Below are 130,657 nucleotides of genomic sequence, written 5' to 3' on the forward strand. Positions count from 1 at the left end.
CATCAAACACATAACTTTTGTGTATTTGGATTTTAGTTACATTATTTAAGAAGAAATAGTACCAGTTTGCTTAAAAATACTTTTTTACTACGGAAATTTTCAATCACAAAAGTAAAGAAAATATTAAAACAAATCCCCATGTGCCCATGACCTGCTTTAATAATTAACATATGATGGGTCTTGTTTCATCTCCAAACCCCACTCCCACTTCTTCCCCGGCCTCTGGGCCACTGGATTATTTTAAAGTAAATTCCAGACATATCATTTCATCTGTGTGTATTTCAGTTTCTGAGAAGTAAGGACTCCTTCAAAAACATAGCCACATACTATTGTGACACAATAAGTTAACAATTATTCCTTAATATCATTAAATATTCCATCATGTTTAAATTCCTCAGTTGTCTCATTAATGTCTTTTTAGAGATGGTTTGTTTAAATCAGGATTCAAACAGTTCGCAAAGTGATTGCATTTAGTTGACATCTCTTAAGTCTCCTGTAATATCTAGCAGTTCTGCCTCTCTCTTTTTGTTTTTTCCTGGTCTTTTATTTATTGAAGAAACCAAGGCATCTGTACTATATAGAGTTTCCCATATTCTGGACTTTGTTGATTGCACCCTCTTGGTGTCATTCATAGGTTTCTCTGTTCCCTCTCTTTCCTGTGAATGGTAGTTAGGTCTGGAGGTTTAATCAGATTCATAGGTGATTTTCTATAAGAACACTTCATAGATGGTGTGATTTTGTTCTCATTTTATTGCAGCAAAAGTCACATAAACGCCTGTTGTCTTTGTTTGTGTGAGGGTTGCCCTGCAGAGTTTTTCATCAACATTCTAGCTAGTGGTTTTAAAGGACTGTCATTAATGAACATTGCTTAGATTCATTATTACATTCGGGTGTGCAAAATGGTGATTTTCAAATTCTATCCACCCCTTTTGAATTTATTAGCTAAGATCCTTCTATAAAGAACTTTCCTACGTCAACTATTTAGTTACCCTGAAGTATAGTTTGTGCCGGTTTTGCAATAAATGATTGCTTTTTACTAATTTTCAGCTGGTGTCCTTATAACTTCTAAAGGTGACCAGTGATTTGGATGAGTGTCTGTCTGGGATCTTTACTTACAAAGAGCCATCAAGTTAGCTGCCACAGTCTCATGGATGTCAGCTGAAAACACGCAACTCCTGGGTCAGAAACAAAGGTCTTTTATTCACGTCACAGCAAGCAACATGGTTTCATGTAAGTGTCAGTCCCCTTGTCTTCCAGGTCCCATGGGGTGAGACAGAGCAGCCCAGGTGGATGCCATACATGCAGTGCGGTTGCATTGCAATGAGACACACTTAGCTTAGAGGATGAGGAGTCACATTTGTCCTGGAGGGAGATATTGCTCATCCCCCAAGGTTGTTCTCTGCTAACATAACCCTGATAAATGGTCTGGGCAACGAGTGGCCAGGGGCTTGCATCCCTTGCCTACCCATAAAAGACATGCAAGGGTGCTCCGGGCCCATGATCTGAGTCAGTATTTTTGTGTTTGTGTTATTATGTATGGACTCAGTTATTTTAAGCATATTTGATGTAAAATTTCATTGCAGTCATTATTCATTTTGATGCTCAAATTGTTCCATGTCTATCTGCTCAAATTTTTTCATGTCTATCTAAGACTTCACTCCTGTGATCTTCTGACATGACCCTAATAGTCTTGGGTAGCATCCTTTCTTTCTAGTTTAACAAGGTATTACAGGCTCACCTTGTAAATTTCCTGCTTCAGCCTCTGGACATTTCTCCCAGAAGCCTTTTATTGGGAGATGGTATTTAGAGACCATAATCTGGGTGTTAGGAGTGCTCATTTCTACTGGATGAGTCATTAATTCCAGGTCTTTTCAGAAGGCAGAGCTAGGAAATAGGTATTTGTTGTCTAACATAAAAATAAATTATGAGTCATAAAAATAAATTATGAGTCAATATTAATATTTCAGATTAAACTTTAAGATTATAGAATTTGACTTAACATTTAAAATTTTGTATTTGTATCTCCTTTCTCTTATGCTGAAAATTTTGATTCTTATTAACACTAACAAAATTATTTATTTTATCCTAATATACAATAGTTTCAAAATAATATTACTAATATTATCACCACAGTATGATTACTGAACTAAGCAACTAAGCAATTTAAAATTCCTATTTAAGATTAAGATTTAATATTCAGCCAAATTACTGTATTTTAATGTCACTTTAATAATTCTCTGTATGGTTAAGCCACCAACTTGATAGCCACTTAGGTTCATTTGATTTAATTTTCTTTGATTATTCTGTAAAACATGTACATGATTCCAAAGTCAAAGCTATAAAGTTAGGTAAATTCAGAGAAATTCAGCTTCCAGTCTCTTCCCCTAAATCCTTTACACTCCCTCTCCTTGCAGGATACCATTTTTATCTCCTCTTCAACTGTTGTTGTTTTGTCTTAAAATATAGACAAATATGAATATGTATATACATATATTTCCCCGGCCCTTATATAAAAATGTAGTATACTGTACACATGATTCTACACCTTGCCTTTTTTTCATAGAACAATACATGTCCTATTATACCAAAAATGTATACAGAAATTCTCCTCATTCCTTTTCATAGCTGCATGGAACTCCATTGTATTGACATGCTGTGGTTTATTAAATCAGTCCCTGACTGCAGGAATTGTGGATTTCCAGACTTTTGCTGTTATAAACAGTGATTCAGTCTTACAATATGTCATTTTGTATTTTTTGCTAGTGTATCTTTGGGATAGATTCCTAGAAGTAGGGTTGATGAGTAAAGGGGTAAACACTCATGTGATTTTGCTAGGTATTACCAAATTCCCCTTTTTAGAGTTTGTGCTATTTTCCATTCCCATCACGGCATACATTTTAAAGAGTGTGTGACACTTTATTTAATATTTACAATATATCAAAAATTATATATATTTAGAGCAATTTAGACTTATACTAAAATACTGTAGAGTTAAATTTTGAGACAGTACAAAGTGTTTCAGAAATCTTTTAGGGTTTCCCGAGGAAAGTTTTAAAAGACAAGTGGTGTAAGAAACTGTAGAATGAGTGTTTGGTTTATATGCATGTTGTTCCCAGGTGAAGGGTGAGGCTTTGATGTCAGGTAGACCTGTGTCCCCGTTCCTGCCTCTCCACCTATTGTCAGGTGACTTTGGATGAGCCATTTAACCTCTCTAGGATTCCTGGGGAAAGTATTTATGGAAAGTGTGAGATGAGGTAATACATGAAAAGCTCTTGGGACAGAGTCTGGAGCAGGTGGACCACCATGAGGGAGAAATTATTGGGAGTTGACTTATTCTTGCCAAGACCACACTGTCCCTCCCTGTCCTTGTGGATCAGAGTGGAGAAAGCAGCTATGATGGGACTGAGTGATAGGGAACTAGGTTAAGCAACTTGTCCTGGTTTGCCCCGGACTTTTCTAGTTTTTGTTCTGAAAGTCCCATGCCCTGGGAACCTCCTCAGTTCCACATAAACTGGGGCAGTTGGTCACCCTCTTGGGGAAACAGGCCTGGGTTGAGGACCCCAGGGACCTCTGCCAGAGGTTGAAGACAGGCAGAATACATGGCAGAACAAAACAAGCTCTTTCACAGAAGGGACCAGAAGAAATGTTTTGAAGTTAAAATGGAGCCTTCGTCTTGAACGGCTGATGCCAAGGGAAGTTGGGGGTGCTTGGTTCCTTTCTCCAAGTCTGTGACCAGGAATAATTTTTCATAAGGCCTTTGGCTTTTTGGTGTCGACCATAACTGAAAAGCCCCTTGGCCATCACAGAATGGTTGATATCTTATTGATAACAATAGTTAGGTGTATAGTTAGCCTATTAACTATTCCAAAATACAGATATTCATGTAATAAAAAGCAATCCCAGGAAAATGAATTTAATCATCCCTATTCATGGGAGGAAGTCATTGTTTAATACTGACCAAGCGAATGAGAACACTGGTGTTTGACAGCCTCAGCTTCAGGACTCATGGCAGGGGTTTTCAGGCCAGACTTGGATCACTCAGCTCCAATTATTTCAATATTTTCATGAAAGAGAAATGTCCTTCCATAGACTGCAGGGCACCGCAAGATTGCCAAGAAGTAAGCCACTCAGCCAGAAGGTTCGGGACTGTGCTGGGATCCACCGACCCACCTCTGACATTCTCGGGCGGCTGACTCTCTCAACCCACTTCTGACATGCTCCCCGGGAGCATCGCGGGTGATCAGCTCTCCAGTTCCTGCCAAGAAACAGGCCCAGGGTGTGGCACGCCAGCCACTGGAGGTTTAGCCCTGATGAGCTTATAATGTGAGTCACACAACCGAATCCCATTAATTGCCTCTGAAATTGTAACTTCATGTTCAGAATAGCTTAGCAGTTCTTCAAGACCCAATTCGTTTCTCTCACAGGGCACTCTGTCAGTGGGGATGCAACCGTCTCCTGTGGCTGGTCACTGAATCTGTGCTTCCTTTGATCTGACTGTCCACCACCACGTTCCACCCTGGAGTTTCAAGTGTGCTGTGCTCCATCACCCCCGTGGGGGATGTTCTGCCAGTTGAGGTGGCCTGGCACCCTGCAGCACCCAGTGGAGTGAGTGAAGCTTCCCCACTGTGGCCAGCCCTGGCAGGTTTATCCCAGGCATGGGCAGGATGTCCACTCCCAGCCCCAGGCCCTTCCCATTATTGCTCTGATGCAGCTGAGCGGGGGCACCAGACCGAGGACTGGCCAATGGGAATTCCTCTCCTGGGACCACGATTCTCCAACAGAGCCATTCGAGGGCTGAGCAAACGTCTGGACTTGAGCCTCCTCGGGCTGCCACGGTGGGAGCAGCTCAGACGCCACCTGGCTCTCCAGGCCCCCTGCCTGAGGGCTTCCACGTGCCTTCCAGCCTGGGCGCTCTGTGTACGAGTTGGCCAGAGTCCATGGTGTGCCAGGGCCCACAGCACTTGGCCGGCACCCAGTGGTGAGGAAGGCCTGTGGGCCACCATGCTTGGAGACTTGCTTGTGAGATAGTCTGACTCCTCAGATCCAGGGCATTTTTTTAAATGTTATGAATTAGTTTCTTATTTTGATTAAGTAATGCATAAACCTGATACAAAATTCAAAATGTGTTATAAAACCCAGTGAAAACGAAATCTCTCTCCTTCCCACTCCAGCCCCCCACCCCCATGCTGCCAGGATCTTTGTTTCCCCTGCAGAGCTAACCCACACATCCATGATTACGGCGACTTTTAACATCACAAGTGGAATCCACCTACTCACACGCTGTTCCGCACCCTGATTTTTCCCACTGATGACACCTTAGATTCTCAACGTTTCTGATGGGAGGAAGGAGTTGGGTGCTTTTGTTGGAAGGAATAAGGGCCACTTGAAGGGATTTGTTTCGGGGTGGGAGGCTGGCCTCCAGGAGGCTGCAGGAGGGGAGCTGGGTGCAGCCTGTGAGTTGCCCTGCCTGTTTTCTGTTGGGAGAAATCCTTTTAGAGACTTGATAAGGGCCGCTGAGTAAGCTGTCATCCAAGTATGTCTTCTCCATGTATGTGTGTGTGGAAGTGCCTTGTGTACGTGCATAAGCATGTGTGTGTGTGTATGTGATGCTGGCTGCACACATATCTCTGACACCCACTGCCTTGTGCAGGGTGTGATAGGGTGGGGAGAATCGGGCCTGGTTCGTCTTCTTGCACTGACCACAGGGCCTGGCACACAGCAGGTGCTGGAGAAACATTTGATCACCTCTTCCTGACCCCTCACCCCCACCCCCAGCATGAATCCCACACATCAGCCATGAATCCCACACATTAGCCAATCTAGAGGATTGTTTTCCAGCTTCTCTGCCCCTGCTCAGGAAACAGTTTTGTTATTTCTTATTGTATTTTGTTTCTTCTACCTGGAATATTCTCCCAAGTTCTTGATCGCCTGTGGTAGTTGAGAGTGTGCTCTCTGGCCCTCCTTCTCTGGAATGATTTCCCTGGCCGGCCGGACCAGCCAAAGGCCACCAAAGGCATTCCTCTGTCTCTCACAGAACTGTGCTGAACCCTAACGCTTACACAGAGTAGCCCTCCCTGACCCTGCTCCCCAACCTAACACCCACACCAGTGATGTAATATTTTATGTGTGGAAGGAACAGCTCTTCACCCAGGCCTGCGGGCTCCCAGTGGCACCTGGAGCCAGAGGTCTGTGACAACCTGGGGCCTCATCTGTGCACCCGCGGTCTTTCCATGGGGAGCCACTGTTTCTGCGACTGGGAATCCTTGGCAGGTAACTTCCCTTTCTTGCTATCTCCTGGCTAATCTTCTCTAAACTCCTGAGAAAGAGGGAGCTGGAGATGGATGAGGGCTTGGCCCACAAGTCCCCACCATGCAGAAGGACTGAGCTTTCTCCTCCTGACTTGCCTGGTTGCTGGCCCACCTGGGGATTAGCAGTCCCCGGCTCCGTCAGCTATGGGCAGAGTAGAGGAATCACGGCTGTCTTGGGCTGCCCTCGGCATTCACTCATTTAATCACCATTTATTCAACAAGAGTTATTCGAGCTCCTGCCATGGGCGGCTGGGCAGTGGGGATGGAGCCGTGAATACCACCACTTCCTGCTCCTGAGGAGCTGATGCTCTAGGGAGGGAGACCAATGATGAACAAGTAAGTGATGAGCAGACAGCAGCTAAGGTGTCAGCAGTGCTATGAAGCAAATAGTAGAGGAGACCAGGGTGTGCAGTAGGGTGGACACTGGCAGTTGTCCAGATGGTCAGGGATGAGGGGATACCTGAGCAGGGACTCGAAGGAAGTGAGGGAGGCTCTGTGGGAACAGAGGGAACAGCTGGGCTGTGCAGGGGCTGTTCAGGGGAGAACGAGGGCCCAGTGTGCTTGGGAGGGTTGAGCGAGGGGACCAAGGTGAGTGTGCTGGGGGTGGGGTGGGAGCAGATTGTACAGGCCACAGAAAGGACTTTGGATTTGGCTCCATGTGAGCTGGGAAGGGTCCTCTGGACTCTGGAACATTCTAGAAGAGTGACAACTTCGGACTTACATTTAAAAATGATGCTTCTCCAGCTGGTAGGCTGTAGAGGGGCAAAGGCAGAAGCAGGGAGACCAGGGAGGAGGCCACAGCAACGACCCAGGTAGGGGAAGATAGTGCTTGGGCTGGGGTGGTCGCTGTGGAGGTGATGGGAGGTGGTCCAGCTCTGGACAGATGCTGAAGGAAGGGCCAGCAGGAGTTGTGGTGGGGATAGAGGCACCAGTTTTTGCCTTGAGCCCCTGGAAGGTGGAGATGGGGAAGGTACTGAGGTGTCCAGGACAGACCTAGGATACCCCCTCAACCTCGCCATCTGACTCATCACTGAATGGGCTTCCGTTTCTTCTCAAGGCCCGTAACTTGTGGTGGTTAGACACACAGGCATGAGAAAGACAAAGCCTTGCTCCCCTTCGGGCCCACGGTGCAGGGCAGCTGCTCTGCAAGCCTCCCTGTACGTAGGGTGCCTGCAGCACCACTGTTTTCACTTCAACAGCCTAACCAAGCCTGGCCAGTCTTTGCGGGAAAACCATCTGTAGCAAGTAAACCCACTTGTCACATTTAGACCAAAATTCTCAAATTTGATGCAGGAAGATAGTTTTTAGTAAATAGTTTTGGTAAAATAATGACTTTTTTTTTTTTGCGGTACGCGGGCCTCTCACGTTGCGGAGCACAGGCTCCGGACGCACAGGCTCAGCGGCCATGGCTCACGGGTCCAGCCGCTCCGCGGCATGTGGGATCTTCCCAGACCGGGGCACGAACCCGTGTCCCCTGCATCAGCAGGCGGACTCTCAACCACTGCGCCACCAGGGAAGCCCAATGACTTTTGTTATAAACAAACCACCCAGCCAGCCTGGCCTCAACTGCAAGACGCGAGGAATTCTGACTCCATCCCGCCATTGTTATGGGAAATGGCCATGCTGTGTCCTTTGAAACAATAGAGTCCGAGGGAATGTAAACAACGCCCTTTTCCCTTGGTGTCCTGGTGGAACACCCACTCCCCTCCCACAAGGTCTCTGAAAGTTGAATAGCTTCTCCAAGGAGGCTCTTCCACAAAGACAGAGGTCATGACTGAGCCTGGAGCACCCCCATCCTCCCAGCAGACTCTGGCTTTCGGTGAGGAAGTGGGGGGGTGCTTTGTGGGTCTCTGCGTCTGTAAGTTTGGGGACGGAAAGATCCTCAAGTGTCTGCGTCTCTGGACACTGCCGCTTGAGGCTTTGTTCTGGCCATGCAGCAGTGCCTCCCAAGAGGCTGCTCCCCACATGGTAGGGGTGCTTCCTGCTCCTCCATGAAGAAACCATGTCAGGGCCGGGCTGTGAAGCAAGACAGGGACCCAGCAGTTGGGAGGCAAACAGGGGTTCCCCCAGTGGCCAGTTCTGACCTGCAGGCTGCAGGACTCTGCAGGAATAATGGTGGTGGTGGCTAACGCCGATGTATGCCTGGCACCGTTCTAAGCGCTTCGCGTGGATTATACCGTCTGATCCTCACAACTGCCAAATGAAGTAGATGACACTGTTGTGCTGTCTTACAGTCGGGGAAACCTAAGCTCGGCAAGATGAGGCAGTGTGCTCGGGGTCACACAAGCTGGGAGTGGTGGGGCCAGGGTGGGAGCCCTCGCGGCCCAACTTGAGAGCCCGCATGGTGACAGAGGCCCGTGGTCAGGGCAGGGGGTCCAGCGCACAGTGGGTGGGGCTTCAGCCATTCTGTCACCATAGCACAGGGCCTTGCAAACACTCACAGGCCTGCTCTGGGGGGTTCAAGGATGACTAAGGCGAAGTCCCTGACCATGAGCTAAGCCCACCACCCTACCACTGCCTCGACCCAGTCATGTTCTCTAGTGTTCCCTGCGTGGGCAAGAGTATAGAAGTGACTTCTGCTGGGACGCTAACAGTACTGGGCTGAGACACCTACCTTTGGGGGCTTGGACTTACAAAGCCCTTCCCTACAATGGAGGATCGTGACCTTTGGTGGGGTGAACTTTGAGCCCTCACAGGGCCTGGCACGTTGCAGGTGCCTGGGGAGGCGCCAGTGAGCAAAGAGCATGGATCGTTGAGGGAGGGGCTGCTGCACCGTCAGCCTCGCACCTGGCCGCCCGGGTGAGGCTCCCAGCGGTGCAGGTGGACGCTGTCGATGACTCCCGGGGAACCTGCCCTGTGCTGGAAGGGACGGCACTTGGGAAACGTCCCTTAGCCTTGGAGGCTGTGGATGATGAACATGTCTCTGAGCACCAGCCCAAGCACCCCCATCCCCCAGTGAGGCTCCTGGGGGGGGCGGTGGGCATGGGAAGCTGGGAGGAGCCTTCAAAGGTGAATGGGAAGACTGGGGGCCACTCCGGGCGGTGTCCAGACAGACACTCCCGACCACAGGACTTGGGGAAGGGAGGTGAGCCTGTGACGTCCAGAGGCGGGAGAGTCAGGCTGTCGGGTGTGCGATGAGCAGAAACCAGCCCAGCTGGACACGGGCTTTCGTAGCTACAGATTTTTCTATTTAAAGAATCTTACCTGGAACCCCATGGAAACAGTGTTTTATTAAGCAAAACTTTATCTGATGCCTTCCTATCTGTAGTGTTTACTTATTAAGCCAACTGATGAGAACAGTAAGGCCATTTTGATGAAAAGAGCCACCTGAAATCCAGGGTTACAGAAATCAATCAGAGTCTCATGCCAACCTGGGCATCCAACACCTCCCCCTATATCAGAATTCTTCAGCCTGTTCTTTGCTGTGGGGCTGTCCTGTGCCCTGTAGGATGTTTGCCAGCATCCCTAGCCTCTACCCGTTGGATGTGAAAACCAAACAAGTCTCCAGATCTTGGCAGGTGTCCTTTGGGGCGTAATATCGCCCCAGGTGAGAACCACTGCCATCTACTTTGATTGTGCAAGATCAAAAAATCCTGTTTCACAGTGAGAAGTATTTGCAATTGTTAAAAGTGTCATTGTTTTCTTTGTTTTGCTCATTTGCTTTTATCAGCTCTCTTGCAGCTCCTAGGACCACCTTTAATTAAATCTTGCTGCTCCTAGGACCACCTTTAATTAAATAAGAGTTTTGTTCTGAGATCTACACAAAAAACACATTCCTGCAGCAGCCCAAGTTAATGTGTTGGTAGTTTTCAATGTACTAAAATTTGTATGTAACACATTTGTGTGGGTGTGTTGTTTTCATTACAATTTTGAGGAATAGGAAAATTTTCATATTAAAAACATTCAGACCAAATGTTGGCGGATCCCCCAAGCCTTTTGGAGGAAGGTTCAAAGACGCTGGTTTCACGTTGGGAAGCAGCCACAGAGAGAGGCCAGGACATGATGATGGTGCAGGTCGGGCGGGAGGGCAGGGTCACTGGGGCCTGTCTGCTGCCCTGAGACCCCAAGGCTTCATCAGACAAAGACTGCAGGATTGGTGGCGGGCGTGCAGAGGACTGGATCCAGTCAGGAGAAATCCAGAATTGAGGGAAGAGAAATAAGACTGATTCAGGGGGTGAGCAGAGGAAAGAAAGGCCTCTCACTCCATGCAATTCTAAGAAAGAGCCCTCAGTTCTTGGTGACACAGGGCCAGGAGGTTAAACACAGAATAATCATAATGAAAACAATCTGTTTGTACCATTTGATGCTTCCAGAAATTCCCGGGAGCGAGTCCAAGGCGGAGAATCCCAGCAGAAGAGCTGCTGATTGGAAGTGAGAGGGGGGGTTGGGAGGGAAGGATGGAGGAGAGTGTCTTTCCCAGGTCCCAAGGGTCTAGGACCCGGCCACTCTGGGGATGACAGGGTGGGGGGCACCCCTGCAGGCAGCAGAAACAACAGCTGTCTTTAACGTTCAGGAAAAAATAGTCCTTCCCTGGAATCGGTTTGTTCTCCCTCCTGCAAAATCGGGAGCCACTTTCGGGGCTCACTCCTGGAAAATCTGCCTTGGATATGGGGGACCACTGACCACAGGCCAGGACTCGCCACACAGCAAAACACGGCAAACCTGACCAGGGGCCTGCCAGGAGAGTTCGGAGCTCAGTTCATCTGGGCTCCCAGGGCTCTGTATTTCAGAATCAAGGACTCTGAGAGTTTTCAGACCTTGCCTGTCCCCTCATTCTGTGGGTCCCGCTGTGCCCTCAGGCAAAAGAAAACCCCAGCTTAGCAGCTTCTCTGCTCCAGCGTCCTCCGCTAGGGTGACCCAAGCCTGATAAGAGCCTCACCTCACACTTGGAAAGCACCGTACAGCTTCCTGTGACCTCAAACCCTTTCTCTGGCATTGGCAGAGCAACTGTGGGTTCCATTTCACAGATAAGGCCACTGAGGCTTGCGGAGGGCGAGGGTGGGCTTCCTCGGAGGTTGGTGTTCTCCCCACACCCAGGCCCTGCCTTGCAGCCCCTTGCCCCTTCCAGCCTCCGGTGACTTCCCTCCCAGCACAGGCCATACCTCCGTTCCTATGCGAAGGGAGTGGTTTCCAAAACCAACTGTGAAGTTTCCTGAAAGGTGCTCCAGGGCTGCCAGCTTCAAGGGCTCCGGCAGGACCCTGCCCAGGAAGCACTGAGCCAGTACTGGTCTGTGGCGTCTGCGGCGTGCTGTGCTGACCCTGGCCTCAGGGGCCTTCCTCTCCTCACTAGAGGAGGATGCTGGGGACGGTGAAGCAGGCCCTGGGGAGCCAAGGCCCTTCTGGGAACCATCCTAGTGGAAATACCCCTCCTGCCTGGCCCTGCCCCATGCTGGGCTGTGCCCACCCTTGGCTTCAGCAGGGCTCTGGCACTGGGAAGAATGGGCCTTAGCTCCTGGGCGTTGCAGGAGGCAGAGGTCAGCACATTCCAGGGTTTGGCCTTTCCGCCTCAGTCAGAAAACTCAGCAGATGGAAGGCCCAGCCCTCCTGGGCTGCATGGAGTCGGCAATGGACAGGGTGTGGAGACTGGCACCCCTCTCTCTGCTGGGCAAAGCTCTTGGAGCTGCTTGGCCTCTGCTGAGCAGGAACTGACCTGGGAGCCTCCCTCTCCAAGGGTGCCATGAGGCCCCAGGCCCCTGCCCACTCCCAGTGCCTGGGCCCCAGCCACCGAGCCACCTGAGGGAAGGGTGTGTGTGTCTTCTGGTGGATAAGACACACTGCTTCTGGTCCCGCCTCCCATCGGGACATCCCCAGTCACCCTGCCTGGTGTCCCCCCTTGAGGCACAGAGGCCTTCTCTGTCCCTCACAGCCCGGCCCCCTCCCTCCTCCATCTTCCCCTGGCGACTTCTACTCATCCTTCAGCCCCAGCTCTCCCCTCCCTTCCCCGGAACACCTTTGTGGACCCTGGGATGGCTGGTCCCTCTGTCCCATGCCCTAACCTTTTCCTTCAGAGCATGCTTCATGGTCAAAGTTAATGACCTGAGGTTGACCCACTGACTTCCCCTCTCCAGGCACAGGATGGCTAGGACATCTGTCCTAGGACAGAAATTTCTGTCCTAGGACAGAAATGCAGATTGCTATTAACTGCCTCTTGTGTGCCAGGCCAGACACTGTGGGAGCTGCCCAACTGTGTTTATCGGGTAAGTTGAATGTTCTAGCAGGATTGGGGTTTCCAGAAGGTACTGCCATGAGGCCCTGCACACACCTGGGGTGTGAGAAGTTATGCATGGCCCAGAGAAGGTCCTTGAGGACAGGGCGGGGTTGGGGAGTGTGGGCTCACAATGAAAGGCTAGGATGGAGTGTCAATGTGTGAGGCTGGGCAGGGAGATCGGGTGGCTAGTCCAAACAGGACAAAATGTCTTGCAATAGGTTTGCAGAGAGAGCAGAGCCCTGGAAATGGGGCAGTGCTCAGCTGGGGATGGCCAAAGGCAGATCTGCTCAAACTTTCATGCCACCAAGGGTCACCAAGGTGGCAGTGGATTCAGAGACAGCGGGTTCAGATCTGGTCCCATCTTCTTTCTGGAGCCCCACTTTCCTCATCTGTGAAGTAGGGACCTAACTGATGGGGTTATTGGGAGGTCAGCTGAGGGAATGTTAGTGAAAGGTGAGTCAAATGTCATCTTGCTTTTTCCTTTTCTGCAAAAATTCCGGCCAGAGGTGAGGCCCACAGGAAGCGGTTGTCGTCGTCTGGTTACACGCCCTCCAGTAAAGGGTCACAGATCCCGCTCTTGTGACTCACGCTCTGTGAAGAAATGGTTCCTGCAAACATTGCAGAGGTGAAGAGAGTTTTCCTTGCCCTCCTAGCCCAGTTGTTCCACAAACGTGTTCCAAGCTCTTCCCAGGGACCAGGCCCTGTGCGGGCACCGGGCAAACTGAACGACACTCTGCCCTTGGAGGGCCCCCTTTCCAGGGCTCGGGGAGGCCTGACCCCTGGAGGGAAGCAGACCTTTTCTACAGAGCCGGCCCTGACCAACCACTTAGTGGGAGGCCAGGGCCCAGCCATCGCCTACACTAGCTCCTTGGAGGTCTGGCAGTCCCTGGCTTCCAGTCCTCTGCCAGTCTCCAGCCCAGACTCTAGAACTCAGGGCTCCTGTGGCTGACCACCCCTGACCCTTCTCCACACGGGGATGACTGGACAGCCCGCCTCGTGCCCAAAGCTGAGCTTGGGTAGCTCCCCCTCCTCACCTCAAAGGACGGTGGCTCCAGCCTTCCAGTCCTCAGGCCACAGTCCTGGTGGCACCGCTGTCTTTCTCTCCCAGGCCACACCCAGCCTGCCCACCAGCCCTGTCAGCACTCCCTTAAAATAGATGCAAAAACTCAAAGGGACAGAAAGCAGACCTGAGGTTGCCTGGAGTGTCGGTGAGGGAGACGGGACAAAGGGTCATGAGGAAACTTCTGGAGGCGATGGGAATGTTAAGGATCTTGATTGTGGAGCTGGGTTGATGGGGGTGTATGTGTGTCAGAACTCATCCAACTGTGCACTTCATGTGAAGTTTAATGGATGCCACTTATACCTTAATAAAGCTGTTTGTTGTTTATTTAAAAAAACAAACAAAAAAACAGATGTTTCCAGTGACCTCTGTGAGACCCTGGACAATTCCCTTACCCTCTGTTAGCCTCAGCTTCCCCAGCTGTAAGATGGGAACCTAAGAGACCTTCCAGCTGGATCTCCATGACCCCCCATCCACACAGCTCCTTAGAGGCGGCGCCTATCTTGAGGGGAGGGCGTTAGGCTGTGTAGCCCAGGTTTGTCCCAGCATTTTCCTGATCCCAGCTTGGCTCATCAGCCCTTCCTGCAGAAATGGATCCGACCAAGTAATTGGCTGGGGATAGGTGGATGCCAGGAAATAGGGCCAAGTCATGTAGGAAAATAAGGAAGTGAGTAACTCCACAACTCCACAACTGTCTGGGCTCCCTCAGGCCCAGAAAACCTCCAGAAAGCTGGAGAGAAGCACGGAGATCTTTGTCAACCCATTTGACAGATGGGGAAACTGAGGCCCAGAAGGAAGTTGTCTCTCAAGTACACTGAGCTAGAACCTGGCAGAGTTGATGCAGAAATGCAGGTTGCTATTAACTAGACTTACTGTGGTGACCATTTGCAACATAATACAAATATTATGTTGTATACCTGAAACTAATGTAATGTTATGTGTCAATTATATCTCAAGTTTTAAGAAAAGAAAAGAAATGCAGGTTACTGGACTCCTAATCCAGTGCTCGCCCACAGCTCCCTCCCCTGAGGGTCAGAAGACATGAAGCTCATCCCTGGGTCCCTGGGCCTCTCTAAGCTGGTTCCCCCATGACAACGGGCTCTGCCTTTGGGGCCTCGCAAAGGGCTGCATCCATCTGTGAGCCACACGTATGGAGGGTTCCCATTTGGGGCAGGGGGACGAGGGCTCAGAGCCCCACAATCTGAGGCAGGTTTCAGGCCCTGGAGTTAGAGGGGCCTGGACAGAGCCAGCTGGGACTGAGCATCTGTTACCTGCTAAGCGCCCCACATCCATCCATCCACAGGTGATTCTCCCACTGCCCTGGGAGGCTGGCATCGTTAACCCCGTTTTACTCCATTTTCTAAAGGAGAAAACTGATTTTCTGAGTGTTGAAGCAGCTTTCTCTGGCCTCAGAGCTGCTCACTGGAGACACCAGGACTGCAATGCAGTCAGCTGCGTTCCACAGACTTTCCAAAAAGAAGGCAGAAGAGGAGGAGATGGGGAGAGGGAGAAACAGCAGCAACAGCAGCAGAATCTGGCACTTTCGGCATCAGTACCACCTTGTCCAAGCCACTGTGTGGATTATCTCAGAAGCCTCTTAACTGGTGTCTCTGCTTCCTCTCTGTTCCCTCGCCGTCTGTCCTCAACACAGCAGCAGGGATCCCACTAGCTCTGCAGAGGTCCCACTTCTGAGAGCCAAGCCCAGGTCCTGGCACTGGCTGTGAGCCCAACCCAGCTGGCCCTGTTCTGCTCTGATTTCCCCTCCTGCACCCTCCTCCCTGCCCACCTGGACACAGAGCCGCCTTGCTGTCCCTACAACACACCAGGCACCCTCCTGGCTCAGGGCCTTTGCGCTTGTTCTCTCTGCCTGGAGACTTCGTTTCCAGGCATCCTCACGGTCTAACTACTTTCCCTCCAGTCTGTGCTTCAGACGCTTTCCCTGCACACCCTGTTCAATACTGCAACCTGGCCTTACCCAGCCCAGCATTCCTGATCACCCCCACCCTGCTGCCTTTCTTTCTTCCACAGCATTTACCACTTTCCAACATATAACACATTTACTTATTTATTATGCTTATTGTTTGTCTCCCTCTGGAAAACTCTAACTCCATAAGGCCAGTGGTCAGTGTCTCCTCTGTAAACGGATGAACACCAAGCAGCTAGAACAGCACCTTGAACGGTGCCTGGCATAGAGCAGGCCCCTAATGAACACTGGCTGAATAACTGACTTTGCTGAGGTCACTACCCTAGAAAGACATGGGCTTGTGAATCGACCTGATCTCGACTCAGTGCCCCCCTCCAGCGCTGACTAGCTGTTCAGTGTTACCTCCTTAAGTCTTCATTTTCTCATCTGTGAAGTATGATTTATACTTTGATATAATGCACGAGGGGCCTCGCAGAGTGCCTGGCCCACGGCGGCCACATGAGAGCCAACTGCAGGGAGAAGTGACTTTATTTAGCAAATAAATGTTACGAGGTGAAGCTCTGGGACATTAAATAGGACGAGCAGACTGGGTGCCTGCGAACTTGACTCAGGTGTGAAGCTCTTCTCAGAGAAAATACTTTCTTCCTTCCTTGGAGGGAAATGTGCTGGTCCCTGGAGCAGTGAGTTTGAAGGAACAGTGCCGAGAAGTTGAGGGGCCCAGACTCAGCCCAGAAAGTTCACTTCCTGGCAGGGGGCTCAGGGCCACCGACTTCACCTCTCAGGACCTCTGTTTGCTCATCTGTGAAATGAGACAAAGTTGCCTTCTCTGTTGACTCCAGGGGGATTATAGGGATTGAAGGAGAAAGCACATGTGAAATACCTTGTGGGCAATGTAGGACTGCCCTGTGGGTGGGGTGCCCAGCTGCCATCTGGGTTAAGAAGCTTGCTGCTTTGGCAGGGGTCATGGGCTGGAGTGCATCCTCCCAAATTCACATGTTGAAGCCCTGCCCACACAATGGGACCACACTTGGAAGTAAGGTCTGTAAAGAGATAATTAAATTAAAAGAGGTCCTTAAGGTCATTCTAATCCTATGTGGCTGGTGCCTTATAAGAGGAGGAATTTTGGACATGGACACACACGGAGGGAAGGCGATGTGAAGACGCAGGGAGAAGACGGCCATCTACCAGTCAAGGAGAGAAGCCTCAGAGGGAGCAACCCTGCTGACACCTTGACCTTGGATTTCCAGCCTCCAGAACTGTGAGACAATAAGATTCTGTTGCATAAGCCCCCTAGCCTGCTGGACTGCAGAACTGTAGTTACAGCAGCCCTAGGAAGCTGAGAGAGTAGGTCTGGATGAGATCACGGAATGTTAGGAAGTCCAGGAACTGAGCGCTCGCCTCCTCTCCTGCTCAGAAACCCCTCCCCAGACACACATACTGACCCCAACACCAGTCCCCCGGGGTCCTGCGTTCACGCCCTGCCTCCCTCGGTCCTGGAGCTGTCCATCTGTGTCCCTCAGTGAAATACCCAGTAATTCAAGAGGAGTCCACTTGGCACCGTGGGGGCTGTCTCTGCACAAAGACCCTCAGGAACACACCTTGCTGAGGTTCCACGAGGAGCGGGTGTCTGGGAGGGTCCTGGTCACATTGACTGGGATGGAAAGTGCAGCCTCTGCTCACCTTTTTCCGAGGAGAGGAGTCTGTTCTCTCTGGAAAGGGCTGGCCCACACCCAGGGCCCTGTGCCCACCTGCCTCGTCCCTCACGTGCTCCGAGGCCCTGTCTGGGGTGCTGGGCTCTCAGGGTTGGGATATCTGCTCGTGTGGAGGAATTGCCTCTGGGCAGTGGTAGTGCAGATCCCTCCCGTGAGAGTATGGGGTTCTGGGGGGCTGCCCGAGGATGGCCCTCACTCCTCTCAGGTATCACTTCCGCTGGGGCAGCTCATCTCCAGACCCTCCTCTCCTGCACCAGATTTGTTTAGTTGTGGCCTATGGTGGGTCCACTTGCCCCCCCAGAACCTCCCACCCTGTCCCCCTTTCAGGTCACACACCCATTTAAACTGCTTCTGTCAGTAATGCAGGCTAAAAAGATCAAGGCACTTAGACCCACATATCAACGTTATGAACGTGGACCCTCTTGGAAGAGTTTCCAAGTCAGGTGCTGGGCTAGGAGTCCTGTGAAACCATGGTGGAATGTATCTTATTTCTTCTGCAGAGTAAGGGGGAAAAAACCAAGGTTTTTCTTGGCAAAACAAGGACACCCACACACACCCCTTTAAAAAATCAAGGCGTAACTGTGTGCCTTAGTCTACTGTCGTGTAATTGTCACACTGCAACACGTGGTCTGAGGCCATCTCCTCATCTGACTGGCTCCTGACCTAGGAAAACAGGAGACTGCAGGCCAGGCCAACATTCCCCACACCCAGGCTGCCCACACCCAGGCCCGTGAGGAGAGAAGTCCGAATTCCAGCCCCACGGCCTTGCACCCGACTGCCACCTGGGCTGAAGGAGACTCCAAAGGTCAGTCCCCCTTGGTCAGCACGGGGCACAGCCTCCAAGGAGCCGGCTGTCCTGTGAAAGCCTTGCCTCCGAGGTAGCTGCTGGCACACAGGGTTTCGGATCCACAGGCAATTCTGTGTGACATTGGACGGGGTCCAGAAATCGGACTGTAGCTTTGGGTGTGAATACTCCATCTCACTCAATTATTTCCAGTGAAGGGTATGGGCCTTTTGCTTCTTCCTTCAAGCTCCTCCGCAAATACGGATGTTTTCTAACAGAAGCTGGACCACACGCTGACGTTGAGGTCTGTGGCCTCTAATCTAACTGCGCAAAGGGCCAAATTGAAATGGGCTTTTCCTGACAGTTCCAAGGATGGAGCAGCAGCCTGTGTTTGCGGGTGTTACGGGGCTGAGGGACCGGAGGCCCCACCTCTGTTCTCTGTCAGCGGGGGGAGCTCCTGGGAAGGCAGATGACTGAGGAGCTGGCCGGGGGCCCCTCACGTGTAGGCGTGCCCAGAGGCCCCTCCGTGCGGGCGGCCCTCTGCAGCCTGGGCTGGAAGGTCCTGGGGGAAGGAAGCCGCCTCTCCCAGGGGGCCTGCCTGCATTTGCAGCGGATACTACGACGCCGCCTAAGCTCGTTGAACCCACTGCCAGGGAATTTCCTCCTCGTTGTGGCCTCTATATTAACATGAAGGCAAATAACCCATCAGGAATATTTAAAAAGACGTTTAGGGAGTTTCCTGGTTACCACCACACGTTAGCTCTCCGTACCCTCCGCTTCGGCTGTCTGATGCCGTTGGAATGCAGAAAGATGTCCCAGGAATCATAAAATCCTGACTAATTTTTGTAGATGTTCAATTATGCTTACTAGATGAATCTTACGAAGTCAGGAAAACAAGAAATATGTTCAGGAAAGATTTCCAGTCATAGCATTTGAAACCACACCGGATAATCTGTGGTCGGTGGAGCCTCTGCCCCATTCCCAGGGGCTCCGAGAGTGACTGGCTGTCCTGACCACAGCTGAGGGCCCTGCCCCAAGGCAGCTGCTCGCTGTGGGAAAGGAAGGAGCTGGAGCGTGGGCCCAGTCTGGCCAGTGCTTTGCTGGCTTTGCTTTCAGGTTGTTTCCCACCAGCTGGAATCTGCCTGACACTGAGGGTCCCCTCTCAGGGAGTTTTTAAATCGGGACACACAGAGTGAGAAGCAGAGAGACAGACAGACAGACACGCAGAGGTGTGGGGAAGTCATCATGAGAGAAAGGCAGATCCACCAGGGCAAGAGTCACAGACGCCAGCTTCTGGGAGCGGCAGGATGAGGGGGTCTCCTGGGCACATGGATGGGTCCCTGACAGTGTGGGCTTGCCTCCCAGCCCTGCACTTACTAGCTGTAGGACTGCAGGCAAGTCACAGACCTTCTCAGCCTTACCATCCTCCTCAAATGGCCAGTGATGGGAATTATTCCATAAGACTGCTGTGAGCATCATGTGATAATGCACGTTGGGTGTCTGGGGGTCGTGCCGGCACCCAGGTGGGGCAGACGCTCAACAAGTGCTCACTGTTCTTAGAGTTAAACTCAAACCCACGTCCTGACTTCAGGACAACTGCCGAGGTCCTGCCTGTGTATCTCTCTCTGTCCTTCCTGTCTTCCTTTCCAAAAAACAGCCATCACTCCAACCAACTGGAGTGTCTGTGTTTCTGGCAGCTTGGAAGAGTCTCTCTAACGCGGAAATAAACAGAACCACATCGACTTGCCCAAGAGCCCAGGGGGCCAGGATGCAAGTTCCTCCAGCGCTTCATGTTAAATGTGTGGGGAAAAGCAGCTGGTAGGTGGTGGCTTGGTCTTTGAAGGGCTGGGTCTCAAGTGCCCTTTGGGTCAGTGCAAACAGAACGAAATGCATTTATGGGGCCCTGCCCTGTTGGTCGAGCTCAGGAAGGAGGTGGAGACCATGCCAGGATGGCAGTGGAGGGAGAGAGCTGGTGTCCCTGCTTCATCCAGCAGAGGAACGGCAGCCCCAGGGGCTTGATGGTCATTGGCAGAGAGTCCATGCCCCTGTCTGTGTGTGTGTGTGCACTGGGTGTGAGCACACATAAGAAGGGTGGCCGTGCCAGAGTGCAGGGTGTCCTGTGTCCATGCACGTGAGCGTGCTCATGCCAGGATGGGTGCGTGCAAGCTTGTGTCTGGGGACAGCTGCAAGGGTAGCTGAAGTTGGGTCGTGTGCACAGGTGTGAGTGCGGCCCCGTGCACAGGTGGCCGTGCGTGTCCAGGCGTGTGTGTGACTCTGTGTGTGGCCAGCGCGTGGGGAGATGACTCTTTGTCTTCAGCGGCTCAGACGGCCCTGGCGCAGGATGGGGGTGTGGGGTGCAGCCAGCAGGTCACCTGGCTGACAGGGCTGTGATGAGAGCCTCTACGGGGCCTGCTGTGTCCCAGGAACCAGAGCCGTACGGGAACTGCTGATGGAAGACAGGAATGAGTAGGTCCCAAAGGTTTCTCTGGGTTTTCATTTCAAGGGACACAGAGTGACCTTTACCTGTGCTACTTGGGCTGCTGCTGCTTTGCCCTCCCCCCAGGGAGGGGAGGCTGGTTTCACTTTTCTTTCTGTTGTTTTCAGTTTCAGACTCCGTTGATGAAACACCGAGAAAGGTGGGGAAGCTCTGGCTGTGGGTGCCCGGCTCCGGTGCCAAGGCAGGCCATGCTGCGTGGAGGCCGCGGGCTCAGAACCTGCTTGGTCCATGCCAATGGCTGTGCTGGGCCAACACGGCCCACCCGATGAGAGAGGCTGTGACTTCCCAGAGCACATGGAACGGGCCTCTTTGTGCTGCTGAGAAAACAGCTCCCAAGAGGAGGCATGGTTTGTCCAAAGTAACACAGAGATGGTGCCGGAGCTGGGACCCGACCCAGCTGTCAGGCCTGGCATTGGTGGGAGACACCTCGCCAATGGGCCAACAGCAGGTAAAGGCAGGATCTAACCCCCTGACCCATGTGCTAACAGTCTAAATCAGACAGCGTGGCTTCCTACACCTCTGTTTCCCCAGGCCACGCAGGGTGCCTCCCTCTGTGTGGCCACTTTGTCATGGACCTCACTGTCCCCTCCTGCCTGGTCAGGAGCCAGGCAGGCCCTGCCCACTCCCACTCGGGCCACACTCACCCGACAGGCCGTGGGGTCCCCCCAAGACTTCTCCCAGGGTAATAAACTTGGGCTTCTCAGCTCTAGTCTCCAACCCTTCAGACAGGTCCCCCCTACTCCTAGAAGGGTCCCTTCTGTGTGGCAGGGCAGGCCATGAGCAGACCCAGATTTCTCTCTGGGTTAGCAACCCTCAGCTTCCCATGCCCCCTCCCACTTGGGCTATGCCTGACTTGCCCTGGCGCATTGCCCTCCCAGGGCCTGGGGCTCTGATGGCCAGTCATCTGGGCTCTGCATTCTCCAGAGTGCCCCCAACAATGACAACACCACAAACACACATAGCCCCCAGGCCTCCGTGTGCCCCCACAGATACTGTGCATCCTTAGGCAACACCGCTTCCCCCAGAACACTGCTTGCCTTCAGGTCGGCTGCGCCTCTCCTGGTCCCTGTGAAATTGTTCAGCTCTGCCCGAGGCTTGCTCTCCTGGATCCCTCTCCCATTGCTTCCGAGGTGTCTGTCTGTGCTGCAAGTCTGTTAACAAGCTGTGTCCTGGTGGATCCTTGACATTTCTCAGGCTGGAATAGGTACGTTCTGCATTTCAAATAAGATAATGGTAGTCTTTTCCCAATTCACAGAAAAAGTTCATAGAGAGAACTCTCTTTTAAGTCCTCCTCCCATTAAACTTTTGACATCTGTGACCTCAGAAAAAGAAACAGTGACACGTTTGATATAAAGCATCTAGATTCAGTTTCACCCACAGTCTTCACGTTAGATTTGGCTATTGTTTATTTTTACCCCACTGACCTGTGTCTGAGATGAAACGCAGGATGAGGACCCTCGCTTGTGGAATGGATTCAATGGCCTCATTCTCTAGGAGGTCACTCAAGAGTGGCTTTGCTGTCACCTGACCAGGGCACACCCCAGACCTGAGTGATGCTTGTCATCAGCACCCTGACTTGGTCCGGAAAGGCCGTCAGGCACCCAGTGTAGCTAGTTGCTAGATTTCGTGAGTAAAAATAAAGGGCACCAAGTTCAATGTGAATTTCCAGGAAACAACAAATAATATTTTAGTATAAGCTTGTCCCATGCAGTATTTGGGACATACTTATACTAAAAAAAAAATTGTTGTTTGTTGGAAATTCAAATTGAACTGGGCATCCGGCATTTTATCTGGGGACCCTAACTTGGCACCTACATCCACTGGCGCGTGCCATCCAGTGTCAGAGGCTCTGCAAGCAGCTTGTAACTGGCAGTAAAGAACTGAGGTTTGTCAATGATCTACGTGTGTGGGCCGGCCCAGGCCGCTCCTAGCATAATGCCCCTCTCTTGGGTTCTAGAAAGTGCATATAGCCTCTAGACAATCTTACTGATACCCAGACCCTCATGCCCCCAGAGGTCACTCCAGCGCATCAGTTTTTGCAGTGGTCACCAGCTGCATAGTGCTCTGAGTTTATGCTTTCACCATGTCTCTTGCTTTTCTTCCTCTTCTTGGTGCATTGCTATAGGCTGAATGCTTGTGTCCCCCAAATTCATATGTTGAAACCTAACCCCCAAGGTGATGATATTTGGAGGTAGGGCCTTTAGGAGGCGATGCGGTCATGAGGGTGGAGACCTGAAGAATGGGATTAGTGCCCTTATAAAAAGGATCCCAGAGAGCTCCCTTGCCCCTTCCACCTGTGAGGACACAGCGAGAAGATGCTGTCCATGAACCAGGAATCTGCTGATGCCTTGATCTTGGACTTCCAGACTCCAGAAGTATGAGAAGTAAATATCTGTTGCTTATAAGCCACCCAGGCTATGGTGTTTTGTTATAGCAGCTCAAACACATTTTTAGAAAGGAAAAAGGCAGCATGACAAGAGCCCTCAGCTCAACATTGCACTCAGGCGCGAAAGACACTGTGACTGATTCCCACGTGAGCTCAGAGCTGGATGTTATCCAGGTTAATGATACCACTGTATGCATCTGTAAGTTAAATAGTAAATAAGGTTTCTCTATTCTTCATCTTCAATAATACATCTTCTTAATAATACTTGTGGATTGGAGATATGCAAATGGAATCAACATTTATTGAAAAATATCCAGTATTTGAAAACTTAGCTAACCTTATTAATTTTTCCTGTAAAGTATCACACTTTAGGCTGGTGTGTTTACTCATATGCTTGTGAAACACTTCGGGATGATTTCTCTAAAAGACGACATCTGAAACACACTCTGCCCCGCATCACAGCACAGGGTTCTAGGGAGGTGCCCATGCCCCAGTCAGCCCTGGGAGGGGTCAAGGACTGGGTTTCTGCCCGCTCCCCAGCTTCAAGGGGGTGGTAGCCACATTTCCCTCGACATCAGTCTGGGCTGAAATCGCTGGCAAGTTGACTCCTATTTCTTCTCGTCGTGGTTCCCCTGAAGATGCCAGATCACGAACTGCATCAGATGTTGACAGAAGGAATGGGAGAGAGAGGAGCTGCATTGCTTTTTGTTTGTGGAGGCAAAGGGCCAGGATGGGAGGGAGGCAGACCCCGGCCTCGGCTGACTGATGAATGGACTTCCTGCTCCCTCTTCTCCAGGGGCTCTGCTCCAACAAGTCAGGCATCCAAGCCCAGAGAGGGAAACCTGGGGCTCTGACTTTGGGCCACATGGCCCAGCTGGGCAGTGCTGCCCAACCCCATCCAGCATGCACCCTGCCTGCCTGGCTGGCCTCGGGGGACAACAGTCATCTGCTGGAGCGGCACACGGGGAGTCTTCTGAGGTTGGGGGCCTGGGGCAAGGGGTACTTGACATGAGTTTAGCTACACAAACTTTAGCATTTTTGTAAATGGTTATGAATTTTTTTCTAATTCGTTCAAAACTAGAAAAATATGACACTAAATTCACCAATAACCATTTATGATACCATGACACGCTGTAGAGTGATTTCTTTAACCTCTGCCACCTGGTCACATTGCATGGCCGTTTTTTTTGTTTGTTTGTTTTTTGCGGTACGCGGGCCTCTCACTGTTGTGGCCTCTCCCGCTGCGGATCACAGGCTCCGGACACGCAGGCTCAGCAGCCATGGCTCACGGGCCCAGCTGCTCCACGGCATGTGGGATTTTCCCAGACCAGGGCACGAACCCATGTCCCCTGCATCAGCAGGCGGACTCTCAACCACTGCGCCACCAGGGAAGCCCTGCATGGCCGTTTTGATGAAGATGGCTATGCCCAGTAAGACTGTGACTTCCTTACAGGGGAGGGCTATGCCTGCATTGGTGAGGTTCTGGCATTGAGAGCCCGATCAAGAAGAGAAACTGGGCATGAAAAGAAGCAGAGCTGGGTGCAATCTTCCCAACTCTTGGCTCCAAAAAGCAAGTTTATTTTACAAGTTGGCGACAAAATCAATTCTTTAAAAACATATTTCATTTGCCTTTCATTGACCCCTGGCTCACATCCCTGGCTCTTCTTTGTTCTTTAGTCCTCTTTTGAGGCCCCAGATCTCCTGAGGCCTGGGAACGAGGGACATCATGTCACGAGGAATCTACAAGGGGAGGGACACCAGCACAGTCACCAGGCGACACCTGCCCTTGCAGATTCCTGGAGCTTTAGATCTCCAGAGAAGGGGAGGCAGCCCTTACATCCCACTGGGGGGTCATCAGAAGGTGGCCTGGGGCTCCCTCTGGGGTGGGGCCCATGGAGGGAGGGCTGGGTTGGCTGAGTGCAGAGGGAGCCCGTGGCTAGAGATTTTCATGTGTGCGTTGGTTGTACATGACTGCTTCATGTTTCCTGGCAGGATGAAAGAGGATTTGTTTTCTGCTCCATCTGAGAACTTTAAAAAGGGAAGGATTAAAAGAAACAGGAAATGCAAGAGATTTCTGTCCATTAATTTTGTATCCTGCTACTCTTACCAAATTCACTGATTAGCTCTAGTAGTTTTCTGGTAGCATCTTTAGGATTCTCTATGTATAGTATCATGTCATCTGCAAACAGTGACAGCTTTACTTCTTCTTTTCCGATTTGGATTCCTTTTATTTCTTTTTCTTCTCTGATTGCTGTGGCTAAAACTTCCAAAACTATATTGAATAATAGTGGTGAGAGTGGACAACCTTGTCTTGTTCCTGATCTTAGAGGAAATGGTTTCAGTTTTTCTCCAATGAGAATGATGTTGGCTGTGGGTTTGTCATATATGGCCTTTATTATGTTGAGGTAAGTTCCCTCTATGCCTTCTTCCTGGAGGGTTTTATAATAAATGGGTGTTGAATTTTTTTGAAAGCTTTTTCTGCATCTATTGAAATGATCAAAATTAATGCACAGAAATCTCTTACATTCTTCTACACTAGTGATGAAAAATCTGAAAGAGAAATTAAGGAGTCACTCCCATTTACCACTGCAACAAAAAGAATAAAATACCTAGGAGTAAATCCACCTAAGGAGACAAAAGACCTGTATGCAGAAAACTATAAGACACTGATGAAATAAATTAAAGATGATACCAATAGATGGAGAGATATACCATGTTCTTGGATTGGAAGAATCAACATTGTGAAAATGACTATACAACCCAAAGCAATCTACAGATTCAATGCAATCCCTGTCAAACTACCAATGGCATTTTTCACAGAACTAGAACAAAAAATTTCACAATTTGTATGGGAACACAAAAGACCCCGAATAACAAAAGCAATCTTGAGAAAGAAAAATGGAGCTGGAGGAATCAGGCTCCTGGACTTCAGACTATACTACAAAGCTACAGTAATCAAGACAGTATGGTACTGGTACAAAAACAGAAATATAAATCAATGGAACAGGATAGAAAGTCCAGAGAAACCCACACACAGTCACCTTAATTTTGATAAAGGAGGCAAGAATATACAATGGAGAGAAGACAGCCTCTTCAATAAGTGGTGCTGGGAAAACTGGACAGCTACATGTAAAAGAATGAAATTAGAACACTTCCTAACACCATACACAAAAATAAATTCAAAATGGATTAAAGACCTAAATGTAAGGCCAGACACTATAAAACTCTTAGAGGAAAACATAGACAGAACACTCTATGACACAAAACACAGCAAGATTCTTTCTGACTCACCTCCTAGAGAAATGGAAATAAAAACAAATATAAACAAGTGGGACCTAATGAAATTTAAAAGCTTTTGCACAGCAAAGGAAAACATTAACAAGACGAAAAGACAACCCTCAGAATGGGAGGAAATATTTGCAAATGAAGCAACTGACAAAGGATTAATCTCCAAAATTTACAAGCAGCTCATGCAGCTCAATATCAAAAAAACCCAATCCAAAAATGGGCAGAAGACCTAAATAGACATTTCTCCAAAGAAGATATACAGATTGCCAACAAACACATGAAAGGATGCTCAACATCACTAATCATTAGAGAAATGCAAATCAAAACTACAATGAGGTATTACCTGACACCAGTCAAAATGGCCTTCATCAAAATATCTACAAACAATAAATGCTGGAGAGGGTGTGGAGAAAAGGGAACCCTCTTGCACTGTTGGTGGGAAAGTAAATTGATACAGTCACTATGGAGAACAGTATAGAGGTTCCTTAAAAAACTAAAAATAGAACTACCATACGACCCAGCAATCCCACTACTGGGCATATACCCTGAGAAAACCATAATTCAAAAAGAGTCATATATCACAATGTTCATTGCAGCTCTATTTACAATAGCCAGGATATGGAAGCAACCTAAGTGTCCATAGACAGATGACTGAATAAAGAAGATGTGGCACATATATACAATGGAATATTACTCAGCCATAAAAAGAAACGAAACTGAGTTATTTGTAGTGAGGTGGATGGACCTAGAGTCTATCATACAGAGTGAAGTAAGTCAGAAAGAGAAAAAGAAATACCGTATGCTAACACATATATATGGAATTAAAAAAAAAAAAGGTTCTGAAGAACCTAGGGGCAGGAACCTGAATAAAGACGCAGACGTAGGGAATGGACTTGAGGACACAGGGAGAGGGAAGGGTAAGCTGGGAAGAAGTGAGAGAGTGGCATGGACATATATACACTACCAAATGTAAAATGGATAACCAGTGGGAAGCAGCCGCATAGCTAGTGGGAGATTAGCTCGGAGCTTTGTGACCACCTAGAGGGGTGGGATAGGGAGAGTGGGAGGGAGACGCAAGAGGGAGGAGATATGGGGATATATGTATATGTATAACTGATTCACTTTGTTATAAAGCAGAAACTAACACACAATTGTAAAGTAATTACACTCCAATAAAGATGTTAAAAAAAAAAAAAAGAAACAGGAATAACTCAGTTTAGATAAGAGTAGCCAGGATCACTTCAGATCTCTTGGAATGGACAGATTATACTGGAGTGAACGCATTCATTCACTCAACAAATATTTATCGAGCATCTCTTGAGTGCCAGGCAAGGATCCAGGCACTGCTCCACGGGCTGTATTAAAGTGTGGCTGTTTTGAATGATTGAGTCAAATCTGGGTCGCGGTAAGGAAATGAGTACCATGTTATTACAGTGTTTACCAAAGAAAGTGTCACTCTTAGCCTTCATGCAAAGAAACTCAACCCCTGCCTCAGCGGCTTCGTGCATTCATGAGCACGAGCATGCCAGCCCTCCTTCCTGTGCAGATACCATCAGCCCGCCAGTCCACGCCGGCTGTGGGAAACAGGGCAGACCCTTGCCAGGGGCTCACAGTGAAGGCTGCTGGGGCAGAGAGGAAGGAGCCAGGCAGCTGTGAGGCTCAGCCCCTGGGGAGCGAGCTCCTACAGCAGGAATAAGTTCACTGTTTCCTCTTCAGGGGGGCATCTGCCCTGCGTGGAAGGTCCTCTGACCCTCAGCCCAGAAGCGAGTGCTGGGGAGGGAGCTCATGGCCTTAGAGGAAACTGAGTAATAATTCTGAATGTAATTATTAGATACCTTTTTTCAGGTCTTTGAGGAAGCATAGCTTTGTGTGCCTTTAAACCACAAAGAATGTGGCATAGGTAAAATGCAGCGGTAAGAAAGGAAGGTGTGAGTCTAACCCCGGAGCAGGCAGAGCACCCTCGGATGGCCATCACTGCTCTCTACCTCCACCTTTAGCACCAGTAATGACCATTAATACCTATTTCCTGCTCTCCAGCCACAGCAACGAGGACCAACAATAAGTTGGAAACTGAGCCAAGAGAGGAGTCAGTCCAACCCAAGGTCAAGGGCCTCACTGTTGTAAGCAGAGCCCAAGTGGAGCCAGAACCTTCTCCCAGTCTGGGTGGCAGGGCCCCACTTTGCAACGAGCCTGCTTTATTCACTGAGGGGCTCAGGACAAGGCACTTGCCTCCAAAGCGGTGCTTCTCAAAGCGTGGTCTGTGGGCCAGCCGCAGCAGCAGCACCCAGGAACTTGTCAGAAATGCAAATTCTTGGCCTCTCCCATGGGTGTTTGAGGGCTACATACCATGAAGGTGCTGGGAGAGAACCTGAGGGCAGCCGGAGTCGGGGCAGGGGAAGCAGGAGGGGGCGGTGTGCAGACTAAGCCGGAAGAAAGCCTCCACGAGCACGTGTTTGCGGCTGCGGAGAGCCTGCCAGGAGAAGAACCCAGACGTCCAGGGAATAAGTTAACAAGGTCCCTGGTGATCCTGTCACGAGCAGTCCATTGTGATGGAGAAATCCCCAGGCCAGTTTGCAGTGGGTTGAGCCATCAGTGGTAGGTGAGAAAAACAGAGACAATCTCAGGAAGCTTGACCGTAAAAGAGGACAAAGAAAGAGGACAGAGGCAAGTGGAAGCCAAGGGGTGAATGGTTCCTCTGTTACTCATGTGGGGAAACATGGAAAGAGAAGCAAGTCTGCTGAAGGAAGAGGTTCACAAATGAGAGAAAGTTGAAGCTGCAGTGGGGAGGGAGGAAATCTGAAGGAGCAAATTACTGCCCAAGAAAGCAGAAGGGGATGGACCCAGGGCACAGCCTGAGGGTTGGTCACTCTTGGTCAAGAAGAGGGACAGCCCTTGCCGGAAATTCTCTGGTTTCTAGGCTGGAAGGAAGTGAAAGTAGGTGGGGACAGATAAATGGGAGAACTAAGGCATTAAAGCACCGTGTGACTCGACTCTGTGAAATGCGAGGCTGCGTGCAGAGTGATGAGCCGGAGTAGAATGTGGGTGTTCTGGAGGTGGAGCAGCTCCCAGGGGAGCGAGGCACCCCGCGTGTGGCTGCAGGTGACCCCTTTGCTGGGAGAGAAAGGCCTCCGAAGTGGAGGAGGTCAAGGGCTGAGGGTGTGGGGTGTGGGGTGGAGGCTGGGGGTCAGTCCATGTGGATATCCATGCTGCCCGGGGGCAGTGATGTGGAGGCCGAGAGGAAAAGCTCTGAGCCAGAGTCACGGCCTTGGAAAATGAGGAGAGGGGCCTGGGGAAGGTTGGGAGACAGAAATGAGGAGGGGCTGAGGGGGCCTGGGCTGGAACTCCAAGTCTTGCAAGAGGCAGGGCTCACAGAGAGGAGGCTTGGAAGTGGCCTCTGGGGCCCAGGGGAAAGCCTCCAGCCAACCCCGCAACCACTGCCTGGGCCTGGGTGTTGGAGGGTGTGCAGCTCTGCCCAGGAGGGCACAGGGAGGTGGGCCCTGAGGGCAGCCAGTTCCTCGAGATGCAGGTGGAGGGAGCAGAGAGGCAGAGGCTGAGGAGGTGGGAGATGGGGACCACAGACCCAGGGTTCAAGGTGGGCTGGGCTGGAAGGGGCGGGACGGTGGGAGCAGTTGGGTCTGGTAGGAAGCATGGAGGGTCTAGGGGTGGAGGAGGCAGAGGATCTGGCTTCAAAGACCTTGAGTTCAGGGCCATGTCCCGGGCCAGGGTAGGAGCCTAGCTGCTGGACTGGGTGAACACAAGCTGAAACACGGGGGCCCAGAGGCGGGCAGGGCCAGCCAATGCTCTGTAGGCTCCGAGCCGAAATCCCACTCCCTGAGTTAGGCCGGACACCTCCCCATGGGGCTGTGGCTGGCGATGTTCTCATGTTGCCTTTGATGCCCTTTTCTCTCACTCTGCCTGGATAAAGCCCATCCCAGTGCAGCTCCCACCTTCTCCACAAGCCTTTCCTGATCATCCCAATGTACAGTTTCATGTATATAAACATATAAACAAGATTATATGCCAATCAAAGATTTATCACGTATGTTTTATAGGGATGTCACTATATCAGTATATCATGTATATTATAAATGCTTAAAAACAGAAATGAAAAATTATTAGACAGAAAACAGCTATAATAGAAGTTGTGGTGTATTCAGACCGCTGCCCAGAGGATGATCCTGTAATCCGACCAGGCTGCACACGCTCTCCTTTGGGACAGCTGGGCTGCATTATGAGCTGCTGGGGTATGCAGTTGTCTCAGATTTCCTCCGAGTCTCCTTTGTGAATAAAAATTGTGTCATGGGCATAGCGGATGCTCAGCAAATATTTGTGAAAGGGACAAATAAACAAGTGACCCAGGAAGGTTTTAGAATAGAGGCCACGTCACAGCACGGCCAGTGGTGTGGACTTTGGAATCAGACGGGTTGCAGTTCAAGTTCCAGCTCTGCCCCTCACCAGCCCTAGGGCTGAGGGCAAAGTTTTAGGCTCCCTGAACTTCGTTTTACCCCCCCCAGTGAAAGGGGGGCAATGCCCGGAGCTCCCCACAGGCTGCTGTGGGCTGGAGTGCACCATGAGGGCGGCCCCCGCCTAGCAGGGGTGTGACGTGAGCCCTCCGAGTAGCCAAGCTCTCATAGGAGGGAACAGGATGCATGTGAATTTCGGCCGCGTTCACTGACTGGAACCTGAGCACCAGGGGAGAGTGGTTACGGCAGGGCTGGACCAGGAGTAGCTTCCCCGACGCCCTTCCAGACAAGGGATCGGTTTGGTTTCAATGCTGAAAATGGTACTTATGGAAAATTGCTGTGTGACCAAGTGATTCCTTCTTTCTTTTGTTTTTTATAAAGCTTATATTTGATTCATTGTAAAGTAAATTTATCATAGAAATGAGAAAGATGTAGAAAAAATGAGTTAAAAAGTTCACATTTCCACCATGGAAAGATCATCTTTATTAACATTTTGCTGTATTTTCTTTTAGTCTTAAAAAATTTTATGCACAAGCTTTTTGAAAAACATAATTGCAAGTATTATATGTGTGTGTGTGTGTGTGTGTGTGTGTGTAATCTATAAGTCTGTCCTTTTTTTTTTGCAGTACGCGGGCCTTTCACTGTTGTGGCCTCTCTCGTTGCAGAGCACAGGCTCCAGACACGCAGGCTCAGTGGCCATGGCTCACGGGCCCAGCCGCTCCGCAGCATGTGGGATCTTCCCGGACTGGGGCACGAACCCGTGTCCCATGCATCAGCAGGCGGACTCCCAACCACTGTGCCACCAGGGAAGCCCCCAGTTTGTCCTATTTTTAATTTGACATCATGACACAGCGTTTTCCTTATTATTGCAGATTCTTCGTGAGCATGATTTTAGTGACCGTGTACACCCACGGAGCTGTTTCTCCACATGTTTTCGGAGCCTCTGCAGCTCGGCCGTCTCACCAGGTGCTGGGCAGTCCAGCTTCCACACTTGTGTCTTCAACCTCCAGGGCCCGACTCCAGCATGGCATTAGGGCTCCTTGACACCTGAGACCCAGCAGAAGGACGAGGTCTGTGTTCAGAAGACCTAGGTACCAGGCCACGCTCACCTCTTGCCTTCGTTCTCGTTCTTTGAAAGAAGGGTAGTAGCAACCAGACCTGCCTCGCAAGGCAGCTCCCAGGTTAAGTGAGATCCTAGCTCTGAGGCTGCTCTGTGAATTGCCTGGTGTTGTCCAAACCTTGGTTTATTGGATTCATTAGCACTTTTTACATGCCAGCAACAGGAAATCCAGCACCACAAAGCTTAAATTGGCTCACAGAATCACAGCGTCCAGATGCTGAGGTCCAGCGGGACCCAGGGCCTGAAGGACACAGTCACAGGCCTCAGTGACCTCTGTACCACATTCCTGCTCCTTCAATGGTCGCATCCTGGGACAGATTCTCCCAGAATGCCCCAGACCCCTCCCTGAGGGAGGCACCCCCCCTGCTGGCAGCCCCAGGAGAGAACATGCTGTCCTGACAGCTCCAGTAGAGGGCCAGGCCCCATGCCCTCTGCCCCAGCAGGGTCCACCCACCTAACCTCATAACCTGAGAGTGGGGAGGGGGTACCCCAAAGGAAGGTCGGGTGCTTCCACCAGAAGTGGGACAGATCTGGGGAGGGGCCAGCCGGAGATGCCCACTTCTCTGGCCATCATTCCTACTACTGTGGCTAGAGGGAGGCTCTCAGAGCAGGAGTCCCCACCACACCCCAGTGTGAGGGAGCTGTGGACTCCCCAGCCTTGGGTTCAAATCCTGCCCGGTCACCCGCCCCCACCTCCTCCCCAGCTGGCTGCGCACGGAAGCAGTCAACATTCTCTTCCCGAATTCCCAGCAATGGGGCCACACCCCCAGGCGATCGCTCCTGGTGACCCATGAACAGGGAGGAGGCCTGACTCCCAGTGACCTCATCAGGTGACTCAGCGCACGGGGAACAGGGCCCAGGGCCCAGGGTGTGTTAGGGACCCCAGCGCAGGGGAAGGACCCCACGGAGCTTTGGAGGCCCCAAAGTGTACCGCTGAGAACGCAGAGCTGATGCTTCCTGGCAGAGCGTGGGCAGGCAGAGGGCAGAGCAGCAGAACGGGTAGCTGTCAGAGGAAGCACTGGTGCCGTCAGGTCAGGCCCGGGAGCTGGGAAGGCCAAGCTCTGTCCAGTTGGGAAGTGAGGTCTGTGTGATAAGCGTGTCCCCACGAGCTGCTCCCACCTGAGTGACAGTCGGGCTCCTGCTCTGTCCCCCGGGTGACATCCTGCTGTCTGCGCACATGTTTACACTTGGTCCCTGCCCCAAAGGTTCACAATCCACCTGATATGGGGTCAGTCCAAACAGCGCCGGAGGGTGTGTGCACAGCCAGGCAGGGCCCACTCCCTCTCCTCGAAGGAGACAGAAGCAGGCCCCAGAATACCCTTGGGAGCTGTGGAGGGTGGGAGGGAAGGAAACAGGGAGCTGGAGGTCTTTCCGGTGAGGAGGCCACAGACCTGGATAAACACAGGAGGAGGAGATATGGGTGAAGAAGCAAGACTGACGAAAGAGCAAATTCCTTCCAGAAGCGAGGCGGGACCAGTGGGAGCGCGAGGCCAGACCTCGACCCACAGCCCGACAGACAGGGAGCAGAGTAGGATCCAGGTGCCCCAGAGGGACGTCGTCCAGGCCAAGTGGGAACTTTAGGAAATGGAAAAGGTGCGCAGTGCGTGTCCTCGTTGGGGCTTCCGTGGGGTGACCCTGCTGTGGACAGGTGTGAAGATTCAAGGAGAGGGCAGGGTGAGGAAAGGATGGGTACCTCTGAGCAGGAAACACGTGTGTGTGTGTGTGTGTGTTTGTGTGTGCGCGTGCGCGCACCCTCACACTGCAGCCACAACAGAGCCCAGGCCTTGGGCTCCCAGGCGAGGGTGTGGAATTCCAGGGCTGGGACTGGGACGCTTGGCCTCTCCCAGTGCACACAGAGGGGACACCACGGGGAGGAGAGACCACGGGGCCTGGAAGGAGGCCTAATCCTGCAGTTCCCCTGCTGGACCCCCAACTCCATCCCCAACATTAGGGGAGGATGGGGCTCCAGTTACGCTTCCTTAGGGATGGGCAGGCTTGGGCCCCTCATGCCTTCAACCACCTCTGGCCTGGGGTGACAGGTGACAGCCCCCACCCAGGCTCAGCTTCCACAGAGGAGGCTGGATTAAGTGTCTCCCAGGCTCCATTGAGCAGAAGCCTCTGGGGAGATGTTTCTGGAGAAAGGAAGCCTCCGAAGGGGAAAGCAGGGAACAACTGAGGAGGGATCAGGGCCTAGGAGGGAGCACTGCTGGCTTAGGAGAAAACAACAAGGGTAACAATATGGTGACCACCACGGAGCTGCTCACTCCCCACGCAGCTCGGAGAAAGCGAGCGCTGCACAGACAGGTTGAGCAACTTGTCTTAGGTGATACAGCCAGTAAGCTGACAGAGCTGGGAGAACAAGAGGTCCCTCTTTGGACCATGGAGCCCAATGCCTTGACTATACAGGTGAGGAGTCAGCTCTCTCCGGGAAGGTGCCCACACAAGGTGCCTACAGTTCCTTCTCCAGAACTGGGGATGGGGTACAGAGTGTCGGATCAAGGCAGCCACACCACCTGGCATCTGGGGATCAGCCCTGAGTTGGCTCTCTGAGTTCCAGGGCTTTGTCTGGGCTACTGGAGACAAGAAAGACCCTAGGAGGTTCCCAGGGCCTGGGTGGACTTTACAGTAGCAAGTCAGGCCATTCCCCTGGGGTGCTGGCTTTCCTCTACAGGGGCCAGGAGGGGTGTCACTGGTGAGGAGACAAGACTTAAGGGGTAGAAGTGCAGCAGGAGGAATGATTTTGAATATCACAGAGGAAAATATCTAGAGGTGTTTGAATTACACTGCTGGCCAGCAGTCCAAAGGCAAAGAGCTTTCTGCAAAAAGTTATCCATCAAGTCCCTGTGTGTAAAAGACAAAAGTTAGAGACACCCCCAACATTCAACAACAGCGGAGGGCTTAAATAACTCCTGGTTGCCCACTCAGCCATTCAAAGAGATGGTGACAAGCCCCTGTCAACGTGGAAAAATGCTTATTGTAAAAAGTAAGAGCTAAATGCTATACTGTGATCTTTCTAAGTAGAAACATGCTTATTGGAAAGAAACGGGAAAAGTAGAAACCTGAGTAAAGTTTTAACAGTGGTGTGGGATGATGGGTGGAGTAGAGTTCAAACACAGTTAAATTAGTTTTGAAAGACTATAATATAAAGATTAACAAACAGTTCAAAAACAAGCGTCATGGCAAAGAGACAAAGCATTGGTTTTCTGGTTACTTGGTAACATCCAAACAACAGGATCCACGGGCCCCAGGCCCTCAGGGGCCAAGGGCACTCTAGATGCTCGTGACAGTGTGTGGCATGACCCCCAGCAGGATCAGGACGGTGAAGTCCGAGCCCTGCAGGGAGGCTGGCTGGTGATCACGCAGGAGGACGGGCTATGATAACACCGCTTGGGGACAACCTGAACCCGGGTTGATGGAGCACAGAGGATGGGGCCTGGCTGGGCTCCTCACTCACAGGGAGGGGTGCAGGGCCAGCCCTGTTGTGGTCTCTCTTTTTCCTGCGTCTGCTGCATCTCCTGCCATAGCAGTGAGCGACCTGCACTGGGTGAGACCTAGAGCTGGAACAGGACACCAAGGCCTTGAGAAGCCCTTCCCGGAAGAAAGCAAACATCCCATCTGTGTGCCCCACCCTGAACGAGCACTGGTGTACCCCAGGTAACATGCGACACAGCTGGGGTCCCAGGAGCGGGACCCCTGCCCCTTCCTCTCTTTGCTGCATTTTCTCATGGGGAGTGGGGAGCTAGGTCAACCCCGGGAGGGGCCCAGTGGCCGAGAGAATGGCGTGCAGCAGGTGCTGCAGGAGGGAAGGTGCCAGGTAGAGGGGAGAGGGATGGAGGGCCCTCAGAGCTGGATCTAGAAGGGTCCCGGAGGCCCTGGGCTGTGCTCAGACCCCCACTCAGGGAGAGCACTCTGGGCTGGGTGTGTTGCTGGCAGCGGAGGTTCTGAGGGGGCAGGGATGGGTGAGGCCCAAGGTGGCTTCGGACCCCTGAAGGTCCATCCAGTGGGGGACTACACTTGTCCTGCCCGAACGCTGCGAGCGGAGGCCCCCAGGAGCTGGGACTCTATACCGAGAGGCCGGGGTTTGAATCCCGGCTCTGCTACCTCCTAGCTGTGTGGCCTTGAGCAAGTTATTTTAACCTCTCAGTGCCTCAGTTTCTCCAAATATAAAATGGCACTAATAAAAGTAATCCCTCTTATTGGGCTGTTTTGAGGATTAAATGAACCAGCATTGTGCCAGCACGGGGCAAGGACTGTCAACACTGCATGTTTGTCCAATAAAAATATAAACTAGTGGCCAGGCCGGCTCACAGGGGACCGGGCCTCCCCACCAGTGTCACTGACAACGTGGTGGAGCACTTGGCTGCAGGGGTGCCCTCCACCTTGGTGATGGGGTGGTCGTTGGGCCCCCCTCACCACAACCCCCCCCCAACTTGGCACACAAGGAGCTAGGTGGGCAGAGTTAATGCAAGATCGTAGTTGTGTCCAAATTGTCAACAGACCCCCATTAGTGGCTGCAGGAGTGTTGGGTGTGGCTCGGGGACTGATAAACATACCGAGGGGCCCCTGGCCAGCCTCCAGTGACGACAAGGCTGATGAGGGAGGCCTCCAGGGGGCAGAAGGGAGGGGCCCGGAATGCAGGCAGTAGGGGGTTGACAGAGACAGCAAGGGCTTGGAGGCCTCAGGAGCAATGAGGCCTTTCCCAGTCACTGGGTCTTTTTGGACTTCATTTCAGCTCAGTTCCATTAAATAAACATTTTAAAGCAACGGGATGTGCTCGGCCAAATGGGGGATGCAAAGAGAATGAACACAGAACCGTTGTCTCAAGGAGCTCACAGCTGATCTGGAGCAAGAGAACACCATCAACTCCACCAACCACCAGGCACCGGCAGCTCCCACACCAGCACCAGGAACTCTCGGCACCACCTCACACACTTATAACAGCCCCAGGATGGGCACAGAGAAGCTGAGAGGTTAAGCAGGCCAACTAAGGTAACGCAGCTTGTGAAGGGTAGTGGCATCTATGTCTGACTTTGGGGTCTGTGCCCTCAGCAACACATGTATTGTCTCCACTGGAACCTGTGAAAATAAAGGCAGGAACACATGGTATGTGTTGGGGAAGAGCCCCAAGCCTCAGTTTATTCATCTGTGAAATGGGCATAATGACCTCTAGTTTCGTGAGCGACACGGGATACTGTATGTGACAGGTTCTATTGTTTTTATGGGGGCCCAGAATAGGCAGTAACAGGAGCTGCCCTTGAAGGGTAGAAGCCCAGCGCTATGAGGCAGGCAGCAGGGCAGGAGGAACAGCATGAACAAAAGCCTGGAGGCGGGACATGTAACTGCTCCAGTTTCAAGCGGAGAGAAAGCAGGAGGTTTCAGGGCTGAGATGAGAAGCTGCTCAGCTCCTTTATCTTTCTTCTTCCCTCTGCACTCCTGGGGCAAGTTCTGCCGGCCTCCGTTGGCACTTTCTCCCTTCCAGCTCCCCCTCAGCCCACGTAGTCTGGCTTCTGCTCACATCACTCACTGGAAATACTTGCCAAGGTCCTCGGTGCCAGCCTATAGCCAGCCCGATGGCCATCCTTGGGTCTTATCTTCCCTCCTCACCGTCCTAGGCATGCTCCTGACCTCCTTCTCCTTGAAACACTACCCCGGGGCTATATCAACATGTGGACATGCACTCTCGGGTTTACTTCCCTCCATGCTGGACTCTTCCCCTCTGTCTCCTTTGCTGGCTCCATCCCCTGCGTGACCTGGATGTTGCTGTGGCTGGTCCTGGACCTGTTTCTCCAACACATTCTCACCAGGAGACTCATCCTTTCTTGAGGCTTACCCACTGCCTCCATGCAGATGTCCAGGCCACAATCTCTAGCTCAGCGTCCGCCCTGAGCACTGGACCCCTGTACCAGTCTGCCTGCTGGACGCCTTGCCTGCATGTGCTCCAGGCCATCTGAACTCAAAAGGAACCTAGGAGGACGCATCGCATTCCCCCAGTTGCTGCTGCCCCTTCTGGTCCCCTCTGCCAGTAGTTGGTGTCACTGATGCAGGCTGCCCAAGTCAGACCCTGGGAGTCATCCCCGCAGAGCTCCTGAGATGCCTTCTAGACTGCCCCACTGCACTGTGACCCCGCTGCCAGAAAGGCCCATGTAAAATGCCAAACAGCCCACATCACCCCCTGTTCAGAAGCCTTTAAAGGCTGTCCATTATGTTGGGGATAAGACCTACACTTCACTGCATGCCGCTCGTGTCCCAACCTCTTCACCGCACACCTTCCCACGGTCCCCAGGTCTCATGCTCCAGCCAGACTGAAATCATGGAGCAGATTTACCTTCCTTCACCTTAATCCTCCCAATCCTGGCAGTCCCTAGGGCTCAGCTTGAAAGTCACTTCCTCCAGGAAACCTCCCTGCTGCCCCAGGACGAGTTAGGACCCCTCTTCTGTGTTCCCACAGCAGATGTGCACAACAGCTCTTTTCCTAGGTCACACTGATGCTTCCTCTCCTCACTCCCCACCCTGAGTTCATAGAGTTCACAAGGAACTGTCTTTGTGCTTTGTTTTTCTAGTGCTAAAAAGTATTTGCTGAAATCAAAGGATCTGGGAAGAGTCTTAGAAACAGACCCTGGGGGTGTTCTTTGAGGGAAATGGGTTACCCTATGTGTAGACGCTGAAAGGAAGCAGCTAGAGTATTAACTACAATTCTTAGCCGCCTTCTAATGGGTGACCATGTGACCCAGTTTGGGCCAACAAGCCTTAAGGAAAGGTAGCTGAGCGTGCACAGGAGAGATTTGCTTCCCTGATGTGCTCACGGCCCCTTCCTGTTTTCTGTCTTCCACTTCCTCCCTGGAATTAGGAGAGGAGGCTGGCGGTGGAACAGCCATCTTGTGATGATGAGCCAGCCATAAGGACGGGAGTCACACACTAAGGAATCTTGAAGGGACCTAGGTCATGACCCCTAGACTACCTACTAGTGGCTTCTTATTATGAAAGACAAATAAATCTCATTGAGGCCCCAACTTCAGCTGGGTCTCCATTACATTTAGCTGCACCATAGAAAAGGCAGATGATGGCAGATAACCATCTGTGGGCATTTCTGAATAGACCTTTTCTTTAAAGATGATGCTAGTCCTGACAGTGGGCAGAGGCAAGATGAATGGATCAGGACAAGGTGAGGGCTAGAGAGGCTGACCCTGCCTAGGATTCTGTCAGAGGACCATGGCAAGGACTCACTCAAGGTTTGAGGAAGAGGCTCCAGTCATGGTGGCCCTAATGTGACCACGACCTTGGCCTGGGCCTTCTCTGGTCTCTGCTTGGTTTCACTTGTGAGATGGGGCTGCTGGGATAGATAGCTTTTCAAAGGGCATAGTGCTGCAAGTCTGGGCTTTGGAGTCAGGAAAGCAGGGTTCAGGTTCCAGCTGCATCGCTTACTGGGGGTATGACTTCCAGTCACTCTTTTTGGTTGACCTCATCATCATCCGTAAAATCCAGATTGTGACAGTGCTGATAACCGTTGGGCTAATGCTGGGGTTCTGTGGCATCGTGCCTGGGGGTGCCAGCAGAATGCCTGGCACAGTCCATCATGGCTGCTACAGCCCAGCGCCCAGCACACATTGAGTGCTCTGTGGGGAAGGCCGTGCTTGTGTTGCAAGTTCTCTGAGACGGCTTACTGGTGACCAGAGTTTCATGCCTACTCTGGATCTGGGGCTGCTGCAGGGCTCTGGAAAGCCTCGCTGATGCCCCTCGATCTGTGGGTGAGTAAAGTGGCCCAAGGCCACCCACTGTCCAGCGGCTTTTCCTCCAGCACTGTGTGTTGTTGTGTCCAGGGTCCTGGGCCACAGGTAGAAAGGAGAAGCCCCTGGACATCGGACAGCCCAGACCAGGCCCAGAAAGGCATCAGGCCTTGGGTAGAAGTAAGAAACCTACATGGTCCATCTGTCCTGTGGCCCCTGTCTTAGCCAAATCTTCCTGGGAGTTGAGGGGCATCTTTTCCTAGGAATAGCTAGGAGGAGGATGTGAGGGTGGGGTCTTGAAGAGGTTGGTTCTGCAAATAACTACAGGAATTAGGGAGTTAGAAAAATACCCCCAGACTGGATTCCTTACTGCAGCTGCTTTGGGCAGACCCTTCTTACCCTTCTCGTGAAAGTGTCACCTTCTTTCTCTTTTCTGCACTACCTCTCCTGGTGGAAAAGATCTTGGGGAAAAAAAAGTAAGCATTTGTTCTATTCCAGCCCTGAAAAGGAGATCAGTGGGTGCATCCCATTTGTCCACGACCTCCCCCGCCTCCCCTCAACACTCCAGGCCAGGCGCAGCCATGCTGACACTCGACAGCACCTCCAGTTTACCTTGGCTCCCGTCCAGAGAGTCCAGGCCCAGCCCAGGGCGGCCCCCACCTCTCCACCTTTGTTACCAGGCCCCTCTACAGCGCAAAGAGCAGTTTAAATATAAATCAGTCCTGGACGCAAACAGAGCCTCGGCAAGTCTCAGAGCCATCACTGGAACTGAGAGCCCAGGTTTTGGACGAGTGCAAACAAGCAAAAACCGACTCCGTAAACCTTCCTGAGCGCGTCGGGAGGGGCGCGGAGGCTCCGCTTCCCTTCACAAGCGTCGGCGCCTCTCCGACGCCCCTGGCTCCCGCTGGCCCCCCCGGCGCCCCTCGCTCCTCCGCCAGTCTCCTCCGGCCCCCGCAGCCCTGCCGATCCCTTGTCGGGGCCCCTGCAGTCTGCGGGCCCGCGGCATTCACCCCGCCCCGTCAGCGCCCCGGGCGCCCCCCCCCCACCCCACTCAGCAGCCTCCCGCCCCCTCCCTCAGACTTCCCCCTCCCGGGGCCCGCCACCTCCCGCCCCCACCCTCCAGCGGGCGGGACCTTCTCCCGGGGCGGTCGAGCCTCGCGGGTCCCTGCAGGGCTGCGGGCGCGGAGACAACTCCGGCCGGAACGAGGTCAGGCGCAGCCGGCCACCGCGTCACACCTGTCTGAGGGGGCGGCGGCGGGGCGGGGGCTCGCAGCGCCCTTGACACCCGAGGGAAAGAGGGAGGAGGGAGCGCGCGTTTCATCATCGGCGGTGGCGGCGGCGGCCACTTATAAAACTTCTGGGCGCGCACCCTCGCGCTCAGTCTCCTCCGGCCGCGCCGCGTGCCTCCTCCGGCCACCAACGCCGCAACCGCCACTCGCCGGCCGCCCGCCGCAGCCCAGGCGTCCCGGCCCCGCTCGCCCGGCCTCCCGCCCCGGGCCCCGCGCTGCAGCCACCATGGGGCTCCTACCCGAGCCCGGCGCGCGCCAGGGCAGCGGCGCCTCTGCGGGCCGAGCCGGCCGCTGTCCCCGCTCTATCTTCAGCAACGTTAAGGTGAGCGGAGAACCCGGGACGTCCTGGCCCGAGCCGCGCCGGGCGCACCTTCGGCGGGGTCCCGGCGTCAGTGCTGCGGCCGCTCGGGAGGCGCTGGGGGGGGGCGGGCTCCCTCCGGGCGGGCTCCCTCCCCCGCCGTCCATCCGTCGGTGTCACGCTCCGGGACGCATCCCCGCGGGCCCCGCGCCGCCGGCGAGGAGGCACCTGGCCAGGGAAGCGCGTGCTGGGCGTGTGTGCGTGTGTGCATGTGTTTGTGCGAGTATGTGCTCGCGCGCGTGCTCACACGCCCTCGTCAGGGTAGGAAACAGGGCGATGAAAGTACTTGCTTATTGGGCCAACTATCTATTCAGATAGTCCTGGCACTAGCCGAGGGAATTGTTCTGTTCTTTGAAAAAGAACATCTCCGGGGCACCTTTTTTGGCTCCTGTGGGCAGTTACTTCGTTAAGGGAATGGACTTGGAGTTGCCCGTGTCTGGCACCTTGTAGGGGACAGGCTGGGGTCCCTCTGAGATGAATATCAGAGCCCATCTCATCCTGGGTGGCTGGCAGAAGGGCTGTTCTCCGCTAGGCTTTCGTCTTCCCCAAGGGCGGCAGTGCGTGAGCTCTGCTACCTGAACGGGCTGCTGCCTGCAATGCTGAGAATTCCCCCGAGGCTGGCAACCAACACTGCAGCTCTTGGACCAGCTTTCCTGGTCCGGAACTGGCCCCAGGAAAGCAGCGGCTTTCGCAGTCTATTCCGTAAAGTCTAGGCAGGTGCCTGGCAAGTTATGGGGAGTAGGTGAAGGTGTGTAGGCAGTAGTGTGGTGAGGACCCCCCAGGGGGTCAGGAATGCTTTCCACCCCATCACAGGTCCAAGAGGACTGGAATGGTTGAATCCACACTCGGGCTTTTTTGCCTCTTCTGGCAGGGCAGAAGCAACTGAGGAATGCACCTCCGGTGGTGAGGATGTGGGAGGTTGTAAAGCCCAGGTCACAGGCTCCTTGGGGTCAGGGTGGGAATTATGGTGCAGAGAGGTTGTTTCTGGCAAGCACACAATCAGATGGGGCTAGGTAATGCCTCCAGTGGCGCAATTAAGGGGAACCCAGAACATACAAATGGAGGATGGGGGTCTCTGTGGGCCAGTTATGTGTGTCCAACAGAAAAGGATCTGGAGGTCACAGTGGAGCCCATCTATGTACTTACTCATATTGTTAGCAGTAGAGCTGGGCTCCCCACTCCTGCTTCTGCTCGTTCCCCACACCACACTAAATAAAGGTTGAATTGATTCCATGGTTGGACATAAATAACACATAGAAATTTTGAGATACTTTAAAATAATCCTCAAATCTCCTCACCTTTGGCCAGACCCTGATGAGAACACTGTGTGTGGTTTTGGTTCCATCATTTAAAGGAGTTTAGAGAAGTTTCAGCAGAGAATTGTGGAAAACTTGGGGTTTATAAATTAGGAATTGGGAGGAAAGGGCAGGGGCAACAGTTGGGTGGTCTGAAAAGAGAGAGGCCCAGGAGGGAGCCAGGGTGGGGGCAACTCTCTCTGTTTTCACCACTCTTAGGGTTGGGAGCAGGAGGGACAGCTGACAGCGAGGGTAACGCCAAACGAGACTGATCCATTTAGACCCGCCCTGAGTCCCTAAAATAAATGAGTTTATGGCAGCAGTTTCTTTGAAGATCTATAAAAATAAGATAATGTATCACATGCTGATGATATAGCCACATGTGCCTGAGGCCTGGGCCCAGGCCAATTGGCCTCCGGAAGGCTCATACCAGTTAGGAGTTTTTCTGAACTCTAAAAACCAGATTCCTTTAATCATTGCCTCCGTTGATCCATAGTAATTCTAAGACCAGAGTTAGGAGCAACTTCCACTTAGCTTCACTTATCCGCCTGAAACCAGGTAGGAGACTGGATATCTCAAGGCACATCTGGGGGCTGGAATTCCATTAGTTAAACTCCCTGAAGTCATTTCTTCCAGGGGGTAGGGCTGGCTTCTGGGGGCTTTGCTATTTGATGAGAGATTTCCTTCTCCCAGTGAGAGGTTTGGTGGCTGCCATGCACCCTGCCAGGGGGGTATGGACTGCACATGTCGTGACATGTGTAACATGGGAGGAACACAGGACACCCAACCTGAGGACCCATCATTTTTCTAGGTTCCTTGTTGTTGGGACAGACTAACCAATAGGCTTTATGACATTCCTGCAAAACGCCACATACCACATGGTTTAGGGAAAGAAGATGAAGCCAGGGGACTCAGATCCAAGCCCCATGCCATCCCCTTACTAACTAGGTAACACAGGGAAGTATCCCTGAGCCTCGGAGTCCTTATGGGAAAAAAAACTGGGTAACATGAACAGTTCCCTCCTCCCGGAGGCAGGGTAGAGAAGCCCTTCATAAGGATTATGTGGAATGAGGCAGAGGAAATGGCTTTGTAAACCATACTGGGCTTTCTGGGATTGGCATCATTGTGAGGTCAGTTCTCGCCTCAACAAACAAGACTGTGAATTCAAACGTCATTTAGGATCGATTATTCCACCAATTACGCCTCATTCTATGAGACATAGTTAATAGTTAAGAAAAACTACAGTTAATAATAATATCCAAAAATAGCAATAGTAGCGAACAGCAACAGATCTGTCTGAATTTACTGGGAACTATGGAAATATCTTACCCATATGCAGTCCTCATTACAGCTCTGTCAACTGGATGCTGTTACTGTCCCCATTAATGATGAGGAAAACAAGGCTTAGTGAGGCTGGTCCTTTGGGCTTGGATACATAACCAGAAAGAGTGGAGTGTAGAGGAACCAGGAACGTGAGCCTCCAGGTCAGAACCCCTAACCCCTGTGCGCCTGGCCCTCTCTGTCGCACGGCACTGGTCAGCTCAGCGTTAGCGCGTGGAGATTCCTCAGATGTGCTTGTTCCGAGTGGTCAGGGCTTTCTCCAGGCCCTGGTGACACACACTTCTCAGCCGTGACCAGGGACCACTGCCATGGCTGCAGCACAGATCCGCGTAAGCAGTAACAGGCTCAGACCCTTTCACTCCTCCCGACCTCATCTCGAGCCTGGTGACTCTCAGGCTCAGGCTGAGTTTTTGGTACTTCCTTCTGCAGGAGTCAATACAATCGTGTTAATCTAGAGACAGTCTCAATTGCCTCTGGGTTACAGCATTCTTAAGAACTAGAGGACCTGCTCGCCAGTCATGGTTAGAGGGAGCAGTTTGGTGTCCAGTACGCCAAAGCTCTAAATTAAAAACAGGTTCATTCAGCAATTATGGGGCAGGGGTGGGGGAGTTAGCGGGGAGCCTTTTGGCTAACTTATCCTGGCAGCCTCAAAGAGATCTGTTTCTTCTGAAAGTGAAACTTTTGGGGCCAAACTGAGGTTGTCTTATAGAAGGAGTGGTCGATTGGTAATTGCTGCCCAAAGTTTGGGAACTTAAACACACCCAGGGCCCCAGTGTAGGGAAATAATGGATATCCAGTCGGTGGATGGAAGGCTGGGGAAGAACAGTGGGAAGAAAGGGATAGACGAGTCTCACAGCTTGGCCTGGGTGGCCCTGGTGACCTGTGACCTGTGACCTGGAGGGAGGCCCCCGAATGAGGGAGAGGTGCTTTGTCCTGGCCTGTGTCCGTAACGTCCTGAGGCCTCTGACTCCCAATCATGGGGCAGCAGTTTGGACTTAACTTCTCAGTTTCCAGAGGAAAGTGCTATATCCCAGCAACCTGCAATCCATGCTTGGGGAGACACTCTGAAGAGAACCCTCTGGGCCAAAAGAATTCCTTCATCAACCTGGTGGATTAAGATATGCTCCTCCCTCCCCAGGATGTATTTCTCTGACATTGGGGACAGCATATATTATGATCTCCAGGGTGTCTGTCCCCTGAGAGGCCCACCTTGCCCTGCTTGTGTGTGTGTGTGTGTTGGGGAGGCAGTTTTGGGGGATGGTTTGGGAGGTGGGGAGGGAGAACCATGGGAATGGGTGGGGTGGTGGTCAAAGGTCACTTAGACCCTTTCCTCCTGTAACTATGCTCAAAGCCCTTCCTAGCTTTCCTCGTGTCTCCTGGTGATGAATTCGTGACCTGTGCTGCCACAGAACAAGTGGCAGAGGGATTTATTTTGAAATAATTATAGATGCATAGGAAAAACAGTGCTGAGAGGTCCTGTGTTTACCCAGTTCCTCCCAAGGATTTCATCTTACATAATTACAGTGTAATACCAAAAGCAGGAAATTGACATTGCCATGATGTGTGAGTATAGTTCCAGGCCATTTGATCGTGTGTACAGATTCAGGGAGACACCACCCCACTGCTTCAAGACAGAACTATCCCATCTCCACAAAGGTCTCCTTCTGACTCCTATCCTTGATATGTTCTCTAGCACAGTAATTTTATCATTTTGAGAACATTATATAAATGGAGTCATGAAATATGTGTGTGACCTTTTGAGACTGGCTTTTTTCATTAAGCATAATGCCCTTGAGATCGACCCAAGCTGTTCCATGTATCAATAGTTTGTTCCTTTTTTGGGGGGGTACGCGGGCCTCTCACTGTTGTGGCCTCTCCCGTTGCAGAGCACAGGCTCTGGACGCGCAGGTTCAGCGGCCATGGCTCACGGGCCCAGCCGCTCCGCGGCATGTGGGATCCTCCCGGACCAGGGCACGAACCCGTGTCCCCTGCATTGGCAGGTGGACTCTCAACCACTGCACCACCAGGGAAGCCCTTTGTTCCTTTTTATTGCTGAGTACTATTCCATGGCATGGATGTATCGTGATTTCTCCGGCCATTCACCTATTGAAGGACCTTTGGGTTGTTTCCTGTTTGGGGCTATTACAAATAAAGCTGCTATGAACAATCATGTATAGGTTGTGTGGACATAAACTCTCATTTCTCTGGGGTGAATGCCCAGGAGTGCCTTTGCTAGGTCATATGGTAGTTGCACGTTGATTTTTAAAAGAAACTGCCAAACTGTTTTCCAGAGTGGCCATAACATTTTACATTTGCACCAGCAAGCTATGAGAAATTCAGTTTCTCTACATCCTGGCCAGCATTTAGTGTTACTGCTTTTTATTTTAGCTATCCTTTTTTTTTTTTTTTTTTTTTTTAAGAATTCCACCCCTACAGAGAGGCACTGCCTCTGGTGAAAATAAACCAGAGGACCCCATTTTTATGCAACAATAGAATGTAAACACCGGAAGGAACCTCCTCCAGTTAAATAAATGGGCCCAGGAGGGGAGGTGACCTGTGCAAGGTCTCAGGGAACTGGAAGTAGAGTATTTTAGTTATTCGAATTGGTGTGTAGTGAGATCTCATCATGGTCTTAATTTGCATTTCCCTAATGGCTGGTGATGTTGAACATCTTTTCATGTGCTCACTTGCCATGTGTATATGCTCTTCACTGAAACATCTGTTCATATATTTTGTCCATTTTTCTTTTCCTTTTTCTTTCTTTCTTTTTCTTTCTTTCTTTCTTTGTCTCTCTTTCTCTCTCTCTCTTTCTTTCTTCCTTCTTTTCTTTATTATTTTTGGCTGCATTGGGTCTTTGTTGCTACGCTCAGGCTTTCTCTAGTTGCAGCGAGCTGGGGCTATTCATCGTTGCGGTGCGCAGGCTTCTCCTTGCGATGGCTTCTCTTGCTGCGGAGTACGGGCTCTAGGCGTGCGGGCTTCAGTTGTTGTGGCATGAGGGCTCAGTTGTTGTGGCTCACGGGCTTAGTTGCTCCATGACATGTGGGTTCTTCCCGGACCAGGGATCGAACCCATGTCCCCTGCACTGGCAGGAGGATTCTTAACCACTGCGCCACCAGGGAAGTCCCTCCATTTTCTAATTGGATTTTTAAATTGTTGTTTTGAGAGTTCTTTATATATGTGAGATACAAGTCCTTTGTTGGGCATGTGGTTTGCAAATATTTTCTCCCAGTCTATAGCTTATGTTTTCATCCTCTTAACAGAATCTTTCACAGAGAAAAAGGTTTTGATTGTGATAAAGTCCAATTTATCAATTTTTAATTTTCTGGATACTGCTTTTATTGTCATGTCTAAAAACTCTTCACCAAATCCTAACTCCTGAAGGAGAAATCCTCTGTTTTCTTCTAAAAGTTTTATAATTTTTCATTTAAATCTATAATCCATTTTGAGTTAATTTTTGTAGAGATGTGAGGTTTAGGTAAAGGTTCATTGTTTTGCCTGTGGTTATGCAATTGTTCCTGCACCATTTGTTGACAAGACTCTCCTTTCTCTATTGAATTACCTTTGTATCTTTGTTGAAGATCAGTTGGCCATACTTGGGTGGGTCCATGCTGGGTTTTCTATCATGCTTCATTGATGTATGTGTATATCTCTCTGCCAGTACCACAGTGTCTTGATTACAGTAGCTAAATAGCAAGTCTTGATATCAGGTAAAACTTGATTTTCATTCTGCAATGGAATGATTACCAAACCTTATAACCCATTCAGTTTCTCTTCTACTTTGCCTTTTAGGAAGATTTAAGGACAGATTTAAAGCTTGCTTTTAGTAGGTGGATGGGATCTTACATATTTACATGTTTCCAGCTTTTCTTCTGGCCTTAGCTGAATGGTTGTCTTTTCCCTTGAATTTGATTTTTCAGTCTAAGTTCTTAAGCTTTTTCTATGCGTAATGCCAGCCCTGCAAGGGAGGTATCAGCATCTCCATTTCATACTTGAAATCGAGGCATATCCAAGACCACATATCCAGTCAATGGCAAAGCAGGAATTCCCACCAGGGTCATCTCACTCCCAGCCCCTTTCTTCCCATGGCCCCAGAATGCCTCTCAGTTCTGGATTCTTTCGTCCGTGAACCTTGGGGCCTGAGCGCAATGATCTCTGAGGTCCTTTCAGGTTCTCAGATTCCCATCTCATGCTAAGTTGCTGATTGAGATGAGACCAGGAGCAGGGCCAGCTGGGTCTGAGCTTTGCCAGGAGACCTGCTCTGAAACCTGGCAAAAGAGGAGGGTGCGGCTGGCCCGGTTGTCTGCGATCAATCCCAGCTCTCTTGGTTTCGTGGACCTTGATTCCCTGGGATGGATTAAATTTGATCGGGGTGAAGGATGAACCCAAGGCCAGGAGTCTCAGACTACACCGTGGACTGGATGGATGGGATGATCCTATCCAGCGAGCAGCCGTCTCCCAGAGCTGTCTTCCCAGCCTCGTTGCCTTGTTGGGTGGAGATGCTATGGAGGCTGTGGCTTGGGGAGAAGGCACCAGCCGGTGCAGTAACCCCAGGACTTGTGACCTGTGGGACACTCAGTCTGGTCAGCATTGGCACTGACCCCCACAGGGCTGACCACTGCCTCTATAAATATGGGCAAACTAACCCTTTCTTTATCATTTAGTGTGCACCAAGTCCTATAGGAATCTGATGACAAGTTTTATTTTGTTTACCCAAACATCAGCCATACCTATTTATGTTCTGAAAGATGTTCCATCCAACACCCTTGAGAGATGCTGGCCTGGAGCACAGAAGGCCTCAGTTAAAATGCAGAGGGCACCAGGGAGGGTATAGCAAGCTAGTGGTTGTCAATCTGCCCACCAAGATGCCCTGAATTCTAGAAGGGAGTGACCGGTCTCCACAATGGAGTAGGATAAGGGGATGAAGGGTGGTGTCGGGAAATGTGGTTTAACTAATCATGGATATTACATTTCTGTAGAATTTTATGTTTCGTCCTAGGATCAAGTGTATTTTATATTTTCCTCCACAATATATCTACATGCTTCCAAACAATATGTTGTATTTCCCCCCAAATCTTGGAGTAACACTGATGCTTCAGGAAGCTATGCCATGTCTAGCTCACGTCTGCCAGATGTGACCCCAGGTGGAGTTTGGGAAACAACACAGCAGGCCTCAAGTCAGAATTAGTTTTTCTAACCCAGCCAGCTTGTTGGGCATAGAGGGAACCTAGGAAATGTAAGTGGGACAGGTGTGGGGTGTGAATAGCAGACAGTTCCTGGGCTGAGCCTGTGGGACACCCCAGGAGAGGAACCGGCTAGAGAACGCAGTGAGGCCCCTGTTGGCCTGGGGAAAGGGGACAGTGGCAGAGGGGAGGGGGAGGACGGCAGGCTGCCGGAACCACACTTGTCCTGCCCGACTGGCTGCCAGAGAGATTTCAGGATGGAATTAAACTGACCACATTCTCAGTCTGTTTTACATGTCCTTCCTGCCTGTGCTCCAGGCCCTTCTGAAACTGTGCTGCTTTGCCTTTGATTCACAGTGCATTTGAGGGAAGTGGTGGGGAGCTGAGTGTGGATGTCGGAGCCTGGGCCTCGCTCACTCGTGAGCCTTTACTGCATGTTTGCGGAGGGAGGCTCTTCCCCAGGCTTCGCTGTTTGCACTCAGCTCTCGAAGAGACACCCACGTTTCCAAGAAACAATGGCCTGTAGGGCCCTGCTTCTCAGTGTGACCCACTGCCTCGATTTGCCCAGGACCGAGGGGGTTCCTGGGACACAGGACTTTCCGTTTTAAAACTGAAGACTTCTAGGCAGATTGGGTTAAGTTGGTCACCCCACTGCCATTTTACAAGAATGGACTTCCACCCACTGACTGTGGGGCAGGGGAGGTGCCCATGGAGAGCCAGGGATGGTGCCCAACAATGGAAATAAGCCTCAAGGACTCATGACAGGAAGGAACTGGAGGCTTCCAGGGAGAAACCAAGCGGCAGGGCCCACTTCTGCCTCTTGTTAGTACATGGAAGTTCTCCCGCCTGGCCCTGCCTTCATTCCCCGTTGTGATTTGTGCAGCATTTTTTTTTTGCATTACGCGGGCCTCTCACTGTTGTGGCCTCTCCCGTTGCGGAGCACAGGCTCCGGACGCGCAGGCTCAGTGGCCATGGCTCACGGGCCCAGCCGCTCCACAGCATGTGGGATCTTCCCAGACTGGGGCACGAACCCGCGTCCCCTGCATCGGCAGGCGGACTCTCAACCACTGCTCCACCGGGGAAGCCCTGTGCAGCATTTTTAACTTCTTACTGTATAGAATCCATACGAGTAATGATAAAACTGAGCTATAGAAACATGGTGCCCCTCACTTACAGAATTACTGAATTTCAGAATTGTATACCCCCAGAGTGAAGCTAGCAGAGCCCCCTCTTCCTGGCCACTCTCCTCATTGCTTCTGGTAGAAAGCAGTCTCCCCTCTCCCACAAGTCCTCTAGCTAGGTTGAAACAGAAAGCCACGTGTCCTGGGCTACCCTCCTCTAAAAGCCAGGCCAGGCTCTGAAGGTGGGTGTTGCTGAGGGGCACATGTGACCCTCCGACCCTTGTTGTCCCAGATCACAAAGGTTTCCTCGCTGGCTCTGGTTATCACTCACGAGGGGACCTCAGGCTTTAGGGAGGCTGGTGGGCCCGGGGTTTCCTGGAACCAGCAGAGACCTTCCCATGATTGGGACCCCACAGTTTGTTATGCTCTCAGGAGCCCAAGGCCTGCTCCCGCCCCAGCTCTCACACTCTTCCGTCTTACCCCCATCTTTCTCTCTTCTCACCCCAGCTCTCGCTTCTCCCTGACTTGGAATTTTCATGGAGAGTCCAGCAAGAGCCCTGGACAGGTCACTGGGTCCACCCCCCGGCCTCCAGCTGGGCGACATCTCTCTGGAGCAAGTAGACAAGGACCAGAGTCCCTGACTTGATCATTAGGGGGCCTGACAGAGACCCTTAAGGAGGGCGTCCGGCCTAATGCCAGTGGGAACATTCCTGTGGACCCCCGCCTGTGCCCCAGGCTGTAACGCCCACATCCCACCCACGCAGACTGGCCGAGCCCAAGCGAGGTAGAACCGGCCTTGTCTAGCAGACTGTCTCCAGCCCTGGACCTTGTCACTGACTTGGAAAGTGAGCCTCAGGGCCCTGTGGCTGCCGCTTCATTTCCAAACTGCGCTTGCTGTCAGGAGGCTGCCCTCTCGGGCTCGCTGCTGCTCCAGCCTCCTCCCTCTGTGTCCCGGGAAAGCACAGGCCCACTGAGTCAACATGTGAAGTTAATACATAAACACGTACAGTTAACAAGGAGTGGGGACAGGTGTTAGTCAAGCCTGTATTGGTTTACCTTAAAGTCACAAATTTTAGAATTCCCACCCTCAGCACCAACACATTTTTAGCAGCAATTATGATTTTCTGAGCTATCATCACAAAGACGGACGCGTTTTTTTAGGCCACATCTGTGTGATAAAGCGTAAGGGGATATGTGGATATTTAGTTGTGAATGCAAATGCTTTGTTGGGGGGCACCCACGTGTGCCAAATTTAGTGAAATAACAAGGGCAGGTCCTTTCAGAAACACTCTCTGTGCCACGAGGTGCATGTTGTCCATGTTGTGTAGTGGAGGAAAGTGGCAGGCAGCTTGTGGACACTGCCACATCACACAGTGACAGAGCTGCAATTCGGGCACTCTGTCTTAAGACCCTGTCCTCTGTGGCTGCTCTCCATTTCCCACCACAAACCCCAACCAGCCGAGCCAGGACTCTGCTACTTCCGTGCCCATACTCACAGACACAGCAGGGCTGCTTGTTCCTATTTATTGTTTTATTTTCCTGAACCAAATCTGACACTGGTGGCCCGGAAAGTCCTTCTTCCTCAGTCTTCCTCTCTTGTGGCACGTTGTCTCACCCACAGCACACAAGCGTTGAGACCAGGGACCCGGCGTGGGGTGGGAACAGCGACCAAGTGGCTTAGAAAACCTTCCTGAGCAAATAAATGGAAACCCAGTCTGCTGAACAACGTTTTATCATTTAACTCGTCTGTTCAGAAACTTGTAATGAGGAAATGACTCGTATAGCTAGTTATTGGCAAGGCAATAAATGAATCATGGGACATCCATCTATGAGATATTTACAAGACATGTTTTAAAGTTTTATTGCGAAAAGTTTCAACTTGAGGGAAGGGTTCGTTCTATAATGTTAAGTAGAGGCGGCAGGATGGACAACTGTATGAAGAGATGATCCAGATTTTTAAAAGTCACGAGACTTAAAGAGGGTATACCTAAACAGAGATAGTGCTCTGAGTGGGATCCTATAAATCGTTTCTTCTTCTTTGTGATGTTCTATGTTTTCCATATTTCTACAATAAACATGTCCTGCATTTATAATTAGAAAAAACTACCAATTAAAAGCCCTGAAGTCTGCGGTGACACCCACCTTTGCCTGGTGCCATGAGATCTGTCGTTGTGGTCTATGAAGTGAGACGTAAGGTGGGAGGAGGCTGATCTCCAGGTCCCTGAGGATGCACCAGAGGTACGGCCAGGAGGGCAGCCAGGGGACGGGATTGTCTATAAGGACCACTCCTGTGCCCATCACTGTTGTCACTGCGTTATTACATCTATTATTTCACTGGAGTCTTATGGCTCCTCAGTGATGGAGGTGAAGTCAGATAACAATGCTTTAACTCTTAAAGAGAGGCAAAACTATGGAACATTTTCTTTTCTGGGAAGATTGAGAAGTGTTTCTGTCCAGGAAGGCCTCTCTGCTCTTCTGGTGCCCCACTCCCAGGGACTGGCTCAGAGTTTGGGAATCCAGCCCTAAGGGTTGGCCAAACATCTTAGGGGAGTGAGTGTACCTGATAAGCTCTGTGCCATGTTAGGAAGAATGGGCCTCAGGGGGAGGTGGTGAGGGCAGAGTCTGGGACAGAATCTGCTAAGGGCTGCCTGGGGTCTGGTCCTGAGCCTGGAGTTTTATACTTGGGAGGATGTGATGACATCCCTGGGTTGGCTTTCACACAGTCATTTTGGTGAGTGTTGAGTCAGTTGGTGACCCACTGTTTGCAAGGCAGGACTCTGCTGATGTCATAAACAGCAGGGGTTTCAGAACTCTGAGGCTAGGAATGGTGTCAGTACAGCTGCCTGAGATGCATTCATTTGTTCATTTATTCATGCAACATGTAATTATTGATCACCTACCATCAACCATTGGAGGTACAATGATGAACAAAACAGAATGGGCCATGCCCTCATGAAAGATGTAAACAGTGGGCAGATGCACAAATAGATGCAAAGTTATAAGATGTGTCAAATAAGAGGGGAAAGAACTGGGTTTTGTGAGGGAGGAGAAGGTAGAAACAGAACTGGGTTCTGCTCAATACATCTGGGACCGCATACTCTGAACTCTAACATGCGACCTTCATGCTTCTGCTATTTAGCCGCTGCATGGGGAATACAACCATGAATCAGGCAAGGTCCCTGTCTTCCAAAGGCTCTGGTTAGTTGGGATAAGATGGGTCATAAAGAACTATAGTGAATTGTGGTTTTCATCCATATGACAGGTTTACAAAACATGGGACCCTCCTACTACAAATACCTAGAGTTACTGCATAAAATAGAACACCATCAAATATTTAAATGCAGAGCTGAACTTGCAAGAAAGAAAGTGAAATCTTCAGGGGCAAGAAACGATGAATGAGTTGGACACCCGAACAATGACTGTACCAGCAGGGGTTGAGGGGAAGCTGTGTATAAAGAAACCCTCAAGAAACTCCTGTTGCAGATTGGGTATTAGTAATCCTACAGGCACCAAAGATGACATGGGGAGCTGGCACGAAGACTCACGCATGAAACTGGGTCCCTTGCTCAGAAAGGAACCCGTAAAACTTTGCCCACCACCCTGTTACAGGTTAGAGGTATATCTCTAACAGGACCTCTGGGTAAAATAATTCCGCTGAGAAATCAAAACACCAAGTCCATGCCACATGGACTTGGAAGCAGAATGCATACTATCCACACAGTATGGGAATCTCTAAGCATATAAATTAGGATAAGAAATTCATTCCGGGCTGGTGACAACTCTTTGTCATCTGGTAGACACAAGAGCAAAACCACTCTGGAGGGATACTTCTACAGTCCAGACCAACTGGAATCCCCAAGAGAAGACAATGTCCGTGGAACAGGAGCTTACGATAAACAGTTATACAGGAAATGACCCACCATAAGCCACAGGCAGTACATATATTCAGTGAGGAAGATTAGCACCTCAAGATTTTAAGATAATGGAACATTTTGAAAGAGACTATAAAAATACATTGAAATGTTTAAAGAAGTGTAAGAAGAAATAGAAAACACCAGGAAAGAACAAATGCTGTGAAAAAGGAACAGGCAGATTTGAGAAACAAATGGGAATTCTATACATACAGAAAGTAACAATTCAGCAAATGGTGAAATAGCAGATTAGATACAATGATTGGTTAATTAACAGATTAGATAATTTCCCAATTTGAAGTCCTTAACTTAATGACATCTGCACAAAATGATAATTAGTAAGTGGAAGATAGGGTTGAAGAAGTCACCTGAATGCAGCACAGAGGAATAAAGAAGTAGAAACTGTGACACTCCACAGAGGAGAAACCTGGCAAGCACTGCCTTGGCCAAGTGACCAAGGTTAGCATTATCAGTGATAAGTCATCTTGAAAATATGTACCCTTTAACTAATGTGGTGAGAAGGGCGGTTTATCTCTGTGGCCTTCCCAAAAAACATAACCTCAGTCTAACCATGAGAAAATCATGGACGAACCGAAACTGGGGAGCATTCTACAAAATACCTGACCAGTACCCCTCCAAACGAGGAATGTCTGAATGTCTGAGAACTGTCGCAGCCAAGAGGAGCCTAAGGAGACCTGATAACCAAATGTGGTATGGTGTCCTGGATGGGATCCTGGGACAGAAAAAGAGAAAAGCTAATGAGATCTGAATAAAGTATAGTTTCGTGAGTAAAAAAACAAAACAAAAACAAAAATAGTGGAAACTCTAAAAGGCAGCTTAAGAGACATGAAAACAGTAAAAATAAAGTCCAATATAAGTCTGAAATGAGTCCCCAAGAAAAGAATGAATAGGTGATAGTCAATACTGAAAAAATGACAGAGAATTTCCAGAATTAATAAGACATATGGTACCTCAAAATAAAAAAGCACAGTAAGTTCTGACAGGAATTTACAAAAAAGTACACCTATACATATCATACTGGAACTGCAGAACAGTAAAGACAGAAGAACTTTAAGAGCTACTAGAGCAACATTATAGATTACACATAAGACTCAATAATTAGACCAATAACAGTCTTCTCAAAATAAATAGATATACTAGAAAATAATGGAATACTTTTCAATATGCTGAAAGAAAATTACCACCAAATTCAAATGTTATAACTAAATGATAATTCAAGAGGACAAATAGAGATTTTCAAACAAAGGTAGAGAATTTACTAATCGTGAGTCCTACTAAAATAAACTACAAAAGGATGAAATTCATAAAGCAAGAAATCAAACACAGAAAAAGCTGATACAGAATGGTAGTAATTATTGATTGTGAATAGACAAAAATAATAATGATTTATGGAGGGCAGAAAAGATGGAAGTAGAATAAGACATACCAATAATATGGAGAATTGGCAGGGAAATTTGGAGTTAAAATCTTAAGTCCTTGGCTTGCTTGGGAGGAGAGTGGAATAATTAATTAACTTTAGTCTTTCTTAAGTCAAACATTAAGTTAAAATGTATGGGTAATCATTCAGTGTAAAGACATTGAATGCATACCTTCCAAAGCAGAAGAGTGTAAAAAGTAGAAACCTAGTCAACCAAAAGAGGGCAGGAAAAGAGGAGAATAAAAGGCAAAAACAAACAAACAAGAAACATTATGGTAAATAGGAGCACAATAAAAGGAAGTGGACATAAATCTAGGTTTATCAGAAAGTGGAGTACTCTCACCATTTCAAAGCTAGAGACAGACTGCCTAAAAGAGAGAGAGAGAGAGAATCTAGTTTCATGCTCTTTAAAAGAAAATGTTGAAAATCAAAGGACAAAAGAAGATATATCAGGAGAATACCAACTAAAGAAGGAAGACTTATCTACTTTAATAACAGAAAATAGTGTTTCAGGCAAAAAGAAAGACGGATTGTGAGATGTCTGCAATGTCTAAAACTGACTAGGATATGTGGAACCTAGAAAAATGGTACAGATGAACCAGTTTGCAGGGCAGAAATAGAGACACAGCTGTAGAGAACAAATGTATGGACACCAAGGGGGAAAGTGGTGGTGGTGGTGGTGGGATGAACTGGGAGATTGGGATTGACATATATACACTAATATTCATAAAATAGATAACTAATAAGAACCTGCTGTATAAAAAATAGATAAAATAAAATTCAAAAAAAATAAAATTAAACTGACTAGGGACTAATATCTAGACTATACAAAGATCTCCTGCTAACCAACAAGAAAAAGACAAGAAACACAATAGAAAAATGTGTGAAGGATTTGGGCAGGTGGCCTGGAGTGCCAGCTGCCCCCATCTCCTCTCTCCTCTTCTCTTAATTCCTCTCGTCATTGTCTTCCATTGTAAACCTCTGTCCTCTTCATGGCTGAGTCATGGTCAGCAACCAGCTTACCTGCTGCCCTTCATTTAGTTCCAACCTGAAAAACTACTGGGGCAGGACTCTCATTGGTTCAGCTGGGTCATGTGCCTTGAGGCAAGGTGGGGTCTCTGGGGGCTTCTCATAGTTGAATAGGTACCTTTTTCTAAAATAAGGGGGAGCCCTGTTCTCAGGAGGGGGGCTGAACAGACAAGACCGTTGAGCCTTCCTGTGGAAAGTTGGAGAACAGACCCCCGAAGATGTCAAAAAAGGGGAGGTGTGGTTCTGCCGAGGGAAAAGAAGTGGCCTGAGTGAGAACATTGAAGCGGGGGAAGACGGGGAGGGTTGATATGAACCAGGGTTTGTATTAGTGTACTACTGCCTGGTGGCTTAAAACAACATTGATTTACTCTCCTACAGTTCTGGAAGACAGAAGACCTAAAATCAAGGTGTTGGCAGGGCTGTGCTCCTTCTGAAGGTTTTAGTGGAGAATCTGTTTCCTTGCCTTTCCTAGTTTCTAGAGGCCACCAACATTCCTCGGCTTTTGGCCCCTTCCTGCATCCTCAAAGTCGGGAGTTCAGCATCTTGAAATCTCTCCTTTTCATCTTTTATTCTGACTCTGACCCTCCTGCCTCCTTCTTATAAGGACCTCTGTGATTACACTGGACCCTTTCAGATAATCCAGGATAACCTCCTATGCTAAGAATCTTAGTTCAATCATATCAGCCAAGTTCTTTTTGCCATGTAAGGCAACGTATTCACAGGTTCTAATATCAGTACACAGGCATTGGGGAGGCCATTATTTTCTCTACTGTAGGGTTTAATCAAACCAGAGCCAATAGAAGATACAAACACACACACACATGTATGTGTGTGTGTGTGTGTGTATATAAAGAGATTAATTTCAAGGAATTGGCTTATACAGTTGTGGGGGTGAATAACCAAATCCAAAATTCACAGGGCAGGCAGTCAGGAAAGGATGATCACAGGCATTGGGCCAAAGCTCCTATTCAGGGGAATCGATCTCTCTCTCTCTCTCTCTTTTTCTCTCCACCCTGCTTTTAAGGCCTTCTGATTAGTTGAATCAGGCCCACCCAGATTATCAGATTATCTAAAATAATCTTCCTGAAAATTATATATTTTAATTACAGCTGCAAACTCCCTTCATAGCCAACACCTAGATTAGTGTTTGAATAACTGGGGACTGTAGCGTGGCCAAATTGACACGTCAAAAGCACTGCCCCAGGTCAAAGGGCAGTGACATTCAGGACAAGTATGGGGCAGAATGTCCTGCAGGAAGGAGAGGTGAGCACCCCTGGTCAATAGCCCTGAAAAAGGAGGGGCGTGGGGGGCCAGAGGTGCTTTGCTGACGTCACTGATGGGAGGAAGCTGTGCTTAGGGGCGAGCTTCCACAAGGAGGCTTGCAATGGGGCATTCCATCCTCTCCTTACCACAGTTTGAAAATTCCATGATCGGGCTGTGCTTCCCTCCCCTACACAGAGCAGATGCCCAGCATATCACCAGCGTCTCAATGACCCTTCCTACGCTGCCCACCAGTATTTGTTCTGTGACCTGCTGCTGAGGTCACAGCCCCCTGGGCTGCAGACATGAATCGCCCGCAGTGTTGGAAGGGTGGGTGAGCTCATGTCTGCTCCTCCCAGGGCTGCGGCTGGTAGGCGTCGAGTATTTGCCCAGCTAATCTTTCCCCATCTGAAGATGGTTACTGATGATTTCATTCAGGAGTCTTGAAACCTGCCAGGAGAGAGTCCAGCCAAACAGACCAGGTGTGGAAGATGAAATCACATTCCCTTGCCCTTGCTGTCAAGAGCTCCATGCGAGGCAGTTCCAAGGAGTTGGGAGGTGGATGGAAGTTCCTAGTCAGAGCTAATTGTGGGGTGCTCTCGGCCCACACGACAGCGCGGACAGAGCCTCACTGTGCGAGCAGATCCCGTACCCAGATGGGCAGATGGCTAAGGGGAGGGCAGAGACATCAAGGGTGTGTCTCAGTGTTACCCCCATTCCTTTGTAAAGGGTTTACACAGACGTTGGGCCTTGTCTCCAGGAAAGGAGTGCCCAGAAGTAAGGATTTGGGTTAGAGTTCAGGGGGACTTACTCGAGTCTGAGGCAGTGGTTCCCAAAGTGTGGTCCCTGTACCAGCAAGCCTCAGCGTCCCGTGCGAGCTGGTTAGAAATGTGAATTCTTGTGCCCTATCCCAGATCTACTGAATCCAAAGCTGGAGGTGGGGCATGCTGCTTTAACAAACCCTCTAGGCGACTCTGATGCACCCTAAAGGTCGAGAACCTCTGCTCTAAGGCAAGGCACATATCAGAGCACTGACAGGCACTGAGGTGGCTGTGATATTCTTGTCTCCAAGGTATTCGTTAAAGTGATTGATGGGAAGTAATCGTATTAAACTGAAATGGTTCCCAGGGAACGTGAGTCTCTTGTGTGGAGAGGAACTGAAGGGAGGAAGTTTGGGAAGCATTCTAGACTGCCAGCGAAGGCCTCCCAGAGCTCCCTGTGGAGAAAGGAAGGTGGGTGGGGTGGAGCAGAGCCTTCTTGGCCTTGAGGAGCACTGCGGCCACACGCTGACGTTCAGAGAATCTCCAGGGAGCTCAGGGCACACAGGCGTGCTCTGCTACGCTGAGTTCCATTTTGCTCTCTTTTTTCCCTCAGGTAGTTTGGAAATGGCAGATGTTCTCGGAGGCCGAGGTCAGGGGCATTGTAACTAATGCTATTTATAGCTTAAAGCTTACCATAGGTAAACAGGGAATTTGAGGAATTGGTTTGCTTTCCCCTTGCTCCCACTCCTGCCCTCATTTCCTGTGTTTAGACTGGCCATTTCATGGCACAGAGAAGACCTTCACAGCCTAAACGACCCGTCCCAGCAACAGTAGAGACCCCTGTGGCCCACTCCCCTGCTCGCTCCCTGGGGCCCTAGGCAGCGGGGGTGGGAGGGAGCAACGGAGGGTGTGGGTACCAGGAAAGGATGTTCAGTTGCTTTCATCTAAACGTGGCTTTGTGATGGGAAAGAGGCTAGCATGCCTCACTTGGCCCCCTGCCTTGACCTTTCCGTGTTAACAGCTTCCTTTCCTCTCTCAGGCCAAACCTGGGACCTGAGGAAACTTTTCCAAGAAAGGCTTAGGGCATTTTCTGCGGTGCTGACTGAAATCCTCTCCTGTCAGCCGAGGACTGGATCCCACTCAGTTTCTTCTACCTTCCCCTCTCCAGGCCCTGCAACTGTTTTTCCCTCTTCCCTGCTCCTTGCAGATCTGAAGAGTGGAGTGGGAAGGAAGGCAGACACGGCAGAGGGCAAGGGGAACACCTTGGGAAGTCCAGGAGGTGAGGCCATGGAAGGAGCAGCCCTCAGCCCAGAAAAGTCCAGAAATAAGTTGAAGTGATGGAGAGAGTAGAGCTGGAATAGAGGCTCCTTGGGACAAAGATGTCCCAGGCCACTGTGCTGGCCGGGGGTGACTACAGAAGACCAAGTAGATGCCTTGACCACCCTCATCCTGATGCAGCCTTCGGTGACAAAGCTGCCCACCCCTGGAGAAGGGGACCAGATGGGCAGACTTCTACCCATTTAAAGACTAGACAAAAGACTGGACTTGGACCAAATCATATTAGAAATCAAATAGCCTCTGTCAGGGGCCAGATCCTTTATCTTTCAAGTCAGAATTCACATGTCCCAGAGAGCCTCATCAAAAGCCCCTTTGTCCTCCTGATTCTTCTGCAAATTTAGCAAGTGAAGTTCTGTTAGGAGATATCCTTGGGGCTCCTTGCAGGCAACCTGTCCATCTTACAGACAGTGACTTGCAGCTGTGTGAAGTCTAACAAGGCATGAGGCTCTGACCTCTGGGAGAAGGAACAAAAGGTAACAGAGATAATAGGACAAGACATCTTCCCACAGCTGTGATCTTGCTCAAAGAGTGCCAACATAAAGCCCTAGGGGGATTTATTTCAAGACCCCAAATAGTAGCTACTGAGTCACCATTTTAATGTAGTGATTAGTCCTTGGATTCCGTTTGGTCCTGAGGGGATCTCCTCCTTTCTTCTTGGGGTGTGGGGTTAAAGAGCTGTCAGAAGTGAGGGCATCTTTCCCTAGAGGTACCTGCCGGCTAGCCTGAAACCAGGGATGGCTCCCTGGATGTCCACTTGGGTCTTCCCCTGCCCCACAGCCCACCTCTGCCTCCACCATTCACCTGCTCTGCATTGTCTTTTGAGCTCCTTGCTTCCCTTCCCTTGGTCTTCAGATGCCCACTCACCATCCCCCACTTCTCCTTAGTCATCAGGTCATGACCTTCTCCCCTGCTGGTGTCCCTGCTGAATGCCACCCCCTGACTAGAGGCTTCTTGGACCTTGTCCCAAGATCTTTTATTGGCCTCCCTGCCTCTACTCTGCTACAGATTAACCTTTCTAAAAATGTTTGACATGCATTATCCCTGCTCAGAAGTCGTCGGTGATAGCCAGAGAGAGAGAAAAGTCTGTGGCTCCTCTCAGGTACCAGTCCTCTTACTTGACTTGGTTTTCTCCTCTCACTTAGCCAGAACTTCCTCAGACGAACCAGATCATTTCCTGACCCCTAATCACACTTGTGTTTTTCTACTCTTCATTTTGCCTCCTGGGCCTGGGATGGCCCCTTTTTTCCATTCCACTTTCTGATGTTCTCCTCATCCTCAAAGACCTAAGTCCAGCCTCCCTTTCTCCAGGAGCCTCTCCCTCACCCTCGTGTGTCCTGAGCCCCTTTGGCATCTGCCATATTGCCTTGAGAGTAGTTGCCACTACTATGTACACATACCTCATCTTATTAACACACTGCCCCAGAGGAGTCTAGCCCTGCTTGGTCTCCCCTGGAATATGCTTGGCCCATAATGATATTCAATAAAATATTTGCTTATCACATTACTTCAAATGTTCCTTCTGGGCAAAATTAGCAATAATGTACCCCCTGCCACACACGCGCGCGCGCGCACACACACACACACACACAGAGCCCCCAATAAGATCTGTTAAAGCTGGCCGACCACAGGAACTGTAAACTGTGCTTGCACCTTTGCCAGAGGGAGGTTCCATTTCAGTCTTCATAGGGAGACACAGCCTCCAGTGAAGGATGTCTTGACTTGTGCGTGTTTTGAAGTAAATGAGGGTCTTCAGGAGCGGATGCCCGAATCACTGCTCTGGAATCACAAGTGTGATGGCGTCGGAGAGAGGGGTCCACAGGTCCCTGTGGGGGTATGTGTCAGCAGCGGAGTAGCCTAAATAAGGGACCAGGAAGCCTTCCTAGGGAAGCGATGTTCAAACAGTGCTTGACAGGGGAGTCAGGCCAGCAAGGAGGCAAGGGAAGGGGCAGGAGAATGTTCTAGGCATAGGGCAGCATGCACAAGGAGTTGTAACCTGGATGAAGAGGGCTGAGTTCAAGTTCAGTGTGGCGGGGCTGCACAGCCCTGCAAGGCGAGGAGGCCTCTTTCAGGTACACATGTTGCAGGCTCAGGTTTAGAGCAAGTGTGGAAAAGCCAATCAGTCTGGAGTTCTGTCTTTCACAAGGCCTGAAAAAAATGGTGGGTAGACATTCTCTGGCCTGTGGAGAAATGCCTGCAGACTGCCTCTGCTACCTGGGAGAATGTGCTACCAGCCGAGAAGGCAGAGCACCACCCTACAGGACAGCTTCGAAGGGAAGGAGGGAAGCAGGCTCAGCTTGTGGAGAGAAGGAAGGCCCTTCCACTCCTCACGGGCTTCCTGTAACGACTTGGCTCCCACAGAGGAGACGTCTGTGTTGGGGGAAAATCCTCATGGAACGTGAGCGATCAGGCCCCCCCAGGTGTGGACAGAAGGCAGAAGAGCCTGGGAATGAGAGGGGGGCACCCAGGGCAGGGAAGTGGAGCCCAGAGGCAATCAAATCAAGGGTGGGGGAGAGTGAGGCAGGTGATGGGTGACCAGCGCAGGAGGCCTCGGCTGTCTTGGTGTTTGTCCACAGAGAACAATGATGAGTAATCGCGGACTTAAGAAAATAACTGGGTGAATTTGGAGGGACTTGAAAAATTTAAAAATAAGGCAACCTGCTTCCTCAGTCAGCTGGAGAGCAGGTGAGCGCAGACTCTCTCCGAAGCTGGAGGAGGAAGGGTGGTGGGCCCGGGAGAGGTGAACCAGGTTTCTAGTAGGGTCAGCTGGGGACATCTGGGCCAGAGCGACAGGATTTGTTCACTGAACTGAGGGAAGAGGACCAAGGGAGTTGCAGGTGTGCCTCTAAGTGACTGCCAGAAATCCTTGGCTTTTAGCCACATCACTCCATTCTGTGCCTCCAGTGTCTTGTGTCTCTGTACCCAAATTTGGTCTTCTTATAAGGACACCCGTCTTTGGATTAAGGCCCAGCCTAATCCAGTATGACCTCACCGTAACTTGATTATATCTGCAAAGGCCCTATTTCCAAATAATGTCATATTCACAGGTACCAGGGGTTAGACCTTTGACATCTTTTGGAGGACCCAATTCAGCCCATAATACCCAACAAAGAGGCTAGGGACAGCACAGGTGATAGGGAATGTCCTTAGCAGAGGCAGAGGGAGTAGGGTGGAGAGAGAGGTGAGATCAGTCGTGAGGATCGTAACGAGGATGCGGGGGGACCAGCTGGGGGGTTGGAGGGGAGAGGGGCTTGTGGGGAGGTGAAGTGGAGGCCCACAGGGCATGGTGGCGACAGATATCCTGGTTTCCTTGCCAGAGTCACCTGCAGGAGGTGCAGCCATTTGGGTCAACATCCTTGGTATTTTGACTGTCAGCGGTCAGTGGGGAGCCGGGACCACCAGGTTCCACGCCCCTCCAGGGACCTCCAGGAGGGCAGGTGGTGGGATCTGGATTTGTGCTCAGCACTTAGGGAGAACACGTCATCCTCTTGAGGCATCTGATGGGATAGAGAAGTTTGAATGTTGGACAAAGCCTTTTCCTCCTGCCACCCTTCCACCTGCCGCCAGAAAAGCAGAGGGAGGGCATGCCCACGTTGTGTGGCGATTGTCCTGTGTAGGGACCATCGGCTGGGAACATCTTATCCTGGCTGCCGGGGGCCTCTCCTCTTGGGACGGAGTTTTCAGGGAGCTGCCGTGGCTTTTGGAGTGATGGGGGCGGTCTTGGAAGGAAGCAGGCACCTGTGAGAACAGCCGTGGTTATGAATGTTGGGTATCCGGCAGGCAGAGGAATGCCGGGGTGATCAGGCTGGGGTGTGGGAATGCTTCCGTGCAGGAGAGCGTCGCTGCCAGTGACAGCCTATTGCAGGGGAGTCCCCGCCTTTGTGAGTTCAGGCGGTGGCGGCGGCGGCGGCGGCGGCGGGGGGACACGCCTTCTGCGTCCGTGCGGCTCCGGAATGCCACAGCCTCAGGAGGCGCTCTGACACCAGAGCAGCCAGTGAGAGGGCCAGTGGGACGACGAGCCGACCCAGCGTCGTGGCGTCCACGCACGCCTGTGCCTTGGCCTCTCTTTGTGGGCGATGGGCCCACCCTCGTCTCAGGCGTCTGCTGTCTTTGACTCTGTTACAGGTTCTCGAAACTGGGTTCTCAGACCTCCACAGTGGCTTTGAAGGGGCTGGGCGTGCTGTGGTCCATCAGGAGCTCGGCAGCCTCTGAGGGGGTGGGCACAGGCTGCCGGGCAGCACTTCCCCGGGCGAGGGCTCCTTTCTTGTCCCAGCGGGGCACCCACTGTTCCCGATGGAACCTCAGACTCCCCGCCGGGCAGCCTTGGGGGGACACCCAGACACGCCCTCCCTCACTGCTCAGTATGTCTCCAGTCTCTTTTCTCCTAAAAAATCGGGCAGGGCCAAGAGGTGAACACAAGTCCAGGGGTTCATTTCTCCAAGTGGAGATGTTTGGGAGCTCTGATGCACAGCTGGCTCTGGGTGTCACCCTGATGACAGTGAAAGAATTTACAAGGGTTTGCTAAGAAATTGACTTACCTCCTTGGGAGATAAATGGGCATAGTAGAAGGGGGAAAAAAAGAAAACCTATTTCTTCAAGGAATTCATGATCCACATTGATAATTTTACATCCACTTACTTACGGCTTACAGGTGTCTATGTAACGGGTGGTGTCATTCCCTGAAATTCGTTCTTTCCCGTTGATTTGTTCATCGTCATATTTGCTGAGTGGACTGCCTCTTCCTCATAAAGTAGCAGCAGTGCTTCTGTGGTCATTTTCTTCCTCCGCCCCGCTGGCTGGCAACAGCTATGCTCTGGGTGCCAGGATTGCCACAGGGCACCAAACACTTAAGGTGGTTGTAACTGTAATCTGGGCTCAGGGCCATGAAGTAACAATGGAGAATGTGTAACAGGAGGGACATTCTTTGCCATCATATAGATAGGTGAGTAGAAGCTAAGCAAGGGAGGGGGTGGGAATGAAGAGCCCCTCCCTCCATAGAGAGAATGGGCCCCACCACCAAAGGCTCTGAGGCAACACATCGTCTCACATGGGCCATGAGTTTTCCAAACAGCTTACAAATTTCAACTGCCTGTTACCCCAGACCGAATGTAGGTAGCTTAGTACCCGAGGAGAGGCCATGGTGGTGGGAAGCTCAGCGAGGCCGGAGGTGGATGGGAGCTGGAACAGGGAGGGCCCTGTAGGCTGGGGTGCTCTGCTTGATTTTGATCTGAGCTGGTGGGAATCCATTGGAGGGTTTTTTCACAGTGTCGTGACAGGCTCTGGTCTCCATCTTCAGAAGGTCACGCTGACACACTATATGATCGTATTTCTGTAAAATACAAAACTGGCAAACTAACCTGTGCTGCTAGAGGCCAGGAGAGTCACTCCCCTGGGGGGGTGGGGGGTGACCGAGAGGGCACTGGAGGACGTCTGGGAAGCTGGAAATGTTCTGTTTCTCTGTCTGAGTGCTGGTCCCTCACGTGTCCTCGGCATGTGACATTTTTATCAAGCTGTACCCTTGTGACTTCTGCCTTTTTTTGGTGAATGTTATACTTAAATAAAGTTTCTTAAAAGATCACTCTGGCTGCTGGTTAAAGAATAGATTGGGAGGAGGAAGGAGTGGGCTTGGGGAAAGGGTAGGAACTTGTGGTAGTGGCCAGGTGGTGTCTGGACGGGAGGTGGCAGTGGAGGTGGAGTTGCAGCGTGGGCTGGAGCCTTGGTTTGGAGGTCGAAGCAGCAGGGCGAAGACTGGAACCCAGAGGAGGCAGCGCCGGGTAACGATAGTCGATAGTCGTTTGGGGCGTGAATTTCAGATACTGATCATTGGGAGTAAAGTTGAACTGCGTGGGAAGCAGGGGGTTGAGGTGGGAGGTCCACAGCCTGGCTGTGGACTGGAGGCTCCAGCACACTGCCAAGGATGACCTCTGGCGTGGACGAGTAGGACCCCCAGGGTGAGTGTGTGCAAAGAGATGGGCAAGGGGGCTGAGGACAGAAGCTCGGGTGGGGTGGCAGGAAAGAGCTCCCACAAGAATTTCTAAGGAGAAACACTTAGAGAGACTGCAAGAGCTCGGGGGTGGCAATGACATCACAGATGGTGAGGGGAAACAGGAGTGTCAGATGCTGCAGGACTTGGGTAAAGCCGTTGTTGGAGAGCCCACTGGATTTGGCAGTTAGGTAACCAGCAATCTTGGTGAAAACAATGTCAGCGATGCCTTCTTTTGCCGAGACTCTCATGCGCTTGGGCTGCTGGGTGGAGCAGAACGAGGGCGTGACATGGCTTCAGTCGGTTGCTACAATTTACCAACTGTGTGACATGAGAACTTTGTAAGCTTCCCTGAACCTCAGTTTCCTCAGCCATAAACCAACAGAATCATATTTGCCTCTCAGGGTGGTATGAGGATTCACTTTATGCAGGAGATATTTATTGAACATTTGTTATGTGCCAGATAGGCAGCCAGATGCAGAGGATACAGGGTGACCAACAAACAGGAAGACAGAACAAAGATGAGTGAGGAAAATAGCCCCTCAGTGCTTCCCTGTGGCCATGAGCCAGGCTTCTGGGGCAGTGGGGTCCCTCCTTCCTGGCCGGCTTCCCAGGGATAAGCTCCCAGGGTCCTGGGCTCTTCTGATACCACGTCCCCACACCCCGCCTTCTCTCTCTCTGAAAAACTAAATTCCCCTTCCTTGAGGGCAGGAAGGGAAGAGCTTAATCTGCAAACCCTTCAGGGAGGTGAGGAAAAATATTAACATCCCATCCTGTTACACAAAGAATAGGAAGAATATAAAATAGGTGAAGTTTCTATATTAATACAGTTTGAATGTTCTTTTCCTGCCATAAATGGATTCAAAGCAGTTTCCCTAATGGCTCCTTACTTCACCTAACAAACTGCTCTTGTGCCAACTTCCAGAGAAGACACATGGCACTTGTTTTCTGTGAGGGAAAGCTTTTCCGACTTAAAAAAAAAAAGAAATTTGGAAATTTCTGAAGAAGAATTTGGACACATATTTACATAAATGTCAATGATAATTTTGTTTCAAAGTTTCTATATTTCTGGGAAACTTTGAGCACCATGCTTCTAGCTAATCTGATAAATTCATCTAGTCTCATGCGCTTATGTTTCATCTCTTCCAGAATTTTTTTTTCATCTATGATTTCTAAAGCCCACACTGCAGGTCCCGGTCACCTCAGGCGGTCTCTCGCCCTTTGCTCTTTCATCTTCCCTTGCAAATGCCACCAGGTCAACGCAGCCATCTGCCTTCTTCATCCCTGGGGCTGAGCTTCAGACACGCACCACCGGGAAAAGCAGAGCAAAACAACCACAGCCAAAAGCGTGTGAGAATTTACTGGTATTAGGAGCTAGGAAGCTCGTCTGCCTTGCTTTTCCGTGGCCGTGTCGCTTCCAGCAGGGCCGCTGCCATGGAAATCCATGTGTTTCTTTACAGATAGTGCCCATCTTTGTACTTCCAAGGGCCCTTAGGACTCGGTCTTATCAAAGGCCTTTCCTAGCTCACAATAACAACAAAAACCACAGAATTATGCGGATTGGGACTTCCATTGTCCAGTTAAATTTTCTCTTACCTAGAGGCCTTCAGGTGAGATTTTTTTCTAAGCTGAGTGGACTAAACTAAAAAATGGCCGAAAGATCCTGGTCTAACCCAATTCCTTGGCCACCTGGCTCCTAGAGGTACTTGGCCAGCCCCACCCCGCCCCCCAGGAGTATGAACGGTGGATTAGACCACTTCAGCACCGTGGTCCTCTGGGCCTGTTGTGGTTTCTGGTGGCCTCCTGGCCTCCACTGAGGCTCCAGTCCTCCCTGGAGCAGCTCCCACAGACCTCAGAGGAGAACCTGCCGGACAGGAAGATCACGGTGTGGACAGTAGAGGCTGGCTCGGGGGCCCTGGAAAGGACAATTACACTGAGCAGAGGTACTGTCGGGGCCCTGGCTCAGCTGGCCTCCCTTCCCAGGCAGGATCCCAGTCCCAGCTCTTCAGCCTGGCCACTGCCCTCTTAGGGAACAAGGAAGCTGTGAGGAAAATCTGTGTTTTTCTTTGATTGTTCTGATTTTTATACTTCCAAGGGTCCCCAGGACTGTGTCTTATCAAAACCTTTTTCTAGTTCATAATAACACGAATGATACTAAAGATGCCTTCTATTCCTGCTACTGTGACTACCACCACCTTGGACCCTAGGCTAGCTATTTTGAATATCTGAACTTTATGTTTTTTCCAGCATTCTTGCTACACAGGAACATACTTGATTTTCTGAATCACTTGGAAGAGACATTCCCTTTTGTGGCCACTGGGCCATGGTTCGGATCCAAAGTCACACCCTGCTGAAGGTACAGGAGGGGTGAGTAGGCCGAAGGCCTTTACTCCAGGACACACCTTTGCTTTGCTTCCTTTTTCTTTTGGCAGGATGGGGGAACGATCCCCTCTCTCCTCCAGCTCTGAGGGGCCTCAGAGGAGCCAACCCACAGACCCTCTTCCCCTTTCAGATGCTGCCTCTCTGAGATCTTTGGGAAACAGCCGGAGTCACCGTTTCTGAGTTTCCTTCTCTGTCCCCATTGCATTAGGGCCTCTTGAGCCCTGAGCCTCACCTTCCAGGTCTTACCCATTTGGTGAACTTCCAACCAGGACTGAGCATGGACTATGAGAATAGAGACACTAAAAACATAGAAATATTTAAGCGGAGATGGGGAGACACCCCAAGCAAGCATCACTCTCCAGCCATGTGCCTTCTGTTGGAGACATGCCAACCATTTTGGAAGATTCTAGTCAAATCATGAGGTGTCAGGATGCATGAGTGTCCAGGGGGTGGGGCAGGGAAGGTTGTGGAGAAGGGCCTGGGTACACTTTTTGGTTTGACCACTTAGTCCACTTCTTTTTTTTCCCATTGAAAAAGTGGGGACAGAATTGTTAATTTGTGTCCTGGAGTCCTCATCAGGAGGTAGGTTGGGTTCATAATTCAAGATGGTAGGCTCATCACGTTTGTCTCCCCTCATCTCCAGCACTCTCATTAGGATAAGAGCAATGAATTCAAAAATGGTAAAGACCAACAACAGAAAAAAGAAAGGGAGAGGGATTATGAGTGGATGAAATGGTCCAATAGCTTCAGCAAGATGGAAGTGTTGATGGATGGAACAGAGTGGCGGAGGGTGGGCTCTTAAGTGCGTGGGTGGGGCCGGCAGCGGGGGAGCCTGTGGACCTGGGACTCGGCACAGCCATGGGGAACAGCGCATTCAGAGTGGGCAGACATGGCAGAAGGCAGAGATGACACGTGAAGCTGAACCCGAGGGGCTAGTATGGAGCAGCCCTTTACCCCAGGGAAAGCACAGGTAGCCTTCTCTCCATGAACCAAGGGGCCGTCAGCTGGTGCGGGTGCGCCCCCAGGGCGGAAGCCCTGCTCCTGGCTCCCAGCTTGCTTGCCACACAGTGAAGTGATTCAATAAGGATACAAATACTGATAGAACTATTAAAAGTTGGGGGGAATAGGAAGAGAGGTGGGACCTGAATAAGTGAGCTAAATGCTCCTCTATCATGGCACACAGTCAAAAGTGATAAATCAAGGAATTGCAGAGCAAGCATATTATTCTGAGATGCGTGGATGTAATCAACAGAAACACTAAAAACAGAGGTGGTTGATTGTCCTTGCCCTGCAGTACTGGCGGTGGGCTCCAGCTGAGCTCAGGGCTGGCCTTATCGTTCCAAGCCCTTCCATATTACTTAATTTTTTTAAACATGTGCATATGATACATTGATTCAAAATAAAAGAAAAAAATGAAAAAGTGAAAATAAATGTAAGTGGATTTATGATTGTAGGAGGGATTCCAGCTGACCGTGAAAAAGAGCTTCTGAAAGCCAGTGTGGCTCAAACCCAGCTGGGTTATCACCATGGCTGGGCAGCTCTGGTGCTGCCCCAGAGACATGGGAGCCTCCAGCTGTTCCTGCCTCTGGACTGCAGTCCGCTCCAGCCCAGAGAGGAGGAACCGCACGGGCCCTGGGGCCAGATTTTGACCCGTAGAAGCTGGAGGAGCTAAAGCAAGCGGCACTTCGGAGTCTCCTCGCTCACTCAGGAGAGCTGCAAGCAGCCCTCAGCGCTCCTCTGAGCCCTCCCTGCACTGCTGGGCAGGGTGAGATTAAGGTTTCCCTGAGCTCTTTTTCATCTCTCTCTCTTTCCCTCCCCTTTCTTCCTTCCTTCCTTCCTTCTCTGCCTTCCTCCCTCCCCTCCTTCCTTCCTTCCGAAGAATAGTTCCATTTAGACTGCTGACACCTGCCATTTATGGATCAGAGCATTGTTCCAAACTGGGAGGTCACAGCCGATGTCCCAGTCCAGCCCCATCTCCTGCTCCTGAATGGCTTTCTTCCCACTCCTGGGCTCCCTAAGTGTATTAAACTCAGAGACATCACACCCTAGTGGACCTAAGGCATCAGCTGAATTTTCTAGAGTTTTGCCTTTATCAGGATGCGTGTGGATGAAATCAGAGTTGGTTAACAACAGAGTCAGTGGTTAAACAGGTAATAACCCTGTGGGGTCCGCACTGCAGAACTTCTCCCAGTGTCCCTGTAACTCTAATTAGCTGCCTCAGATCATAGTTCTTATGTCTAGTTTGGAAAAGAGGGTCATGAACGTGTAGAGCAGAGGAAACTATGGCTAGGCTGGACTTTGATCCTTTCTGATTCATCCTGTGCTGTGAGGGTTTCACCCCTTGTCCTAATGGTTTACCCTTATGGTCTGATTACTTACTTATTTACTTACTTAGAGCTCTGAAGTTTGGCTGGGGCCTGGGGCCCCACTCTGAACCTTCACTTGGCATCTCAGCATCTTTTCAACCTTTCTTAGCTCTCTGGCAAAGGTGGTAAAAAGAGTCCTCATTGTTAAAGAAAATCTTCATGACCATTCCAATCTCCCTGCTTCCTTCCTCGTCGAACTTCCTCTTCATGTTTGTTAAGATTGGAAAAAGAATAGAGCTGTGAACATGAACAGTTAGAAGTTTTAGAACTTCCTGCCCACCACACCCTACAAGAATGTTGTTCCCCCTGCATTAACTTTCCCTTCGAGCTTTCTTCTATAAGATGTGCCTAAAGACATGTATAGTTTTAACACACACACACACACACACACACAAACCTAGATGTTTCCATTAGCACACACACACATAGATATTTACATGGGTTTTGATGGTTTCAAAGTGAACCCCTTAAATAAAGAGATCTACTCCAATGAAATTGCCCATGCTCACAGTATTTTTTAAAAACTGTTTGTGGAACCCCTGCAAAGGCTCAGAACATTATTTTGAATACCTTCCTGGTTGCAGATCTTTTTTAAAAGATCCTTAAATCAACTTTATTAAGGTATGGTTTACATATAATAAAGTGCACAGATTTTAAATAATTGATGAGTTTTGACAAACGCATACACCTGTGTAAATACCACCACAATCAAAATATAAAATATTTCTACCACCCCAGAAAGTCTCTTCATACATAAATGCAAATCTTTAACTTTTTAATTTGAGTTTAGAAATATCCAAAAATGATTTCAAGCCGAGCCAAGTGAGTAGGTGGGGCAGCTGAGCTGACAAATGATGTTTTGTACCTTGTAAACTTTGTGGCTTGTAGACTGATTAAAAGCAATGCTGAAGGGGAAATTTATGATTGAGGACAGATCATTGGAACAAATCTGCAGCTTCCTAAATGGGTACTCTGATGGATGTATATTCTGGAAGAGGGTTCATCATTTAGACTATTTAAAGACATATTCATTCACTTGACAGTGAATGAGCCCCATTTAAGGACCAGGCATTGTTCCAGACAACAGGTATGTAGCATCTTAAAAACACATCATTTTTCCTCTGTGAAGTCTGCATTCTGGTGGGGGTAGATGTCCATAAGTGAGAAGTCAAATGCATGATGTAATTTTAGGAAGCAATAAGTGCTATGAAAAAGGAAAAAAGTAGAGTGAGGAGACAGAAAATGCTGGTGTGCTATTTTTAAAAAGATAATACAGCCCATGTAATATATCTTTATTTTCTTTTCCTTTTGTGAAGAAATCTCAAGACCCAGATTCTACCATAAGCTTCTTTCAAAAGGGACATGGAATCTTTCCCTAAGCTGTATTCTGCAGAATGCTAGAATCTGTTTTCTATATATGCAGGGGGTTACATGGCTAAAGAAGCTATGGAGAAAGTTGGGTAAAACAAAGCTAAGACGGTCTTTAACCAAGGTTTTCTTAGAGCCTTTAATATGCTAATGCGAATTGTAAATATTTGCAAGGGAGGATTATAGCATGCAAAGTTTTCCAAACTTTTTTCTCCTGGGAATCCTTTCAACTTGGAGCATCTCAAGCAAGTGGTGATCTGCCTAAGACATTGTGGGAAATTCTATCCTAGAGTTTTCATGCCACAGGAGACGTGAAAGCAACAGAAAGGTTCAATTATTTGGGCAGGAGGAGGGAGTGGAGGAAGCCTGGGCTCGTTACATACCCCCCCAGAATGTGGAGCACTCTCTGTGGGCCAGGCAGGGCGCCAGGCCGTTAAACACACACTCTCTCCTGCAAGCCTCACAAGGCAGCGGGAACAGGTACTACCACAGCTTCCACTCACTAGCGCGGAAACTGCTGTCAGAGGGTCAAATACGTGGCCGAAGGTCTTGCCGTTCCTTACAGTCAGGATGTGAACTTCGGCTTGTTTGACTCCCAAACCCAAACTATCAAATTCCACAACACTATGTTGTCTAAATGGTGGTGGCAGGAGGTGGGTTGCAACCCAATGAGCGCACCTTTCCTTCTCCCACCAATCCGTCTGCTTATGCTCATAAGCCCCATGTTCTCGCGAGGGGTGGAGTTCTGCGTCCACGCATGGTGTCCTGCCTGGTGTCGAGTGTTTGCTGCTCCATATCATGCTGGCCATGGAGTGGGTACTTGGTAAGTTTCAGCAGCCTGGGTCCTGTCCACACAAGCTCAGTAGATGGGACCAGATGGCTGTGATTCTGAGCGGCTCAGGCCAGAAAGCTCTGCTGGAACCACCCATCCACTTCTTTCTCTTTACCTGGCATCTTCTGCTGGGGCACCCATAAGGCACCCCGACCTGACAGGACTGCAGTGGCTGAAAGCTGTCCGTGTGGTTGGCTCTTTGGTGTGTGTGTGGGGGTATGGAATGAGGAGGCACCCGCTGGCTCTAGGTGGAGTCTTCCACCTCATATCTGAAGGGATTTTTGTATTTACTGGAAAAAGCAAAGGCTTATCTTTCAGGAAAAGATCTGAGACAGATTTTCCCCCCACTATCTTCACCTTCCTCTCCTGAGACTGCTAGGGAACTGAGGAGAGATTAGTCACTCCTGTTAATTCATTACTAATTTGGTTAGAGGGAGACAGTCTTTTCTGAGCTTTATGCTCAGAACCTCGGGTGTTCCAAACCTGAACTCACTGACCACCCTCTCCATCTACACTCCTCCTCGTGGGCCCCCGTCACACACAGCCTTGCCCCGTTCCTGGCCCTCAGGCTGGAAACACTGCCCCTTTTCTTCCACCTGGGATCAGTGACAGCCTTGTCAACTCAACCTCTGCAGGAGCCTCTGATCGGCCCCTGCCCACCTCCCCACTGCCCTGGACATTGGTTCAGCCCTCACTGTCTCTCCCCCAGGCTGTTATGACAGCCCTCATCCTCTGCTGGATGTCGCCCTAAATGCCAGCCATGTGCCAAGGCATCAAAATACCTCTTCGCAGAAGTCAGCATCAGGTGCCGGGATTTTCGGAAGCTATCTTGAACTTGACACATACCTGAGCCCTGTGCTGGGCAAGGGGGCCAGCGAAGGGTTATCCAGACAAAGGCGGGGAAGATGATTTTGTGCAGATTGTGAGCAAAGATGCAGACAATGAGTGTGTGCTGTGGGGTGGTGTGACCTTGATGCAGTTTGAAGGACAAGGTGTTCTAGCTCTAGTGCTGCATAACAAAGCAGCCCTAAACTTAGCGCTTAAATCAATGGCAACATTTAGTTTGCTCACGGATCTGCCATCCATAGAAGCTCACTCTTGCTCCACTTGGCATTGGAGGCTGGAATCCTCTGAAGGCTCTCAGTCACATGTCTGGCCGCTGATGCTGGCTGCAGGCTGAAACTTTAACTGGAATTGTTGGCTGGAACACCACCATGTGGACCCCCCGTGAGTAGGGAAGACGGGGCTTCCTTATAGTGTGATGTCTGGGGTGTAAGGGTCCCAAGAGAGAAAGGGCTGGGGGTTCACTATCAACTTTCAGGACTTGGCTCCAGGGGTCACAGAGCATCACTTCTTCTTCCTTCTCTTCCTTAGAAGCAAATACCTAAAATTGGCCCATATTGAACGGGAGGGAGTACAGAGCCCACTTCTTGATGAACGAATGTCATTGTCCCACTGTTAGAGGTGTATGTGGGACAGGAGATATTGGTGTAGCCATCTTTGTGAAACTTGATCTGCCACGGCAGGATGTGGAGCCAAAGAGGCAGGCAGGGTCTAGGACCTGTAGCATCTTGGATACCAACCATGAGCATTGGTTTATATCTTGTAGGAAGTGGGGAGCCAGTGAGAGGTATTAATTTGGGAGTAACCTGCTCTCATTGGTGTTTGATAAAGCTCTTTCTGGAGTGGTGGGATGGAAGATTTGAGGGGATGGCAGGAGATCTGTGAGAGGAATCTGAAGGAATCTAGGGGAGAGGGGAGAGGGCCTGAGGCAAGGCATAATCTGGAGATGAAGGGCCAGTCAAATACAAGAGATGCCAAGGTGAAATCACAGGGCTCAGCAGTGGCACCGAATGCCAGGGAGTGACGAACAGGCATCCAGGAGGATTCCCGGTTTCTGGCTTAGGGAACTGAGTGAAGGTGGTGGGGAATGAATGAAAAACTAGAGAGGTTTGTGGGGGAGGACCCTGAGCCCTATTTGGGAAGCGATTAGCCTGAGGGGTCTGAGAATGTCCACGTGGACACGTCCAGCACACAATGAGGTGGACTTGAGTGTAAAAGCTCTGGGGGACGTTCTGGAGGAGGGTCTGAGATGTGGGCACCACAAATGGGGTTTCCAATGAGTGTGTGCAGAAAGGGTGCCGTGCGCAGAGAAGGGGACTACAGACAGAGTCTGGGGGGGCATCAGCCTTTAGGGGACGGTCAGAAGAAGAGGATCTGGCAAGGCATCCAAGACCAAATGGCCTCTGTCCTGCATGTGGCAGGCACTGTGGGCTTAGTGCCAGGCACTTGAGATGCCTGCCGGGGACCAGTTCTGGGCCTGCCTCTCACACAGTGGAGCAGCCATGGCCAGTTCCCACCCTCGCAGGCCCTTGGTTTCCCCAACTCTGGGGCGCTAGGATTCCCCCTCTCCCTCTCTGGACTTCTGTTTCCCCATTTGTAAGAGAGACTAGATCATTTTCCAGGGTACCTTTATCACAGAATATTAAGAATTCTAGTATATGAAATGAAGCAGAGTGGAGCCTCCCTCAGGGGGCAGGGGTGGCAGGCTGCCCCTGACTCCAGGTGGACAGGTTTCCTTCTGCCACTGATGAGGAGTGAGGAGGCCCCGCGGGCTCCGGGGTCAGGGGGCTGGTGGTTCGGACAGGTGTCTGCTTTTGTGGCCTGATGACCTCCTTGGATTTGGATGCACGGGCAGGCAACTAGGGCTGCACGCTGGCCTCACAAAGGCTCTGCCTTGACAGGTAGGAGAGGGGAGGTCAGCTCTGATCCCACAGCCTGGAGCCGGGCCCCTGCGGAGGGGCTGGCTTGGCTTTACAAGGAAACGGAAATGAAGGTGGAGCCCCAGTTGCTCTCCTGAGATGCCAGCCCTTCAATTAAGGGAAGAGCTTTGGCAGACTACGAAACATAATGGCACCCCACCCTTCCCTGGAGGAAAAGTGAATCTCCAGAAGGGGCAATTCCAGGGGGCTCAGGATGTGGGGCTCTGGGCTCTGAGCTCTGAGCCTGCTCTCAGCCCAATAGCCGAGGACCCAGGAGAGCTCGGCCTGCAGCCGACTCTAGATACCACAAGCCCTCTCCACCCTCCCCATCAACCACATTTACTTGTCACATTTACTCATACCCACAGGACAAGGCATATGGGGCAGGGTGGGATGCCTTCTCCAGGCCCTCATCATCCACTCAGGAGAGGAGCCGGCACAGTCACAAATACCCCGTATGAGAGGTGGTAACAAGCTTGGCTAGTGTTTTCATTCAGATGGGCTAGTGTGAAAGCCCATCCTGGGGCCTCACTGGGGTGTGAGAGGTGGGCCTGGGAGGATGGGTGTTGATGGAGGGAGGAGAACGGAAGGCAGGTCAAGAGGAATGGAGCAGTGTGACCCCTGGCTTGTTTGTGCCCCTGGGAGTGACATGAATGTGGCCCTCAGCCCTCACAGGACACAGGAGGGAGGGCAGAGCTGTCAGAGAACAATTCCAGGTGCTGAATGCCCTGGGCCATGGCTGATGAGTCAGGCCTTTCCCTCAGGGATGCTTCTTCAACCCTGTGGTTTTCCTGCCATTGATGATAATGTGACAAGAATGGCAGGAATGATGGGAATGGTTCACATGTGTTGACTAAGGCTGTGGGTGAAACTGGTCCGAGGATGATGACATTTCACCCTAGGACCACCTGATGGAGAAAGTGTTCCCAACTAACAGGGGAGCGGGGCCAGGCTGCTGGGCCTCTGTGCCCCCGAATGGAGGGCCAAGGTGGGTGGTCAGGGCTCACTGTCCAGAGGCCTCACCATCCAGGTCTCCTCCCCAGGTGTTCGTGCTGTGCCATGGCCTGCTGCAGCTCTGCCAGCTCCTGTATAGCGCCTACTTCAAGAGCAGCCTCACCACCATTGAGAAGCGCTTTGGCCTCTCCAGTTCTTCCTCAGGTCTCATTTCCAGCTTGAATGAGGTAAGCAGGATGCTGTAGTCCATCAGACCCCACTTGTGCACCACCCTGATCATGGCATCCAGGAAGGGCCTTGGGAGGAGCAGAAGAACGGGGTGGGGGGGGCGGGGTTGGACCCTTGGGGGATGGAGACAGCCAGCTACATTTCCCAAGGCTGCCCTGCACCAGGCGCTGAGCTGAGAGCCTCTGGAGGCACCTGACCTCCTCACAGCAGCCCTGCGAGCAGGTACTCTGCTCCTCCCTGCTGACAGCTGAGGGCACCAGGGCTCAGCAAGGGCAGCAGCTTGTGCCAGGTGTGCAGGCCTGCTGCCTCCAAACTCTGTGCCTCTAATTGAGTTCTGTGACCATCCACAAGGTTATGTGGCCTCTGCCCATCCCCGGTCCAGGGGAAGACGAGCCCCAGGCATGCAGCTAGGGAAGCAGCCCCAGGCTGGCAGCTCCTGTCTTAGGAGGGCAACAGGAGACAGAGCTGCTCAAAGGCCCTGACTGCCAGGCAAGGTCAGAGGTCTATGACCTCCCAGCCACGTGGAGTTTACACTGTCCCTCACTGATGGCACATCAAAGTTAGAGGAAGATAGGGTGGGCCAAGAGGCCAGGGTGAGAGGTCAGAGGGCAGGGTCAGCTAGGAGTCACTGGAAGCCAGGGAGAAAGGGGCAGGGAAGGCTGCAAGCCCCTGCATCGCGGCTGCAGCATCGTCGGCTCCAGGTGAGGAGATGGGCCCTGGGCCTGGCTCCTGTCTTTTCTTCCCACAGGGCCCACTGTTCTGGGATGGAGGTCTTGGCCTCCCCCTCCCAGGAGCCCAGATGCAATTAGATCTTCCCTTGACATAGCGAAATTCAGGCCAACAACGGACCCAGTAGAGTCTGGGCTCCCCAGACAGCTTCTGGAATGGGCTGTAAAGAAGGTGGGAAGTGTTCCAACGTCCCCCAACCCCCACCTTCCAGTCTCCCCATCGCACAGCCTGCTCCCTGCTGGAAACGCCCCTTTCCCCTTGACTCCTGCGCCCTCCACGGCCCACACGGCAGTGCCCCTCAGGAGCCCTCTCCGCCACGCCTGTGCTAGATCCCCCTGCCGTCCTCGGAGGAGGCTCTCTTCACAGTCACGTCTTCCAGACAGGAAGCTGGCAGCAGAAAGTCTACCCCCATCCCAGTGGCCGCACACGTGTGTAGTGCAGCCAGGATGGGAGCCCAGGTCCGTCTGACGGTCGCCACGCACTCCTCCTCCCCATGGACTGTTCCTCCACCCTGTGACGTGCACGTACTTGCACACGTACAGCCCTGAGGCCCATCAGTCATGCCTGCTGGCCTCATGGGCCTCAAACCCCCTCCTCTGAACCCCCAGGCCCACGTGGATGCCTTCACTGCTTTCTGGATGTGTGTCTGTGTCCGTGTGTTTTAATGTATGTGTATACACGTGCATACGTATGCCTCTGTCTACCTGATTGTGCATCTGTGTCTTGAGCTTCCTGGTGATGCCCAGTGACGGGGGTCTTCCCCTCCACATAGGCTGTGCTCTCTTACAGGACAGGGACCTGGCACCACTCACACAAAATGCACCCTTCTTTGTGTTGGCCTGTGACTTTGATAATGCTTCTGGCACATGTTGTCTTCATTCACGAAGGACACAAGAAAAACAAATCTCTGACATTTGTGTCATCACAGTCCTATCCCGTGACCCTGGCAGACATCACTAATCAACTGCAGTCTTCTTTTCTGCTGAGTCCAGACTCTGAATCCTTCTCAACACAGTGTTCTAGGCACATCTACTAATCAATATCAGAGCTGGTGTGTAGGCTAATCCTCTCTTCCACTATGGCTCACATGATAGTTGAATCTATGATCTTTGATGGTTAAATTTTCATTTTTATTTTTCCCATGCTTGGAACAAAGATGTGGGCCCAGGAACAACTGGATTTTTCAAGGGTCAGGGAGTAGCTAGCTGGGACATGTGAGACTGTGTGTGTATCTGTGTGTCTGTGGCAGGAGACTGATTAGGCAAATAAGGGGCAAAATATTTCCCCAGGTTATAGTTCAATAAAAAATGAAAATAATTCACCCATTAAATTTTCTCTTTTCTAAACTTAGATGAGCTTTTCAACAGTCAGGTTTTAGAACATGCCTATGGGCATGGTTTGAGGCAAACATCATAAGAAAGTTAATTCCTTGAACCTAACAATCTTGTGTGTGTGCTTAGTGGGAAAATGTGTGTCTGTGTGTATATCTGTTTCTCTGTGTGTCTCAGTATTTGTGCGTGTCTGTGTGCATGACTATATATGTGTATCTGTGATCTGAGACTGTGTGTGTATCCGTGTGTCTGTCTGTCTGTATTTCTGTATCTGTGTGCGTCTGTGTGTGTATCTGTGTGTGTGTGTGTATCTGTGTGTGTGTGTGTGTGTGTGTATCTGTGTGTGTTGAGGGGGAGTGGATGGGTGATTGTGTGGAGGAGAGGAACTCAGCCAAAGGGCTTTCTACAATCCCGTTGATTCTGACCGAAGCATTTAGAAACAGACTGAGTAAGAAAGTAGGAGTCTTACCGGAAGAGCAGAGAGCAGCCAAATCAGAGGGGGCTTCATGTTCAAGCTCGAGGCTCCCAGCTTTTGGGGGGGTCAGTAGGGGACTGGCCTGGCTTCTTGAGCAGAGCCAGGCCCGGGTGCACAGTCTTGTGAAGAGGAACCCTCTGGAAGAGGTGCCTGGTAGACACTTGAGTTGAGGGACAGTGTATCCCGAAGTCAGATGGCTGGGCGGCTGTCACAACCAGGCCTGAGCGGCTGGGGGAGAAGAGGACCCCGGCAGTGCTGCAAAGGAAGAAAAGGCAGGATTTGGCAGCACCGCAGACCACAAGGCGGCTGCCTATCAGAAGCCTGAGGGGTGTGAGAAAAGAACCAGCCAGGCCTGGTGGAGGGGAAGGCGAGCCCATCTGGATGCCTGGAGTGTGCAGCCAGCTTCCAGGAGACGGGAGCCTTCACGCTGGACCCAGTCTCGCTGGGGTTCAGAGGGTGAGGAGAAGGGGAGACCAGGGCTGGGTGTAACAAGCCAGCGGCAGGAGGAGGGCTTGGCTGGCAGGGAAGACGTGGGGCATCCAGCCCGGTGAAGTAGCGGCTTCCCTGGCCCACCCACGGCCAGGGCTGAGCAGATGCAGTCAGCCACCCTTAATGCCCCCCATCAGTTTGCCCTGGGCCCCTTTGGTTTGAGGCATGGGCAGGGACGTGTTACAAATGGGCTGTGTGATAACCTTCAGATGCTCTAACACGAAGTCCACAGAGTTGTCTTAGGGGCCATTTCCGGGCCGAGGGGCTGAGGCCCAGGCTGCAGAGGCCCTATTCTCCTCAGCTAGAACAGCTCTTCTTTTTTTTTTAATATTAGGGAAAATAATTTTTTTCAAAGGAAAGCCACAGCTGAAGGAAAGTTTGGGAACCAAGGTCTTAAGCCAGCATCAGCCGTAACAGCTGTAGAGGCCCAGCTTCCTTCCTAGAAGCCAGCCCAGGCCCTGGGGGGAGCGCAGGAAGGGCCGCTCCAGGTGGATGGGGTGGGACACCCCCCAATCCTTCCTCCCTGGGTCCCTTCGGGGCCCTCTCCCGTCCCTCTCCCAGACCTTTTCAAGTCAGCCTCAGTTAGCTTAGCTGATATGGTCTGACATTTACAATCATTTCATGCAAAATGATGGGGAAACAAAAACGGAATGAAATCTAGGAAGCATAAGGATAAAGCTTTGTTTCCAGGTGCTGGTTTCAGAATGTCCTAGAACCACGTCTTTCCCGATCAGACTAGGCTGCCTCCTCACCCACCTTCACATCCCCTTTCTCTGTGTGTCATAAACCATTCTTACTCTTGGCCACACAGGAGGGGTCTCTGGGCAATCGTGTCCTCTTCTTGAAAAAACTTACCATTTACACCAGCTATGTGTCAGACACCATTCTAGGTGCTGGGGAGACAGGAATGAACAGACAGACAAAAATCTCTGCTCATATATATCATTCTACTGATAAATATGACATTTATTTATAGAAATAAATAAAACATGGTGGATCAGATTAGAGTAAATGCTATGAAGAAAAATAAAATCGTGGAGGGGCACGGTGGTTACATTTTAAATAACTTTATTCTTTGAATTATATTTAAATTATAAATATATTTTAATATATTATAATTTATTTCTGTTAATTATTACAAATATAAGTTATATTTAAAATAACTCCTTTTTAATTAAGATATCATGGATATTTAACCTTATATTAGCTGTCCAGGTGTACGACATAATGGTTCGAGGTAAGTATATATTGCAAAACGATCACCACAGTGTCTAGCTAACAACCAGTACCTCACATGGTTCAAGTTTTTTTCTTGTGATGAGAACTTGCAAGATCTATTCTCTTAGCAACTTTCAAATATACAGTACAGGGTTATTAACTATAGTCGCCATGCTGTATGTGACATCCCAGAACCTGTTTATTTTATAACTGGAAGTGTGTACTTTTGACGCCCTTCACCCATTTCACCCACCCGACCCCCTTCTTTTTCAGAGAAGGCCTTAATGAGAAGGTTCAACCTGAGCAGAGATCTAAAGTAGGGCTCGTTGAGAAGGGAGCCCCCCGCAGACATGTAAGATGAGGGAGCAGCAAGAGACAGAGTGGTTGGGGTGGAGGAAGTGGGGGGGACAGAAGGAGAGCAGGTCGGAGCAGTGATGGGGAAGGGGACAGGCTCCTCAGGGCTTCAGAGGCTCTGGGACTGACTTTGTTTTTGTTCCCGTATCGGATTTGGGCAGAGGGAACACGGTCTGACATTTCAGCAGGACCACTCTGGCCGCTAGGAGGAGAATACAGGGCTCTGAGGCAAGAGTGGCGGTGGGTAGAAGGCAAAGCTCAGAAGGGTGCCATGGTGGCTGAGACCAGGTGGTAGTGGGGGAGGTGGTGAGAAGTGGTTGGCTTCCATTGAGGGCCCGGCCAATGGGATTTGCTGGTGGTTGGATGTCGGTGTGAAAGGGCAGTCGAGGATGATGCGCAGACGTTTTGCTTGAGCCACTCATAGGATGAGGTGCCATCTACTGAGAGGAGGAGGACTGGGGAGGGGGGCACCGGGTTTTGGTGGAAGGTGAGGAATGAGCTCTGGGATGCGCCGGGCCTGTGGGAATCAGAAGCGCATACAGAACAAGGAAAGCCGTAGGACTGGCTGAGCTCCCAAGACAAGAGCAGAGGTATGGGGACTGAGCTCTGAGAGTTGAGAGATCAGGGAGGCAAAGAGGGACCAGCCAAGAAGACTGAGAAGGAGCAACCAGGGGCAGCAAACTAGGAGAACATGGTGTCATGGAAACTTAGAGAAAGGAGTGTTTCAGGAAGGCAGAAACAGTCAACTGAATCAAATGGTGCTGAGAGATCAAGTGAGAAGAGAACTGAGAATTGGCCAGCGGACTTGGCAATGAGGAGGTCATTGACAATCTTGGCAAGAGCCACATACCAAGACTCTGGTCCCTATTTCCCGAGACAGGGACACCTGCTTTAACAGCTGGAAGGAGACTGTGGTGTGGACAGGGTAGGGGTTATGAGTGCTGACATCCAGGGCTCCTCTGGTTCAGGTGGACTCACCTTCTGGGGCAGAGGACCATCTCTTTGGATGGAGTCGAGGTCAGAAGATCTGCCAGCACCCCTTTTACCATTTAAGACCCTGCTCCCCAAGCTGGGGCCTTCGGTTCCCTTCTTTGGCTCTGGGTGTGGCTCAGAGAGCACGCTTTCCAGGGAGCACCAGGAACATGAGTTACTGGTGTTTCACCCGGGAAGGGACTTAGGGCGCTTTAGTCCTCATCCCTCATTCACAGAGGTGGAAGCCAACCCAGGGAGGGCCAGAGCCGATTAGGAGCAGAGCTGCTGGGGCAGAAACTCACTTCTCCTAGGGGCAGTAGACCACTGTAGTTAAGGCGGGGCCCTTTAAACTCAGGCAGTCCTTGTTTGAGCCGCCTCCTGACCTCATGGACATGGCAAGTTACTTACTATTCTGAGCCCCAATTGTGTCGTCTGCAAACATGCGACTTGTTGCATGATGAAATGAGATAGTGAAGGCTGCTTGGTGGTTATTCTGACTATGAACTCAGAGTCCTTAGGGAGTTTAGTTAGGGAACACGTACTGTTCCTAGGAGCCAGCCAGAATAGGAAGCTTTCTTGAATTTGGCCCCCAAAGCTTTGGTCCTAATGGTTGAGCTTCCCATGGTCTCTAGATACTTCTCTTGGTCTGGTCTAGAAGGCTGAGGCTGGAAAGGGTTTCTGACAACAGGGGAAAGCTGAAACTGCATGCTTGGCCCTCCCGGCAAAGCTGGCACCACTGCTCTGCCTGGGCCCTTGGGCGACAACAGGCAGCTTCTTGCCTCTCTGCTGTGACGGTCAGGTCCACTCTGTGGGTGGGTGAGGACAGAGCCTCTGGTCTCACTCGGCTCCTCTGCTCTCTCTGCAGATCAGCAACGCCATCCTCATCATCTTTGTCAGCTACTTTGGCAGCCGGGTGCACCGTCCGCGTCTGATCGGCATGGGGGGTCTCCTCCTGGCTTCGGGGGCCTTTGTCCTCACCCTCCCACACTTCCTCTCAGAACCTTACCAATACACCGTGACCAGCATGGGTAAGTGGCCTCCCACTCTTGCTTCAAGGGGATGAGGGTACATGATTCTGTAGGTTCTGACTTTCAGATACGCTCTGGGGAGAAAAGCTGAAGAAACTTCCTGGTGGGAGAGGACAGCATAGCCCAGAGTGGTATCCATTGCCCCAGAAGCACCCCAACCAACTTTGTGAGACACCCGCTCAATCCTCCTGTGCTTTTGGTGGGATCCTGGGTTCTTTGGATGCCCAGCATCGTCTCCCATCTTCCATGTTATTGTTGACTATATTTTAGCTCTGCCTGTCTTTACCCTCCTCCCAGTGGTTATTATTAATACAGTTGTTATTTATAAATAGTTCATTACTTATTTATATTTACCCACAAGTTTACTGGTTTCTTTGCTCGCCGTTGCTTCTTGCATTTCACCCACCCTTGTTGATTTAACTTCCTTTTTCCTGAAGTACATCCTTTAGCATTATTTTCAAATAGTTTTTCAAATCTATCTGCCCCATTTTCATGGTTTCTTGGTATTTCCTTATGATTTCTATTTTCATTTTAGTTTCTTCAACTATTTTAAATGTATTTATTTTATAGTCCTTTTTGGATTGTTTTATTAGCGCAAATTTTGAGATTGCTAATCCTTCCACATTCTGTGTCTGCCTGCTCTTGTTTATGGTGGAGTGTTTCCTTTATGTTCTGTAATGTTTGATGGTGTGGTCATTGGCAGTGGGATTTTTTTTCCCCCTGTGGAAATTTTGTGTGGTCTGGGTAGGAAATAGCCCCAAGGGTGGTTTTGTATTTGCATTTACTTGGCACCCTGGGAACATCACTGCTTTGGAGCCAATTTTATGATAATGTATTGGCGTGGGATCAATTTATACTTGTTTTAAGGGATATGGTATGTGGCAGTGGTTTTGTGAGGAGCAGCAAGTGAGAGGCCCAGCCCCTAAATGCTTATTCTCGGTCTGCTGTATTGGAGTTGAAGATGTCTGAGGATAGCCGGGCCACCCGGGGATGCGCGGAGGGGTAGCTGATTCCTGTTCGCTTAAATACCAGGCTTGTTTTTAGTCATATATGCAGATCAGATCCAAGAGGGGAGTCACTTAGAATGCCAAACAGGAATGCTTTATAGGCTGTGAGACCTACAGTGGGGAGGTGGGTAGCTGGAATGGAAAAAGAATGGAGGAACAGTGATGTGTAATGATGAAATGTTTGTTGGGTTGGGAATCTTTTCCCCACCTCCCTTGTAATCACCAGTAGACTGATCACTGATGATTACCATAAATTCACTGTGGCCTTGGATCTATTTGGACTCTTTAAGCCTGAGTCTTGCTTCAAATAGGCCCAGGAGGAAGACAGACCCAAGCTTAGGGGTCTAAGCTCTTTCTCCCCCTCGGTCTAGACAAGGGGTCTGAGGCCAGCTCTGAAGGAGAGTCAGGAGTTGCTGGCCACCTCAGAGAGCCATGTGCCAAGCCTGCTCCAGACACATGGTCCCTGCCCTTCCCCGTCAGCATGAAGACTGGGCTAATGAAACCAGCAAGGGAACCTGGGGTGCTGGGGCCAGGCTTCGGGGAGGGCATCCTGCTAGGCGCCACACACCATGGCCTGCTTAGCCTGGGGGCTGGCTCCCCCAGCCTGGGCCAAATACCAGGGGCATTTGCATCACGCAGAGCAGCCACCACAGAGCGTGGCTGGAGACCTGTGGGCCTCTGAAAGCAATCACTCTGCTCCTTGTTAGGGATGGGCGGGCGTCTTGGGTCCTTTCCACCACCATCCTCCCTGCTCTGAGGCACACTCTCTGCCTCAGTGCTCTTAGCCCACCTCCACTGAGAGAGGGAAGAAGGGGACTGTGAGAGGGACCACAGCGCGCCTGCCAGCCTGCAGGGAGGAATCGCTGTCCAGGAGCGTGAGCTTTGTTGTTTGTGTAAATTCTATTTGCAACGATAGGACACAGTCTCCTTTACGCTGGCTGGAATCAGAGCAGCAGCTGCAAGTGCTCAGGGCTGGGCTACCTTCAGGGCATCTTCCCAGTGCCAGGGGGTTGGGATAAGGAGGACTTTGGCCCAGGAGCCACATCCTTGGGATCTAGCTGGAGCTGTGGGTGCCCGTACAGCGGGGGCATGTGCTATGCTAATATGTGCAAACAAAAATATTCATAAAATCTCACTTCGTGGGAAAAGTTTGAAATACGACTCTTACTTCAAATGTATTCCTATGGGAACTTCAGTTTTAAATTATGCAGGGCCATCAGGCACACACAAATCTCATTAAACGCGCCACCCTGAATCATGTCATGAATCTGGACGGTCCGGGATCTGAAGCTGGACTTTGAAACCCCCTAACAGCATGGCCTTGGGCCACTTCCTCCGCAGCTGAGTCTCAGTTCCTACCTGTATAAAATGGACCCTCCCCCGCAGGGCTGCGAAGGCCGAAGGATGCATGCTCTGAATTTAGCCAAGGGGCTGGCACATGCGGTAACCATTAAGCGGCGGCTTTTATAACAAGCGGTGCTGGGAACAATACGTGTAATATGCTGGATAACTAGGGTCCCAAATGAGGAAGCGCCTGCTTCCTCTGGAGAGTCTGACAGCTCACAGCCAACGCGCTGGGCGTCCTGCAGGCATCTGAAGGCAGCTTCTCCCTGGTCCTCACTGTACGGCTGTCCTCTGCTCTAGCCGGAGCGGGGCCCCTTCCTTGGTGTAGTCCTTGCTGCGCCTTTACGTGTGAGGCATAGGATTTCTCTTGGTTGAAGCGTAGGCTGCTGTTCTGCTCTATTCCCAGACCCTTCAGTGGGAGTCACCTGGTATGCTGGGTAGAGAGAGCATAGACATTCAGATCCCAGCTCAGCCATTTAGGTGCTAAGTCTGCTGAGGCAAGCTGCTGTTCATCTTTCTGAACCTCAGTTTCTTCATCTGTAAAGTGGGAACAATAACACCTCCACTTTCAGTGTGTTCCGAGGGCAAAATTAAAACTACATAGTATAGGTAAAGTGCTTCGCCCGTGTTAGCTGTTCAGCACATTTCTCTTTGCCTGCCCTTGATGTGGTATTTGAAATCTCTTCCTCATGAGCAATGACCCCCAGACCTATTATCATGTGTTGACGGCTGACTCTTTCCCCTTGGAGCAAAGCTGCTCCAGAAATGAACGTGGGAAATGAAAAGTAACTCTGTATTTCAGGGGAAAAAATTAAAGAGGAGCTGAATACTGTGGGAATCACAGAGACCTTTAACAACTCATGGCTAATTTTAAAAAGGCCATGCAGACATTTATGAATGTTTAGATTTTCTAAATGTCAGTGGGGTCCGGAAATACGCCTGGCGCCTTTCGAGAAAAGCCTAGCCACCAAGCCAGAGCCTCTAAGACCACTTCTGGAAGGCTCAGAGAGGTTTGGATAGGGGGGAAACAGGCCAACCCGAGACCAGTTCTCCCGGGAGACAAGAGCAGGGGCTTCGGAAACAAGTGTCTGGTAGGAGTAGGTGTAACCTGTGAGAGGTCCTGAGCCAAGTCCAGAGGGAAGTCAGCCCCACCCAGACGATGGATGCACACAGGAGGGGCTTCCTGTGGGAGGAGCAGGGCAGGGGGGAGTCTGATGTATTTTTGGAGCAGTCAAAAAAAGAAAGGGAAGAGTGGCTTTCCAGTCCTCTGCTCATGAAGTTGCCAGTCCCTCACGCACTTCCGTTCATCAGAGGCGTCCCTGGGCAGGAGGGTGGTGGGCAGGCCTGGGGACGGGAGCCTCGGGCTCCTGAGTGACGGCGCCCCTTCCTCGGTGGAGGACACGCCGGCCTGGAGCAGAACCCCAGTGCCACGCAGGGTCCTTCCACTGGGGGAGCCGCTCAGGGGCCCTGAGCTCAGGGCAGTTCAGCGGGGAGCACCCAGCCGTGGTGCCAGAGGGACCTGCTGGGAACTGTGGGGGAAGGGAGTGTGTCTGCGGGGGAAGTGTGAGTGTGTGTGAGGGAGGCGTTCCTCTGTGAGGAGGTGGCCAGCAGTGGAGGGGGGGGTGGAAGGTGTGGGGTGTGCGTGGGTGTGGAGGTGGAGGCGGGGACGGACGAGGGGGCAGCAGGGCCGCTGTTAGGGTGGAGGTGCCTAGGGAGGCGGGGGGAGCATGGGTGTGCTGGGGGCGGAGAGTGGGTGGACGGTCGAGCGGGAGGTGCATGGCCCTGCCAGCTGGATCTGTTTAACCTGAAAAGGGGGGGAAAGCAGCAGGGGGGGCGCGTCACAAAACACATGGGTATTATCAAGTCAACTGAGAGGGAAACAGCCCTGAACGGATGAGCACAGCTAAGCTAACGAGACTGATGTGGGACACATTTTCAACACACAGTATAGGAAAGAAGAGAAACGCGTGTGGAGAAATGACAGCAGACACCAGGCTGCTGTGTTGCGTGTCAGGGGAAGGCCGGGGAAGGAGCTGGGGCCGCGGAGAACGGGCATCTCCAAGGCATGGCCCCAGCGGCTGACCTGAGAGCGTTTGCCTGTCAGGCTCTCTTAACGTTTGTCTTGTGGGAGAGTCACGACCCACCCTGGCTGGCCTGGAGGCGGGATCCCTTGTTCTGGGTCTCCAGCCCTGGCCCCAGGAGAGACCTGGGGGTGACTCCCCCTCCCCTGGAGGCTTGTTCCTCACTTCCCTTGCTCAGGGGTGAGGCTGGGGGCTGCAGGCCTGCTCCATGTCTGGTGAGGAGAGGAGGGACGCCTAGGGGCCAGGCTGCGTCCTGCGTCCTGCTCCTCTGGGGAGAGCGGCGTCCCAGGGACCCCTGGTGGACTGTGTGTCCTGGGCCCACCCAAGGCAGCAGGGAGGGTCTCCTGGGGAGAGTCATCAGCCAGGGTGGAAAAGGAAGGCTGGTTACTATTCCAGTGGCTATGGTTGCCCCAGGAAAACAGTCAGGGGGTCGGGGATAGCCCCACAGAAGCAGGGTGCCAGCCCCTGTCCCCTGGGGCACTGTGGTTTGAAGAAACCATTGATGCCTCCTGCCTGAGGCCTTGGGCCCCCAAGGACCCCCAGAGGACACAGGGAGCAGCTTCTGCTCTTCTTGCCACACTCGAGGCTGCTGTGCCCAGACACCTCCTGTGGCCCAAAGGCTTGACTAGGGAACCAGCAGGCACATTCGGGCAGCGAGCGACCCACACCATGAGGCAGGAAACCAGCAGAAGCAGTTTCTTTCTCTCAGGAACAAAAGGACTTTTGAGGATTCAGAGCTTGGATTGGCCACCGTCACGGGATGTGAGGCTCAGAGATCTAAAGGGGGAGACGGCAAAGATAAGTCAGGTATTTGGAGGCGGGGAGGTCATGGAAGTGGAGCCCCGTGTTGGGATTCGTGGCCCTGTAGAAGAGGCCAGAGAGCTGTCTGCACCCGTGAGGGTGCAGCGGGAAGTCAGCAGTCTGGCTCTCACCAGAGCCCCACCAGGCTGGCACCCCGATTTTGGACTTCCTGCCTCCAGAACTGTGAGAAATAATTCCGCTGTGTGTGAGCCTCCCAGGCTATGATTCTTTGGTACAGCAGCCGCAGCTGACTCCAGAAGATTCAGTCCCTTTGGCTGGAGCCCCTCCTCGTAGCCTGGGATCTCATTTTGAATTTTCAGCCTTTGGACTGTCTTATTTGCCATTGCCACCGGCTTCACACCATTCATCATGTCCTTCACAAATCTGTCAGCTGCTCTCAGCTGTCCCCAGGTCCGGGACAGCGGTGCTGCATGGTGTCTCCCAGGTCACACTGGCCCATCCACGCCTGCATTGGGCACGCCTTGAGCAGTTCTCCCTCGAGGACTCAGCCGCGTGTCCACCTCTGGTCTGGATATCTGTCAGGATATCATGACAGGCTTTGTCAGAAGGCTTCCTCCACTCAAGTAACACTGTGTTCTGGCTTCCTGCCAGTCTGGGAGCCCCATTAACAAAGGAAATGAGCTTGGCTTGGCAGGACTGACTCTTGATGAACTCATGTTGGCTCAGCTAATCCCCTTTTTTTTATTTCCCCCTTCAAATTGCTCCTCATTAGCCTGTTAATAAATCTGTGAACAATAAGTTCTGCTTCACTCCCAACTGGGGGGTGCACGTTCTGTTTGAATAGTAAAATTAAATGGCTCTGAGCTGCCATCCTGTTGCCTCGGGTGTGTCTTGCTTCCCTCCTATCCACTAAGAAACAGTGTTGATGATGAGCTGAGCTGGGTGATGCCTCTTTCCAAGGCCTGGTGGCAGTTCCTCAGGGGCGGGCGTGTGTGCGGGGAGGGGGGTAGGGTGGGGCTGAGGCAAGCCCCTTGCCAGCAGCGTGGTGCCCAGCCTGTCACACAGCGCACAGTGGACCTGCCCTCTCATGCCCAGCTCACTCGCCACATGGCCTCCTCAATACAAGTAGGCATTTCCCCAAGGCCCCTCTAGTGCCAGGGTGGCGGTATGGAAGGGGCGTCCAGCCTCAGTCTCAGTCTCGGAAAGTCAGTCTTGAGATCAGAGCAGGGGATCCCTCTTCTTCCACTCACCTAAGCTCACTCTTTTCCTGCATGGATGTGAATCCTTGCAAGCAACCCACTTGCCCTCAACCCCTCTATTACATCCATCCGTTGCTAGTGACCAGCGCTGATCTTACTTATCTCTAAGTTTCTGGATCCAGTCCCCAAGTCCTTAAAAACCTGGGCCATAATGCCTGTCTCCAGGGTTCTGCCATCTCCCTCATCTGTTTAAATCACAGATTGTTATTCATTTTCATCTGAATAAGAATGTTACAAGGTAGGTATGATTATCTGTATCTGTTTTGGAGATGAAGAGACTAAGATTCTGAGAGTTCCCTGACCGGTGAGCAGTGGAACCAAGATTTGAACCCGGTCTGTCTGACTTCAAAATATGAATTCCTTGCACTGCTCCACCAGCTGTCAACCCCCAGCTAGTGCAGAAGGATATGCTCTCCTAGTTTCCCAAAATAAAAGTCAGAATGCACGTGCCCATAGAAATCATTTTCTAAGTGGAGGCTTAGTCTGGTTGGAAGAGAACACATGTTATCACAGGGGCACGATGGACTGACAAGGCTTTGTGAACTCCATGGAGACCCAATCACTTCTGATATGAAAACAGGTCACTTTATAAATGACTTTGAGATCTCAATCATGGGTAAGTTCGGGACAGCCTGTTCCAGGCCTGCCGGTGGGCGTGGCCAGAATTTCGGGAAGAACTGTTGAGTGGCCGAATTTGGGAGGATGAGGAAATAGGTCTTTCAGAGTGGAACATTCTGAATGAGGTTCCAGGAGTTTGCTGATAGCTCGAGGCTTGGCATTTTGGCCACGCTTCCAGAATACTCTCTGGAAACACCGCTGCCTTTCTCTATTGTTCTCTATGGGTCGCTTCTGAGGTTTGGGCCTTGCTAACCTCCTCCTCATTTGGCCCTACTCACTCGCAAACGGTGCCCCCTTCTGAGCAGGGAGGTAATGGGTGGCTCTCAAGGTGCTGCCCTCTTGTTTCCTGGCACAATTCTCCCTTTCCTCTACCAGACAAGAAGCACTACTCAAAGGAAAGCCCACTCGCCACAGCCTTCCTATGTTGCTCAATCCTTCTAGGGTTCTCTCTTGGCCCCAGCGCTGGATCTTTGTGCAGAGACCTCTTATTAGACCCTTGACAGCCCGCTGGCCTCAGCCTGGCCGCACCTGGAACGTGTGTCCTTGAACAATGGAGAGGCCAGGCCTTAGTCTGCCCAGCTTCACCCATCTCCGTGGGTCCCATTCCAAGGAGGTAGCCCTTCCTGCCACCGCGTCCCCACTTTGCAAACCCACGGAGGGGTTCAGAAATAAGAGCTGAAATTCTGCGTATGTAAATTGTGGGATGAGTCAGAGGGTTGACTGGCGTGCATCTGGGCTGGTGGGGGGGTAGCTGGAGGAGGGGAGAGGTCCTGAATTGTTTCTAGTTAGCCCTGTGAAAACTGGCACGGCTAGACCTCTGGTGTCTTGTGGGAAGAAGAATGTGCTCTGACAAACTTGAGCCTTCCAGAAGTGGGCCTCAGGGAAGATGAGAAACAGACTGACAGCCAGTTCAAACATACCCCCCTCCCTCCCTTACCCAGGCCCCTCAAGCCGGAGGCGGGTGGCCCCCGAGTCTGTGGTAGCTGGAAGAAGCAGGCGTTTCTCTGACCATATCACAGGATCTGATGGTGGGCAGGTGGGAGAAGGAGGGTGGTGAGCTTCTCTAAGTCCAAGGAGAGGACTGGGTGCGGGGCCTTTGCTGGAACGCCTGAGGAGCGGGGAGAGGTTGCTCTCTCCTTCACGTGGCCCGAGCTCTTCTGCTCCAGGGAGGAGAGGGGTGGGGTGGGCTGCAGAAAGCTGAGCCCCACAGTTCTGCCAATGGGTCCTGATACAGGTCTTCTCACTCCATCACTGTCTTCTTTTTTTTTTGCGGTACACGGGCCCCTCACTGTTGTGGCCTCTCCCGTTGCAGAGCACAGGCTCCGGACGCGCAGGCTCAACGGCCATGGCTCACGGGCCCAGCCGCTCCGCGGCACGTGGGATCCTCCCGGACCGGGGCACGAACCCGCGTCCCCTGAATCGGCAGGCGGACTCTCAACAATTGCGCCACCAGGGAAGCCCTGTCTTCTTCTTTTTAAGAGAAGAGCCTAATGTTCTAAACTCTAGAAGACTCTATCTTCACCAGAGTGAGCTGGCCATGGCCATCACCGCAGGGAGGCCCAGGCGTGAGTTCCTGGAAAGCTCAGACCTTGTCTCTGACAAACACGTTCACCACAACACAACACGTCAGGGAGCAGCGGGTCCTCCCCACCGCCGTACCCCGCCTCCAGGACGGAGAGCAAGCCGCTGCTTCCCAGGTGGAGGAACTGATCTTTCCCTTTCGCTTGTGTCACAGCCTGGTCTGGGGTGGATTTGGCCCCACTTAGGGCAGGCATAAGGAAAAGAGAGTTTGTTGGGAGATCTTGAATCAATTTGGAATGTAGAATAGCCCAAGAAGATCTCAGTAGACTTGGATTTAATTTGGGGCCAATTGATTAGCTTTTAAAGTACACATTTTAAAAAATTTATTTATTTTAATTAATTTATTTTTGGCCGCGTTGGGTCTTCGTTGCTGCACGTGGGCTTTCTCTAGTTGTGGCGAGTGGGGAGCTAGTCTTCATTGTGGGACGTGGGCTTCTCACTGTGGTGGCTTCTCCTGTTGGAGAGCAAGGGCTGTAGGCGTGCAGGCTTCAGCAGTTGTGGCACGTGGGCTCAGTAGTTGTGGCTCGCGGACTCTAGAGCACAGGCTCGGTAGTTGTGGCACATGGGCTTAGTAGTTGTGGCTCGTGGGCTCTAGAGCACAGGCTCAGTAGTTTTGGCACACGGTCTTAGTTGCTCTGCGGCATGTGAGATCTTCCCGGACCAGGGCTCGAACCTGTGTCTCCAGCATTGGCAGGCAGATTCTTAAACACTGTGCCACCAGGGAAGTCCCCAAATACACATTTTTAATAAAGGCAGTTAGTTTCTGACATGTAATCTGACGTTCTACAAGTTAATGATAACAGTTAAAAGATCCCCAGAGAATTTTGCCTCCTGGACACTTCATTAGGTGAAATTTCATGAGGATTTTTGTGGCATTGGTGCACCGTGCAACATGCCATGTAAAGACTTAATAAGCCAGTCAACATTTTTACAATCTTTGATGACCGCTAAATGGCCACAAAAAATAATTTTGCCAGCAACAATGTTCTAATAAATGTGACTTTAGTAAAATAATAAGAATCAGCAAAATCAAGAACTAGAACTCTGAAAAGAAACACTTATTCTCTGGCCCTTTGTTTCTGAGGCTCCTGCTTCCGTACAGCCAGCCTGGCCTTGTGTATCTGACACACCCACTGTGGGCTGAGCATCCCCGTGCTCGCAGCCGTGGAGTAGATCAGCACTCCCTACGTGCCTCTCAGGCAACACGCAGCCTCACCTATTTTACCACCGAAGTAGCTCTTGGCTGGGTCAGTTCTGCTCTTTACACATGGGCCTTAGAAAACTGGTTAATCCCTCCAGTGTGTTAGCTGTACTGCCCCCCCTCCTGATCGTCACCCTCTGGGCTCTCCTTAGGATGTAATCCAGGCCCCTTTGCGGGACACAGCAGCCCTCCAGGAGCAGCTGGGCCTCGCCCTGGTGGTGTTTGCATACCGAGCCCGCTGAACCTCTGAGCTCTCCCCTCCTCGGCACTGCTCTTCTGTCTCTTGCTGATTCTTCTCAGCTCGGAGGCTATTGTCTCTGGGAATCCTTCCCAGACCCTCTCCCCAACAGCGCTGGGCTTGGTGCCTCCCCACGTGCTCTCTGGTACGCTGTGGATATCAGGCTGTATTTTTTATTGTGGTAAAATATATATAACATAAAATTTGCTATTTAAACGTGTCCAATTCAGGGCATTAAGTACTTTCACACTGTTGTACAGCCATTGTCACCATCCATCTTCAGAGCTTTTTCATCTTTCCCAATGGAAACTGTGCCCCTTAAACACTAACTCCCTCTTCCCCCTTCCCCCAGCCCCTGCCTGGCAACCACCATTCTGCTTTCTGTCTCTATGAATTTGTCTATTCTAGGTTCCTCATATAAATGGAATCATGCAATGGTTGTACTTTTGTGTCTGACTTGTTTCTGTTAGCATAATATCTTCAAGGTTCATTCATTTTGTATGTAGCATGTGTATTAAGCCTTCCTTTTTAAGGCTCAGTAATATTCCATTGCATGTGTGTATCACATTATGTTTAACCATTCATCTGATGGACATTTGGGTTGTTTCCACCTTTTGGCTATTGTGAATGATCTGGCTATGAATGCCAGTGTACAAATATCTGTTCAAGTCCCGGCTTTGAATTCTTTTGGGTAAATACCCAGGAGTGTACATGCTGGATAATATGGTAGTTCTATGTTTAATTTTTTTTGAAGAGCTTCCATACTGTTTTCCACAGTGGCTGCACTATTTTACATTCTTACCAGCAATGCACAAGGGTTCTAATTTCTCTACATCTTACCCAACACTTGTTTTCTGTTTTTTGAAGGGTATGAAATGGTATCTCACTGTGGTTTTGATTTGAGCAATATTTTGGCAACATTGCGGTTGCTTCTTTGATGATGTGTGTAGCACAGCAGACAGAAGGCTTTGGAAGGTGTGTCCAGGTGTCTTTTCAGGTCTTAGCATCCCAGCTTTTCCCTGTGAGGCAGGCATCGTCCATGGGAGCTGACGGGCCTGGGTGTGGTCCTTCAGTGGCTGCCCTGGGAGCAGGGGCCAATTCTTTGCACCTCTTTCCCAGTGTGGTCATTTGCCTTTGGGGGGTCTTTACTCCACCCTTGCACTTAAGGGAGACCTGGCCCTGCCACCCCATAGCCCACAAGACAACATGTGACAGGGAGCTGCTGTCACACCTAGACAGAGACAGGCAGCTCAGCCAAACACATTTGCAAGTGACAGCAGCCCACGGTTTTAGGGAACTCCAAACTGTGCTCGTTTCCTCATACAAAATCTACTCGAAATTTGTTTGAATCTTCTGAAAAGAAATGCCCATTTGAGAACTTGCCCATTTGAGCAGCTTTTTAATTTACGAGCCCTTTGGATGTGTGTCACCTCAGTCGAAGTTGGCGGAGGGAGGTGAGCTGGGCGAGTGGCCAACCGTTTGAGTGACCACACAGCTGCACCTGGCCAGTTGGTAGCACGGGTCAGAGGGTGGCCAGGACCAGGCAACCAGCTTTGCCCTCATTCCTGAACCTGCCCATATGGTCTTGAGAAGGGAAGTGGGGTCTTTTTCTAAAGACTAGCACAGCCCACAGCGTGTAAACGCTCACCCGCTGGGGTGTCCGTGTGGCTGCCGCACTGAGGGCACGGAGTGTGCTGTGAGCCTGGCCCTCCGGCTACCGCTCACCCTCTGCAGTGCATGGCCCCTTCCCCAGAATCCTCTGAGGTCTCTCAAAGTCAAGGTCACTGATGTGAGGAGTCAGATCCAGGACTAGAACCCAGGTCCCAGGCTCCCAGTCCAGCCGCTCCAACATCTATGGGCCTTGCCAGCCCACAGCCACCTGGGCCTCCCCCTGGGGATGGGCGTGAGTCTGCCAGCACCACAGCCCCGTCTCTGAGTGTTGGACATGGGGCAGTGTTGGTGGGAGGGTTCCTGAGTGTGGTGAGGAGTGGCTCTTTCTCAGCAGGAACATTTCACAGCTTTGTGCTTCCAGACTAAAGTGACGATCCTGAGAATCAGGCCCTTGCAGCATCACTGAGGCACACCAGCCTTCCTACAAAGGGGTAGGCACAGCCATCAGCCATGCTGACTAACCAGCGGGCCCAACTTTTCATGCCTGCTCCCCTTTCTGGAACCATAGCCTTCTAGCACTTTAATGACCCATGGGGACTCTCCCTATCCGGCCTTATGGTCTCTGCCTAAAGGGAAACTGAGGCTCAGAGAGGTTCAGAAACTTGCTCAAGATCACACAGCTACCTGGGGCTAAAACCAATTTTTCTTTCTTTAAAAAAAAAACCTCTATTGAGATATGATTGACATGTAAAAAGCTGTACATAGTAATGTATAAAACTTAATGAATTTGAGGATGAATATACCCATGAAACCGTCACCACCATCAAAGCCACAGACATATCCATCACGTCCCAAAGTTTCCTCCTGCCCCGTTATTACTGTTGTGTGTGTGTGTGTGTTAAGAACACTTAAGTTCTACCCTCTTAGTAAATTTTGAGTATACAGTGCAGTATTGTTATCTAGAGGCGCTATGCTGTCTAGTAGATCTCCAGAACTTATCTGACATAACTGAAACCTTATACCCTTGACCATCACCTCCCCATTTACCCCTCCCCCAAGCCCCCGGCGATCACCATTCTACTCTCTGCTTCTTTGTGTTTGACTGTTTTAGATTCCACATATAAGTGAGATCATACAGTATTTGTCTTTCTGTGTCTGGCTTATTTCACCAAAGCCAATTTCTTGACTCTTTATACCATGTGTTTGTTTCGTCTCTTTGTCTCGGATTTCAGCAAAACTCCCAGCAGCCAGCCCCTTTCCAGTATACCTCTACCTGGGAGGAAGTTCCCAGCCGCTTACAGAGGTCAGAGGGCTCACGTGTTTGAATGTAACTAGGGATGGGTAGAGGAATCTCCCCAGGCCTGGCTCCTCCATCCCTGAAAAATGTGTGTTGTGTCTTTTCAAAACTGCCATTTCAGATTTGATTTCATTCAGGACTTTGAGTCAGGCACATATGGGTTCAAATACCAGCTCTGCCCCAGATCAGCCACTTATGTGGGCCAATAACCCCTGTGAACAGGACAAAATGTACGTCACAGCCTTGGCAGTGTCTGCCTGTGCAGTAAATAGAAGCTTAAAAATTCTGGCGCTGGAACTTGGATCTCTACAGTAAAGCGTGTAAGTCAGAGAAAGGCCCAATACACAAGCAAGGAGAGGCGTCAGGGAAGGTGGGGGGGGGGCAGAGAAACTCAGCCCTAGTGTGATGGGCCTGACTTTTGCAGGCCTAGGGCAATGGCTGTGGAACAAAGAAATAAGAAGTGGGAGAGACATTGTTACATTTTGGCTATATATTTTTATGAAAAAAATATTTTTATTTTAAAAGCTTTCACTGTTGCTTTATTTCAAAAGTATCTTGTGTTCATTATAGAAAAATTAGAAAGTACACTGAGGCAAGCACACACACACACAAAGATCATCACAATCCCATCACCCTGAGAGAACCACGGTCTTCCAGAGTTTTTCTCTGCATATTCCATTAGGCCGCATACATTTTATAAATTAGGGATCATATTCTTCTCCAAACTACTAGTTTTTGTTTGTTTGTTTGTTTAGCGGTACACGGGCCTCTCACTGTTGTGGCCTCTCCCGTTGCGGAGCACAGGCTCCGGGTGCGCAGGCTCAGCGGCCATGGCTCATGGGCCCAGCCGCTCCGCGGCACGTGGGATCTTCCCGGACCGGGGCACGAACCCACGTCCCCTGCATCGGCAGGCGGACTCTCTACCACTGTGCCACCAGGGAAGCCCTACTAGTTATTTTTTGACTCTACAAGATGTTACAGCTGTCTCTGCATGTCAGTAAGGCCACCTCCCCACTCTAATTCTAAGAGGCGCCTCCTATTTACCCATGTGGTTAGACCACTCTCTATCCAAACCCTGAATTGAAAGGTGGGACAGCGGGTGTGGAGTGGGAGGGTGAAGGTACAGAGGGACACTCCCAAATGTCTGGGGCTGGCCGTTGGCCTGGGTGCACACAGCTCCCCTGCACACGGCTGGTGTCAGGTCTGGATGACCTCGACCAGACAGGCGTCTTGGCCCCCTTTGCCAAGGGGCCCCCTGATCGATGGGGGAGCCCCCTGGGCCAGTGGTTTTTAAACATGTCCTACACAGGCACTAGTATAGAGGACAGGAGATGCTGGGGCCAGGATGGACAAGCATGTGTGTCTGCGGGAGGTGAGGGGACGATAGGAGGGCAGATCCCTGCCCAGCCCCACCGTCCAGGGTAGCCCTGAGCTCAACAGCACTGGGCAGAGTCCAGTGTGATGGACAGATCCCGTCCACGGCCCTCACTTTTCCTCTCTGTGGGACTCTGAGACCCACCCAGCTCAGAGCTCTGCCACCTCTGGGAGGGCCACAAATGAGAGTGAAACAGAACTCCAAGGAGAGGGATCAGTGATGTTAGCAGTTTCCATTGCCTTCTACAAGGCTGGAAAAGAAGGTATCTCACGGAAAGGAGCCCTCAGGAGCCGTCAAGGCCTCGGAGAGCAGACAGTGCTCTTTGTTTAGTGTGAGCCAAATTGGAAACAGTGGCATGGGAGGGGCAGTCCAGCCTGGCCAGGTCCCCAAAGCCATAGGCACTGGTGCCCACAGGCCACACTGCGGCCTCTGGGGCCCTCACAGAAGGTGCAGCCTAGCTCCTGTGGGTGCAGCCTCGCCCCCCATCTGTAACAGGGGGATTTAAACCAGAGGGTCTCAGAGTCCCTTCAGCTTCCCAGGTTCTTGATCCTTGGGAGCTGCCGGGTTGGGTAAGCACGTTCAATGCCTTGGACAACAGGGCTCTTTAGCGTGACCCAATGCCAGGTTCATCTAGGAGTGAGGGCTCTGGGGGTCACGACCCCCGGCGAGCATCCCAGGCTGGGGGTGACACCATCTTCTGTGGGACAGAATGACCTCTGTCCTGCTAAAGTGAACCACACCTTGGGGGCCCGAGCCTGAGGCTGCGCACAGGGACGCTGAAGGCCGACAAGCCTGGGTGTTGACCTTGGCTCCCTCTTTCCCAGGGAGGAAGGTACTGATCCCTCCATGCCCAGCCCCCAACCTGTACCCAGAGAGGAGAAGGAATGGACCCCCGGGAGACGAGGATGGCTCTCACACCCGACATGGGCTGCGCCGCCTCAGGGCAGGGAGCCCACCCTCTCCCCTCCTCTCACGTTTGTTTCTGGAGCCGCTCCCAGAAGGCCTGGGAGAAAGTCCGGGTCTGGAGGCCAGCTGATGCGGCCAGGACTCCAGGGTGGGGGTGACCGGCGCCCGCTGTCTCGTTGCAGGGAACAGCAGCCGTCTCCAGACTGAGCTCTGTCAGAAACACTGGCAGGGCCTGCCCCCCAGCAGGTGCCACAGCAGCACCCAGGACTCCCGGAAGGAGACCAGCAGCATGTGGGGTCTGATGGTGGTGGCCCAGCTGCTGGCAGGCATCGGCACGGTGCCCATCCAGCCGTTCGGGATCTCCTATGTGGACGACTTCTCGGAGCCCAACAACTCGCCCCTGTACATCTGTGAGTCGGGCTTGAAGAGGGCTGCGGGATGGGGGCGGGTCCTGACGTGGCCCAGCCAATGCGTGCAGAGGTCTGGGGATCTGACACACCTGGTTTGAGTCCCAGCCCAGGCCCCAGCTCCTCACCAGCAGGATGGGGCCCACAGTCTCTGTGCACTGGGGACGTGGGAGTACCTGAGGTGATGTATGTGAGCCCTTGGTCCCAGGGCAGGCACCGGGCAGCTCCTCGACCAGCAGTAGCTACTGCGTCTGTCACGTCTGGGCACAGGCTGGGCACACGTGTTCTCTGAGCCATCCACTTAGGGAGAAGTTTGGCCTCAAAGAAGCATATGCAAAGCAGATAGCACATGACCATCTGACTGACCAACTCCTTCCCTTAGAACAAGCCACACTGAGCATCCTCAGGGCCCACGGCCCAGACCAGACAGACCACACGCACAGGCTCTGTGGCCCACAAGCTCCCCCAGGGCTGCCACTGCCACACCGTACCTGCAAGGAGATTTGCCCAGCAACACGCACCTGGGCCAGCATCTGCAAATGCCGAGGAGGCCGCTTCTCTCCCGGCAAGCGGATCTCTCTGGCATCTGGCTGGAGGAGAAACAACTTTGGTTCCGCACATCTCAGGATCTTGAGTGCCTGTAGTAACTGCCACAGGTGTGGACCCGTCAGGGCCAGGGGACAGATGGGGTGATGTCTCAGGAAGCCCTCAGCAAGGGAAAGAGCCCGAGGCTGCCACCCTCTCAGCCTCCTTTCCTCCTCCCCTTTCCAGCCATCTTATTTGCCATCTCTGTATTCGGACCGGCTTTCGGGTACCTGCTGGGCTCGGTCATGCTGCAGATCTTTGTGGACTACGGCAGAGTGGACACAGGTGAGTGTGTGCCAGGACCACGACCCCCAGCCAGTCAGGACAAGGATGAAGCTTGAACTTTAAATGCTCACGGCCCCCTCGCCACCCACTCCCTCCCTCCCTCCTGTAGTCAGCGGACAGGTGGGCCTCCTCTCTCTAGCGGGTGGGGGTGGGCAAGGGGGATGCGCTGCTGAAGAAAACACACTTTCTGCCCTAAGAAAACACACTTTCTGCAGCGGGAAACCTTGAGACCTAGGGCAGGGCCTCAGGTGTTGCCACCACAGCTGCCTGTCTTGGTGGTGGTATTAAAAAGAGCTCTATGATTCTTTGATTCTAAGATGGTTTTGATTGCTTAAAAAAATATTGGTAAGAGCTCTTTTGGGGAAAAGAAGAAGCACTACATAGAGTACACACATGGATTATGACTCCCATCCAGAGGGGTGTAACATCGTGTTTAACCATGTGGGCACAGGTAGTAGAGAGCCTGTGTCTAATCCTGGTTCCACCTCCTCTACTGGCTGAGTGATCTTGGGCAAGTATCTTCATCCTTTCTGTGCCTCAGTTTCCTCATCTGTAAAAAGGGGCTAATGATAGGGAAATAGAGATGTTACAGTGTTTAGAACCTGCCTGATATATATTGAGGTTGACAGGAGTGAGCTCTTTAAAAAGTGACCTGGATGAAGCCACTGTGTATCTTAGGATGAGAAAGTACAGTCCATAGACAGGAGCACACGTACTGAGTTAACCGTTCAGGGAGCCGACCCCAGGATGGACCCTGCAAGGGCATATGGTTATTGTGAGGTTGCCTTACACACCCCAGCCTCCCACAAGGCAGGGAAGGCTGGCAGTGTAACAGAGGGACAGACAAAGTGCTTGATGAGGTGATGAGGGAGGGCCTCCCAGGGAGGTGAGGTCTGCATCCCATGTGGGTGGAATTACACAGGTGGTGATGGGAGAGGCCTTCCCAGTGGAAGAAACCATCCGGGCAGAGCCAAGGGGGCAATGCGTGGGGCGTGTGTGGGTGATATGTAAGTTCCCACAGGCCAGATGTGGCTGGAAGGCAGGTCCAAGCCAGACCTTCAGGAATAACACCCCCCCCCCACCCCCCAGTGCCCAGCACCCAGATCAGAACCTGCCTGTCTCACAAAGAATGTGGGCAGGCCTTAACCCAGTCATGCTGCCAGAGCCCATAGACTCCTGTCCCTGGGACTGTCTGACCACAAGGTCATCTGCTCAGGGTCATCCACCTGTACTTCAAATGAAAGGGCAAAGCTAGCAGAGCTGTCTGCTCAGGGTCAAGCCATCTTTGCCCTTCACTGGCACTTCCTGAGTTGGGTCCCAAAGAGACTAGCAACTGAGCTCCCAGGCCACCAGGGACAGTGCCCAGGACAGGGCTGGGCTGAGGGCTGTTCTGCTATCTTCTCTCTCCTTCCATGCCCATGTAGTTTCTTTACAGAGAGAAACACAGTGGCAGACCCTTAGACGTGGATGGGAGACTACAAAGAAGAAAGCATCGCCTTCAGCGGCCTGGTAGCCTACTCTGTTGGTGGTTGTTTTTTTGAGCATCTAAGGATTATGAGGCCTCCTTTCTTAGGGATCAATAAAGTTGGGAGGCAGTAGCATCCAGTGATTAAGAGTGCAGGTTTGGAAACCACGAATACATGCATGGGTTTGAAAATTGACCAGTGAAATGGCGCTTGCAGGCCAAAGTTAACCTCACTGATCCTCCCAGTGGCCTCTGTTCTCTGAGAAGACCAGAGTGGCCTGGAGAGAGAACGCCGACTGGACGAAGATGCTAGCTCACAGCTTACCTCTTCTGCATCATGGGAAGAAAGTTCCCCCGATCAGTAAGGTGAGATCATGCATTCATCCAACAAACACTTGTGTCCTTTGTTTTCTCTGCAGCTGCAGTTAACTTGAGCCCCGGAGACCCCCGATGGATAGGAGCCTGGTGGCTGGGCCTGCTCATTTCCTCAGCCTGCCTGGTTGTTACCTCTTTCCCCTTTTTTTTCTTTCCTCGAGCAATGCCCAGAGGAATGGAGGTAAGCTTCTACACACAATTCTACCTATTATAAGAGTTTCATAATAGTAGGTAGAGGTAGAAAATAAACAGAGCTGAGAAGTTGCAGCAGGTTAAGTAAATTCTGGGTGAAATCTAAACAAGTTTCATGATACAGGACTTCTGAGAAACTTTGAGAGGTGAGAGTGCTTGTGAATTTCCAAAAGATGGTATCTCATCAGTGTTCCCTTACTGTGTTAGCATCTCACAGATTAGGAGGGCTCCAGGGAATGTAGTTTGGGGAAACACTGAGTTCATCTAAAGTGGGATAAAGAATTAAGAGCCAATAAAAGCTGCATATGTGACCTGGAGCAGTTGACTTTTGCATGTGATAGGGCCGGTCATGTCTAATCCTAAAGGACTGAGTAAGAAGGGGATTCCTAGTGCTGCAGAGCGTGAGGGTGGGCTGTGAGTAGAGCATACTTTGAGCCGACTGCCCTGCCCTGCATCTTCCAGTCATATCTGTTGGGGAAAGGAATCAGGGAAGGATGAGAATGGAAAACAGCAGGGAGAAGTCTGGGTGGGGGCCTTGCCCTTAGACTGAAGGGTCTAAAACTTGTTCTGATCCCATGAAATTCTGAGTGAATGGTGCCCACTCAGGTGACAGCATGGCAACTGGGTCAAGGTTGAGGTTGGAGAGTTGGGAAGGAATGAAGGCTGGAGATCTGATGAGGCCAGTGCAGAGATGGGGGATGCAGCTGAGGACCGAGGCCATGGCTGCCGGACAGATGAGGCAAGGGCAGGGGTAGATGTCCTCGGAGGGGGTGCCGAGAAGGGCTCAGCAGTGAGCTGAGAGGGGCAAAAATTTGTGCCGAGGTTCAGAGCCAGAGGCAGAGCTGGACGTCTGGCAATGAGGTGTGTGAGATCTAGGCCCACCTTGGAGGAGGGGTGAGGGGAGAGGGGCCTCCACTTGTCTTGAGGAAGAATTTCAGAGGTTGGCAGCACATCGGGGTGGTTTTGCGGGGAGGCAAATCTGAATCCAGCTCTGCTACTTGTCAACTAGCTGAGGGATCCTAGGCAAGTTTCCTTGCTCCTAAGTCTCCTCTGCTTTAAAATACTGGAGATAGAGTCCCTATCTTGGGAGGAGGTTGTGAGGAATGGGAGGTTGCACGCAGAGCGCTGGGTGTGGTGCCCACCGTGGAGAAAGCACTAAACGAATGGGAGCTCCTAGGCCTGCTGATGAGTCCCCTGGGGGATCCTAATGGTGTCAGAGCTCAGGGGCCTTGCGTCTGTGTGGTGGTTCAGAGCTGGGGGCCTCAGGCTGCAGCTAACAAGTTCAGAAGCGGAAGGCGAGTTCACTGAGGAGGCCTGCACAGAAAGTGCAGGCTGAGAGCCAGGTCAGAGCCTTGAACAGTGCCCAGGTTTGGGCCCAGAAGAAAGAAGGGACTCCATAGAGGAGACTGAAAGAGAGAGCTGGAAAACAGAGGTCATTCTAGACCAGAGCGTCCCAGAAGCCCGCAGCCCCTGGAATCTGAGGACAGGGAAGAAGTGTAGCCATGACAGACAGACGAGGGGTGAGATCCACTCAGATGCCTTTTGGCATCAGCCAGCAGTTAGATACGAAATAATATGCCCAGGTATGAAATAACATCTTGGGAGGCCCTGGCATGGCTGCGTTCTGGTCGGTGGCCAAGCACCGGGCTCACCGACACAGGTGGTGATGGCTTTGGACGCCCTCCCACACACACCCGGGGTGGCTGACCACTGCCCAGCCCTGAGCCACTAAGACCAGAGGGATCAAGGGCCCAGGGAAGGTGGCTGCAGGGAACCTGGGTCATTAACCCTCACCCCCTTCGCTGCCTTCAGAGGACTCCCACCATAGCAGATGAGGCAAGGAAGATGGAAGAGGCCAAGTCAAGAAGCTCCCTGGTGGATTTCATTAAACGTAACTGAGTGACCCGGCAGCCCTGGGAGGGCTGGCTTGGGGTGGGGGCGGTCCGGGGTAGCCCAGCCCATGTGGTATTAGGTGTGGTGAGGGGCACTAAAAGCAGGCGGTCTAAAATTGGACAACCCCTCACGAGGGGCTCTGCCAGGGGCCCTGGTGACTGCTGCTGTGCAGATAGCAGGAGACCCAAACTCAGATAGAGGTAGCCCCACCCACACCGCCTGGCCCACGTTCTCCTCTCCCCTCCCTTCCCATGGATGCAGCCATCATGTACAATCACCCTCCGCCTGACTTCTTCCAGGCCTGTCCTCCTTTCATTCAGCCCATGAGCATGTTGAGTGGAGTCCGAGTGGCTGTGTGCCCGCAACAGGCCACTGAACAGCTCAGGGCCTGGATTCTGCCCTGAGGAAGAGAGAGGAGCTGCCTGGAGGGGGGCCGGGGGGAGGAAGGGCAGTGGCCAGTGTCGCGGACCCTGTGACCGCTGCCCGGAGGCCCGGCCCTGACGGCAGCCTGTTGGCAGGGTTCCCCCGCATCTTCCTGAGCCTCCTGATGAGCCCGCTCTTCATGCTGGTGGTCCTGGCCCAGTGCACCTTCTCCTCCGTCATTGCCGGCCTCTCCACCTTCCTCAACAAGTTCCTGGAGAAGCAGTACGGCGCCTCCGCGGCCTATGCCAACTTCCTCATCGGTGAGTCCCCCGGGTGCCGCCGCAGCTGGGCCCTCCCGCCACCCACCCAGGGCCGGGAACCCCCAGACCGGACACAGGCAGGAGCCAGAGGGTTCTTGCCCGAGAGAAAGAATTTTAAGGAGATTCTTCCAGGTTGGCAGTCTAGACCGTTCCTGGCAGATTTCTTAGGCCCTTATCATTCCAGACAGGAGTGGGCGGAGGCTGGGGGATGACTTCCACCCTGTCAGAGGGGCTGAAAGCCTGACTGCCTCCCAAAGGCCCTGACATCATCAGGGGCGACAAAGGAAAGAGAGAGGATTGAACTGGGGGCTGGGCAAGATGCCTCTGGGTTTTTTCCTTCTTCTCCAATGACTTGAAGACATTCACCTGGATAAGGAGTATGGGGCCCAGTGATTCTCCATCCCCACTGCACTTTAGGCTCCCATGGAGAGCTTTAAGACATACGGACGCCCAGGCCCCACCCTCGATCAATGAAAGCAGAATGTCCAGCATCCAGCATCGGTGTTTTTTGCAGCTGAGGGTGAGAAGCACTGATGTGGTCCCACCAAGTACCCAAGGGAGTTATGGGGCCCAATTCACAGGTGAGCTTGACCATGTGGAAGTGGCAAGGTGGTCAGGGCGTGACCCCTGACCTCCTGTGTGGCTCTTGGCTGTGACTTCACGCCTCTAGCCTTTGGCCTCTGACTAGCACATCAGGCAGGGGGCGCCACCAGTGCCTTGCTAACCCCATGTGATCACAGTTCAAGGACGGGCCAGGTAATGAAAGGCGCTTAATAAGTGCACATTCAACCCACATCCCTCTGGCTGCAAGGGCCCCACTTCTTTCTTTATTCTTGGCACAGGCAGGGCAGTCTGCCATGTCAAGATAACTCTGCAGTAAATGCTCAATTAATGTCGTTTATTACTATTGCAATTAATCATATTGAATGTCGCTTCAGGAAGCCATGCCCCCTTCTCTGTGGTCCAGCTCAGTGTGCGGCCCACACACACTGCGAGGCCTGTGCACCCAGACCAGCTTCTCTCCGTCTGTAGGTGCTGTGAACCTCCCTGCTGCGGCCTTGGGGATGCTGTTTGGAGGAATCCTCATGAAGCGTTTTGTTTTCTCTCTGCAAACCATTCCCCGCGTGGCTGCCACCATCATCACCATCTCCATGATCCTCTGTGCCCCTCTGTTTTTCATGGGCTGCTCCACACCAGTCGTGGCAGAGGTCAACCCCCGCAGGTAGTGGGAATGAGGCCGGGGCCAGAGCCTGTCTGTGGCTGCCACACGTCTTCCTTTCTGCTTCTTCAACTATCCTCTCTCCTTTTCCCTTGTTGATCTAATCTCTTACGTGGCAACTGAGAAAATCAGATCTTGAGTAGTGTGCTCAATTATGAGAGGAAATCAGAGGGTCCTAGTGGGGCACCAGCAATCAGGTTAGGGTTCGGTTTTTTAAGAAGCACCAAAAACTAATTAGTTTGGTTTCAGGATGAATCTGTAGTGCTGTGAGCCTCAGAAACCAGGAACTGTCTACCTTTAGCATCCACTCTGTACCGGCTAAAATTACAGAGTCTTATTGAGCTGCCAGAGAAAGATGAGAGACGGAGACCTGCAAAGGTCTGAGAAAGAGCAAGGAAGGTGATGGCAGACTTGAAAAATTAGGGCAGGTGAGGAAGAGGGCAGGTAAAGCATACCTGTCGGTTTGCATAAAGCAACATGGTTTTAAGTTCTAAGTCTGGCTTCATGTTCAGGAAGGGCTTTGAGGCCCATGAGGGAGTGTGCTGAGCAAGGAGCCGTTACTTTTTTCCTGGGAGCCACCTTTCAACAGCTCTTCTTTAAGATTTTGCCCGGTGAGGTTGCAATACTTGGAGATGCCATACTTTTCAGCCTTGGTGTTTTCTCTTTCTCTTTGAAAGAAACTCTCCTGTCTCTGGTGGGTATGAGGGAAGGGAGTATCACTCAGGATGGGACCCCCCCCCACCCACCGGTTTGTCCTGGTCTTCTGGCTGTGGATTGAGAGAGACCAAGAAGGCTTTCACTGGGAGTTTAGCACAGGGCTTTGTCATCAGACCAGGTCCTAGTTCTGGCACTGTTCTTTACTGGTTGGGGAAAGTTACTTAACTTATCTAATCTTCAGGTTCCTCATCCACAAAAGGAGCACCACTAATACTGCGATGGCTGGCACGCATGAAAAGCCCTCGGGCACAGTGCCTGGAGCATGAGGGATGCCCATTAACTAGGATTAGTGTAATTATTTTAGCAAAGCTCTGAACCTTGGTTTATCAGCCCCAATCCCGACCCTCCCCTAAGAAGATCAGGAATATCAGATACGGTAAGATTGGTGAGATCAGCCAGTGAAATCGCTTGGTTGAAGCTCAGGGGAATGGAGTGACCTGGGTGATGGCTACATAGACCCAGAGACGGGAGCCATCTAGACCCTGGATTGCCTCAAGGGGCCTCAGCCCGAGCTCAGATGAAAGAGAAGGGAAGGGAAATTATTGCCTGTGACTCTCCCATAGCATCTGCCACCTCTCTCATCAGCGTCCTGACTGGTTGGCTGTCTCGACCCCTTCCAAAGTGGGGGATTTGCCAACCAAGCAGTTCCAACGACTAGTAGTTTGGGATCCTACTAGCAGAAGAAGCAGAGGTGCCACGAGCACTGGCCAAATTCACTGTTGGCTCCAATAGACATAATTCAGATCCCTGGGTGGCGCTGGCCCAAGACAAACAGAGATGCACAGGCACACTAACCAGGCGGGGAACTCACGCTGGGCTGGAGTGGAGAGGTTTTCCTTTGGTCTTGCTTTGTTTGATTCCCATTTCCTGTTTTGCTGGCAGCACATCAAGTTCTATACATCCACAGCCTCCCGCCTGCCGCAGGGACTGCTCGTGCCCAGATTCCATCTTCCACCCAGTCTGTGGAGACGATGGGGTTGAGTACCTCTCCCCTTGCCATGCTGGCTGCAGTGAAATCAACGTCAGCTCTATAGTCTCCAAGCAACCGGTAAGGGCCGGAGGGGCCCCGGGCCACTGCCGAGTGTGTGCCCCTGCAGCTTGCTCCTCCACTCGGGACGGGCAGGGCTCCACCCCACTCATTCCCAGCATCCTGGCCTCTGGGCCACACCCACCCTCTCTCCACCTCCCCTTCCCTAGGGTCATGACCAGATGTCTACAGCCTAAAGTCAATTAAAGATTGGCCGATGTCCAACAAATTCACATTCCTGAGGCCTAACAATGCTCAGAGCAGAAACAAGCCAGAGCATTCCTTCAGCTGAGGACTGCCAGTCTCACCCTGAAGGATCCTGATGGGCCTGTCTGCGTCCTGGCAGTGTTGCAAGGCCACATGGACTGGCCCAGATAAATCGAGGGCAGAGGGCCTCTGTGATGTGGACCTGGAAGCTTAGAGCCAGAAGTGGTGATAGAGGTCATTTGGTTCAATCCCTCTCGACACTCACCTATGGCCACACAACTGGCTTGAAGTCTGCAGCTATTTAGGAGCAGATCTGAGACTAGAACTCAGGGTGCTGCCTCAGCCTGGGGCATGTCTGTGCAAGGCCAGGTATCTCCCGGCCACAGCCTCCCACTCAGGTAGCCCACACTCACCAGGCTAACTTGGTGAGGTCCTGGCCAGCCCTCAGAGCACTACGGCTCCCAGCCTCCCAGGACCAGACAGCAGCAAACCAAGTCCAGTCGTTTGTGCGGTTATTCAGCAAATACTTAGTAAACACCAGACACAGCCGCGGGTGCTAAGTATTCAGGGGGGAACCCATCAGCCCAGGTCCCTGCCCTCATGAGTTTGTATTCTACCAAATAAACGCACAAGGGAGTTTTAGAAAGTAACCCATGCCATGAAGAGACTTAATGGGACAGAGAATGCCTGGGGGCCTCCCTGAGGAGGTGACATGAGAACTGAACCACCAGAAGAAGAAAACACTATGAAGACCTGGGAGTGAAACGAACAGAGTGAACGCAGCTGCAAGGCCCCAGGGCATGAATGAGCTGGCACAGGAGAAAAGAGAGAAGGCCAGGGCTGCCAGGGAGTGAGGAGAAGAGTCATACCCAGCTCAGCCAGGGAGCCGGCAGGGGTCAGGTTAGGATTTGGATGTTCTTTTTCCTAAGAGCACTGTGAAGTCTGTGCAGTTCCCCTGAGGATGCCCTAAGGAGAGGATGCATCTTATTCCTTTAAGCCTGTGTGGAGGGCACAGGCAAGGCTAGACCCATTTACCATCCTCCCCTGAGAGGACAGGACAAGGCTGCTTCCACAGCCAGCTCTGCGGACAGAGGAGCGTGGTTCTCAGGCAGCAGGAGGACAAAGAACTTGGACAAGTTACTCTCTCAGTTGCCTTCTAGTTGGAGGAGCCTGTGGTGGCTTCTGTGGTTTTCTTATCTTTATTTACTTACCTCTGACTCATCTATTTCCAGAAATAATCTTGACAGGTTTCCAGTAACAGCACAAGCACATCAAGACCAAAATCCATTAGCATAATATCAAGAAAAAATAGCAAATTATAAGGAAAAGTATCTATGTTTAAAAAAATCCAGACTGAAGGAGGTAGCAGCAACACTGTATATAACTTAATTATGAGCTTCCTAGCAGCCAAAGTAAAAAGAGTACATAGTTCCAATGCCTGGTAGAAGGAAGCATACCAGTTCATTAGTTCTAATCTTGCCCCTATAACTGCTTTGACACTTACAGTAATTGGACCATAGGCTGGTCTATCAGACAATGTGAGAGAAAAGGTGAAGGCCACCTGACAGGCAGTGGCCACCAAGGAGAGCTATACAACAGTGTTGAGCCATATGGATTCGCAGACTTGAGACAGAGACCTTTGCAGACAGGAAGAATTTCTCTCAGGCAGAAAGTACAGTAGATTCCTCTGGGTTCCCACTGCTATCTCCCCCTATTTTTATCTTCCTTTAATATCCCTGCAGTAAACACACAAACAGCAAAAACAGCAACCCACAAAACCACTGCTGCTCCAGAGGAAGGCCCTCCCAGGCCCCGGTCCCCACTGGGTGGGCAGTGCCTGGCAGTGGAATCCTACATATCCTGATGCGGGTGTAACTGCGGGAAGAGCCCAGCCCACGCTGGACAACTGGTTTTGGTGAAGATGGTTTCTGTTGCCCAAATAGTGGTCAGAGGCAGTATCCATGGGGCACCTGAAACCCCCACCTGGTCTCCCGTCCAACCTCTGCATCCAGCATCACCAGCTCCCCAGGGAGGGCAGAGGAGCGAGAGCTGGAGCAGGCATTTAAAAGTATGTGGAGTCGAAATAATGACAGCAGGTTTCCCCCGTTCCCCTCCCTCTCCTTCCAAGACCTACTCGAACTGCAGCTGCGTGAGAGGAGGATCCGCTTCAGCAAAGACGGGCCCGTGCCCCATCCCCTGCGCCCACTTCCTGCTCCCGGCCATCTTCCTCATCTCCTTTGTGGCGCTCATAGCCTGCATCTCCCACAACCCTCTCTACATGATGGTGCTGCGGTGAGTGTGCTTCTCCTTCCCCACGCTTCCCTCACTTCGTGCCCAGCTGCCCCCTTCTCAGCTCTCCTGCCTTTCGTGCCCCTCAGTGTCCTTGGACGTTCTTGGGGTGATACAGGGAGATAATGCTGGTGCGCCAGTGGCGGGGGCTTCTGTGCCGGGCTTGTTGGGAGTCCCTCGCTGCAGCCTCACTCCGTGTCTCACGGGGTCCCTGTGCCTCCATCCCGCACAGGGAGGGCAGAGCCTGACGGCTGAGCCACGTGACCAAGCCAGGCTGCCTGATTGCACATCTGTAGACTCATTTATCTTCAAGTCCTAAAAGAACTGAGAGGGTGGAGGAGAATTCAGTTGGATACATAAAATCGGGGAAGGAAAATGAGGAAAGTTCCAGAGACAGAATGAGGGCCACGGAAAGGATGGAAATGAGAAAAGCGCAGTGTGCTAGGAGCCAGGTCAGAAGGGAGGGGCTGGCCAGGTGGGAGGGGAGGACAGAGGTATCCTGTTACAGCAGCACTGAGGTGCCCCTGAGGTGTGGACAGGGAATGACCTCCCTTCACCTCACCCTCGGCGAAGGAGAAAATAAGGTTTCAACCAAGTGGGCATAATTCACCCCCTGCCTGCCTCCCTCGTGTCCTCATCCGTCTGGCAAGCAGAGAGGGAAAAACACAGGATCTGGAAGCCCAGGGCCAGGGTCAAAGGCCCACTTCTGCCATGTACTGGCTGAAAGTCCTTGGGTGTTGCCCATCTCACCGAGTCTCAGTTTCCTCGCGGATGAAAGGGGGTTAATGATATTGACCTCGAAGGATTGGTGTCAGGGTTATATGGTAAATTGCTTTGTAAATACAAGGTGCTCTGCATATTAGTTAATTATCACTATTAACCAAATTATTGTTATTGCTATTACTATTATCAGCTAGCTAGGTGGCTAGTTTCCCCAGAAGACTAGGAGATGAGGAAGGGTCTGGGATTTTCCCTCATTTACAAGTTAGCTTGCAAACTACCAAGCTCCTGTTTCTGTTACTGTTCCACAAGGATGCTGGCAGAGTCTGGGAGACTCCCGGGTCAAAGCCAAAGGACTTTGCTGCTCACAGCACAGCAAGCAGTGTGAACCTCATGCTGCATCATTTATCCATGCCCCCCAAGTCCTACTGGGTGACGTGGAGGGGCTCAGATGTATGTTTCGCCTGCAGTGGGTGTAGGTCACAGCTAAGGAACACTGAGTTTGGGAGAGCCACTGCTTATATAGACCAAGCCTGCTGCTGGTCTAGAAGATTTTACCTCATGCCTCAAGGATGCTCGTTGCAGCCACAACCCTGGGAAATGGCCCACGAAGCGAACAGTCAGGACCTTGCATTCTTAGCATACTCCGCAAGACTGTGTAGGGACGCTGGGAGCACCTTGCCTCCCAGCACCACCCTCTCCTCCACTGCTCCCCATCCATGCATTCCAAGTACCCGTGCTTTCACCCAAGGCCCCTGAGTGGGCTTCCCTTCTTACACCCCAAGTCAGATGGACCATGGTGGACCCAGGGATCCTGAGAAAGGTGTGTGGGTGGCCATGACGAGGAGAGGGAATAGGATAAGGAAGTCCCTGAGCAGCGGAGAAGGGCATCCCTGTTAGATCACCTCCCAGAGGGCTGTCAAGCCCCAGGGATGGGGAAGTAGTGGAGGCAAAGCACCACTTCAACCACAGGGTGGGCTTTTCTAGAAAATCTCTGGTCAAGGGCTGGAGTGAAATTGGAGAAGAGGCCCCAGTATCCCAAAATGATTTAAAGATAAATCCCACTGGGAAAGATGAAAGAATGGATGCTGTGTCGTATGGAGAAGGTGAGGCTTAACGATGGCATTGTAGGTGACCCAAACCTTATTTGTATCAGTCGTGGCCTCCAGCCAGGCATGGAAATACAGGCTGGGAGTGAAGGTTTGCCGAAAATGTATCAGGAAAGAGAGGTCAGAGAGCCAGCGTTAATTCGGGGCTGAAGGGGCAGAGAGTACAAGGAACTCAAAATCTCTATCAGAAGCCAAACTGGGGTTCCCAAGTCCCATCTGGCTGAGAATCCAGAGGAGTCTGCCCAGGGATAAGGACCAAGACACGGAAGCTTCTCCTATGGATCGGACCACTGAAGGCATCTGTGGGCAGTTAAGGGAGTGTCCATGAGATTGGGATTTGAGGCACTTTCCACGTGGGGGATCCCAGTGGGTGCCTCCCCGCTGCTTCACCCCAGTGGGTATTCTGAGAAGCTGAAAGAAGGTCCCTTTCCAGTTTGCTAGCAGAACTATGGAGGTAAAACAAAACGTGTGCAGAGACCTGGGGATTACTTCTGAGTTCCCTCCCTTGCTGGCCCCTCAGCCCCCGAATGCTTTCCCCCAGCCAACTCCTGCTCAGGAGTGCGTGCACTCAGGGCACAGGGAAGCCTGGTGCCCCGGCTGGCCCGCCCCTGGCCCCCCACCTCGTGGAAGGGCGTGTCCTCGCTCTGCTCCACGCCCAGCCGGGATGACAGGGCCTGGCGGTACCTCCTCCAGACAGCCTGCCTCCTCTCTCTCTGAACGTCCTTCCTCAGCCAAGCACTTCTCTCCTCTTTAGAGAAGAAGGGTGGGAGCACGACTGGCTGCATAACTTCCAGGACCCAGTGCAAAATGGAAACGCAAGGCTCCTGGTTTGAAAATTATTAAGAATTTCAAGCCAGCCACAGCAGAGCACTAAAGCAAACACGGGACCTTTCTGAGGGTGGGGCCCTGTGAGGCCACACAGGTCGCATGCCCACGAAGCCGGCCCAAAGTAGAGGATTCTTTTAGTTGCACACAGGAGCCGACAGCCCAGGGGCCCTAATTACACTTAGTATCAGGGCTGTCTTCTATTGCTGTAAACACCACAGGAGCTGTTCAGACCTGCAGCCATAAACACAGCCTTCAGTATCCTCTCCGCTCCCAGACACTCTGCCCTTTGCTTCTTGAAAGGGGCTCTGGGCAGCCCAGAAAATCACAGAGACCAGTGGTTCTCAAACCTGAGTGTGCACAGAATCTCTTGGAGGGCTTCTTCCAACACAGATCGCTGGGCCCCATCCCCAGAGTGTCTGACTCTTCTTCTGAGGCAAGGCCTGAGAATCTGCCTTGCAAATAAGTTCCCAGGGGATACTGACGCTGCTGGTCCAGTGATCATGCTTTGAGAACCACTGAGAGGAGCAACAGGAGCTCGGGGAACCCAGCCAGGCCACGTGAGGGCAGGTTCCGACGCGCCCTGAGGCTGTGGCTGCCCCGGTGGGGGGAAGGCACAGCCCTGAGTCCTCCCACTGCTGATTTCCTGTGTGCCTTTTCAGCGTGGTGAACCAGGAGGAAAAGTCATTTGCCATCGGAGTACAGTTCTTGCTGATGCGTCTGCTGGGTAAGTGTCAGAGATGCCCCCCTCCCCGTGGCCCCAGATGACAGGGAATCAGAGGGCTGTGGGGTGCAGGGTGGGGACGGGGAAAGCCCCGTCTCATCTCTGTCGTAAAGAGAAGCTGTACACAGTCAACACAACAGTAAATGCCAAATCCCATATGGGCGGTTTCCCCATCACTTGAGGTTAGGAAAGATTCCATCTATGGCATTAACACCAAATGAAAGTATGTAAGAAAAAGGAAAAGTGGACGCAGCTGAGAATGCCTAATAGAACATTGAAGGCAGGTATTTTTTCATCTCTCTCCAAGAATTCGCTGTAGGAACAAAACCTCGTGCTCCTGTCCCAAGCAGAACGGCAGCGGAGCCCAGCCCTGGCTTCCTTTCCATTTGACAAAATACACTCCTCCTGCCTCTATTTAGCAAAGTGGGGCCCTCTGCCGACCAACCCTGCCTGCTCTCAAGCAGCCCAGAACCCAGGAGGAAGGGAACTGTGCACAGCAATCAGGACTGGCGACAGGAGGACGAGCTGCCTGCAGGCATCAGGGAACACCCAGCTTGCCCTGCAGGTCCTTTCCCAGACTGCTCACGCTGGACTGTCCCTTCTGGACACCTCCAAGCACTAGATAAGCACAGGGCACTAATATGGAGACCCTTGCAGTGAAGGTACACTAAGTAAAGGGACTGATTCCAGGACGGATTCACACTAAGTAAAGGGACCAGATAAAATGACAGATTTATTGAGGACCCGGGGGCATGCACCGCAGCGGGGAATACGGTGACTGCAGTGGAGGGATTTCATCTGTGATCAGGGTGCACTTTCTGACCTTAAACGCTGAAATCCCTGCAGAGCGCATGGTGCATTATTATCTGGGAGTCTGATCTGCACTTCACCCCGTAGCAGCTTCCATGATCACACTGGGGTGTGTGGGTGATGTCTCTCCTGGGCCTGCTGAGCAGGAGGCCCTCTCCGACCAAATCTGGGGGAGGTGTGGGGTGATGAGGAGTGAATCAGTTTTTTCAGTGGGATTTCTCGGTGTCTGGCCACTTGCTCCTCTCGCCCCAGAAGCCCCCCTTCAGACTCTGCTCCTCTGGCCTATATTACAAGCACAAAGGACACAGGACACTGGGATCTATCCTGTCCTGGTGGCAGAGGTATGGTCATCACCACAGTGCCTTTCCATTTATAACTTATCATTTATAACTTGCTCTGAAACCTCCACTGGGAAGGAAACCTTACATTCCGCCCAGCCCAACAGCAGCCAGGATGGGCTCTGGAGAGCCCTGCCCTGCTTCTTCCAGCCATGGTGAAAACAGCCCCTCTCCTGAGGCTCAAAGCACCTGCTGCCTTTGTTTTGTCATTTGAGCTCAGATAACTCAGTGTGGCCACCACAGATAGAAAACCCAGGCTGGAGGGATCCATTCATCACCTGAGAAGGCAATTCCACCCTGGGTAGAAAAAAGGACTTGGCAAGTTTCAAATTACCCACTGGGACTTGGCTGAAAATTTTTCTGGACTTTATTTCTATTCAGGGAACAGCATTCAGGAAGGTCAGTCCTTGTGTCCAGTTTCCATCCCCTGTTCACCTGGAGATTAGGGAGCCAGCAGGTCTGAATAGAGAGGCTGGTTCTTGAAGGTTCCCACCTCTGGGCAGAGCCAGAAGCAGAAGATTGCCTTTTTCTTTCCTCCAGAAGCAGCTTCCCACAGGGCCCAAAACAGAGTCTGAGAGACTGTTCAGAGTGGTTCTGAGAATGGGGTGGCCTGGCCCAGGTGTGGATCCGGCCGAGCCCTTCCCCAGTCCAGTGACTGCCTGGAACTGTAGCTAAGGATGTGGGGCTCATCCGAATATTCAGCAGCCGTAGGGCATGGCCCCGATGGACCAGTTCTCGCCACTCAGCTGTGGGGAAGTTCAGGGGGCCTGGGAGGTTCTGAGCAGCCAGGGTATTGGGGGTCTGCTGGGGGTGTTGTCTAACCCAGCAGGGCAGCTTCGTGTAGTGGAAGAATGTGGGATCTGAACCTCCAAAAACGAGGGTGCAAAGTCCAGCCCTAACCCCGCTTGCCTATGCAAAGGTGAGCCAGCCAAGCCCACCTTCCTCCCCGTTAAAATGAGGACACCCACCCACCTCCGGGCTGCTGTGAGGACCCGAGGAGTTGGTGTCCTTGAGAGCCTCCTCCCACCCAGTGGAGCCTAGCAACCCCAAGTGTGGGAACTATGGTATCTGTCTGAGCAGGCCCACGGTGACATCTGCGACTCACTCTGCCCTGGAAGGATGGCTCAGGCCCCTTTTCTCTTCTAAGCCTCTGGTGAAAGAGTAATTCAGGCTTCATGGAAAGCTCTTCTGCTTTCCAAAGTCACTGTGGTTCCCAGGGTGGGGCAGAGCCGTGCTCATGCCCGTGAGCTGTGCAGGGGTGCTGGGGGGCTCGCTCCCCACCCTGCCGGGTGCCTCTCCTGGCAGCTCCACGTGACCTGAGCTCTCTGAACTCTCTTCCCACTGATGCCAGCCTGGCTGCCGTCTCCAGCCCTCTACGGCCTCACCATCGACTACTCCTGCATCCGCTGGGGCGCGCAGTGCTCTGGAAGGCGAGGGGCCTGCATCTACTACGACAACGACGCTCTCCGAGACAGGTGAGGGCCCGCACGACGTGCCAGGCCCCAGGCCCAAGCAGAGGCCGTCATCTGCTCCAGTGGCAACTGTGAGGCTCTCAGGCCTCCGAGGGAGAGGGCAGGAGGGGAGCTGCCTTGGGCAGGGAGCGGGGCCACCGGTGACCGGCATTTCAGGGCCCACAGAGAGCCGTCCAAGACTCAGGGGCTGCTCTGTTGTGGCCCCCCTTCTGCGGTCCCCACTGGCCCTCGGGGGGTGGGAACAGCAGCAGAAAGGTTTTTCAAAGGGAGAGGCCGTGGCTGTGGGATGATGATGCCAGGCCAGCCTCCCACTGCTCAGAAAGAGGTGGCCCATCACGGCTCCTGGCAGAGGCCAAGGGCAGGCGGCACCCAGCTGCAGCACCACTGAGTTTGGCACCTCTTCCAGCCACCTCACCTGCTGCCTCATCACACAGACAGAAACAGCAGGGAGAGTGGGCTTCAGGGGGCAGGACGGGATCTGGAAACGGCGTGGGAGTGGCATAGAAGGCCTGGAGCAGGGCAGACCAAGAGGCAACGGGAAGGTGCCCCCTCCTGGCTGTGCTGGGCAGCAGGACCCTCCAGTCGGCTGGGTCTGCGGTGTTTCTCTGGCCCTCCAGGGGTCGCCAGGGCAGGGACGAGAAGCAGTGAACTGGGAGTCCCACATCTACTCCCCGCCTACTCCTTGCGAGGCCTGTGGTCCTGGGGTTAAAAGGAATGAGGAGAGCAGCCCCACCTGGGTGGGCCCGGATCCTGCCCTGAGTGGTGAGGACACCTGGCCCAGGCCACTGTGATGCTGCCCACAGAGCCTCCACACCCCTCACAGGGCCTGTCTCCTGCCCCACAGGTACCTGGGCCTGCAGGTGGGCTACAAGGCTCTGGGCACGCTGCTGCTCCTCTATATCAGCTGGCGGGTGAAGAAAAACAAGGAGTACAACGTGCAGGAGAAGGCCGCCAGCCTCATCTGACGGGTGACCTCGGCCGCCGCTCTGCTCTCGAGAACGGACCCTGCCCCGCACCTGCCCACATTTACTAACGTTAACACGGCATCTCCTTTTCATTTCTTAAATAAGAGAGAAAACCCCACCAACATTTGCCTTCCCTGTCCCCCCCTCCCAGAGCACCCCAGGGTCCCTTGGGGCTGCTGTGCACCTGGGCGAGGGGGGGCACAGAGCTGGTGGGCTGGGTCTTCCCTGGCCCCTTGGGAGGGGCCCCCAGAGGCCCAGGCTCATCCTGCGCAGTAGGGATGCTCACTGAGGCAGCTCTGCACCCCCAGCCCCGTAGTGGGTGGTTTCCCAGGCGGAGAGACCTCTGGGTATCTGCCCAGAGGAAGAAGGGAGGGCTGAGCTCTTACTGGCCAGAACCAGGCTAGGGGAGGGGGAGGCTGGCTGCAGCCCCCTCTGCCTCCGGGTTCGGCACCAGCACAGAACCCAGGAGGGGCTGGCTCCCTTCCCCTCAGATCCTCACTTCCTGCCCCGAGAGGCCACTTTGGAAGCTTCCCCGTTGGGAAGTACAGCCAGCTGTTCCCCTCTCAGTTACCCACGCTCAGGCGCCAGAGCTGGGACTGACACCCAAGGATGGGCCATCCAAATGCCGTTCACGTTAACTCTAGGCCCTTCCGTACACGGGTCTGTGCATGTTTATCTCTGTCTTTCTGGGGGTATATCTCGAACTAAGAATGCCACGCTGTGGTGAAGACCTGCGGCCGGCTGTGGATAGCCGTGATGCCCAGGCCCCACTCCACGGTGTGAGGACAGGACTCGTCATCTCAGAGTGGTGGGAAGAACCCCTCCCCCACAAGCCTCCCCAGGCGCAGATGAGGTGGCTTCACATGGGCTCCCTCATCTGGACTTTAGCCTGTGTGTCACGGAGTAAAGGGAGGCCATCAGGGATGTCCGCAAAACAGGTGATGAAGCCCAGGGAATGTCAAAAGCTGCCAGGCTGCTCGGCCATCTGCAGCCCACAAAGTAGAGGCCCGAGAGGTTGACTCTCCTGGTCCTGAACACACTCATCAGCATTTTCTCAGCCTCTTCTCACCGCCTCCAGAGGGGTGAGCGCCTTCTCCGGACTTGGGCTGAGAGGCGCTGCTGCTGTGGGTGCAGGTTCAGAGTCAGAAACCAGCAAGGGAGGCCTTTCATCCACAAGTATTTTATTTATTGGAGACCGACCTTGTGCAAGGCGGCGCTGGCGCGTGGTTCTCCCGGAGCTTCCCCGCCCTCCATCTACACTAAGGCCTCCTCCCAGAGTGGGCTCACTGGGCAGGGCTGGGACTGCACAAGCAAGAACCCGGAGACTGTCAACAAGACCTTGACCGTCCACGCCCCATCGGACTGAGCCCGCTCCTGGCCTTTACCAAACAGGGAGCTGACTCGCCATGCCCTCTGGAGCACCTGGACATTGGTTGTGGCCACATGCAGATCTCTTGAGTGCCACTGCTCCTGGAAGACCCGTCCAGAAGCCACCTCCAGAAAGGCCTCATATGGTGGAATGTCAACGGCCACACTGCCATGGGACCGAAGTCTTTGTGAAAGCCACTGTCGCAGACAGCCTGATTCCAAAGCCACCAGCTCTATTTCCACAGATCTCACTCTGGAAGGGAGGCTCTATGCAACCTCAGGCCCTTAAATGGCCTGCTTGGAAAATGATTCCCTGCAACTAACCCTGGTCCTTCTCGCTGCCATTTAACCAAATTCTGAAGGCACTATCTTCAGCTGAGCTCATGAAGAATGAATGCCAACCTTCAGATTCTGGAAGATGGTTGCCCTCCCAAGCCTTTTTTTCTATTATGATATTGCTATTAATATATTATAATTCTGCTGTTGATATAATTTGGTCATGAATTTGTACTGTCATGTATATTGGCTAGAGAGCAGACAGAACCTATACCTTCTGGCCAGAGGAGCTGCCCCTGCCCCAACCCTTGGGGGCCCAAGGCCATGGGGATGGGAAGTGATGCTACTCTAACCCATCATCCTGGTACAGAGCAGCAGCAGGTACCTCTTGTCCCTTCAGTGAATCTCTGCAGGTGACTGTCAAGACCCCACAGTGCTGGGCTCTCAGGAGCCCTGATCCCTGCCCTTGAGTTTATATGCAGAAGTGGGGTTGGACATGGACAGCTAAGTCCATGACACAAAAGAGAACTAATATCGTAATCATCACCGATCACTTGGTCACAGCCAGTACAACTGGCCCACAGCAAACCTGCCAGCTGGGACTATAATAGTGTCACCTTCATTTCACTTCCGGTGCAAAGCTTAACAAGCTTCCTTGAGTGTTGGACTCTCATAGAGTGTGTTGTTAAAATGCAGATTCCCGACCCTCTCCACCCAGCCCCAGAGGCCCTTTATATGGGGCTGAAGGGGGCCCAGGAGTGGCATTTTTAACTGGCCCCTCGTGTGAGGCTGATGTGGCTTGTTAGACCCTGTGTGGTGGGTCGTCAGGGCCTCAAGGATGTCCACTTATGCTTAGACCACTGAGACACGGACCCACACTGGGCCTGTGGTCAGCTCAAAGGTGGCTGGAGGAGGAGAAGGCTCCAGTCAGGGGCTAGTGGACATGGAAAACAATGCAAGAGCCCACATTTATATTGGGTTCTACCAGTCCTAAGGGTGGAACTCTCCCTCTACAAGCTTGAGAGTGCAAAATGTGTCACTGTCATTTCTTCATATTGGTTGTGTCTGACTTCAGGCCCTCATGCTGCTGACTGGCCGGAAATTCGACCTCAACCAGCCTTGTGTTTGGCTCTCAGAGCCATCTGCATGTCCTTGGGTCCTGCCACTGTGGGTCTTTGGTCCCTTCCCAGTCTGAGGCCTCCTAGAAGCCCTGCTTCTTCCCTGAGCCTGGAAACCCTCAAGAGGCCAGATCCCAAGACTAGGGTCCTGTGTACCCGCAATGATGCTCCCCATCCCCACATCCAGTCCTAGGAAGTCCACCCCTCCGCTCCACTCCCTCTCCCAGCCCCTCGGGGGCTGAATGAAAAAGCCAGGAAAGGAAGGGTATGCAGGAACCTTTTTATCCCATCCTTCCTTGAGCCTTTTTGGCACAGGAAAGGGAAAATGCAGTGAGAATTAAATGCCACATCTCCATAAATCATGCTTTGGCCCACAGCCCTTTGGGGTGATCCTTACCATAGCCCCATGTTGGAGGCCAGACTGGTCTTAAGGCTCCATTTGAAGATGAGGAATCTGAAATCAAGGAAGTGACCGTGTAGTCAAGTTTACGCAAATAATAACTGGCCGGATCTGGACTCAAACCAGGCTGTCCAGACCTCTCTGTCTGCTCCAGCTCCCCTACTGAGTCAGTCTGTTCCCTCGGAAGTTCACTAGCCCATGGGATGGAGGTGGGGGAATCTACTGAGGGCCAAGCAAGGTAGGTAACGGAGATGGAGAGAACCAGGTAATATTTCACTTACCCACCTGCTTTTCAAGTAATGAACGTTACAACTGTTCATTAACCAGGGCCACGTCAGCCCTATAGCACCAGAAGTTAAAGGAGAGTCACGGAGAAAAGGGACAAAGAGGAAAAGGCTTTTAGGAGAAAAGGCCTTGAGAGAGCTGCACACAGACAGACCTTCAAGGAGACACGCCCACCTGGTGACGGGTTAGCAGTCTCGCTTAGGAAACAAAGCCACGTTGTGATTTTCTCCAGCTGCGTTCAAAGATGAAGAGATACATTTAATCTGGGGGTGAATCCAGTCACTATCAAATTAATATTAAAATATTATATTACAGATTCCCAGGGGCTGTGTGTGTGTGTCTGTGTGTGTGTGTGTGCGTGTGTGAGAGAGACAGAGACAGAGACAGAGCGAGGAAGAGAGAAAGAAAAAACAAAAACTCTGTGAATCCAAGAGAGAAATACTATCTTTTACAACCACAAGAACTAAATAGCTGGGAGAAATGTCCATCTCCTGCCAACAGCACAGAATTCATTATAACCTTTAACCAGAGATTAAATATGTAAACAGGTCGTGGGCAAGCCCTTGGCAAATTATAAGTGAGAGAAAGTTTTTCTCCCAAGATACACCCTGCCCGCTCACCCACTCATCCGCTCTCCACCCCACCCCCGCAGTGTCATTGCCGTGCCACACAGGGGTCACCACAGCTTGCTGAAGTCCCTGATCCCAGGCACCTGCTACAGCTTGATGACAATAACAGTAACTAAAATGTGCACAGATCTTTACAGTTCACAAAGCCATCCATTCATTTAACAAACTCCTTTAACTGGAAACTCAGTCAGGATAGGCTTGGCTGCGCTGGGTAGCAAACCTCACCAATCTGTCACGTGACACAACAGGAGTTTACGTCCTAGTCTACTGTGGCTCTGGGTGACTCTCAGGGCAGTGGCCTCCAAGCAGTGGCTCAGTACCTCCACTTCATAACATGCTGCCATGATGGATGAAGCAGGGCCAGGCAGTCCTCGAAGGTCTTGCGCTGGTAAGTAAACATTTTGGCCCAGAAGTAACATGCTTCACCTCTGCTCCCAGCCCCTTGGCCAGAACTAGTCAGTGTCCCTGCCTAACTGCCACAGGGATGGGGAAAGAGAATCCTTTTGTGAGCTCAGAAGAGACAGCAGATATGGATAAGCGCTAGGCTCCTCCACCACTGGGGCGAACCTGGATGGAGGTAGGTGCTCACTGGGACACTTAAGTGCATCAGGTGTTGGGGGAGGGGGTCCAGCAAAAAGAAGTTCTCCAAAGGAGGCAGCATCAGTACTGGGTCCCCAAAGGTGAGGAGGTGATTTCCAGGCAAAGCTGAGCCCGTAGGCAGTTTGCCGAGGAACGGGGAGGTGGGCAGGAAGGTTGGCTCAGAGGAAGCAGATGGAGTATTGGCAGAGGGAGATGCGGGGTCGGGGAAGGGTTCTCCTGAGATGGGAGAGACTTTCTGGGGCAAATGGCCAAGGGAGCGGGGAGGCTGAGGAGCCAGAGCGAAGGGGTCTGAGGAGGAAGAGGGGGTGCGCCAATCCTCTGTGCAGGAATCTCACCCAGAGCTTCCACCAGCCCTGAAAGGCCAGCACGACTAGTTCTACCCTACAAATGAAGAAAACGAGGCCCTCCCAGTTGTGACTTGTGCCTTCCTTTATTCACTTAGTACCTGATGTAGATGAGGACAAAAGATGATACACACATGATCCCTAACCTCCAAGGTCACATAATTAAGAGCAAGAATTAGGTACAAGTGCTGAGAGCTCATTCGGCTGAGAGATCAGAGTAGGGGCTTGATCCATCCTTGCAGGATGGGCTAGATTTCAGGAGACCCCAAGGTGCAGGGAAAGACATTCCAGGCAGAGATCAGGAAGCAGGAAAACCTGTGGGAGTTCTGAGAACTCACTGGACACAGGGTGCATGAAGGAGAGCAGGGGTCATCTCTGGAGAGGCAGTCGTGTCTGGGCTTAGCGGTTCCTGGAGGGTTTTGAGGGCGGCCAGGAGTGGTGGGGCCCCCTGGTCCTGGCTGAGTCAGCGCCCACCTCTTCCCACTTGGGCCTGGAAGGAGGACCTCAGAACCCCAGCCAACCCATCCCAGGAAGGTCCTTCTAGCTCAGGTTCCCTCCAGGGCTCTGTCTACACTGGGAAAGGGCTCCTGAGTGGGCCCTGCCGTCCCTCAGGGAGCGGTCCTCTCAGTACCCCCAGCACACCTGGCATGCTTCCAGGGAGCCCCCACGTCTTGTGCTTGGAGGAACCACCCATTTGCGTCCTCCCTCTTGGCCAGAGCGCCAAGGCTGCCCCAGCCCAGCGTGGGGTGGAAGCTGCTCTATCCCCTCTCTTCCCCTCCCACCTCCTCTTTCTCCCTACTTGAGCCTGTTGGAACTCCAGACTTGGAGCTGGGAGTCAGAAAGTCTGAGTCTCAGGGCAGAACGGGGCAGGTAATTTAAAGGGGCATCCATCCAGGCCTTTAGTGTTGCTACCCCCTTCTCCTTTATCTGTGGTCCATCAGCGTGCAGCCCCTTCTACAGACACCAGCTCCATAAACGTGACCTCAGAGATCCCAGACGGGGCCCAACATTTGTTTAAACCTCAGCCCTCATTACACCTCACTACCACCAGCTTGCGGAAAAGGAAGCAGCGGGTTCGGATGAGTTCTCCCTTGGGTCCCCCACTGCGAAAGACCGAGGCAGGTTTCACGCTATTCCCGTCTGGCTCCTTTCCTCTCCATTCACACCGAGATTCCAGAAGGGCTCCTGCAGCCCAGCGTTTCAATAGATCAGGTGTGTTGAGCGCCCACTCATTCTGTCCTAAGAGCTTCACATACGTTTGCACCTTTAATCGTCACCACAAGCCCAGTGAGATGTAATTATCCTGCCGTTTCCCATGAGGAACCTGAGGCACAGCGGACTGTGGTCCGGGGCCCTTTTCTCTCATTTCCACCGAAAGGCGGCGCGGGGCAGGCGCTGGGGTCTGCAGAGCCGCGCCTCGCGGGCGCCATGGGAGCGAGGCCGAGGGGCAGGCGGCCACCAGGGGGCGCCGCCCGCCGCGCCGGGCCCGGAGTAAGACGCCGGGCACCACGCCCCGCCCTCCGGAGCGGCGCGGGGGAGACCGGCTCTGCGTCCCCACCAAGCGCGTCTGGGGGCCCCCCGAGGCCCGGCCCCGCGCGCCTCCCGCAGCTCAGCGTCCCCGCCCCGGCGCCCTGGGGCCCGCCGGGCTCCTCTCGCCCACCCCACTCCCGCATCCTGGACACCCCGGGACCGCCCGGGGTCTCAGCCCGCCGGCGCCTGCCTCTGGCGTGTCCTTGAGAAGATTTCCTTCCCCCGCCGCGCGATAAAGCGCCATTTAGTCTGTTTATCTGTATTTTCAGTACGAAAGTGCAGTAAACACATTCAAGAACGAGGAAGGTAGAGAAAAGGGTGCCAGGAAGCACCGAGAGGGCCCGCAGGCACATATGTCTTCCCCCACGCTCTACGACGTGTCGTGGGCAGGGCGGTCACCCCAGCCCGCCTTGTGGGGTCACAGCCTCCCCGCAGCGTCGCCGCCTGGGAACCATCGTTCTGTGGCTGCAGGGCGCTCAGGTATCCTCCCATCCCTCCTTAACTTCGGTTCTTGGAGCACCTCCTGGGGTCTGGCCCTGAGACAGAAGCGGGCACCAGAGAGAAAGCTATGTCCGATTCAGGCCCTGTCCATCTCGGGGAGTGTCCAATTGCCCATCCTGTCGCAGACTCGGGCATCAGGCAAGTGCCGGGCACGAGGCTTGTGGCGGTGAACAAGACAAATAGAAGCCATTCCCCGGTGGAAGACAGACGTAACCAAGAAGGCACACAAATTGTGTGGTTGGGATTGGCTAATAATTCCAGTTGCAATAGTGCCATGGAGGAGAAGTGCAGACAGATGCCTGCATCGGAATGCAGGGCAAAGGGGGGTATGTGGTGGTATCACAAAGGTGAGAGAGGCCAGTTCCCTAGTGGATTAGGGATCAGGAGTAGGGGAGGTGAACTCCAGCTGAATCTTGAAGGGTGGGAGCAAGTTTGTGGAGCAGGGGCCTTAGAATGAAGGTGTTCTGGGCAGGGGGAGCTACAGGCTTGGAGACTCACAGGGGAGAACCTTGTGGTATGTTTGCCTGGAGGGGGGTCGGGGGTGGGTAGCACAGTTACAAGTTGCTGGAGGCGGAGTGTAGCTGGGAAGCAGGCTCTAGAGGGAAGGTGTGCCACGTACCGTCTACACCTCCTTTAGTAACTGGATGCTGCCTGTGGGTAATGGGAAGCCACCGACACGCTTTTAAGGGGCAAGATGCAACCAGATTTCTGGGTTTAAAAGGCCGCTGGGGCTGCATTGTACTTGGGAAAGGGAGCCGGGCTGGCAAAGGTAGGTTCTCAGGAAGGAGGCCTCCTTCCTGTCTTGGTGGCTGCTGGGGGCACTGCTGCTAGAGAAGGTCAGAGCTGAGATGCCCCAGCAGGTCCAGAGCCGAGGGTGGGACCAGCGAGAAGCAGGAGCCTCCCAGGGGCCCACAGGCTCCCGGTGGCCAGGCTGAGCTGCCCAGAGTGTGAGGGTTCGCATGAGACCTGCTGGAGCGGGTCCCTGCACCAGAATGTGCCTTGTTAAAAAATAGATGTTGGGAACTGGCTGTCTCTGGGCCCAACACATGGGGTCTAATTGGCCCACTTAACATTTGTTTTTAAATTAGCTGCAATCATTGAGAGAGTTTGAATCTCGGGAGTTTTTTCTTGGAAAAACCCTGGGCCAGTACTCAAGTCCTACAACAAGGAACTGGAGCTGAGTAGAGACCACCCTTTCAGGTGGTCCCTGTATTCTTAGGGTTGCTGAGGTCCCCACATCACGTGCTTAGCCCCTGTGGGTATTTAAATTTTCACACATACCTACACCCCTAAAGCTTCAAGCTAAGCCACCAGAAATCCGGGTGAATGTTGGAAAGGGCCAGTCCAGAAGCAAAGGGCTGTGTTTGAGAAATAACCTCCAGATAGATGACTGCCTGCTAGAAGCCGTGAGAGACAGTGGTGACTGCAGGTGGCTGATTGGGGCCTGCTGGAGAATGAAGTCCAAGCAGAACTCCCACCTTTTTCCCCAAACCTCCTTTCACTGACTTGCCCATCTCACTTAACAGCACTCTAGCCTCCTAGTGATTAGACCAAAACCTCGGAGACAATGGAAAATAAGCTTAAAAAAAAAATCAACTTTATTGACATATAATTTGCATACAACAAAAAGCACTAATTTTAAGGCTACTTACTGTTCAGTGAGTTTTGAATCCAGATATAGAATGTTTCCATGACCTCCAGAAAACTTTCTGATACCGCTTTGCAGTCAATACTACACTTACCTCCCTACCCCATCCTCTCACCTCATTCAACCACCACTGATACGCTTTATTTCTACAGATAACTTTACTTGTTCTAGAATTTCATATAGATGAGATCACACAATACATAGTCTTCAGTGTCGGGCTTCTTTTGCTTAGATTCATTCATGTGGTTGTGGATAGGTACAAGTTCATTCATTTTTATTGCTGGTTAGTATTCCGTTGGATGAGTATACCATAATTTATCCATTCACCTGGGCATTTAGGTTGTTTACAATTTTTTTTACTACTATGAATAAAACTGCTATGAACATTTATGCACACATCTTTTTATGGATCTATGTTTTCATTTCTCTTGGGGAAAAACCTAGGAGTAAAAATTGCTAGATCAAAGGGTATGTGATGTGTAACTTCATAAGAAACTGCCTGTTTCCAAAGTTGAAATGGAAGTGGAAGACCTCAGTAATGATCTGTTATGTAGAGTACAAGTAGCACTAACTATTAAAAAGATTGATAAATTGAACTACATGAAAATTAAATACTTCTTTTCAGCAAAAACACCATTAAAAGAGTGACACAGCAAGCCACAGAGAAGAAAAAGAGTTCCAACTTATATAATAAGTAAAACACTTGTATCCAGAACCTGTACATAAAATTCCTATACATGTAAACAAGAAAAACATACCCCCAACAGAGAAATAGGCAAAGTACTTGTATACTTACTTCCCAAAAGAGGATATCCAAATGCCAACAAATATATCAAAATGTACTTAATATCATTAGTCATTCAGGAGATAAAAATTAAAACTACAGAGTGATTCTACTACATCTCTACCAGAATGGCCACAGTTATAAAGACTGATGATACTAAGTGTTGGCAAGAATAGGAATGCTCATATGTGGCTGGTGGGGGTGTAAATTGGTGTAATCACTTTGAAAGCATTTTGGCATTTTCTACTGAAGCTGAACACATTGCATATCATCTGACCCAGAAACCCCACTCCTATGCATATACCCACAGAAATACACTGCCTGTGTGCAAGAGACACCAGCAAGATGTTTCATAACAACATCATTCATAATAGCCCCACCTGGAAACTGCACCATACACATACATGAGCACATACATATACAATACATACAGCAATGAATACAGTAACCACAGCATCATGGATGGATCTTACAAACATTTCGTTGAGTGAAAAGCTGAAACCCAATAGAATTCATACCCTGGGCTTCTAGAACCACTCAAATGAAACTGCATGTTGTAAGTCAGAAAAGTGGTTAGTTTGGGAAGAAAGGAAGGCTTAGTAACTGGGAAGGGCATGAGGATACCTGCTGTGATTGTAGCAATGTTCTACTTCTTGAACTCCTGGTGGATACATTGTTTTGTGATAATTCATTGAGCCATGCAGTTATGCTTTATGTGCTTCTGTGTATCATAGTTCACAGTATAAAGAGTCAAAATGACATGGATGCATCTCTTTTGGCACCTCTGTAATTGCACCATTGCCCCATGGATGAAACACAGAATCGTCCTTAAAGTAAAACTCACACCTAAGATTTGATTTTACAAGGATTTATTTAATTAAGTTTTTGAGTAAATTTTAGATTAAAATCAACACTTGTGATTTTATTGTACAGTAACATGTTACCAGCTTTTAAAATAAATGGTCTTTGTATTGAAGTGCCTCAAATAGAAAGCATTTCCAATTGTAAAACTTGCACCAATTTACTTTTATATTTATGATTTTTTAAAATGAGGGCCAATACTATCATGTTATATGGCACCACCTGCCCTGCAACTTATTTTAGACAGAGATGGCTTCAAGCCAAAAGTCTGATTTGTTTTAACTTAGTAGAATAAAGAAGTGGCTTTTTTATTCCCCACTTCCTCATTCTGCACTGTCTGATAGGGGAAAAAACATTATGTGGGAAAAAATAGGATTATCAGTTTTAACATTCAGCATAAATTGTAATAAATTTTAATACTTATTGTTCAAAATTCATCTTCCTCTTAAAATGTTCTAATTAATAACTTTTTACCCCAAAATATCTGCATACATATGTTCTGTCTTGTCAGAGCACAATATTTACTTTTTAAATGGGAGCTTAATTGTTTATACATAGTTTAATTTTATACACACAAGCTACCTATTTCAAGAACAAAGTTTTTGAGATAGACTCATCCACCAGAGGGCAGACAGCAGAAGCAAGAACTACAATCCTGCAGCCTGTGGGGAAAAAAACCACATTCACGGAAAGATAGACAAGATGAAAAGGCAGAGAGCTATGTACCAGAGGAAGGAACAAGATAAAATCCCAGAAAAACAACTAAATGAAATGGAAATAGGCAATCTTCCAGAAAAAGAATTCAGAATAATGATAGTGAAGAAGATCCAGGACCTTGGAAAAATAATGGAGGCAAAGATCGAGAAGGTGCAAGAAATGTTTAACAAAGATCTAGAAGAATTAAAGAACAAACAGAGATGAACAACACAATAAATGAAATGAAAAATACACTAGAAGGAATCAATAGCAGAATAACTGAGGCAGAAGAACGAATAAGTGACCTGGAAGGCAGAATGGTGGAATTCACTGCTGTGGAACAGAATAAAGAAAAAAGAATGAAAAGAAATGAAGACAGCCTAAGAGACCTCTGGGACAACATTAAATGCAACAACATTCGCATTATAGGGGTCCCAGAAGGAGAAGAGAGAAAGGACCCAAGAAAATATTTGAAGAGATTATAGTCGAAAACATCTCTAACATGGGAAAGGAAATAGCCACCCAAGTCCAGGAAGCACAGAGAGTCCCATACAGGATAAATCCAAGGAGAAACACGCCAAGACACATAGTAATCAAATTGGCAAAAATGAAAGACAAAGAAAAATTATTGAAAGCAGCAAGGGGAAAACGACAAATAACATACAAAGAAACACCCTTAAGATTAACAGCTGATTTCTCAGCAGAAACTGTACAAGCCAGAAGGGAGTGACATGATATACTTAAAGCGATGAAAGGGAAGAACCTACAACCAAGATTACTCTACCCAGCAAGGATCTCATTCAGATTCGATGGAGATATCAAAAGCTTTACAGACAAGCAAAAGCTAAGAGAATTCAGCACCACCAAACCAGCTGTACAACAAATGCTAAAGGAACTTCTCTAAGTGGGAAACACAAGAGAAGAAAAGGACCTACAAACACAAAACAATTAAGAAAATGGTAACAGGAACATACATATCAATAATTACCTTAAACGTGAATGGATTAAATGCTCCAACCGAAAGACACAGGCTCACTGAATGCATAAAAAAACAAGACCTATATATATGCTCTCTACAAGAGACCCACTTCAGACCTAGGGACACATACAGACTGAAAGTGAGGGGATGGAAAAAGATATTCAATGGAAATGGAAATCAAAAGAGAGCTGGAGTAACAATAGTCATATCAAATAAAATAGACTTTAAAATAAAGAATGTTACAAGAGACAAGGAAGGACACTATGTAATGATCAAGGGATCAATCCAAAAAGAAGATATAACAATTATAAATATATATGCACCCAACATAGGAGCACCTCAATACATAAGGCAACTGCTAACAGCTCTAAAAGAGGAAATTGACAGTAACACAATAATAGTGGGGGACTTTAACACCTCACTTACACCAATGGACAGATCATCCAAACAGAAAATTAATAAGGAAACACAAGCTTTAAATGACACAATAGACCAGATAGATTTCATTGATATATATAGGACATTCCATACAGAAACAGCAGATTACACTTTCTTCTCAAGTGCGCATGGAATATTCTCCAGGATAGATCACATCTTGGATCAAAAATCAAGCCTCAGTAAATTTAAGAAAACTGAGATCATATCAAGCATCTTTTCTGACTGCAACGCTATGAGATTAGATATAAATTACAGGGGAAAAAACCGTAAAAAACACAAACACATGGAGGCTAAACAATACATTACTAAATAACCAAGATATCACTGAAAAATTCAAAAAGGAAATCAAAAAATACCTAGAGACAAATGACAATGAAAACACGACGATCCAAAACCTATGGGATGTAGCAAAAGCAGTTCTAAGAGGGAAGTTTATAGCTATATAAGCCTACCTCAAGAAACAAGAAAAACCTCAAATTAACAATCTAACGTTACAACTAAAGGCACTAGAGAAAGAAGAAAAAACAAAACCCAAAGTTAGCAGAAGGAAAGAAATCATAAACATCAGAGCAGAAATAAATGAGACAGAAACAAACAAACAAAAACAATAGCAATGATCAATAAAACAAAAAGCTGGTTCTTTGAGAAAATAAAATTGATAAGCCATTAGCCAGAATCATCAAGAAAAAGAGGGAGAGGACTCAAATCAATAAAATTAGAAATGAAAAAGGAGAAGTTACAACAGACACCGCAGAAATACAAAGCATCCTAAGAGACTACTACAAGCAACTGTACGCCAATAAAATGGATGACCTTGAAGAAATGGACAAATTCTTAGAAAGGCAAAACCTTCCAAGACTGAACCAGAAAGAAATAGAAAATATGAACAGACCAATCACAAGTAATGAAGTTGAAACTGTGATTAAAAATCTTCCAACAAACAAAAGTCCAGGACCAGATGGCTTCACAGGTGAATTCTATCAAACATTTAGAGAAGCGCTAACACCCATCCTTCTCAAACTCTTCCAAAAAATTTTAGAGGAAGGAACACTTTCAAACTCATTCTATGAGGCCACCATCACCCTGACACCAAAACCAGACAAAGATACTACAAAAAAAGAAAATTACAGAACAATATCACTGATGAATATAGATGCAAAAATCCTCAACAAAATAGTAGCAAACAGAATCCAGCAACACATTAAAGGGATCATACACCATGATCAAGTGGGATTTATCCCAGGGATGCAAGGATTCTTCAATATATGCAAATCAATCAATGATTAACAAATTGAAGAATAAAAACCATACAATCATCTCAATAGATGCAGAAAAAGCTTTTGACAAAAT

At 51.2% G+C, this 130,657-nt stretch overlaps 1 protein-coding gene and 1 long non-coding RNA gene across 2 annotated transcripts; both read left to right on the forward strand.

The window, feature by feature from the left end:
- Positions 1–34,653: 34,653 nt before the first annotated feature.
- LOC137224811 (uncharacterized) lies at positions 34,654–36,870 on the forward strand. Its single transcript, XR_010943511.1, has 2 exons — positions 34,654–35,404; positions 36,483–36,870. It is a non-coding gene; the product is annotated as an uncharacterized lncRNA (long non-coding RNA).
- Positions 36,871–40,634: 3,764 nt separating this feature from the next.
- Positions 40,635–120,613, forward strand: SLCO2A1 (solute carrier organic anion transporter family member 2A1). The gene is made up of 14 exons (XM_067737773.1): positions 40,635–41,085; positions 76,529–76,666; positions 83,101–83,263; positions 98,726–98,953; positions 99,722–99,820; positions 101,705–101,841; positions 103,665–103,743; positions 104,264–104,428; positions 105,461–105,650; positions 107,247–107,412; positions 109,727–109,890; positions 113,204–113,268; positions 115,765–115,888; positions 116,730–120,613. Exons 1-14 carry the CDS (start codon positions 40,990–40,992, stop codon positions 116,848–116,850), a joined length of 1,935 nt encoding a protein of 644 aa, XP_067593874.1. The 5' UTR covers positions 40,635–40,989; the 3' UTR covers positions 116,851–120,613.
- The last annotated feature ends 10,044 nt before the right edge of the window (positions 120,614–130,657 follow it).

This window comes from Pseudorca crassidens, chromosome 5 (genome assembly GCF_039906515.1).
Source record: "Pseudorca crassidens isolate mPseCra1 chromosome 5, mPseCra1.hap1, whole genome shotgun sequence".
Lineage (NCBI taxonomy): Eukaryota > Metazoa > Chordata > Mammalia > Artiodactyla > Delphinidae > Pseudorca > Pseudorca crassidens.

What these genes read in the sequence shown, in the direction of transcription:
- SLCO2A1 (XM_067737773.1), top strand. Translation starts at nt 40,990, where the DNA reads ATGGGGCTCCTACCCGAGCCCGGCGCGCGCCAGGGCAGCGGCGCCTCT. An exon ending in CTCTACATGATGGTGCTGCG is followed by an intron (nt 109,891 to 113,203) that starts GTGAGTGTGCTT and finishes GTGCCTTTTCAG; the next exon opens with CGTGGTGAACCAGGAGGAAA. An exon ending in AACGACGCTCTCCGAGACAG is followed by an intron (nt 115,889 to 116,729) that starts GTGAGGGCCCGC and finishes CCTGCCCCACAG; the next exon opens with GTACCTGGGCCTGCAGGTGG.